The sequence below is a fragment of the Bufo bufo genome, chromosome 1 (genome assembly GCF_905171765.1).
Source record: "Bufo bufo chromosome 1, aBufBuf1.1, whole genome shotgun sequence".
Lineage (NCBI taxonomy): Eukaryota > Metazoa > Chordata > Amphibia > Anura > Bufonidae > Bufo > Bufo bufo.
The window spans coordinates 191,959,811-192,103,989 of NC_053389.1; the positions used below are offsets into that span (position 1 = coordinate 191,959,811).

The window sequence follows — 144,179 nt, forward strand, 5'->3', positions numbered from 1 at the left end:
GCGCTGTGTGACAGTTATAGGTTTAATCACAGAATGACAATTCTATCAGCACGCTAGCATGTGTCTTAGGTTTTTCTGAATGATACTATCAATAACTTCAATGTAAGATTTTCTTTTTGGGATAGATTTCAAGTAGGCCTGAAATACCACAAACTAGTTATTTTCAGAATGGCAAATTTGGGAATGCTTTTTCAACCCAGAACAAAAAATCTGCTTTGACGGTCACTACAAATAACTTGACCAGCTAAAACTGTGCAGATTTGGTTGAATAGAAATGTCAGGTCTATTTTTTAGGCGCTGGGTGACAGGCTCAACTTGCCCCTGATGTAATATATGGCCAAAAAATAACCAGACTGTTGATGGTTAAATGCACTTCGGTGACACAGGCTCAGCCTGCAGCTGATGTAGTATATGGCCAAAAAATAATCAGACTGTTGATGGTTAAATGCACTTGGGTGAAACAGGCTCAGCCTGCAGCTGATGTAGTATATGGCCAAAAAATAACCAGACTGTTGATGGTTAAATGCACTTCGGTGACACAGGCTCAGCCTGCAGCTGATGTAGGATATAGCACAAAATAACCACACTATCGATGGTTAAATACACTTGGTGATAGCTCGTGCTGGCGCACCACAAGTCACAAAATGGCCGCCGATCACCCCAGAAAAAAAGTGATCTAAAAACTATCTGGGCAGCCTCAAAAAAGTGAGCAAGTCAATAATAGCACTTCAATGATCCACAGCTGCAGATCGATCACAGAATGAAGTCTTTTGGAGGAGTTAATCTGCCTAATCTCGCCCTAACGTCGCAACTGCAACCTTTCCCTATACTGATCATAGCAGAGTGACGTGCGGCGCTACGTGACTCCAGCTTAAATAGAGGCTGGGTCACATGGTGCACTGGCCAATCACAGCCATGCCAATAGTAGGCAAGGCTGTGATGGCCTCTTGGGGCAAGTAGTATGACGCTTGCTGATTGGCTGCTTTGCAGCCTTTCAAAAAGCGCCAAGAAAGCGCCGAACACCGAACCCGAACCCGCGGACCGCGGCATAGAAGGGGTTAATCCGCCGGCATCGGCTTTTACAGCGATGCCGGCTACCACAGACTGCCGGGCCCCTGCAGTAATCGCGCGCGCACCGCTCCGGTGCCCGCGCGATCATTATGACGTACTATTACGTCAAATTGCGGGAAATCAGTGGTTCCCATGACGTAACAGTACATCAAAGGTCGGAAAGGGGTTAATCACATTAGTGATACTTGTGTTGCCATGGCCTGGATTACAGTAATGAGCAACCTTTTTGCACAGTGATTATGTATGTTCACCTTTTTATTATTCTTGTTTTTTACTATGCACACTGCACTTTATATTAGATAGTCTGTATTACCGACCTATGATTTGGGTTGGTCGCAGGACTATCTTGATTTGGGTTCTTTTATTTCTTTATTTTTTTGTTTCATACTAGGATTTAATCATGTAGTCTAATTATGCTGTTCTATTATTATACACTCACCTAAAGAATTATTAGGAACACCATACTAATACAGTGTTGGACCCCCTTTTGCCTTCAGAACTGCCTTAATTCTACATGGCATTGATTCAACAAGGTGCTGATAGCATTCTTTAGAAATGTTGGCCCATATTGATAGGATAGCATCTTGCAGTTGATGGAGATTTGAGAGATGCACATCCAGGGCACGAAGCTCCCATTACACCACATCCCAAATATGCTCTATTGGGTTGAGATCTGGTTACTCTGGGGGCCATTTTAGTACAGTGAACTCATTGTCATGTTCAAGAAACCAATTTGAAATGATTCGAGCTTTGTGACATGGTGCATTATCCTGCTGGAAGTAGCCATCAGAGGATAGATACATGTTCTCATTCTGTTTACGCCAAATTCGGACTCTACCATTTGAATGTCTCAACAGAAATCGAGACTCATCAGACCAGGCAACATTTTTCCAGTCTTCAACAGTCCAATTTTGGTGAGCTCGTGCAAATTGTAGGCTCTTTTTTCTATTTGTAGTGGAGATGAGTGGTACCCGGTGGGGTCTTCTGCTGTTGTAGCCCATCCACCTCAAGGTTGTGCGTGTTGTGGCTTCACAAATGCTTTGCTGCATACCTCGGTTGTAACGAGTGGTTATTTCAGTCAACGTTGCTCTTCCATCAGCTTGAATCAGTCGGCCCATTCTCCTCTGACCTCTAGCATCCACAAGGCATTTTTTCCCACAGGACTGCCGCATACTGGATGTTTTTCCCTTTTCACACCATTCTTTGTAAACCCTAGAAATGGTTGTGCGTAAAAATCCCAGTAACTGAGCAGATTGTGAAATACTCAGACCGGCCCGTCTGGCACCAACAACCATGCCACGCTCAAAATTGCTTAAATCACCTTTCTTTCCCATTCTGACATTCAGTTTGGAGTTCAGGAGATTGTCTTGACCAGGACCACACCCCTAAATGCATTGAAGCAACTGCCATGTGATTGGTTGACTAGATAATTGCATTAATGAGAAATAGAACAGGTGTTCCTAATAATTCTTTCGGTGAGTGTATATCTTGTATCATGTATTCTTTATTTCTATACATCAGATCCTTATTATATATTTTTTATTATGTACTCTTCATCTCTATGTACGAGGGTCTAAATAGATAATGTGGTTTAATCATGTCATATATGGTGTACATTGTATATTCTACATTGTGTATTTCTTATGTCTTTATATTTTCCTGATCATATACTTTTTATTCTTTTTTGATTGAATACTGTAGTGCCCATATTATGATTGAACATATGAGGGCCTATATTTTGGTCGAATCATGCAAAATATATATTTTAATTGGGTACGCTATGCAGTGATCATGGAAAGATGTATTTATCCCTTTGGAAATACTGATGTCTATATCCATCTAGCTTTATTTATATATGCACTCGTGTCCTCTGAATGATCGATACCTCCCATAAAGATCGCATATGCATGATTCCCTAGTACTGGGGTTAATGTGATTAGATACATTCCGGGTATTGTGGTATCTTGTTTACCTGATCAGGTGATGCAGCGCTCTGCTGTGATGCGCTGAGCGTCGGGTCACATGGGGACGCCGCTACGTCTCCTTGGGAGGCGGGCTGGAACGCATAACGTGCGTTCCACCCCTCCTCCTGACTAATGCGGCGTCATCATTGTGGGCTCGGCGTGCATCATCAGGTATGGAGCGCTCAATATTAGGCATCAGCTGTTGTGATTTTCTATTGAGACCACATGTGTTTGAGTTTTATGGGAGATATAAATAGGGGGAAATGGCTACACTTTCACTCACCTCCCAAAGAAGCTGAGGCGAAATACGCGTCGAGGTTCCTATCCTGTCCTGTGCCTGCTGTTTTTCACCCTCCATAATGTCCTGTGGTATGCTTTGATTTATATTTATATCTACCATAAAACTCAAACACATGTGGTCTCAATAGAAAATCACAACAGCTGATGCCTAATATCGAGCGCTCCATACCTGATGATGCACGCCGTGCCCACAATGACGACAGCAAATGACTACAGATAGAAATCAAAGCATACCACCGGACATGATGGAGGGAGAAAAACAGTAGGCACAGGACAGGATAGGAACCTCGACGCGTGTTTCGCCTAAGCTTCGTCGGGAGGTGAGTGAAAGTGTAGCCATATCTCCCATATGGCTACACTTTCACTCACCTCCCGACGAAGCTGAGGCGAAATGCGCGTCGAGGTTCCTATCCTGTCCCGTGCCTGCTGTTTTTCACCCTCCATCCTGTCCTGTGGTATGCTTTGATTTCTATCTGTAGTCATTTGCTGGGTTCCTCCATATCCTTTATTATAAGGTTTTGTGCATTATTATTTTCTGAGGGTCCAACCTCTCCCTCCATTGCTAGATTCTAGCGTTTGCTTTATTATTTTTCTTTAACTGCATTTTGAGTTGAGCTTTGCCTAGTGGTTATGTACCAGGGTGATGACCATATGCTTTTTACTCTACAATAGCAGCATCATTTGTGCTACTACATGTGGAATCACCCTGATATACACCATTGGCATACGTGACATGTTTTCCATCTCTTGGTGGGTAGCAGCGGCATTGGCCAGTGGATTGCGGCATCCGGTTTCCTGCTGGTTCTTCATTTTTTTGTTATTTCTAATATTTTATAAATCATGATATGTTTATTACAATTAAATAAATTATATTTTTGGAATATTTTGGGCATTCTTTTGTTGTTTGTTCTCTAACAACATTATAGGTTTATATGGTTTCTTATCCCTTGCCCTGACTAATAGTTTGTACATTGAGGCGTTCTTTTTTGGTTCTATATTAACCAGGGATCTGTTGCTCTGTTCATCTATTATGGCATAAATCCTAGCAGCTTTCTCAGGATTAGTCTTTGGTATATCTTGACTAGGCATATCTTGGCACAGCATTTGTGGTCCTTGCCTTCTCCACAGACTTCTGTACATAAAGGAGAGACTTTATCTTTGGTTGGAGCATGACCTTGTTGCTCCTCGCCATGATTTGAGATGGGAGTGGAGGCAGGAATCTGCTGTGGGTTGTCTGGAAGTGCAGTAGGAAGCATGGCTGTAACATGTCTGTCGCTACCGCATTCTGTGCACTTGATAACAACTTTACAGTCTTTAGCAAAATGGCTATAAGAAGCACAGCACTTGAAGCATATGCCAAATTTCCGGAGAATCTCCCTGCGCTCTTGTTAAGTCTTTGCCCTAAGCCCATGACATTTCTTAAGAGGGTGAGGCTTCTTGTGAATAGGACACTGACGATTAGGGTCTCTTTATCTCTGTCATCCACAACGCCCTGATCAGTAGGTGAGGTTACGGAGGGTGAGATGTCTGTCCTTTTAACAGATATTGCTCTATTTAAGTTTCTACGTTTAGCTACTGTATTATCATACCTTGATGATGGTAAGGATGAAGCAGTCAGGTTTGGTTCACTGAAGCTGAAGCTGGGGTCGTTTCTCATCCAGGCTTGATCACTAATGAACCTGCAGAAGTATGAGAATGGAGGAAAGTATACATTATAGTCTATTTTGTATCTTGAGCCCTGTTGTGCCCATTTCTCTTGTAGGCCGTATGGCAGTGTAGACACATGAGTGTATAGGAAGTCTTTGCCAACTGTAGCTCCATGAGTAGGTCACTTAGATCTTGGAGTGACGTGGGTCAGTCTTTGTTCCCTATTTTTGGGAAGTTTTGCAGTCTCTTGAATAGAGCGCTTTCTATGGCTTCAGAGCTACCATAGGTTTGCTCAAGTCTTGCCCATGCAGCAACAAGACCAGCATCTGGGTGGTCAACATGTAATGTTCTGAGTCTTTTAACACGACCTGCAGATTCTGGTCCCAGCCACTTTATGAGAAAATCAAGTTCTTCCTTAGAAGTAAGGTTGAGATCGGCAATAGTAGCCTTGAAGGTTGATCTACAGGCCCTGTAGCTCTCTGGACAGTCGTCAAACCTTGAGAGGCTGGTGTTAATGAGCTCATGGCGTACCATGTATCTGACAAAGTCAGTCATGTCTGGTCTCTCACTCCTTTGTTTTAAAGTAACTTGTGGAACCCCTTGGGTGTGAAAGTTCTCTCGTGATGTAGGGTGAGGTTTACCAGGGTAAAATGATGTTGCATTAGCGTTTAACTGTGGTGTAGTCTCTAAGGCTTGTGCTGGCTTTGGTTTGAGCTGTGGCTTATCACCGGAAGTCACCTTGTTGATGACATGAGTTAATCCGGTTTGCTGCATAGATGTACTTGCGTTGTAGACTTGAAGAGGCTCAGGCATATAGAGCTGAGAGGTCTTTGCGTTGAGAGTCAGAACAGTGTTGTTAGTAGGAGGTACAGGAGATGACTCTGAATCTTTGCAGATGTTATGCTTTAGAACATATTCACTGGTGCGTTCAGCTGGATCTTCCAGTTCTGCTGGGATAAGGCAGTCTGAATTAGTACTTTGACCCATTGCTTGTTCAAGGACTTTCAGACTTGCTAGGGAAGCTGCTTCCTCCCCTTCCATTTGCAGAATCTTTATTTGTGAATCTGCCTCTGCTTGGAGAGCTTCCATCTTGGCTTGATGAGCTGCCATCTCTGCTTGCTGAGCTGCCCTTTGAGCTTCCATATCTGCTTGACGAGCTGCCCTTTGAGCTTCCATCTCTGCTTGCTTTCTGGTAACGGAGCTTTGCACCTTTTTTGATTTGGCATCAGCGCGGGCCTCTATCAACTTGTCGCTTAATCTTGATTCTGGAAAGAGAGGATCTGGAAGAAAGTGCAGTGTGCTTGGTTGTGGTGGATCTGTGAGATCTGGTCTCCTGTAGTTGAGTAATGCGGAGTTCTGCCTTAAACTTAGTATTTTGCACTGCGAGATCCCTTTGTTGGTTCAGTGCATTAGTCCTGGTCAGTTCTGCTGAAGAATGCTCTATATTAGAGTCCTGCAAGAAGGCTGAGTATTTAGCAGACAACTGCTGATAGCGTACATACACAGCAAATAGGCGATTTATAGAGTCTCTTATTTCAGCTGGTTGATCATTAGAGTGTGAAAAAACTGACATGCGGTGTGAGGTTCTGTCCCACAGGTCTGACAGATTACTGGAGAACTCATCTCTAGTGGCTTCATAGTTTTCTCTGAGTTTCTGTGTTGGTTTAATTGTACATTTGGGTCTTACACTCTGTTCGGTAATATCTGCAGAATCTTCTCCCTGTACATCTGCGGGTTTAGAGGCATGATGTATATGGTTCAGCCATAAAAGAGTGTTCAGAGCCTTGTCTAGACATTTTTTACGGTTTTGCGAAAAATGGTACTGTTTCTTTAAGAAGACGAACAGCGAACAATGGTACTGTCTCTTTAAGAAGACGAACAGCGGCTTAGACAGGCGAGGTAACACAGTGTAATGTAGAGAAACTGTTTTGAACATTCACTTGAAGTGCAGTAAGCTTGTACAACCATGTGCTTTCACAAGATGGCGGATGGCACTGAGCTTGATAGCAGATTAGGCACACACATATACAAAGCAGTCTGTAGGAATTCTATGCATCTTTTGACTATTCTGACTCCGATTGTTGTAATAGCGATTTATCCCTAGTGAGACCTCTATGCCTGGCCTGTATAAGCAGATATAATCACTGCAGACAACCCTTATCAGATAGCTTGAACTCACCAACACCGAGTTTATCCGTGTAAGTTGCTTTATTCTGTAAGCCAGATGACAGAGTACAGCAGAACAGATGGATTCCGGTATTGTGCGGTCAAAATATGATGCTTTTGTAAGCTTACATGAGAATACATGTGTACCTGTGCAAATCCCTGGAGCAGTATAAAGAAACAGGAAGTGAGGTACACAGAAGAAGGGGTGGAGCAATGAAATGAATGACATATATCACGAACAGAAAAACAAGTGCAATACCAAAAACAGCCACTAGATGGGAGCATATAACCAAATATAGAATATCATATGAATTAAACTACTGTACATAGATTTTAACTGCGTAGCAGCACAATCTCCCAGAATTTATCCAGGATTTTGTTGACATATTCTCCAGAATTGACTCATAGATCCTCTTACGTCAAAGACCTTATTATGACTGCGCAATAGAATTGCTACCTGGTGTAAAATATGCCAAGGGTTGTCTATATTATCTCTCCGGTAGAGAACGTCAGGCCATGTGAGTTTATGTACAGATAAGTTTATGTAAGAGTCATATTCGACCTTCTGTGTCTCCTATAAGAGCAGCTTTTTTTTTTTACAGAACTGAATAAAATCACGATAAAAAAAAACATTATCCATTGCCTTTAAACCCAGATTTATTCAACCAGATTCTAGGGGGCTCAGTGATTTTCTAAACTTGACCTCAGGGGTGCTTAGAATCTCATCCATATCAAGGAAGGAGACGACATTTAATACCCTTAAGGGTCTCTTTGAATATTTGATTATGCAATTTGGGTTGAGCAATGCGCTTGCAGTATTTCAAAATCTGGTGAACGATATTTTCAGACAGCATATCAAGAAATTGATGGTAGTTTATCTGGATGATATACTACATTATTCCCCTAACTGGGACTCACACATATCACATATTAGGATGGTACTACAGATTCTCTGGGAATGTGTGTTTGGGGTCCAGGAAGTGACTTTTTTGGAGTACATCCTTACCCCTAAAGCCTTTCAGATGGACTCCACTAAAGTCCAGGTAATCATGGATTTGGCACAACCCACCTCTCTCAAGGCTCTTCAGTGTTTCCTTGGGTTTGCAAATTATTATAAATGTATTTAAAATGTTTCTGTAACTGTCAATCCACTCATGGACATGACTAAGTAGGGGGCAGATTCACTGGCGACCTGAAGCTATTAATGCGTTTGAGTCCTTAAAAATTTGTTTTCTTGTGCCCCTGCATTAATTCAGCCAGATCAAAGTAAGCCTTTTGTGTTTTAGGTGGATGCTTTAGAGGTGGGGGTAGGGGCTGTGATATCACAGGGAACACTGGCACTTACCCATCTCAGGACATACTCTTTTTTCCCCCGTAAATTTTCTGCAGTTGAAAGGAATTATGATATTGAGAATCATGTTCCCCTTGCCATTAAGTGGTCTTTGGAAGAATGGAGCCACTTTTTGGTAGGGGCTCAACATCAAGTAATTGTGCTTACGGATCACAAGAACTTACCTTTATTGGAATCAGCCAAACAATTGAACCCCAGACAGGTGAGGCAGACATTGTTTTAATTTTGTGATTACCTTTAGGCTGGGATCTAAAAACGTTAAGGCGCATACATCATCTTGAAGCTTTTGTGCAGTCCATCCTCCAGAATCAAAACCAGAAACTATCTTACCTGCAGCTATAGTGATTTCCACCAATTTGCCTGATCTGGCATCTAAAATTGAAAGAACCCAAGATCTAGCCCCTGTGAACCGCCCAGAATGTAAACAGTTTGACCCAAGCCATCCTCATCTATCTGCTGGGTGAGTGTCATGATTCTGGTTTAAGCAGTCATCCAAGAAGTGTAAGTACCAAATAATTGATCTCCAGGCATTTCTGGTGTCCCAGAATGTCTAGAGATATTACTTCTTATGTCTCAGCCTGTGAGGTTTGTGCCAGATCTAAGGTTCCAAGGACACTTCCTGCTGGAAAATTGTGTCCATTACCTATAACTAATAGACCATGGTCCCACTTATTCATGGATTTTATTACTGATTTACCAGCTCCGAAAAGGAAAACTGTGGTATGCGCAATTGTTGATAGATACAGCAAGATGTGCCACTATGTGCCGTTGAGTAAATTACCCGGTGATAAATTCTTGACTCTTTTTTTATTGACCAGGTTTCCCATTTACCTAGTCTTCCAGAAAATATTGTGTCCGATGAGTGTGTCCAATTTGTTTATAGATTATGGAGAGCCTTGAGTTTTAAGTTGGGGATCAACCTATCATTTTTGTCGGCATCCCACCCAGAATCTAATGATCAAATAGAATGTCTAATCAAGCTTTATAACAGTACTTTGGTTGCTATATTTCTGAGAATTCATTTGATTGGATTTCAAATATAGCGCTTGCAGAGTTTGCCTCAAATAATCATGTGAATTTGTCTATTGGCACCTGTCCATTCTACTGTAATTATAAGGTTTAGTTTTATCTTCATTATCTAATAACCTAGAGGTCGATGTAGCAAATAAACTGTGCACAGTCTGGGCTCAGGTTCAAAACGAACCTGAGAAAATCCCAGGGAATATAAAAAATGAAAGCAGACAGAATGCATTCTCATTGGTTGAATTTTGTGGTAGGAGATAAGGTATGTCTATGGACTAAGAATCTGCATCTGAAGGTACCATCAGGGAAATTTGCTCCTTGTTTAATTGGCCCTTATGAAATAACTGAAATTATTAACCCTGTATGATATTCTCTTAAGTTTCCAGATTCCTTCAAAATTCATGTTTTTCACAAAATCTAGATTAGGAAGTATGTGCCACCTATGAATCCAGCACAGAGATGAGGTACAAGGACAGTTGGAATACGAGATCTCCAAAATCCTAGATTCTAGAAGAGTTTTAATCAATACCTTCTTTACTGGAAAGGGTATGGTCCAGAGGAAAGGTCTTGGGTGTCTACCAAAGACACACATGCTGCTGAGTCAATTAGGAGGTTTCATCTGATGCACCCAGAGAGATCGGCTCATTTATATAAGGGTCCAGAGGCACCTTTTCCTGACGTATTTGGACCCTAACTTGACTGCTCATGTTTGACCTCGGTTTGGTAAGAAATACATCCATACGTCTTATAGGCCGGTGCGTCTTATAGGGCGAAAAATACGGTATATTGCCTTATATTGCTGCTGCTGACTATGGTGTTCTTTAAAAAGTTCCTGTTTGTTCAGTGTTCGGAAAATCTTATTTTAATGAACACATGTTCTTATATCTATTCTATTTTATTTATCTGTTCTGTGCAGTGCTATTGAGAAAATGGCAAGTTTTGTATTTTGTACTTTTGCAGTACTGCAAATATGTTATTTACTTTAGTAAAAGATGTTTTATTTTGAAAAACACTGTGCATTTCAGTTCTTGAGTTGAGCATAACTACATTTCAGCATTATCAGTAATTTGTGTGTGATTTTGCCTTGAAAATCCAAGCAAATAGACCTCTAGCACAATTCCCTTAAAATATCCCATTGCATATCGTTATCGCAATTTTTAGGGCCCTAATCGCAATCGCACAAAATTCCCATATCATGCAGCCCTAATTGACAATGAATGGGGACAAAACTAAAGCGTTTTCTTTCCAGTATTACTCTTTGTATTCTGATTTGGCTCTGATTGCACTACCCTGGTTTTGACCCAGTTCGTATGACTTTGTGTCTTCTGGTTCCATTTCTCTTATTTTTCCCTGTGTGTCTATCATTAAGTTTATTGTTTTCGCCTCGTTTCTCCCTTGTAAGCCCCAGCACTCCGTTAAGCAGGGACTGTTACCCAGTTGTGGTCTGCTGTTTAGTGTGGTTTTACAAGTCGGTAGGGACAGTGGTGCTGGTGGTTCCTGGGGTTCACTTTTTCCTACCATAACAAAGACAATGGTGAAATTACAGTTTTTTCCCCATCCCCACCAACTAGAAATAATAAAAGTTATATAATAACTTACATGTACAGCAAAATGTTGCTATTAATAATGACAAGTCACCCCACAAAAAAAAATAAGTTATGGCACTTGGAATGTGATCGTGAAAAAAGCTATACATGACAAGTTAACCCCTTGAGGATATCATGGTTTTCTTTTTTGCAACCTGGCAGTCATGATTTTTTTTTTTTTGCATAGCTGAGGCTTTTTGTGATGTGTACTTTATTTAGGTGCAACGTTTTTGTACATAAAATGTTTCTTTTATATTCATTTTTATTTTTATTTTGCTGCAGTTGTTTTATTTATTTTTTTAAAGGCATACGCCAATGATTGGAAATGATCTTATAATATGTATTACACAGATTGCTGCAGATATCATGATACCAAATATGAGTATATTTTTCACTGTTTCGGCATTTAAAGTTAATAATGTTTTTTTTCTAAAAATGTGTCTGTGTTTTTTTTGTTTTTTTCACCATTTAGGCTATAGCTACTAGAGAGGGGTCGTTGATCCAGGGAGTTATTCTAATTGCCTGATTGAAGTCGGAAAGGAATTTTTTATTCCCCTAAAGTGGGGAAAATTGGATTCTACCTCACAGTTTTTTTTTTGCCTTCCTCTGGATCAACTTGCAGGATGACAGGCCAAACTGGATGGACAAATGTCTTTTTTCGGCCTTATGTACTATGTTACCTAGGTTTTTGAGGAGGAAAATAAGAAGAAAAAAATTTGAACCAAAAGGTGTGCTTTTGGTGAGTTTTGAACTAATGGTGGTCTGTGGATGACACTGTTATGTGGGGGGGGGGGATCTATGGATGACACTGTTATGGGGGGATCTGCGGATGACAATGTTATGGAGGGGATCTGTGGATGAGAATGTTATGGAGGATCTGTGGATGACACTGTTATGGAGGGGATCTGTGGATGACACTGTTATGGAGGGATCTGTGGATGACACTGTTATGGAGGGGATCTGTGGATGGCACTGTTATGGAGGGGATCTGTGGATGGCACTGTTATGTAGGGGATCTGTGGATGATACTGTTATGGAGGGTATCTGTGGATGACACTATTATGAAGGGGATCTGTGGATGGCACTGTTATGGAGGGGATCTGTGGATGGCTCTGTTATGGAGGGGATCTGTGGATGGCACTGTTATGGGGATCTGTGGATGGCACTGTTATAGAGGGGGATCTGTGGATGGCACTGTTATGGAGGGGATCTGTGGATGACACTGTTATGGAGGGGATCTGTGGATGGCACTGTTATGGAGAGGAACTGTGGATGGCACTGTTATGGGGGGATCTGTGGATGGCACTGTTATGGGGGGATCTGTGGATGGCACTGTTATGGGGGGGATCTGTGGATGGTACTGTTATGGGGGGGATCTGTGGATGGCACTGTTATGGGGGGGATCTGTGGATGGCACTGTTATGGGGAATCTGTGGATGGCACTGTTATGGAGGGGATCTGTGGATGGCACTGTTATGGAGGGGATCTGTGGATGACACACTGTTATGGGGGTCTGTGGAAGACACACTGTTATAGGGGGTCTGTGGATGACACTGGTATGGGGGATCTGTGGATGACGCTGTTATGGAGGGGATCTGTGGATGGCACTGTTATGGGGGATCTGTGGATGACACTGTTATGTGGATCTGTGGATGGCACTGTTATGGTGGATCTGTGGATGGCAATGTTATGGGGGATCTGTGGATGGCAATGTTATTGGGGATCTCTGGATGGCACTGTTATGGGGGATCTATGGATGACACTGTTATGGTGGATCTCTGGATGGCACTGTTATGGGGGATCTGTGGAGGACACTGTTATGGGGGGGATCTATGGATGACACTGTTATGGGGGATCTGTGGATGACACTGTTATGGGGGATCTGTGGATGACACTGTTATGGAGGGGGATCTGTGGATGGCACTGTTATGGGGGGGTCTCTGGATGACACTGTTATGGGGGGATCTGTGAATGGCACTGTTATGGGGGGATCTGTGGATGACACTGTTATGGAGGGGATCGGTGGATGGCACTGTTATGTGGGATCTGTGGATGACACATACACTCACCTAAAGAATTATTAGGAACACCTGTTCTATTTCTCATTAATGCAATTATCTAGTCAACCAATCACATGGCAGTTGCTTCAATGCATTTAGGGGTGTGGTCCTGGTCAAGACAATCTCCTGAACTCCAAACTGAATGTCAGAATGGGAAAGAAAGGTGATTTAAGCAATTTTGAGCGTGGCATGGTTGTTGGTGCCAGACGGGCCGGTCTGAGTATTTCACAATCTGCTCAGTTACTGGGATTTTCACGCACAACCATTTCTAGGGTTTACAAAGAATGGTGTGAAAAGGGAAAAACATCCAGTATGCGGCAGTCCTGTGGGCGAAAATGCCTTGTGGATGCTAGAGGTCAGAGGAGAATGGGCCGACTAATTCAAGCTGATAGAAGAGCAACGTTGACTGAAATAACCACTCGTTACAACCGAGGTATGCAGCAAAGCATTTGTGAAGCCACAACACGCACAACCTTGAGGCGGATGGGCTACAACAGCAGAAGACCCCACCGGGTACCACTCATCTCCACTACAAATAGGAAAAAGAGGCTACAATTTGCACGAGCTCACCAAAATTGGACTGTTGAAGACTGGAAAAATGTTGCCTGGTCTGATGAGTCTAGATTTCTGTTGAGACATTCAAATGGTAGAGTCCGAATTTGGCGTAGACAGAATGAGAACATGTATCCATCATGCCTTGTTACCACTGTGCAGGCTGGTGGTGGTGGTGTAATGGTGTGGGGATGTTTTCTGGGCACACTTTAGGCCCCTTAGTGCCAATTGGGCATAGTTTAAATGCCACGGGTTACATGAGCATTGTTTCTGATCATGTCCATCCCTTCATGACCACCATGTACCCATCCTCTGATGGCTACTTCCAGCAGGATAATGCACCATGTCACAAAGCTCAAATCATTTCAAATTGGTTTCTTGAACATGACAATGAGTTCACTGTACTAAAATGGCCCCCACAGTCACCAGATCTCAACCCAATAGATCATCTTTGGGATGTGGTGGAACGGGAGCTTCGTGCCCTGGATGTGCATCCCTCAAATCTCTATCAACTGCAAGATGCTATCCTATCAATACGGACCAACATTTCTAAAGAATGCTCTCAGCCCCTTGTTGAATCAATGCCACGTAGAATTAAGGCAGTTCTGAAGGTAAAAGGGGGTACAACACGTATTAGTATGGTGTTCCTAATAATTCTTTAGGTGAGTGTATATAGAATCTTATGACCCCCAATACAGGGGCTGGGGGCCAGCATCTGGATTAGGAATGACAGGGGGGATCGGTGCAGTCTCTGTAATGCAACGGCCCCGCTCACTGTTGTATAATCTTATCTAACCTGTAGGCATTGTTAAAATATAAAAATCATGTGTAATCCAGCTGTATTACTTACAACTAAGTTCCGTAGCAGAGAGGAGGGAGGAGGCAGGCCGGGAGGGCGACGCGTCACTCACTACGTCACTCACCCGAGCTGCCTTCTTCATTCATAAAGTGGGCGGCGCAGGTGCATGACGTACTGAGTGATGCACCGCCCGCCTGCCCTCCTGGCCTGCCTCCTCCATCCTCTCTGCTACGGAATTTAGTTGAAAGTAATACAGCTGGATTACACATGATTATTATATCTTAACAATGCCTACAGGTTAGATAAGATTATCGCAATACGATTGCTTTGGTGATATATCGTGCAGGCCTATTGTCAATGGGGACAAAACTGAACTGAACAGAACAGAGTGCTTCAAAATGTATTTCGTTCCATTCCCATACCGGAGACCAAACCGCAACATGTTGTAGTTTACTTTCCGTCCTGGGATGCGGAGCAAGACTGATCAGTCATGACCCCCAATGCAAGTCAATGGGGACGGATGCGTTTTCTCTGCCACAATAGAAAATTGATCCGTCCTCCATTGACTTTCAATGGAGTTCATGACAGATCTATCTTGGCTATGTTACAGATAATACAACCGGATCCATTTATAACAGATGCAGATGGTTGTATTATCGGTAACGGAAGCGTTTTTGCTGAACCCTGCCGGATCCAGTAAAAACAGTAGTGTGAAAGTAGCCTTAGTTGCCCATAGTAGCCTTAGGCGGATCCTGCCGCCTGGGCCGCATCATGTACGGGCAGTCTAGAAGTCATGTCAACATTCTGAAATAAAAGAAAAATAATACTGAAATCTGTATGTGGTGTGCCTCAACACAATCACATACATACCATTTTTAAGTGTTCATAGTGCCCAACAAGGACCAGCCAGAGCCCCCACAGCAGAGCTAGCAGCAATGTAAACTGAACGCTTGCGCACTACTGTGCTCATCTGTAGTAATTGCCTGCAAGAGCGTCTGATTGGCTAAAGGGGATTTGTGGTAGAGATCGGAATAACCACAATTAGTCACTCAGCCATTTCTATAACTCTGCCTTCCCTAGCTTACTGTGGTTATTCCCATCTCAACCATGGAAGGCTGAGATGGGACAACCCCTTTAAAGGGGTTATCCAACGCCTAAAATGCGTCCCCATATGCCCGGGCCCCTCACAGGGAACCTGTCACCATGAAAACGCATTGTAAGGTACAGGCAGCATGTTATAGTAAAGGAGGAGCTGAGTCTTTACACCAGTTTGTACGCCCATGCACACAAAAGTATTTTCTTTCCGTGTCCGTTCAGTTTTTTTGTTTTTTTTGTGGACCGTATGCGGAACCATTCATTTCAATGGGTATGCAAAAAACCCAGAAGTTACTCTGTGTGCATTCCATTTCCGTATGGCCTGATGCACACAACCGTTGTGTGTCTTGCAGTCCGCAAAGTGAATGGGTCCGCGTCCAAGCCTCCAAAACTGCGGCTCGGATGCGGACCAACACAACGGCCGTGTGCATGAGGCCTATGTCCATATTTCCGTTCTGCTAAAAAATAGAACATGTCCTATTATTGTCCGCATTATGGACAAGGATAGGACTGTTCTATTAGGGGCCAGCTGTTCCGTTCCGCAAAATACAGAATGCACACGGACGTCATCCATATTTTTTGCGTATCCGTTTTTTGAGGACCACAAAATACATACGGTCGTGTGCATGAGGCCTAAAACACACATGCCACGCCCACTATTTTAGACCTGGTGTAAGTGGGGAGAGGTTGCAGATTGAGGTGCAAAGGACCATTGCGCCACAGTATGCGCCAGAAATACACCTAATTTAGGTGCATTTCTGTTTAATAAATGACCCCCATAATGTTAGGCGTAATAAGGCCCAACTTTGTATTTATATGAACATTTTTGGAAGTCAGCTCTAGGAATGGATCCAAAGAAAGAGAAGTTGTTAAAGTCTCTTTCAATTATACTTCTTGCTGTAGGAAAGTCCACTAAACAATGGATGGGCATTGCTAGTGTCTCAAAAGAGTGAAAGCCTGGGAATCAGCCTCCTGCACAGCCAGCAGCGCGACGTGTGTGAGCGCATTGTGCTACTGATGCTGGGGAACACAGGATGAGCCTGATCATCAGGGAAACTTTTTTATGGCGCTGGAGAGGGCACTAGGGGCCAAAGGGGGGGCACAAGGAGGACATAACCACAGTGAGGGGGCACAAAAGTGGGCAAGACTACTGTGAAGGGCCCACAAAGAGGACATAACTACTGCGAGCTGGCACAAAGGTGGGCATAACTACTGTGAGAGGACACAATGTGTCCGTAACTACTGTGAGAGGGCACAAAGGTGGGAACAACTACTGTGAGAGGACACAAAGGTGGGCATAACTACTGTGAGAGGACACAAAGGTGGGCATAACTACTGTGAGAGGACACAAAGGTGGGCATAACTATTGTGAGGGGGCACAACGTGGGCATTAGTACTGTGTGGTAGCACTAAGGGGAAAGCAATGTCCTAGATTACTCAGTTATACATTGGGATGGCTAGCATAACTTCCATCTTTTGAAAAGAGGGAGGCGCCGCAGCAAATTTTTCTGCACTAGGCCATGCCTCTAACTCCCCCCAAATATAACAAAACACCTAATCCCACGACATGTCCTGCGTCCTGGCAGCCGCTATTCTTTGGCCATTAAAGAAACAGCCAAGTGACCAGCCTCATAAACTTTAATTGGTTATAAAAATGGCCGTGTGACGACTGTTCCTTAAACTGCATGTGCATATAAGTAGTGATGGGCTAACTACGTTATAGTCCATCATAACGGAATCCATAACGGAATTCTAAGATAACCCGAACCTTGTCGCTCAACACTACCTATAGGCTAAATAACATCACTCCCCTCCTTTCAGCCCCGCCAACATACAGTCCCATGTACATAACATCACTATCTATCTATAGAGTATTCCAATGTACAGTCCCATGTAAATGATGGTACATTGCTCTCTAAATACACCCTCCTCCAATGTACAGTCCCATGTAAATAGCATCATTCCCTCCCTCCAGCCTCCTCCAACATACAGTCCCATGTAGATAACATCACTCTGCTCCCTTCAAAGCTACAGTGCTAGGGAAATAACCACTCCCTCCCTCCAAGCAGGAGAACTACAGCTCCCAGCATATCCCAGGTTCTCAGCCTCTTACATTGAAAAGGTATGTTTTCTCAGTCTCGAATGCTAAGCCCTGCCTCTTCATCCACTGATCACATGACTGTGACATCATTGCAGGTCCTTGAACTGTTGAGCTCTGCCTACTGACGTCATCCCAGGTCCTTCAGCAACTGCAGACAGAGGAGGACGCTGAACGAACACATCCTCCTCAGAGCCACCCCTCCTGATGACCAGGTTAGTGGAAAGTAGGGTGGCCACTGGCTTCACCCTAGAAAGTGGGACCTCACCGGTCATGCCCCAAACCACACCCACAACGCCAAAACCACGCTCACAACGGCCCAAATCACCTGCATTCGTGAAGCTACGCCCCCACAGCCGGCCGATAAAACAAGGGGGTGGAGAGGGAAGAACTTTGTGAATGGAAGGTGAGCGGGGGCAGCCCGGGTGCTTCTCTCCCCCTCAGTCAGCCACAGGGAGCCATGTCTGTGGCTCTAGTGACTGACTGGGGGGTGAGAGAAGCCTCAGTCAGTTGCTGCAGCTCATGCTCAGACAGCACAATGCTGCTGTCTCAACTTCTGAAAAGGTGGACATCCCTGTGTCCGTCCAGCCACTGCGCCTGACGGAGGACAGGGAGCCTGAAAACCAGACATCTGGTCACCCTAGTGGAAAGTGGGGGAGCGGTGGCTGAGGTGAATGGTGAAGTGGGGAGCAGAGGGATCCCTGCGTCACCATTATAAACTACTTCCTATGGAAGCAGAGACAGCTGAAAGAGGGACATACCTCCCCCGCCCCCGGGACCGCGGGACAACCACTGAAATCTGGGACTGTCCCACTGGATCTGGGGCGGTTGGGAGGTATGGGCTAGGTCTTATAGGGCCAACACAATGTCCCCTGCTGGGGATTTCACAGAGACAGTTACCATTCCTTCCTTATGTGATTATTCTTTTTGCTTTATCACGACAAGGACCTTATTCCAGATCCAGTGGACATCATTTCGACATCAGAGACACCCTGGATGCGGTAGCACCAGTTGGTTCTTTCATTTATTGCAAGGTATATTGGTACCCCCATGTACCCTATGATAAATTTTATTAGGTAAGTGGGTGAGTATAGTTATGCATTGGGTGGAGTTAGAGGAGTGGCTTAGTGTAAAAAAAATGTACATGCGCCGCTGAACTTTTCCGTCTTTATGTACATTTGAGCTGTAAGTGGGGAGAGGCTCATGCTGAATCCTTGCCCTTGGGGCTGAAAAGCCTAGCTACACCTCTGTATTAGGATACATTGACCGCATAATTATCAAATGTCCACCTCTGCCCAGTGGGGCTAGTGCTAGTTTTATGGCAACACGTGATGATCATATGGCCCCTTGCACTGCCATATGGACACTTGCATAGACATATGCCTTAAAGGGGTTCCCTGGGAATTAAGAAAATGAAAATACTTAAATATTACTTTATTATAAATATATTCCCAAATACCTTTCATTAGCTATATTGGTTCGTTTTCTCTAGGGAGCAATCATTAGGAGAAATAAAATGGCCGCCGTCCTATTAGTACGCACAAAACCTGTCCTAGTCACACAGAAGGACAAATTACTCACAACACCGAGCTAATGAGCTGTCTCATCCTCCTCTCTATTCTGCTTGTCAGGGATTAGATTACGATCCTGAATACAGCTGATAAAGATCTTCAGCTGAATCTCTGAAAGAAAGGAGCTCATTAGGAGACATGAAGTCCAGTGAGGATGGACAGGATAGACTGTGGTAATGTAGAGTACATACAAGTGCTGCTGCTCATTACTCACATCTTCACCATCCTCTCTGTACTTCATGTCTCCTCATTAACTCAATTTCTACAGAGATTCATCTGAAGATCATATTAAACTGTATTCAGGATCATAACCCCAGGCAAGTAGATCAGAGAGGAGGATGAAGCAGCTCTTTAGCTCAGTGTTGTAAAGTAACTTGTCCTGCTATGTGATTAGGACAGGTTTTGTGTGCACTAATAGGACAGTGGCAATTTTGTTTTTCCTAATGATTGCTCCCTAGACAAAACGAGCCATTCTAACTAATGAAAGGTATTTGGGAATATATTTACAATAAAGTAATATTTAAGTATTTTAAATACAGAAACACCCAGAAGAGAACAGAAACACCCAGAAGATACATTTGTGCCAGTTCGCGGCAGTGCCAACCTGTGAATCCCAAGATTTCCCCATTATCCACCCTTCTGTACACCACTGCCCATCAGAATCAAGTATATGGTATATAGTATATGTAAAGCTGCTCAGTGTCAAGTCTCCATCAGCTGTACTTTTAAGAGAAGAGATATCTGAAAAGGCAGCAGATTAGTGATCCTAATTGCCGCTTGTGCAGTAAGACGACTCCATTAGCTTTTCTGCAGAAAATGTATCAACGCAATTATTAATTGGTTGTCTGATCAAGTGAATAGAGAGAACAAAAGACTGAGCTAAACAATTCATTTCCAGAACAGGCAGCAAATGTAATGTTATCAAAAATGAAACAGGCTGACCTACAAGTCAGAGCGCATACAGAAAAAGTTCCATGTAATTGCTGTTAATAGCTTTTCTCTTGTATTATACTTATTTGTATCTAGGGTGTTGAATCTCTTACCATTACATGGGGTAGGCTGTGTCTTATACTAAGAGATTAGTACTGGATCCATATTTAACGAGATATCACATGGCAACTAATAAAAGGAAGGCAGGGTGCGATTACCTACAGGCATCTATGGTCATTCACTGCCTTAAAGGGGCACTGGGGTCATTTATTCAGATCATTACTCCACTTGTTGTCGGAAAAAAATTGTATGGCCACTGTTTAAATGCCCATGGGACAATATTTTGTTGCATGGGCTTTTTTGTGCCATCCTCCCTACTGGGTAATGGCAGGGGTCAGGCCATTGGCTTCGGCAAATTCACTGATGATCTCGTAAATCTACTCCAGGCACACAGACTGCCGGAGGGTGCTCCTAATTTATGGCAAGTCCTACGTCTCGTCATAAATTAGGCGCATCCTCCGGTAGAGCATGGGCAATCAAAGACTGATGTAAAAGTGACCCCCACCAACTTTTTAAAATATTTGATATGTTATAGAGACATATGAAAAGTTTAGATTGGTGGGGGATAGAGCACTGAGACCCTAGAATGAGGCGATAGAAGCACGCACATGGCACACTGTCTGTTCTCACGGGCTCCATGGAAGTCTGTAGGCCCATCTCAATTCCGTCCTAGGCAGCGAGGAAAGAGGAAATGCACGCTTCTCTCCTCTCGTTCAAGGGATTATGTGGTCTCGGCACTATCAAGAGTTTTTTGAAAAGTTAAAGAGGACCTGACACCTCTCCTGACATATCTGGTTGACAGAAGAGTGTACTGATAATGCGTCCCAGGTGTAGTGTGGTGTAGTGCGGCCTAATTGTCACGGTGCTCATACCTGGATACTGCTGGACCCCAGGCTTTGGCTTCGAAGCAATAAATAGGGGGAATAATTGAGGGATCAGAAAGAATAACTTGAGTCCAGACCTTGAGATGAAGTTCAATGGCAATTTTACTTGAATAAACGTATCTTTCAAACAGTTTACAGGCTTTGTCTTGGTTCCAGCAGGCTTTAGCATTAAAGTGGCAGGCAAACTCAACTCTGCTTTCTTTCTCTTTGACTCTGCAGTACTGACAATCTTAAATAGTATCTTTGCTTTCTTCTTCATGCTGCACTTTCTGTAGTCTGACTCTAGGTTATGCCAAGGAACTTTTCTCCTGGCTTCTGAGGCTTCAAGTTATCTGGGGGTAAAGAACAGAACTGGATCGCACATCCACAATGCTATGCTTTGATCTAACTCGCTACTTAGCGCTATATTAAAGTGTACAGCCCTCCATACTGCATGCTATACAAGAGGCATTAGTGTACATTTTGATCAAAAGGCTTAAGCCCACTCACCATGCCAAGGCGCCTCTTTGAGTGGGACCTACTCTGAAAAAGGCGCAGCGACCATGCGGTGACGAGGCGGCGCTGCCCTAGTAGGTGGCGGGACCCAGGGGTCAAACAGCACCTCTGCTATCTGATTATGCCACCCATGGCACTGGGTCCCACCAACCCACCAGCGCAGCGCCACAAAAACAAAGGCCACCACGCAGTACTGCACCATGTGAACAGTTGTCTAACACAACATGTCCATTACTATCAGAAGCTCCAGGTCAATGACCAATATATGCAGACCAATCTGATTAAAACCACCTGTGCCGAATGGGAGGAGTGCTGATACCAGTAATAAAGAAAAAAGATTCACATAATTATCTGGGGGTAAAGAACAGAACTGGATCGCACATCCACAATGCTATGCTTTGATCTAACTCGCTACTCAGTGCTATATTAAAGTGTACAGCCCCCCATACTGCATGCTATACAAGAGGCATTAGTGTACATTTTGATCAAAAGGCTTAAGCCCACTCACCACGCCAAGGTCGCCTCTTTGAGTGGGACCTACTCTGAAAAAGGCGCAGCAACCATGCGGTGACGAGGCGGCGCTGCCCTAGTAGGTGGCGGGACCCAGGGGTCAAACAGCACCTCTGCTGTCTGATTATGCCACCCATGGCACTGTACACTTTAATATAGCGCTGAGTAGCGAGTTAGATCAAAGCATAGCATTGTGGATGTGCGATCCAGTTCTGTTCTTTACCCCCAGACAATTCTGAGGCTTCAAGCTTTGGCCTCCATGGCCAGCAGAGCTTAAGGAGCTCTGGCTGGCATGGGAACGTCCAGCAGAGACATGCCCCTGCACACCCGTCCCCTTGCAGGGGGTAAACAACACCCCCCCTCTAACTGGTCCCCACCCTTCCTTCAGGAAGTCGGGCTAGCCCACTTCCCCACAGAGGGCGGTTAGAATGGAATGGAACGCTCCATTCTACCTAAGTACAGCTCTGCCATGTTTGCTGCCACCTGCTGGCGGACCAGGCACATTACATGAACAGTTATATAACATTAATATAGATGCACAATGTTGAGGGACCTGGAAATAAATACACAAGATGACATACAGGTTAGACCAATAAAATATAGTAGCAAGGGGCAGAAGTGGTAACACCACTCTGGGGTGTTACATAGACCCTTACTTAAAACCAAGCCGCCCTCGGCTTGTGCTTAGAGTGTGCTCTAAGGGTACCCAAGGAGAAATAAGAGTTCTGCATGAGACTATTTTCTATTACATACATACATACATAAACTGACATAGCAACAGCTACCACTGGGTTCCTGCCCGTAAGAGTAGGGTGTCCATTCACAGTTGTCCCTCTTGGTAATAACCAGAGAACCAAAAAGATTGCACAAAGCACTCAAATACTCCCGTTTTGTGTACTGTGGCCCTAGTACCAACGGAAGCGTGGGGGTGTCATGTGCTGTAATCCCTCCATGATGCTATGAGACACCCGCAAATAGAAGGGTGGCTTCATCCTGTAATCCCTTCCCAGCACCAAGGTCTAAATAAAGCTTAAAGCACGATAACCTTGATGACTAAACCAGTAGCTAAACATATTTCCTTAAAGAGGACTAGGGTTGAGCAAACCCGAACTGTGAAGTTCGGGTTCATACCAAACTTTAGGATTTTTGGACCCCGGGCCCGAACTTTTCAGTAAAAGTTTGTGTTCGGTGAGTTAATGGCGCTTTTTGAAAGGCTGCAGAGCAGCCAATCAACAAGCGTTTAACTCATGTGCCCTTAGAAGCCATCACAGCCATGCCTACTAATGGAATGGCTGTGATTGGCCAGTGCAGCATGTGACCCAACCTCTATATAAGCTGGAGTCACGTAGCGCTGCACGTCACTCTGCTCTTACTAGTGTAGGGATAGGATGCTGCTGCTGTGAGGGAGAGAATAGGAAAGAATCTATCTGTTATCAGAAGTGTTTGTTGTTAACTCTGCGATCTGCAGCGATTTTGTTTTGTGGGTGCAGTGCAAATTTTTTTTACCCTGCCTTGAGCCCAGTGACACAGAAAAATAAGTTTTATCCATCTGTTAGTTAGGTGGGCGTCAGCGGCCATTTTGTGCAAGTTCAGTGCACTAGCACTGCATATGTGCCAGGGACAATAATTTAACCTAGTTCTTTTAGTTCAGTGGGCAACATATACCCATTTTTTAAGTGCACCTGCACTGCATATGTGCCAGGGGAAGGCAAAATAATATAGGAAATCGGTCTGTGAGTTCAGGGACCCAGAGGGTGACATATTCACATTTTGTTCTGTAAATTACAATCCAAGTAAATCCATCTGTTAGATTCTGTGGGGACCAATTTATTTATTTTTTGCTAAAAAGTACATTTGCGCCCTGCACTGTATTTGTGACAGTCCAATACAAGCTTTAAAAAATGCAGTTATATTCTGGTTTTAAAAAAAAAAACCATTTTGTGCAAGACCCTTCATTTGGGGCCTTTGCTGCATTTGTGACAGTCCAATACAAGCTTTAAATACTGCAGTTATATTCTGGTTTAAAAAAAACACCCATTTTGTGCAAGACCCTACATTTGGAGCCTTTGCTGCATTTGTGACAGTCCAATACAAGCTTTAAATACTGCAGTTATATTCTGGTTTTAAAAAAAAACACCCATTTTGTGCAAGACCCTACATTTGGGGCCTTTGCTGCATTTGTGACAGTCCAATACAAGCGTTAAATATCGCTCTTATATTCTGGTTTGAAAATAAACACCCATTTTGTGCAAGACACTACATTGGGGGCCTTTGCTGCATTTGTGACAGTTCAATACAAGCGTTAAATACCGCTGTTATATTCTGGTTTGAAAAAAACACCCATTTTGTGCAAGACCCTACATTTGGGGCCTTTGCTGCATTTGTGACAGTCAAATACAAGCTTTAACCTCTTGGGGACACAGGGCATACACAGGGCGGGCGGTGATCGGAACAAAGTGCCTGCTGAAATCATTCAGCAGGCACTCTGCGACAATGCCGAGGGGGGGTCCTGTGACCCCCCTGTATCGGTGATCGCTGCAAACCGCAGGTCAATTTAGACCTGCGGTTTGCAGCGTTTACGGGTCATTCTGGCAGGGATCGGCGCTGCCATCGGGTCCCCGTGCTGCTGTAATGGGGATCCCATGGCATGGAAGGCAGCGCGATGCCTTCCTTAGGCATTGGGGTTGCCTTCCAGTGAAGAGCCTGTAAGATCCAGCCCCCTGGATCTCACATGCAGGAAGCTGTATGAGTAATACACACTGTATTACTCATACAGCCAATGGATTCAAATACAGAAGTATTGAAATGCATTGAAAAGGGGATCAGACCCCCAAAAGTTGAAGTCCCAAAGTGGGACAAAAAATAATGTGAAAAAAAAGTTGAAAAAATGAAGTTTTCCCCCCAAAAAATCAAAAGTTTCAAGTAAAAAAAAAAAAAGAAACGTCATTTTCCCCAAATAAAGTAAAAAAAAAAAAGAAAAATAGGGGAAAAAGGAAAAGTAGACATATTAGGTATCGTCGCGTCCAGATCGACTGGCTTTATAAACATATCACAGGACCTAACCCCTCAGATGAACACCGTAAAAATAAAAAAATAAAAACTGTGCTAAATAAACCATTTATTGTCATCTTACATCACTAAAAGTACAACAGCAAGCGATTAAAAAGGCGTATGCCCAACAAAATAGTACCAATCTAACCGTAACCTCATCCTGCAAAAAATGAGCCTCTACCTAAGACAATCACCCAAAAAAAAAAAGCTATGGCTCAGAATATGGAGAAACTAAAACATCATTTTTTTTTGTTTTAAAAAATCTTCTATTGTGTAAAACTTAAGTAAATTAAAAAAAGTATACATATTAGGTATCGCTGGGTCTATAAGAACCTGCTCTATAAAAATATCACATGACCTAACCCCTTAGGTGAACACCATAAAAAATAAAAACGGTGCAAAAAAAGCAATTTTACATCACAAAAAGTGCAATAGCAAGCGATCAAAAGGTCATACGCACCCCAAAATAGTGCCAATCAAACAGTCATCTCATCCTGAAAAAAATGAGCCCCTACACAAGACAGTCGCCCAAAAGATAAATAAAACTATGGCTTTCAGAATGTGGAGATGCTAAAGAATCATAAAAAATATGCTTTGTTATGTAAAACTAAAACAAAGAACAAAAAAAAGTTGTCATATTTGATATTGTCGCATCCGTGACAACCTGCTCTATAAAAATACCACATGATCTAACCTGTCAGATGAATGTAAATAACAAAAAATAAAAACGGTGCCAAAACAGCTATTTCTTGTTACCTTGCCTCACAAAAAGTGTAATATAGAGCAACCAAAAATCATATGTACCCTAAAATAGTACCAACAAAACTGCCACCCTATCCCGTAGTTTCTAAAATGGGGTCACTTTTTTGGAGTTTCTACTTTGCTGCATTTGTGACAGTCCAATACAAGCTTTAAATACTGCAGTTATATTTTGGTTTAAAAAAAACACCCATTTTGTGCAAGACACTACATTTGGGGCCTTTGCTGCATTTGTGACAGTCCAATACAACCAAATACTGCTGGTACATTGTTGGTTGACAAATTAACGTTTTTGTGACCATGAAGTAATTGTATAAAATTCGCCTGTCACACTATTGTGTGACCTCAAGAAATGTTTTCTCTTTATGACACTGGCACTGCCTTACTGTCAGTGAACTTAATTGTTGACTATTGGCGGTTACATAGTCGCCTGACATAAACCATCTGTTAGTTTGGTTGGTGAATGCAAAGAATGAGGAGAGCATCAAATAAGAGACGTGGCCCTGGTCGTGGTATTGCTGGTGTTGGTGGAGCTCCTGTTGCAGGGAGAGGATGTGGTCGATCTGTGCCAGCTACACGCACAAGTGAAATACCTTCCTCAGGTGCGAATAGGCGACAGAACCTTCAGCGTTATTTGGTCGGGCCTAATGCGGCTCTACGAATGGTGAGGCCTGAACAAGTACAGGCGATAGTAGATTGGGTGTCTGACAGTGCCTCCAGTTCCTTCACATTGTCTCCCACCCAGTCTCCTGATGAAAGATCAGAGTTGGCACCTGCAGCCCATGGCCATCAGTCTTTCACCACACCCCCTTGCAAATCAGCCAAGCAGTCTGAGCCACAAGTAATGCAGCAGTCTCTTTTTGATGACTCTGCTGGGTTTCCCAGAGCCATCCACACAGGGGCGTACATAGAAATCACTGGGCCCCATAGCAAGCATCTGAATTGGGCCCCATCCCTGCTACCCACAAACACTGGCCAATCAGCAGCTGCCTCTGTGTGCTGCTGACTTGCGCTGATTGGCCAGTGTGAAAATTAGAACACACCTGCAGGCTGGCCGGGCGGGAGAATCAAGTGAGGGCTGAGACAGCATGATGAGCAGGTTAATAGGGAAGGGGGGAGGAGGGAGGAGGGGGCCCGCCGATCAAAGGCAAGTGCCGCGGTCGCTGCGCCGCCCAGTGTTTTCTTCATAATTGTACTAGTACTGCAGTGATTACTACTACTTAGCTAAAATAAACGGAGGGGGCGGGGCCTTCCGAGCGCTCCGGGCCCCCCGGTGCCGCGGGCCCCATAGCAGTGGCGTACCCTGCCTCTATTGGCGGTACGCCACTGCATCCACATAGCCCTGCCCCAGAAGTGGAAGAGATTGAGTGCACTGATGCCCAACCACTTATGTTTCAGGATGAGTACATGGGAGGACCACCGCAGCACGTCTCGGATGATGACGAAACACAGGTGCCAACTGCTGTGGCTTTCTGCAGTGTGCAGACCGACAAGGAGGGCAGGGGTGAAGACTGGGTGGAAGATGATGTGTAGGATGTTGAGGTCCACGACCGCACATGGAATCAAGGTCATGTGAGTGGCCTGTCTAGTTCCGAGGAGCCACCAGCACAACAAAAGAGGGAGCAGGGTGCAAAAGGGCTGTTACATTCTTGGGTGACATTTTACCATTTTTGCAGTGAATAAACCCCTGCTCTGCATAGGTGACAGGGACCTAAATTTAAAAATAATCCTCTGCTACATTCTCAGGTGACATTTTACCATTTTTTCCATATACAAACCCCTGCTCTGCATAGGTGACAGGGAACTAATTTTTGTAAAATCGTCTGTTCAATTGGTGGGTGACATGAACACAGTTTTGTTGTGAATAAACCCCTGCTCTGCATAGTTGACAGGGACTTAAATTTATAAAGTTTGTCTTTAATTAACGCGTGCCCCCTCCTTTCATTCGATCCTTCCGCTTTAACACTCATAGAGGCAACCTAGGCGCGGTAAGTGGGCTTATGCCTTTTGATCAAAATGTACACTAATGCCTCATTTAGCATGTAGCACAGGAGGCGGTACACATGCACTATTTAGCACTGTTTTCTGCAAAAGTAGCAGGGATGAGATCAACGCATAGCAGCTGGATGTGCGATTCATTTCTTTGCTTTGCTTTTTTATATATACATAGAGATTCTGTCCCTGGATCAGAACTCCTTCCATTCGGCCAGGTGATTTTAATTAGCAAGGTATTTTGCAGGAGGGGTTAAATTAAACTACTATGCTCTCAGTTGGAGTTCCTGAGAGCTTCAGGTAAGGTGAGCTTTGACTCTGTTCACATGGTGCGGTGCTGCATGGGGGCCACTGTGCTGCTTTTCTGGCGGGTTGGTGGGGCCCAGTGCTAGGTATGGCATAGTCAGGAAGCAGGGGTGCTGTTTGGCTGCTGGGTACCGCCGCCTGCCGGATTGGGGCCACAGCATTGGTGGTCGCAGTGCAGCGCCGCGACAATTTTAGAGTAGGGCCCACTCGTAGAGGCAACCTTGGCATGGTGAGTGGGCTTATGCCTTTTGATCAAAATGTACACTAATGCCTCATTTAGCATGTAGCACAGGAGGCGGTACACATGTTTTCTGCAAAAGTAGCAGGGATCAGATCAAAGCATAGCAGCTGGATGTGTGATTCATGTTCCACATTTCCGCTTGATCACATTTCAGCCATTGACCTCCCTTGGATGTGGTATCCCTTTCTCACGCGTGATCACCATGGTAGGCGCATAAAAGAACATCGAAAGTTAATAGAGAAGATATCCAATAGCATCGTGGACGTTACGGGGACGTGCGATCAGGCAGAAGTTATCTGGAGTCAACAAAGCAGCAGCAGGGCCTCTCCTGTCTAATGTTTCCAAATCCAAAATACCCCAGTGACATTCCCTGTAATTTTTTATTAATCAATACAATAACAGGGCATCTTAAGAGTCCTGTATTGTTATTTATCATCACTACCTCCCCGAGTTGGTAGTGGGTAAGTGCCGCGCGCCTTTACTTTGATGCTTCTGCTTCAATAATTTGTCCCACATTTCCGCTCGATCACATTTCATTTCATCCATTGGCGGCCCTTGGATATGGTATCCCTTTCTCAGGCTCCCTATCCGGCATGGAACCCTGATTCCCCATTACCCGTAATCACCATGGTAGGCGGATAAACGAACATCGAAAGTTGAAAGAGAAGATATCCAATTGGATCAAGGCCGTCACGGGGACGTGCGACATGGTTGAGCAGTATGTGTGCACACGCCTACACGTACTGACTGATTGGTCTGCCCCCTTCAACTTCTGGGTCTCCAAATTGGGCACATGGCCTGAGCTTGCCCTTTACGCCTTGGAGGGGGTTATCAAAGAGAAGCGCAGCCGCCTGTCCACAGCCAATTTGAACAAGCTCACGTTCATTAAAATAAACCAGGCAGGGATCCCACAGGACTTGTCCGTACCTTGTGCAGAATAGACATGTATGCCGGCCTCACCCAGCCATTGTTGTACTCCAGCACACTTTCTCTTTGTTTTATTTTTTAGATTTCCCAATGTTTTGGGGTCTACCCAAATTTGAGCAAAAAATTACATAAAATAAAATAAAAAACAAAATAATAAAGCAGTGTTGGCTACCTCCTCCACCGCCACATCCACCGCCTCCTCAACCTCCTACTCCATATGGACCTCCTCCTCCTAGATCAAGATTATTATTTTTTATTTTTACGTATTTTATGTTATTTGAAGTCATTTCCCTATCCACATTTGCTTGCAGAGCACTTGCCATGCTCTTAACCACATTTTGCTGCCTTTTGCAGCCCTCTAGCCCTTTCAATGACTTTTTTAGAGCCATTTTAGTGCTCCAAAGTTCGGGTCCCTATTGACTTCAATGGGGTTCGGGGTCAAGTTCGGGTCCCGAACTTGAACTTTTTTGTGAAGTTCGGATGAACCCGAACATCCAGGTGTCCGCTCAACTCTAAAGAGGACCTTTCATGGGTCCAAACATTATAAACGAAGTATCAGGATACGTAGGGCATAGTGCAGGGATCTAACTGCACTTACTATTTTTTCAGAGCACAGCTCCATTTGCCCGCTGTAGCCCCCGTTGTATTCTCCCGTTTGGTATGCTAATTTTAGCATCGGAACAATGAGGAGGAGACTGAGTCTTTCTCCATGGGCGTCGCCTTCTGCCTGGCTGTAGCGCTGTCAAATCGCAGCAGAGAGCGTCAGAAAAAATAGTAAGTGCAGTTAGATCCCTGCACTATGCCCTACGTATCCTGATGTTTAGTTTATAATTTCTGGACCCATGAATGGTCCTCTTTAACCCATTCCTGACTAGCGCCGTAATAGTACGGCGCAGCAGGACACGACTTGCCGCCCAGCGCCGTACTACGACGGCCCGCTGATCGGGCGGGTGCAGGAGCTGTTCACGTTAGCCGGACAACTGCTGTATGCACTAGCATCAGTGAAAACACTGATTCTGCCGCATTAACCCCTTCTATGCCGCGGCCAGTGCTGACCGCAACATAGAAGGGGTTTACTGCTGTGGCGGGGACCCGATGGGTGAGAAGGCAGCCCGATGCCGTGCAGAGGCTACCCAATGCCTCACACGGCATCGGGAACTGCCTTCTACGGGTGCCCAGCTGATCCAGCCTCAGGCTGGGTCTCCTAGGCAAACTGTTAGTGTATTACTCTATGTAATACACTAACAGGCAATGCATTAGAATACAGATGTATTGTAATGCATTGCAGAAGGGGATCAGACCCCCAAAAGTCAGAAATAAAGTAAAAAAAACAGTTTTTAATAAAAAAAAAAGTTTCAAGTGAAAAAAGAAAAACGACACTTTTCCCCTGATTTTATAATAAAAAATTGAAAAAAAGAAAAAACACACATATTAGGTATTGCCGCGTCCATAACGACCGGCTATATAAATATATCACATGATCCACCCAGTCCGATAAACACCATAACATTTTTTAATAACAACAAAAAGCAATTTTTATCACCGTACATCACAAAAAGTGCAACACCAAGTGATCAAAAAGGCGTATGTCCCACAAAATGATACCAATAAAACCGTCACCTCATCCCGCAAAAATTGAGACCCTACCTAAGACAATCGGTCGAAAAATAAAAAAGCTATCACTCTCAGACAATGGAGGCACTAAAATATGATTTTTTTTTTTGCTTCAAAACTGCTATTATTGTGCTAAAGTGAAATAAATAAAAAAAAGTAGACATACAAGGTATTGCAGCATCCGTAACAACATGCTCTATAAAAATACCACATGACCTAACCCCTCAGGTGAACCCCGTAATTAAAAATAAAATAAAAACAGTGCCAAAAAAATGCAATTACATCACAAAAATTGAAACACAAAGCGATCAAAAAGGCATATGCCCCCAAAATAGTACCAATCAAATCACTTCATCCCGCAAAAAATTAGAGCTTACCTAAGACAATCGGTCAAAAAATATAAAGCTATGGCTCTCAGACTATGCTATTATTGTGTAAAACTTAAATAAATAAACAAAGTATACATATTGGGTATTGCCACGTTCGTAATGATCTGCTCTATAAAAATATCCCTAACCCCTCAGGTGAACGCTGGGAAAATAAATGCTGCCAAAATTACCAATTTTTTGGTCACCTTGCCCCATAAAGTGTAATAATGAATGATCCAAAAATCATATGTACCCAAAAATGGTACCAATAAAAATCAACTCAGCAGAAAATAGTTATAATAATATGGCATTCAGAAAATGGAGACACAAAAACATAAAAAAATAATAAAAAAATGTTTTATTATGTAAAACTGAAACAAACAAACAAAGAAAGTAGACATATTTGATATCATTGCATCCGTAACAACCTGCTCTATAAAAATAGCACATTATCTACCATGTCAGAAGAATGTTGTAAAAAATTAAAACGGTGCCAAAACAGCAATTTTTTGGTTACCTTGCCTCACAAAAAAACATAATATAGAGCAATTAAAAATCATATGTACCCCAAAATAGTACCAATAAAGCTGGCACCTTATCCCCAAGTTTCCAAAATGGGGTCACTTTTTGGGAGTTTCTACAGTAAGGGTGCATTCAGGGGGGGGCTTAAAATGGGAAATGGCATCTAAAAACCAGTCCAGCAAAATCTGCCTTCCAAAAACCATATGGTGTTCCTTTTCTTCTGCTCCCTGTCATGTGCCCTTACATCAGTTTACGACCACATGTGGGGTGTTTCTGTAAACCGCAGAATCAGGGTAATAAATATTGAGTTTTGTTTGGCTGTTAACCCTCAATGTGTTAAAGAAAAAAATGGAAAATGGAAAATCAGCCAAAAAAAGTGATATTTTGAAACTTCATCTCTATTTTCGTTTAATTCTTGTGGAACACCTAAAGGGCTAACAAAGTTTAGAAAATCAGTTTTAAGTAGCTTGGGGGGTGTAGTTTCTACAGTGGGGTCATTTATGGGGGGTTTTCATTAAGCCCCACAAAGTGACTTCAGACCTGAACTGGTCCTTAAAAAGTGGGTTTTGGAAATTTTCTGAAAAATTTTAAGGATTGCTTCTAAAATGTAAACCTTCTAACGTCCTAAAACAATAAAATGACATTTACAAAATGATGCCAACATAAAGTATACATATGGGAATTGTTAAGTAAAAAATATTTTATGAGGTATCACTTTCTGTTTAAAAAGAAGAGAAATCTAAATTTAGAAAATTGCTAATTTTTCTAAATTTTTGGTAAATTTGGGATTTTTTCATAAATAAAGGTGAAATATATTGACTCAAATGTATGACTATCATGAAGTACAATGTGTCACGAGAAAACAATCTCAGAATGGCTTGGATAAATAAAAGTGTTCCAAAGTTATTAATACATAAAGTGACACATGTCAGATTTGCAAAGAATGGCCTGGGCAGGAAGTTGAAAACTGGCCCGACGTAGAAGGGGTTAAGGCTGCGCACAAGGCCTTAGGACATCTTGACATACATAAACACACATTTATCAGCAGCGGGGTTACCCTTGACGGTGTTAGATCTGCTTGTGACTTACCACTTGGTCCCCCCTGTGTAGCAACAACATAATACAATGCCTAGGCTTTCTAAGCTAACACAAGGTGACATAAGACCATTAGTATTAACGTCCTCAGAGGCAGTCCTTATGAGCCATGAAGTAAGGTGCTAGCTATCTGGCTAACAACATTACTTTGCCAAAGTCCAGACAAAAAGCGCAAAGATCACATTGCGGTACCCAAAATAGAGTCTGGACAATGGGCTAAAGTGCTTAAGCGTTGCTAAAATTTTAAAACATTAGTGCAAAAATATAGTGCAAATACAAAAAGCAGATAATTTTTACATTAAAGACCGCAAAGAGCTCAGGTATACATTTGAGTCTATTCCCTGGGTGCTTAACCTGTTAAGTGCACCAAACTGGAACAAATTGTGCATTTGTAATCCACATGAGGTATGGTATCAAATAGCAGCAATTTCAATGAGAACCCTTTTTGCAAAGGGGGCTCCCACTTAACCTGAGAAGGGGGGAAAAAAAACTGGGTTGGCGCTGTTAGGCGCAACTGGGACATGAAGTTACTGAAGATGGGCGGAGTTCTAACAAAGCATGTCCATCCAGATGAGGGCCAAACAAGGGCAACAAAAACAGAAAATGGGCCAACAAATCCTCACCCTTCAGGAACAGTTCATGATGTGGCTCCAGTTAGTCCATGAATTTTATTTCTCTTTTTTTTTTTCCAGAAGGGAAGCTCCTAAGAGGAGGTATCTGAAGTCTTCCTCACTGTTGGAGCTGTTAAATTACATCACAGGGCGCTTCTGCCTTTCCTAAGCCAGGCTTGCTGCAGTGGTGGAGCTCCACTGCCCTTTAGTGGAGTAATCTCGTAGTGACTGGCTGGTCACACTGGCAATAGCTGCAGCCACTTGATGCTTTAAAGTGCCGGAACCTCCTGCTGGGCCAGGGGAACTCAGAATCTCCGGCTGCAGGGGCTGTGACAGTTGGACCTCCGCTGATGGTGGGACCTTTAGCTGCTGCTGACGCCATCTTTCAGGGAAGCTGGTAATTTATCACCGTGGGGTTATATGAGAAGGCTGTCGTGGCCTGGTATCCCATCATGAAGGTTGGAGGCGGCGGCAGTCCCGGGATCAGTGGCTCTGGCTGGGGTTGTGGCTTTTCTTGGAATTGGAGGACTCCCTCCGCGGTCTCCTGGAGAAAGAGCACGTGGCCTGTGGCTGCTGGATTCTCCTGCCAGTGTAGTGTCCCACTACGTAAGGGTGGGCACTACTAAGGGATATGTTGCCCCCACCTCCTGTGGGAAATTGCTATTGTGTTTTGTATTGCATTGTAATGCATATTTTCATGTTATTTCCTGTGTACCAGGCCTTTTAGGGGTGTAGTTTCTCCTCCCAAGCTGTAGAGGGAGCTAGGGAACCCCCTAGTATATATAGTTAGGCCCAGACAGGAAAGAGTTAGTTCAGTCCAGTCCAGGAGGCTATGTAGCTCAGTCTAGCCTGCCTGAAGTCCTGAGCAAGTGAAGCTCAGAAGTTAGACCAGGAGAAGAAGTTTCCTCCTGAAGTTATCCTGCATCAAGCAAAGGACAGAGCAGTCCTAATTGTATCCAGCCAAGTAGAAAGCTGAAGGGCAGAGGTTTATTGTACAAGTGGATTTATACCAGAGGAAGGTTTCCCTACCTAAGGATAAAGCCAGCTATTAGGCATTCGGGCCTTGGAGAAAGTCAGACAGGATTCTGCAGAAAGTACAGCCTGATCTGTGAGTTTATTCCCTCTGAGTTATCTTGCCAGGATTATACCTGCCATTTATGTAAAGCCTGCCTGTTACCAAAGCTACTTCATATGTAACTGTCTGAAACTTGTATATAGTTGAACTGTTCAGTAAAGAGGAATTCTAGTTCACTACAATCTTATGTACCTCCATTATTCCTCCTAACAAATCTGCTCTCCGTCTTCATCGTCTGCTAAGAAGCGACTTCTGCGCTCAATGGAAAACCAAAGGACTGTCCCCCAGCATCTCTCCAGTTACAGTTACGGAAAACTGGATCACCCAGTCCTTGATTGCCTTTTTGCAGTCCCACATCATCTGGGTGTGGGCCGTTACTTCCGGTGCCACCGTGGGGTTCAGCTGGGCAGAAGAACAGCTCTTACTGGGCGGCGGAGTGGATGCTCCAGCCACCTCCGGCACTCACCACTGCTGTTAAATTGCTTCTTTATTCATCCAATACACATGGACACAATGTAAGGGCTGGGGCGGATTCCAGATCACAGAGCGCCGAAGTAGCGACGGCCGTTTCGCGCTGCTGCGCTTCTTCTGGCTACTGATAGAGGGGCAGTGTGTCTTCTCCTCTTTTATGCGTCATCTGCAGAGACTGCATGTTATGCCCATCAATTAAAAACAAAGGCAATTGCATTCACAAGTTAACTATTTGCTCCCTTTATGCGGGGCATGGACTGTCATTATATAAAAACACTAAGATCATTTCTTTCATTGAGTTCCAGTGCTCCAGTGGCCTCGGTGCGAATTATCCACCTGGCTTCTTTTTGGAGTAGGAGGCGATGTCTATCGCCTCCTTGCACTGGGGGAAGGGGGGGGGGGGCACTGTCTCCAAACCTGCAAACTTCAAACAGTTAACATTGCCTTCATGTGCACGCAGTACATGGTCAATGAGGCGGGGGCATCCTTTATCAGTTTTTACTGAATTCAGATGTTCCCTAAATCTCTCAAACAGAGGCCTTATAGTTTTTCCAATATAAAACGCACCGACATGTAACCGCGTATACAACATAACTTAAAAAAAGGGGGGGGGGAAGAAGTGGGGTCAGGAAGTCCACCCGCAACAAGAAACAAGTCTCGTGAAGACGTTAGTCGTCGCCCCAGTTGATGAAAACCTAGTTGTCAACCTTTCTGGCTGCCAGCTGTCTCCGGACTGTATCTCAGCCCTCAACCTCAACCTGTATCTCAGCCCTCAACCGAGGACTCAGCTACAGCCTTGTTGAACAGTTTGACAGAGTTGCATTTGAAATTGACCTCTATAAATGTATAAGGATATTGTATCTCCGCAAAACCGTTTTTGACAAGGTGATGTTCCGGCCAGTTTTGGCCCCCTTGGATTTAACATTAACAACCAATTTAGTAACAGTGAGGTAGCATGTCTAGAATGCTTAACACACACCAGCTTGGCCAGTGGTCCAGATATTACCCAGGACTTTAGTAGATTTAGTGGAGGTATTTGGTCCACTTTTTGCCCCCCTATGCCCGCCAGCAGTACTATCGATATATTTTATAAAAGAGTGCTTAGGGAGATCAAGGCTTTGATTTACCCCAAAGCACCAAATAATATCAATGCTAAGGAAAAGGCAGCTATTCTACAGTATGTTTGAAAAAACCCAAAGACATGGTCATTAAGCCGCGGGCAAGGGGGGCAACATAGTCCTGATGTCGAAGGACTACTATCTCTGGGAGGCTAATAGAGAGTTAGGGGATCTGGGCGTTACATGCAGTCTCTGCAGATGACGCATAAAAGAGGCGCAGACACACTGCCCCTCTATCAGTAGCCGGAAAAAGCGCAGCAGCGCGAAACGGCCGTCGCTACTTCGGCGCTCTGTGATCTGGAGTCTGCCGCAGCCTTTACTTTGTGTCGATGTGTTTTGGATGAATAAAGAAGCAATTTAACAGCAGTGGTGAGTGCCGCCTGTCATTTCCTATATCTGCAATCAAGTTTCATCTTGTGTTTCCCTGAGCTGAGCACCACGTACACTGCATATATAAGGTTCGCAGGATATTTGTTTGGTAGTAACAGTTCTGAGCAGTGCCGCCCATGGCTTTTCTTTCTCTCCCCCTGCATCATTGTATCTTCACTACACCGGCTGAGCACACATATATTAGACTTTCTTTACCTTGCAACAATGTCTGAGAAAGCGATACCTTGTTTAAATATGGGCAAAGAAGGGGCGGATGCCTTTTTCACGGAGTGCAATTCTAAGGATACTTTGGAATCCATGGGTACTAAAGCGTTGGAAATTAAGATCTCACAACTAGCGGACAAAGAGGTTCGCTTGTTTTGGACTGTTAATTCGCTTAAATCTTATAAACATAGCAACAGAGTCCCAAGGGGGCTCCGAATATATAAAGAGTTAGTCCAGTATGAGGATGATCCCACTTTTTTAGTGGAATGGAAGAACCTACATATGGATTTCTCCATGCGTATCCTGCAAACTGTATTAAGCAGAGATGAACGAAAATATGCCATTATTACTGAGTATTTAAATAAGGCAAAGGAGGAACTACGCACACGACTGACAGAAAACCAGTTCCAGGTGTATGAAAAGAGATTGAACAGAAAGTTGGTCATTACACAAACGGAAATCAAAGAAAAGAAAAAAGCTAAGTTCCTACGGGATAAATATGACTATGACACGGGAAAAGTTTTTGAGTGGAACAAGAGAAGACAAAGGAAGAGACGTCCCCAAAGAAAAACTAGGAGTGACTTTTGGACAACTGAGTCGGATTCAAGTATATCCGATGACCCTAACACTCCAATGGAGCAACATCAGAGTGTCGTCCCTTTAAAAGAAAGATCAGAAGGGGAAAAAAGAAGCGGGGTCAGGAAGTCCACCAGCAACAAGAAAAAAGTCTCGTGGAGACGTTATTCGTCCCCCCAGTTGACCTAGTTGTCAACCTTTCTGGCTGTCAGCTGTCTACGGACTGTATCTCAGCCCTCAACCAAAGACTCAGCTACAGCACTGTTAGAAAGTTTGACAGAGTTGCATTTGAAATTGACCTCTATAAATGTATAACGAAATTGTATCTCCGCAAAACCTTTTTTGATATTCCCGCATATCCCCCTTTTTTTTTGGCCCCCTTGGGTTTAACATTAACAACCAATTTACTAACAGTGAGGTAGCATGTCTAGAATGCTTAACACACACCAGCTTGGCCAGTGGTCCAGATATTACCCAGGACTTTAGTAGATTTAGTGGAGGTATTTGGTCCACTTTTTGCCCCCCTATGCCCGCCAGCAGTACTATCGATATATTTTATAAAAGAGTGCTTAGGGAGATCAAGGCTTTGATTTACCCCAAAGCACCTAATAATATCAATGCCAAGGAAAAGGCAGCTATTCTACAGTATGTTTGAAAAAACCCAAAGACATGGTCATTAAGCCGCGGGCAAGGGGGGCAACATAGTCCTGATGTCGAAGGACTACTATCTCTGGGAGGCTAATAGAGAGTTAGGGGATCTGGGCGTTACATGCAGTCTCTGCAGATGACGCATAAAAGAGGCGCAGACACACTGCCCCTCTATCAGTAGCCGGAAAAAGCGCAGCAGCGCGAAACGGCCGTCGCTACTTCGGCGCTCTGTGATCTGGAGTCTGCCGCAGCCTTTACTTTGTGTCGATGTGTTTTGGATGAATAAAGAAGCAATTTAACAGCAGTGGTGAGTGCCGCCTGTCATTTCCTATATCTGCAATCAAGTTTCATCTTGTGTTTCCCTGAGCTGAGCACCACGTACACTGCATATATAAGGTTCGCAGGATATTTGTTTGGTAGTAACAGTTCTGAGCAGTGCCGCCCATGGCTTTTCTTTCTCTCCCCCTGCATCATTGTATCTTCACTACACCGGCTGAGCACACATATATTAGACTTTCTTTACCTTGCAACAATGTCTGAGAAAGCGATACCTTGTTTAAATATGGGCAAAGAAGGGGCGGATGCCTTTTTCACGGAGTGCAATTCTAAGGATACTTTGGAATCCATGGGTACTAAAGCGTTGGAAATTAAGATCTCACAACTAGCGGACAAAGAGGTTCGCTTGTTTTGGACTGTTAATTCGCTTAAATCTTATAAACATAGCAACAGAGTCCCAAGGGGGCTCCGAATATATAAAGAGTTAGTCCAGTATGAGGATGATCCCACTTTTTTAGTGGAATGGAAGAACCTACATATGGATTTCTCCATGCGTATCCTGCAAACTGTATTAAGCAGAGATGAACGAAAATATGCCATTATTACTGAGTATTTAAATAAGGCAAAGGAGGAACTACGCACACGACTGACAGAAAACCAGTTCCAGGTGTATGAAAAGAGATTGAACAGAAAGTTGGTCATTACACAAACGGAAATCAAAGAAAAGAAAAAAGCTAAGTTCCTACGGGATAAATATGACTATGACACGGGAAAAGTTTTTGAGTGGAACAAGAGAAGACAAAGGAAGAGACGTCCCCAAAGAAAAACTAGGAGTGACTTTTGGACAACTGAGTCGGATTCAAGTATATCCGATGACCCTAACACTCCAATGGAGCAACATCAGAGTGTCGTCCCTTTAAAAGAAAGATCAGAAGGGGAAAAAAGAAGCGGGGTCAGGAAGTCCACCAGCAACAAGAAAAAAGTCTCGTGGAGACGTTATTCGTCCCCCCAGTTGACCTAGTTGTCAACCTTTCTGGCTGTCAGCTGTCTACGGACTGTATCTCAGCCCTCAACCAAAGACTCAGCTACAGCACTGTTAGAAAGTTTGACAGAGTTGCATTTGAAATTGACCTCTATAAATGTATAACGAAATTGTATCTCCGCAAAACCTTTTTTGATATTCCCGCATATCCCCCTTTTTTTTTGGCCCCCTTGGGTTTAACATTAACAACCAATTTAGTAACAGTGAGGTAGCATGTCTAGAATGGTTAACAGACACCAGCTTGGCCAGTGGTCCAGATATTAACCAGGACTTTAGTAGATTTAGTGGAGGTATTTGGTCAACTTTTTGCCCCCCTATGCCCGCCAGCAGTACTATCGATTTATTTTATAAAAGAGTGCTTAGGGAGATTAAGGCTTTGATTTACCCTAAAGCACCAAATAATATCAATGCCAAGGAAAAGGCAGCTATTCTATGTTTGAAAAAACGCAAAGACATGGTCATTAAGCCGGCGGACAAGGGGGGCAACATAGTCCTGATGTCGAAGGACTACTATCTCTGGGAGGCTAATAGACAGTTAGGGGATCCTGCTGTTTATGAGAAATTAGGAGCGGACCCCATCCCCAATGCGCTTTTACAGCTGCGTAGATTGGTGCAGAAATACATTGGCGTCAATTTCCTTGCGGACAATATGATTGACAAATTGGTGCCCATTTGTCCCTGTAAACCTACATGGTACTTTGTGCCAAAGATACACAAGTCACCGACCCCACCCCCTGGACGCCCTATTGTGGCGGGGAATGTGTCGGTGACAGAATCTCTGTCCAAATACCTAGACTGGTTATTACGTCCTTTATTGCAGAAATCTCCCACCTACCTGAGTGACACCAACGACTTCCTCCTGGCGCTGAAGGAATTTCAGTGGCAGGAGAGCTGGAGCCTGGTCTCACTAGACAAGGAGAGTCTCTATACACGTATACCTCATGGGATGGGTATCCAAACGGTTCTAGAAGTTCTAGAAAACACCAAAAAAAGTGTCACATATCGCAAGTTTGTAGAAGAAGCCCTAGGGTTTCTACTTACAAATAATACATTTAAATTTGGTCAGCAGTGGTACAAGCAATTACTTGGTACAGCGATGGGGACGCCGGTCTCATGCACATTTGCCAATATATATCTGAATTGCTTTGAGGACAAGTTTGTTTTTTCTACAATGAACCCCCACCTTATTCACATAAAGTTGTTTTTGAGGTACGTGGATGACGTCTTCATGGTGTGGTCTGGCGATCGGGAGCAGTGTGAGCAATTCGTGTCTTTCCTTAATGACGTGAACAACATGAATAGGAGGTTCCCTCTAAATTACAGGGGGGAAACCCTGGAGTTTTTAGATGTTCGCATCAATATCAAGGAAGATAATATCATCACTGAGGGTTTTTCGCAAACCCACGGCTACAAATTCCATTCTGCACCATGAGAGCTTTTATCCACGTACAGTGAAGAAATCCGTACCGTACGACAATTTATTAGACTCAGACGAATCAACAGCACCGATGAGGGCTTTATGAAACAGGGTTATGAATTAAAAGATAGGTTAATCAGGAGAGCCTATCCTGAAAGAGATCTAGAGGAAGCTATGCACAAAGCACAGGATTTTAGGCAACAGGATTTATTGTCTAGAAAGCACAAGGGAGGCACATGCACCAAGCAGGGAGATAGGCTCGTGATCACATTTAAATTCAGTCCCGTCTCTGAACTGGTTAACCAAATCATTTGCAACAACTGGGATATTCTCAGGAATGAGCCCAGTTTACAGGATGTAGCAAGTTATAAACCACTAGTGGCTTTAAAAAAGGTGCCACACATTGAAGGATGTATTGGTCAGCAGCTGTCTAGCTGAAGACAAGGCAATGAATTGGTTAACCAGCAGAAGACCTATAGGTAACTTCAAATGTAGTGATTGCTCCTTCTGTAGCTACAACCTCCAGAAAAAGTTTTTTTTACCATTGGAGGCACTGATCATAAGGTAACCCAGTTTATCACCTGTAAATCAAGTTATGTTGTATACGCGGTTACATGTCGATGCGGTGCGTTTTATATTGGAAAAAATATAAGGCCTCTGTTTGAGAGATTTAGGGAACATCTGAATTCAGTAAAAACTGGTAAAGGATGCCCCCGTCTCATCGACCATATACTGCGTGCACATGAAGGCAATGTTAACTGTTTGAAGTTTGCAGGTTTGGAGACAGTGACAGTGAGACTGATATTGGGGGGGTCCTCCTGAGCAACTGATATGGGGGGGGGTCCTGGGCAACTGACATATGGGGGGGTGTCCTGAGAAAGTGACATATGGGGGACCTGCTGAATGAGCAACTGATATGGGGGGGGAAGTCTGAGCAACTGATATGGGGGCGTGAATGGGCATCTGATATGGGGGTGGTCCTGAGCAACAGATGTGGGGGCCTATCTGAGCAATTGACGTATGGGGGCTTGAATAAGCAACTGATATGGGAGGGGGGTCCTCCTGAGCAACAGATATGGGGGCGTATCTGAGCAAGTGACATATGGGGGTGGCCTGAGGAATTGACATATGGGGGGCCTGCCTATTTTATATACTGGCACACATGGGGGGGCACTATGGAGATGGAGTAGCACTATGGGGACCCTATCTAATATACTGGCATACATAGGGGGCACTATGGAGAAGGGGGGAGAGGAGCACTATTGGGGTCATTATATAGGGGAATTATACTGGCACACATTATAGGGGAATTTTATACTGGCACATTATCAGGCACCATGGGGATAAGGGGCGTGATATAAGAGTATTTTATACTGGCGCAAATTATAGGGCACTATGGGGACTTTCTCTTAACTGGGGGCACTAAGAGGGTTTTTTGGGCACACAGTAGGGGGCATTGGCGCACATTATGAGGGTAATATGGGGACATTGGCTCTACAGGGGGCACTAAGAGGAGGTATTTTTATACTGCCACACAATAGGGCATTTTTATTTTTACTGTATCACATTATAAAGAGAATTATTTCTATCGGGGGCATTATAGTCGGCTTTATTACTGTTGAGGGACTATGAGGAACATGAATACTAGTATGAACACTATGGGAGCATTATCACTTCTGGGACACAGTGGGAAATTATTACTGTAGGGGCACTATTACTACTACGTGTTGTCTGGTAGATAATTATTTCTATTGGTGGGACTTTTGGGGGCACCCTGGCATGAGCAACTGATATAGGGGAAATGATATGGGTTGAAACCTTAGCTTAGCACAATTATTTTTGGGGAACATTATGTTTACACTATTAGTGTTAGGGACACTGTTTCCTGGGCACAGTTATTTTTTAGGACATTGTGTGCCAATATTGAAGAGGAATTATCTGTGTGTAACTTGTATAGGGAGTAAAGCGGGCACAGTATTGGGGGTGTCAGGATGGGGTGTTCAGAAGGTGGGAGGATGATTAAAAAGTAGGAAACTAAGATGTCTGTCAAACTCTGCAGAGAGAAGAGATGGCTGAAAGAAATCATCATGGCGGTCTGGTCTGAAAGGAGAAGATGAGGACAGAGAACATCTACATCAAAGGAAACGTCACTGGATAGAAGAGGTATGTGGACCTGTATTAGGCTACTTTCACATCTGTGTTAGTGATTCTGGTAGGCTGTCCCAGCAGAGAACAGCCTGCTGGAATTCACTGGATCCGGCACTGCTGGATGCAGACAGAATGCCCGCCGGCCCCATTGACTATAATGGGGTATGGCAGAGATCCGGCCACAATCTGGCAAAAATGCAGAGAATCAGCGGGACGCAAACCGCTGCATGCTGCGGTTTGTGTCCGGCCGATTCTTTGCATTTTCTGGTGGATCAGGTGGCCGGAGCGTAGTGCCGCAGGTGTGAAAGTAGCCTTACCCTGTATGTTTTGTATTGCTATAAGTAATGTTAGGACGGAATAGGTTAGGTTGCGAATTTGGCTTGAGGGAGGGGGGGGGGGGCAGGCACATTCTTTGCACAGGGGCCCTTGTGCTGTCTGTGTCCGCCCCTGGTTCTAGGAATAGATAATCATAAGACCTGAATAGGACTGAGCTGACATTTGACATGCTGGCCTAGGAAGTGGATGCGCCACGGCCTCTTTAAACAGCTGGTCAGTGGGGATGCCGGGAGTAAGACCCCCATCAATCTGAGGGTAGGCCACCAATTTAAAAATCTCGGAATAACACTTTAAAAGTGCAACTCCAGGTAGTGGAATGGTTTCAACCTGCTTTATCCGCTGGATGGAATTTCACATACTCACATAAAGTCGTATACCCTAAGGCCTCTTTCACACGGGCGTTGCGGGAAAAGGTGCGGGTGCGTTGCGGGAACATGCGTGACTTCCGTGCGAGTGCAAAACATTGTAATGCGTTTTGCACCCGTGTGAGAAAAATCGGCATGTTTGGTACCCAAACCCGAACTTCTTCACAGAAGTTCGGGCTTGGGATCGGTGTTCTGTAGATTGTATTATTTTCCCTTATAACATGGTTATAAGGGAAAATAATAGCATTCTGAATACAGAATGCATAGTACAATAGCGCTGGAGGGGTTAAAAAAATAATAATAATAATTTAACTCACCTTAATCCACTTGCTCGCGCAGCCCGGCTTCTCTTCTTTGCTGTGTACAGGAAAAGAACCTGTGGTGACGTCACTCCGGTCATCACATGGTCCGTCACATGATCTTTTACCATGGTGATGGATCATGTGATGACTGGAGTGACGTCACCACAGGTCCTTTTCCTGCACACAGCTAAGATGAAGACAGAAGAGATGCCGGGCTGCGCGAGCAAGTTGATTAAGGTGAGTTAAATTATTTTTTATTTTTTTTAACCCCTCCAGCGCTATTTTACTATGCATTCTGTATTCAGAATGCTATTATTTTCCCTTATAACCATGTTATAAGGGAAAATAATAATGATCGGTTCTCCATCCCGATCGTCTCCTAGCAACCGTGCGTGAAAATCGCACCGCATGCATCGCACCGCATGCACCCCATTCACTTCTATGGGGCCTGCGTTGCGTGGAAAACGCACTATATAGAGCATGCTGCGATTTTCATGCAACGCATAAGTGATGCGTGAAAATCACAGCTCATGTGCACAGCCCCATAGAAATGAATGGGTCCAGATTCAGTGCGGGTGCAATGCGTTCACCTCCCGCATTGCACCCGCGCGGAATACTCGCCCGTGTGAACTCAGCCTAAGGGTCTATTCACATGCTGCTGATTTGCTGCAGACATTTCTACAGCTGTCCCATTCATCAGAATGCGCCTTGCAGAAACGACATGGTTTTGCCACCAAATCAACCTCATTTACATGAATGGAACAGATTTTCAGTTGCCGAAAGATCTGCAACAAATCTGCCGCAGGTAAGTGTACCCTTACTCATAATGGGGTTGTCCTAGATAGTTAGACATTTTGGACAAGTCCTGCAATAGCTTAAAATAAAAAATAAAAATCATCTTCTACTCTCCCTTTTCTCCAGCACCGGTCTATGCATTGTCACTATGAACATCAGAAACCGTTAAACCACATCTGGTTTTTTACTGCATATTAGACCACAACCTGTATATTATTTCATGATTCAGTACAAAATCTAGACGTTATAACTAGAGTTGAGCGAACACCTGGATGTTCGGGTTCGAGAAGTTCGGCCGAACTTCCCGGAAATGTTCGGGTTCGGGATCCGAACCCGATCCGAACTTCGTCCCGAACCCGAACCCCATTGAAGTCAATGGGGACCTGAACTTTTGGGCACTAAAAAGGCTGTAAAACAGCCCAGGAAAGAGCTAGAGGGCTGCAAAAGGCAGCAACATGTAGGTAAATCCCCTGCAAACAAATGTGGATAGGGAAATGAATTAAAATAAAAATTAAAAAAATAAAAATGTACCAATATCAATTGGACAGAGGTCCCATAGCAGAGAATCTGGCTTCACATCAGCAGAGAATCAGTCTCTTCATGCCATAGCAAAGAATCTGGCTTCATGTCAGCAGAGAATCAGTCTCTTCATGCCATAGCAGAGAATCTGGCTTCATGTCAGCGCAGAATCAGTCTTCATGTCATAGCAGAGAATCAGGCTTCACGTCACCCACCACTGGAACAGGCCACTGTCACACATTTAGGCCCAGGCACCCAGGCAGAGGAGAGGTCCCGTAACAGAGAATCTGGCCTTATGTCAGCGCAGAATCTGTCTTCATGTCATAGCAGAGAATCAGGCTTCACATCACCCACCACTGGAACAGGCCACTGTCACACATTTAGGCCCAGGCACCCAGGCAGAGGAGAGAGGTCCCGTAACAGAGAAACTGGCCCTATGTCAGCGCAGAATCTGTATATATGTCATAGCAGAGAATCAGGCTTCACGTCACCCACCACTGGAACAGGCCACTGTCACACATTTAGGCCCCGGCACCCAGGCAGAGGAGAGAGGTCCCGTAACAGAGAATCTGGCCTTATGTCAGCGCAGAATCTGTCTTCATGTCATAGCAGAGAATCAGGCTTCACGTCACCCACCACTGGAACAGGCACTGTCACACATTTAGGCCCCGGCACCCAGACAGAGGAGAGCGGTCCCGTAACAGAGAATCTGGCCTTATGTCAGCGCAGAATCTGTCTTCATGTCATAGCAGAGAATCAGGCTTCACGTCACCCACCACTGGAACAGGCCACTGTCACACATTTAGGCCCCGGCACCCAGGCAGAGGAGAGAGGTCCCGTAACAGAGAATCTGGCCTTATGTCAGCGCAGAATCTGTCTTCATGTCATAGCAGAGAATCAGGCTTCACGTCACCCACCACTGGAACAGGCCACTGTCACACATTTAGGCCCAGGCACCCAGGCAGAGGAGAGAGGTCCCGTAACAGAGAATCTGGCCTTATGTCAGCGCAGAATCTGTCTTCATGTCATAGCAAAGAATCAGGCTTCACGTCACCCACCACTGGAACAGGCCACTGTCACACATTTAGGCCCAGGCACCCAGGCAGAGGAGAGAGGTCCCGTAACAGAAAATCTGGCCTCATGTCAGCGCAGAATCTGTCTTCATGTCATAGCAGAGAATCAGGCTTCACGTCACCCACCACTGGAACAGGCCACTGTCACACATTTAGGCCCAGGCACCCAGGCAGAGGAGAGAGGTCCCGTAACAGAGAATCTGGCCTTATGTCAGCGCAGAATCTGTATTCATGTCATAGCAGAGAATCAGGCTTCACGTCACCCACCACTGGAACAGGCCACTGTCACACATTTAGGCCCCGGCACCCAGGCAGAGGAGAGAGGTCCCGTAACAGAGAATCTGGCCTGATGTCAGCGCAGAATCTGTCTTCATGTCATAGCAGAGAATCAGGCTTCACGTCACCCACCACTGGAACAAGCCACTGTCACACATTTAGGCTCCGACACCCAGACAGAGGAGAGAGGTCCTGTAACAGAGAATCTGGCCTTATGTCAGCACAGAATCTGTCTTCATGTCATAGCAGAGAATCAGGCTTCACGTCACCCACCACTGGAACAGGCCACTGTCACATATTTAGGCCCAGGCAGAGGAGAGAGGTCCCGTAACAGAGAATCTGGCCTTATGTCAGCGCAGAATCTGTATTCATGTCATAGCAGAGAATCAGGCTTCACGTCACCCACCACTGGAACAGGCCACTGTCACACATTTAGGCCCAGGCACCCAGGCAGAGGAGAGAGGTCCCGTAACAGAGAATCTGGCCTTATGTCAGCGCAGAATCTGTCTTCATGTCATAGCAGAGAATCAGGCTTCACGTCACCCACCACTGGAACAGGCCACTGTCACACATTTAGGCCCAGGCACCCAGGCAGAGGAGAGAGGTCCCGTAACAGAGAATCTGGCCTTATGTCAGCGCTGAATCTGTCTTCATGTCATAGCAGAGAATCAGGCTTCACGTCACCCACCACTGGAACAGGCCACTGTCACACATTTAGGCCCAGGCACCCAGGCAGAGGAGAGAGGTCCCATAACAGAGAATCTGGCCTGATGTCAGCACAGAATCTGTCTTCATGTCATAGCAGAGAATCAGGCTTCACGTCACCCACCACTGGAACAGGCCACTGTCACATATTTAGGCCCAGGCAGAGGTGAGAGGTCCCGTAACAGAGAATCTGGCCTTATGTCAGCGCAGAATCTGTATTCATGTCATAGCAGAGAATCAAGCTTCACGTCACCCACCACTGGAACAGGCCACTGTCACACATTTAGGCCCAGGCACCCAGGCAGAGGAGAGAGGTCCCGTAACAGAAAATCTGGCCTCATGTCAGCGCAGAATCTGTCTTCATGTCATAGCAGAGAATCAGGCTTCACGTCACCCACCACTGGAACAGGCCACTGTCACACATTTAGGCCCAGGCACCCAGGCAGAGGAGAGAGGTCCCGTAACAGAGAATCTGGCCTTATGTCAGCACAGAATCTGTATTCATGTCATAGCAGAGAATCAGGCTTCACGTCAACCACCACTGGAACAGGCCACTGTCACACATTTAGGCCCCGGCACCCAGGCAGAGGAGAGAGGTCCCGTAACAGAGAATCTGGCCTGATGTCAGCGCAGAATCTGTCTTCATGTCATAGCAGAGAATCAGGCTTCACGTCACCCACCACTGGAACAGGCCACTGTCACACATTTAGGCCCCGGCACCCAGACAGAGGAGAGAGGTCCTGTAACAGAGAATCTGGCCTTATGTCAGCACAGAATCTGTTTTCATGTCGTAGCAGAGAATCAGGCTTCACGTCACCCACCACTGGAACAGGCCACTGTCACATATTTAGGCCCAGGCATAGGAGAGAGGTCCCGTAACAGAGAATCTGGCCTTATGTCAGCGTAGAATCTGTATTCATGTCATAGCAGAGAATCAGGCTTCACGTCACCCACCACTGGAACAGGCCACTGTCACACATTTAGGCCCAGGCACCCAGGCAGAGGAGAGAGGTCCCGTAACAGAGAATCTGGCCTTATGTCAGCGCAGAATCTGTCTTCATGTCATAGCAGAGAATCAGGCTTCACGTCACCCACCACTGGAACAGGCCACTGTCACACATTTAGGCCCAGGCACCCAGGCAGAGGAGAGAGGTCCCGTAACAGAGAATCTGGCCTTATATCAGCGCAGAATCTGTCTTCATGTCATAGCAGAGAATCAGGCTTCACGTCACCCACCACTGGAACAGGCCACTGTCACACATTTAGGCCCAGGCACCCAGGCAGAGGAGAGAGGTCCCATAACAGAGAATCTGGCCTGATGTCAGCACAGAATCTGTCTTCATGTCATAGCAGAGAATCAGGCTTCACGTCACCCACCACTGGAACAGGCCACTGTCACATATTTAGGCCCAGGCAGAGGAGAGAGGTCCCGTAACAGAGAATCTGGCCTTATGTCAGCGCAGAATCTGTATTCATGTCATAGCAGAGAATCAAGCTTCACGTCACCCACCACTGGAACAGGCCACTGTCACACATTTAGGCCCAGGCACCCAGGCAGAGGAGAGAGGTCCCGTAACAGAGAATCTGGCCTTATGTCAGCGCAGAATCAGTCTTCATGTCATAGCAGAGAATCAGGCTTCACGTCACCCACCACTGGAACAGGCCACTGTCACACATTTAGGCCCCGGCACCCAGACAGAGGAGAGAGGTCCTGTAACAGAGAATCTGGCCTTATGTCAGCACAGAATCTGTCTTCATGTCATAGCAGAGAATCAGGCTTCATGTCACCCACCACTGGAACAGGCCACTGTCACATATTTAGGCCCAGGCAGAGGAGAGAGGTCCCGTAACAGAGAATCTGGCCTTATGTCAGCGCAGAATCTGTATTCATGTCATAGCAGAGAATCAGGCTTCACGTCACCCACCACTGGAACAGGCCACTGTTACACATTTAGGCCCAGGCACCCAGGCAGAGGAGAGAGGTCCCATAACAGAGAATCTGGCCTGATGTCAGCACAGAATCTGTCTTCATGTCATAGCAGAGAATCAGGCTTCACGTCACCCACCACTGGAACAGGCCACTGTCACACATTTAGACCCAGGCACCCAGGCAGAGGAGAGAGGTCCCGTAACAGAGAATCTGGCCTGATGTCAGCACAGAATCTGTCTTCATGTCATAGCAGAGAATCAGGCTTCACGTCACCCACCACTAGAACAGGCCACTGTCACACATTTAGGCCCAGGCACCCAGGCAGAGGAGAGAGGTCCCGTAACAGAGAATCTGGCCTGATGTCAGCGCAGAATCAGTCTTCATGTCATAGCAGAGAATCAGGCTTCACGTCACCCACCACTGGAACAGGCCACTGTCACACATTTAGGCCCCGGCACCCAGACAGAGGAGAGAGGTCCTGTAACAGAGAATCTGGCCTTATGTCAGCACAGAATCTGTCTTCATGTCATAGCAGAGAATCAGGCTTCACGTCACCCACCACTGGAACAGGCCACTGTCACATATTTAGGCCCAGGCAGAGGAGAGAGGTCGCGTAACAGAGAATCTGGCTTCATGTCAGCACAGAATAAGTCTTCATGTCATAGCAGAGAATCAGGCTTCACGTCACCCACCACTGGAACAGGCCACTGTCACACATTTAGGCCCCGGCACCCAGACAGAGGAGAGGTTCATTCAACTTTGGGTTGCCCCGCAATATAATGGTAAAATGAAATTAAAAATAGTATTGAATGAGGAAGTGCCCTGGAGTAGAATAATATATTGTTAAGGGGAGGTAGTTAATATCTAATCTGCACAAGGGATGGACAGGTCCTGTGGGATCCATGCCTGGTTCATTTTTATGAACGTCAGCTTGTCCACATTGGCTGTAGACAGGCGGCTGCGTTTGTCTGTAATGACGCCCCCTGCCGTGCTGAATACACGTTCAGACAAAACGCTGGCCGCCGGGCAGGCCAGCACCTCCAAGGCATAAAAGGCTAGCTCTGGCCACGTGGACAATTTGGAGACCCAGAAGTTGAATGGGGCCGAACCAACAGTCAGTACGTGGAGGGGTGTGCACAGGTACTGTTCCACCATGTTAGTGAAATGTTGCCTCCTGCTAACACGTTCCGTATCAGGTGGTGGTGCACTTAGCTGTGGCGTGTTGACAAAACTTTTCCACATCTCTGCCATGCTAACCCTGCCCTCAGAGGAGCTGGGCGTGACACAGCTGCGTTGGCGACCTCTTGCTCCTCCTCTGCCTTCGCCTTGGGCTTCCACTGGTTCCCCTGTGACATTTGGGAATGCTCTCAGTAGCGCGTCTACCAACGTGCGCTTGTACTCGCGCATCTTCCTATCACGCTCCAGTGTAGGAAGTAAGGTGGGCACATTGTCTTTGTACCGGGGATCCAGCAGGGTGGCAACCCAGTAGTCCGCACATGTTAAAATGTGGGCAACTCTGCTGTCGTTGCGCAGGCACTGCAGCATGTAGTCGCTCATGTGTGCCAGGCTGCCCAGAGGTAAGGACAAGCTGTCCTCTGTGGGAGGCGTATCGTCATCGTCCTGTGTTTCCCCCCAGCCACGCACCAGTGATGGGCCCGAGCTGCTTTGGGTGCCACCCCGCTGTGAACATGCTTCATCCTCATCCTCCTCCACCTCCTCCTCATCCTCGTCCTCCTCGTCCTCCAGTAGTAGGCCCTGTCTGGCCACATTTGTACCTGGCCTCTGGTGTTGCAAAAAACCTCCCTCTGAGTCACTTCGAAGAGACTGGCCTGAAAGTGCTAAAAATGACCCCTCTTCCTCCTCTTCCTCCTGGGCCACCTCCTCTTCCATCATCGCCCTAAGTGTTTTCTCAAGGAGACATAGAAGTGGTATTGTAACGCTGATAATGGCGTCATCGCCACTGGCCATGTTGGTGGAGTACTCGAAACAGTGCAACAGGGCTCGCATGGAGGCCCAGTCATTGGTGGTGAAGTGGGTCTGATCCACAGTGCGACTGACCCGTGCGTGCTGCAGCTGAAACTCCACTATGGCCTGCTGCTGCTCGCACAGTCTGTCCAGCATATGCAAGGTGGAGTTCCACCTGGTGGGCACGTCGCATATGAGGCGGTGAGCGGGAAGGCCGAAGTTACGCTGTAGCGCAGACAGGCGAGCAGCGGCAGTGTGTGAACGCCGGAAGCGCGAACAGACGGCCCGCACTTTATGCAGCAGCTCTGACATGTCGGGGTAGTTGCGAATGAACTTCTGCACCACCAAATTCAGCACATGCGCCAGGCAAGGGATGTGCGTGAAACCGGCTAGTCCCAGAGCTGCAACGAGATTTCGCCCATTATCGCACACCACCAGGCCGGGCTTGAGGCTCACCGGCAGCAACCACTCGTCGGTCTGTTGTTCTATACCCCGCCACAACTCCTGTGCGGTGTGGGGTCTGTCCCCCAAAAATATGAGTTTCAGAATGGCCTGCTGACGTTTACCCCATGCTGTGCTGAAGTTGGTGGTGAAGGTGTGTGGCTGACTGGATGAGCAGGTGGAAGAAGAGGAGGAGGAAGCTGAGTAGGAGGAGGAGGAGACAGGAGGCAAAGAATGTTGCCCTGCGATCCTTGGCGGCGGAAGGACGTGCGCCAAACAGCTCTCCGCCTGGGGCCCAGCCGCCACTACATTTACCCAGTGTGCAGTTAGGGAGATATAGCGTCCCTGGCCGTGCTTACTGGTCCACGTATCTGTGGTTAGGTGGACCTTGCCACAGATGGCGTTGCGCAGTGCACACTTGATTTTATCGGACAATTGTTTGTGCAGGGAAGGCACGGCTCTCTTAGAGAAGTAGTGGCGGCTGGGAACAACATACTGTGGGACAGCAAGTGACATGAGCTGTTTGAAGCTGTGTGTGTCCACCAGCCTAAATGACAGCATTTCATAGGCCAGTAGTTTAGAAATGCTGGCATTCAGGGCCAGGGATCGAGGGTGGCTAGGTGAGAATTTACGCTTTCTCTCAAATGTTTGTGAGATGGAGAGCTGAACGCTGCTGTGTGACATGGTTGAGATGCTTGGTGACGCAGGTGGTGGTGTTGGTGGCACTTACTCTGTTTGCTGGGCGGCAGGTGCCAACGTTCCTCCAGAGGCGGAGGAAGAGGCCGAGGCGGCGGCAGCTGCAGCAGAAGAGGCCGAGGCGGCGGCAGCAGCAGAAGAGGCCGAGGCGGCAGCAGCAGAAGAGGTAGCAGGGGGAGCCTGAGTGACTTCCTTGTTTTTAAGACGTTTACTCCACTGCAGTTCATGCTTTGCATGCAGGTGCCTGGTCATGCAGGTTGTGCTAAGAATCAGAACGTTAATGCCTCGCTTCAGGCTCTGATGGCACAGCGTGCAAACCACTCGGGTCTTGTCGTCAGCACATTGTTTAAAGAAGTGCCATGCCAGGGAACTCCTTGAAGCTGCCTTTGGGGTGCTCGGTCCCAGATGGCGGCAGTCAGTAGCAGGCGGAGTCTCTTGGCGGCGGGTGTTCTGATTTTGCCAACTGCTCCCTCTTTTGCTACGCTGTTGGCTCGGTCTCACCACTGCCTCTTCCTCCGAACTGTGAAAGTCAGTGGCACGACCTTCATTCCATGTGGGGTCTAGGACCTCATCGTCCCCTGCATCGTCTTCCACCCAGTCTTGATCCCTGACCTCCTGTTCAGTCTGCACACTGCAGAAAGACGCAGCAGTTGGCACCTGTGTTTCGTCATCATCAGAGACGTGCTGAGGTGGTATTCCCATGTCCTCATCATCAGGAAAAATAAGTGGTTGTGCGTTTTTGCATTCTATCTCTTCCACCCCTGGGGAAGGGCTAGGTGGATGCCCTTGGGAAACCCTGGCAGCAGAGTCTTCAAACAGCATAAGAGACTGCTGCATAACTTGAGGCTCAGACAGTTTCCCTGATATGCATGGGGGTGATGTGACAGACCGATGGGCTTGGTTTTCATGCGCCATCTGTGCGCTTTCTGCAGAAGACTGGGTGGGAGATAATGTGAACGTGCTGGATCCACTGTCGGCCACCCAATTGACTAATGCCTGTACCTGCTCAGGCCTTACCATCCTTAGAACGGCATTGGGCCCCACCAAATATCGCTGTAAATTCTGCTGGCTACTGGGACCTGAGGTAGTTGGTTCACTAGGACGTGTGGCTGTGGCAGAACGGCCACGTCCTCTCCCAGCACCAGAGGGTCCACTAACACCACCACGACCATGTCCACGTCCGCGTCCCTTATTAGATGTTTTCCTCATTGTTCCCGTTCACCACAATTTTGAGAATGGCAAATTTGGGAATGCTTTTTCAACCCAGAACAAAAAGTCTGCTTTTACGATCACTACAAATAACTTGACCAGCTAAAACACTGCAGATTTGGTTGAATAGAGATGTGAGACCTGTTTTTTTTTGCGCTGTGTGACAGGTATAGGTTTAATCACAGAATCACACTTCTATCAGCACGCTAGCGTGTGTCTTAGGTTTTTCTGAATGACACTATCAATACCTTCAATGTAAGATTTTCTTTTTGGGATAGATTTCAAGTAGGCCTCAAATACCAGAAACTAGTTATTTTGAGAATGGCAAATTTGGGAATGCTTTTTCAACCCAGAACAAAGTCTGCTTTTACGGTCACTACAAATAACTTGACCAGATAAAACACTGCAGATTTGGTTGAATAGAGATGTGAGACCTGTTTTTTTTTGCGCTGTGTGACTGGTATAGGTTTAATCACAGAATCACACTTCTATCAGCACGCTAGCGTGTGTCTTAGGTTTTTCTGAATGACACTATCAATACCTTCAATGTAAGATTTTCTTTTTGGGATAGATTTCAAGTAGGCCTCAAATACCAGAAACTAGTTATTTTGAGAATGGCAAATTTGGGAATGCTTTTTCAACCCAGAACAAAGTCTGCTTTTACGGTCACTACAAATAACTTGACCAGATAAAACACTGCAGATTTGGTTGAATAGAGATGTGAGACCTGTTTTTTTTTTTGCGCTGTGTGACAGGTATAGGTTTAATCACAGAATCACACTTCTATCAGCACGCTAGCGTGTGTCTTAGGTTTTTCTGAATGACACTATCAATACCTTCAATGTAAGATTTTTTTTTTGGGATAGATTTCAAGTAGGCCTCAAATACCAGAAACTAGTTATTTTGAGAATGGCAAATTTGGGAATGCTTTTTCAACCCAGAACAAAAAGTCTGCTTTTACGGTCACTACAAATAACTTGACCAGATAAAACACTGCAGATTTGGTTGAATAGAGATGTGAGACCTGTTTTTTTTTGCGCTGTGTGACAGGTATAGGTTTAATCACTGAATCACACTTCTATCAGCATGCTAGCGTGTGTCTTAGGTTTTTCTGAATGACACTATCAATACCTTCAATGTAAGATTTTCTTTTTGGGATAGATTTCAAGTAGGCCTCAAATACCAGAAACTAGTTATTTTGAGAATGGGTCATTAATGGTGTGGGGTGGCATTTCTTTTGAGGGCCGCACAGCCCTCCATGTGCTCGCCAGAGGTAGCCTGACTGCCATTAGGTACCGAGATGAGATCCTCAGACCCCTTGTGAGACCATATGCTGGTGCGGTTGGCCCTGGGTTCCTCCTAATGCAAGACAATGCTAGACCTTATGCGGCTGGAGTGTGTCAGCAGTTCCTGCAAGACGAAGGCATTGATTCTATGGACTGGCCCGCCCGTTCCCCAGACCTGAATCCAATTGAGCACATCTGGGACATCATGTCTCGCTCTATCCACCAACGTCACGTTGCACCACAGACTGTCCAGGAGTTGGCAGATGCTTTAGTCCAGGCCTGGGAGGAGATCCCTCAGGAGACCGTCCGCCACCTCATCAGGAGCATGCACAGGCGATGTAGGGAGGTCATACAGGCACGTGGAGGCTACACACACTACTGAGCCTGATTTTGACTTGTTTTAAGGACATTACATCAAAGTTGGATCAGCCTGTAGTGTGTTTTTCCACTTTAATTTTGAGGGTGACTCTAAATCCAGACCTCTATGGGTTGAAAAATTTGATTTCCATCTTTTTATTTTTGTGTGATTTTGTTGTCAGCACATTCAACTATGTAAAGAACAAAGTATTTCAGAAGAATATTTAATTAATTCAGATCTAGGATGTGTTATTTTTGTGTTCCCTTTATTTTTTTGAGCAGTGTATATATATATACCGATCCCTTAGCAACAAAGACGAACAAGCGCTTCAAGTAAGGGATCGGTGAACCTGCAGTCTGTTGTAAAAAGCTGGATATTCGCCGATTTATGCTGAGTCCGTTACTTCCTGGTGAAAGGTAATCCTGAATATGTGAACAAACAGCACAGAAATTACTTACCTCCAGGTGAACTCCGAGACGGCACATCCAACTACAACCACCGAGGATCCCGCAAGTTTTTCTTCAAAAAGATTCCACTGCTGTGATTTGAAAACCGCAACTATACCGCAGCCTCCAAAGACTGTCACTGCACGTGGGACGCCACGAGTGATACGGAATACTATCTAAAACAGTGAGTACAATCACTTCAACACTGTTTAATGTGCGCTTTACCTGCGGCAATTACCGCAATCCAGTGGTAACGCATGCTCATATATACAAATAACTATCTTATAAGTGACTTTTTATACTGATACCTGTCTCCTGGATTGGACATTCGTTAGGGACATTACTGGAATTTTTTAACCCTTAAGTGACCTTATATTCGAATCATTGCAAGTTTACCATCCAGTTGATTCTAATACTTTTCAGTCTATACCAGTATTGATGACCATATTTTTAATAATTTTTTACAGCTATTAACTACATGTTTTAGTGTTATTTATTGTATGTGTTAGATATTATATGTTATACAATACCAATTAAAAATATTCTTGTATTAACCATCCATGTGACCTTAATGGTGGTGTGCCCTACTATTTAAGCTTCTTTTTTCCAATATATCAAAAATAATTGGGTGAATCCTTTTTTGTAGGAGCACCCACTCCATTCTTGAACAGTTGGTGAGCCCTCTCTGAACCCCCTTTTATATTTTAAATTTGGCCAAATATTTAATGTCAATTATAGGTAAGGATGTAGGAGCCACAGAAGCAACTGAACTTTGAGGTTTCTCCCTTACCAACATTCTAAATTTGCCTAGGGGATCTTGGTCACTTACACATGCTCCTAACACATATATCCCCAAATCCTGTTGGATAGGATTTCTAATGGACAGGAACAGAGGATTACACTCATCATGTTTACAACTGTTTGGTGGGGTTCCCTTCAGGATAGTCATTCTTTGCGACAAACCTTCACCTTTACTGACTCTAGAGGTAGTTTCCACTGGATTATATTCCTAACACTTTAGACAAGTACTCCATTCTGTTAATCTCCAATATCCACAGTTGGTATGGTCATATTTAAATACAATTACCATAGACTGGGTCAGTCCCCGTCACACAGATGTACTTATCAGACCAAAACCAAGTGTCCTATCTGTCATCTGTCTTACAGTCCACTATACTGAAAAAGTCAACTTAGCTGTTCCTGACTCATCTTGAGAATATAACACCGTTGGAATTTGATCTGACTGTGATTTTCCCTTTGTACAATATGGAACAAACAATAAGGCATGAAACAACATTATGGCTCTTAGAATCCTGACACTTGATTGCAATACGATCAGTTTCTCCTTGCAATTCGACAGCAGTGGCGGCGGTCATCAGTACTTGATGTAGATCTTCAAACCGTAGCTCTAGGACTTTCCGCCCGTCTCTCGTTTCACCACTATCCAATCTCCTGATTGTAAAGAATGAATCGCTTCTATACAGTCTGGATTCTAGGAAACAACTAAAACTTGGAAATACACATTAGACAATAACTTGTGTAACAGACAACATAATTTGGAAAACTACTATGCTGCATCTGGAACTATTGGGGAAATAGACACCTAATCCAGGAGCATTCCCAAAGAGTACTTCATGAGGACTTAGGCCTATCTTCCGGTTAGATGTATATCGGAGGAAGAAAAACCCCAGGGATAGGTACTCTCACCTCAGTCAGTATCTTTTAGCTGTAGCCTTTGCTACAGGCCAAATCTCCGAATATCCTGGAAAGAGATCAATACAGACACAGACATATTCACACTGTTCCACCTTTGTTCCGAATGTAGTCAATCCGCAGTCTCTGAAATGGGTAAGATGACCTTGGCATATGCCTTCCTGGAACTCCCATAGTTCTCTCATCATTATTACAGCAACTAACCTAGTGGCAGCATTGTTGAACCCAGGAGTCATCCACCGCAGAACCCAATCACACCTTCTCTCTCTCGATTTGCCCATGTTCTAAATCCATCCTCTTTAGGTGGGGTGCCCTCTGAAGGAAGAGTTTATTACCAACTCTCCAGAGTCCTATTATCACTTCTACCTTTATCCTTTGATGTTTCCTTTCAGCCTCTGTAACCTGTATCTGAAAAAGGCAAACTTTTTGGAAGTCCACTGGCCTTAAGCCATCCTTTATCACACAGATTTCCACTTAGGGTAGACTTCAGGTAATAATGTAACCTCTACCTTCTCAGGCAGTATCAGGGCATCAAACATCCTTCATACACTCAGCATTCATTATTGATGGGCTTAGCCATGGATCCAACAAAATCTCTGCTTCACTAGATTAGACCATAATAATGAGTGATACCGAAGGCATACCTGGATGTTAGCAGTCTTACCCTCAGCCATCTTACCAACCTCAGCGAGTGTCTTCAGCTCTGTCTCCTGCACTACCATTGCTGGACGGAGTGGTTCTTTCTTGACAACATCAGATTAAGTAGGAACAGCATCTCCTGTCTGAAATGATCCATCTTCCAGGAACCTGAAATGATCTACCAGAAACTCAAAAATGTGGTTATTAATTGGATACATTAAATTTGAATTTGAATTTTTATATTTGTATTTACTACTCCCAGACTCCCCCCTTCCAGATGCAGCAGAGTGATCGGATCTAATTTTGCACACCCTTAAGACGGTGATTAATTGGTGAGAGGAGTAGGAATTGCATTACTAGATGCTCCTATACATGTGATACTACCCTCAGTCATGAGAGATCATGGAACATGTTTGCTATGAGGCAATGTAATTAGATCCCAAGGATTATATAAATAATAGGGATCCAGTATTTGATTCTGGGTTGTTAATTTCCTATGGGTGTTTCATTTGAAGGGGCTGAACATTTGTCTTCCTCCCACAGGCGAGGAAGTGGGCAAGTACATACAAAGTCTTCCTCCCCCCCCTTCTTGTGGGGAGGACTGATTGGCAGCCACGCCCACCTTAGGTCTTTGTTTGATTTAACTTTAACAATATGACAAAATAGGGACAAAATTAACTTCTCTCAAGCCTAGCCAACAGTAGACCTTTCTAGATGATTCTCAAGATCATACACAAAGGCAGCATTTAGGATTTTCTCATGCATAGATAAGGTAATCTCAAAAATCCAAATCCACCCAACTTTTCTGGAGTCTAGTGAAAACTTTCTCCACACTCTCTGTCCTGAGGACAATGTGACTGACCGATGATCTAAACACTTCATCACAGACTCACTGATCTTCACTATGCATTAAATCCCCAGCTCTACATTGGACTCAATTTTCCAAATCTCATAAATAATATGAGAAAACTCTCCATATTTTAACTAATTTTCTATAAAGCAGCATAAGTAAGTCCTCTGAATTGGGAATTCTATTCATCATGGCAAAATTGATGTCACCACTGGGTGTAATATATGTCATATATCATATAATGATGCAGATATCCCTACACTTTCACTCATACCTGAATAAAGACTTAGAATGGGTGCAATCTAGATTGAGTAGACTGGACACTTCCAACTAGCATCATGGGAATATTTCTAGTAGGCATCATAGGGGCAATTACTGCAGGTACATTTTTAACTGATGGGACATACAATTGGGAAGGGTTATTTTCAGCCTAAGGAAAGAGTTTTTGGGGGGTGGGGAAAAGCTAGAGGGAGCAGGAAGGCACAGTGGGTGGTGCTGATTAGCACATTCCAGCACCTGGTGTAGAGGAGGAGCTGACAGAAAAAGCAATAGGTAGTCTTTGATGGACCACGAGACCCAGGATTACTTAGTTACAACACATGTGGTGGGGGGGGGAGGGAATGCCGCATGGCCAACTCTCTTTGTTCCCTTACCACACCCAAATCCTCCATTTTACTATAGCCATATTGTCCATTCTTCTCAATTACTTTCAACTTTCCCTATATACTTTTCCACAAACTTTAATTTAATCTATTTCCTACTGCATTTGCAACATCTAGGGGGAACTTTTACACAAAACTGCATATTTACGGATAATACCGGAAATCGCTGCTACTTAGTATGACAGAATGCTTTCAACTTTTATTTCTAACTGAAACTTTTCCTTTCTTTTTCTCTCATCAACTGAGTCGCCGTTAATATCTCTTTACTCTGTCCTGTAACATTAGAATTTCCCATTATTGTAGTTGCACAAAGCTCTAACAATTGCTACTTATCAAACCCACAAACTTAAGCGTAGTTGCACAAAGATCAAACGGAATCCGATTACTTAAAGTAATCGCCACCGAACCCACAAACTTAAGCGCAGTTGCACACAGCTCAAATGATATAATAGTATTGACCCCACAATCTCTCAAAGTGAAGACCCCTCGTCAATTCACCGGGATACAAAATCTTAATAACTTCCAATTGCCTATGGCACTTGGTATTAACCCTTATCTCCAGATATTCTCGTCAGAATATTGGCTGGGAAACAATTCTACGTCACAGGATATCCGGCTCAGCTGTCTAACAATTTCCGTTTAGTTTCAGCATGTTCTACCACACAAAGAAGGAATATTTCAACAGGTTCTTTCTAACAGACAGATCAGCTATAACTTGAACCCTTATATCGCGATAACACCAATTCAACTCTTGAGAACCCACAAAAGCGGAAGTTACAGAGGAGATTTGTAAGAAATAAAGCTTTCTTACCTTGCCGGCATGTGATCTCGTCTGATGGTTCCGTTTAAGTCGCTCTCGTGGCGTTTGAATCGGAAGTTACGCAAGCTGTCTGCCCCAAGCTCGGCGCCATTTTGTCGTCGCAATTCATGCGACTCTCCTTCTTCTTTGTGTGGTGCCAAATCAATTAGAAGAATAAGTATGTGTACAGCATACTGCTTTATAATGAGACCAGACACTATGTGGTTTCATGAAAGCATCTTCTCATCCTCTTTGACTCATGGTACAAGAAGAGCAGGCGAGAGCCTTTTATTCACAGTACATTCACTTAAATAGCAGACATGACATCACAAAAGGGGTGTTCCTTAAGAAGAGGCTATTGGCTCCTTAACCTGATAGGAGTGGTTTCAGAATCCCCTCTTCCCCCTCCCTCATTGACCTTCTCATACATATGGTTTGCAGCCATCTAGTGGACAGAAATGTGTACTACAGAATATTCTCATTATATATTCATAAAATCATAAATCCTTCTCTCACAGGCTCCCCCTAGGTCAATTCTGGTGAGATTGGTCTGTTCAAAGGATCGGGACTGGGTACTTAGGTGTAAAAGAGAAGTACCAGATATATATTTTGACGGTAATCTGATATCGATATATCCAGATTTTTAACGAGAGACCCAAATTAAAAGGAGATCTTTCCTGGACGTTAAAAAGAGATTAACTGCCGCCAATATCAAATATTCGATGCTTTTTCCAGCCAAATTGAGGGTGTTATATAATGATTCTGTCAGGTTTTTTTCTTCTCAGGTGGATGTTGTCCAATGGCTGGACTCGACGGGGCTATAATGCAGGGTGTAAAAGTGGGGAGGAGGGAGGTTTTTAGGGGGAAATGGGCGGGGGGGGGGTCTGGAGGTTGGAAAGAGGTTGATGGGTAATGTGGTATACCTTATTAACCATGTTGTAGGGTTTAGTGGGGGTGGGTATAAGGGAGGGATTGGCTGTCGTCATTGGTTCTTTGTATACACGTGTCTCTCTCCTAGAGGGGAGAGCGGGACCTGACTCTATACATAATTTATGGTACGTAACATTTTATTCTGGAACGTGAGAGGATTGGGAGACAGAGTTAAGAGGACGGTGGTGTTTGATCTTGTGGCCCGTCATCTGCCGGCTATTGTTGTACTATTAGAAACTCATGCATCAGTAGATAGGCTGTATACATTGAAAAGAAAATGGGCTACTTTAGAATACCACGCTTACTTCTCCTCATATGCAAGAGGAGTCAGTGTATATATACACCGTGGGATGGAGTTTCAACCGGTGGATAACATGATTGACAAAGAAGGGAGATTTGTTTTTCTGCATGGGTTTTGGAATGGGCAGGAGATTATACTTGCGTTTATTTATATCCCTCCACCGTACAAATCTACATTTTTTTCTATACTATCCAAATATATAGCTACAAAAAATCAATGCTTATTATTAGTTGCCGGCGACTTTAACTCTGTCCCTGACCCTGAGTTAGACTGCTTCTCTACCTCTTCTGAGCGAAGTCGGACCTGTGCGCCTTTGGGTTCTATTTGCCAGGAGCTGGGACTGGTTGATATTTGGCGCCACCTCTATGGTAATAAGAACATCTTTTTGTGCTTTAGTCAGTCCTATGGGTCAATGTCTCATATTGATCTGGCTTTCGCAAGTCGAGATTTGAGTCACAAATTTATGAAAATGAAGTATGAACCCCATGGAATTTCAGATCACTCCCCTGTTTTGCTTTCTTTCAGGGAGGTGGATACCCCAGGCCCAGGTAGAATTTTTAAATTGAATTCGCACTGGTTTTATGTGATAGCGGAGCAACATTTGATTGACCTTGATATACAGGAATTTTGGGACTTCAATGTAGGTTCTACGCATATACATTATGTGTGGGATGCATTGAAGGCCCATATAAGGGGCTTATATTTTGCTAAAATTAACAGGTACAGAGCTAAATTGCGCCGAAAAGAGCAACAATTAATAGAGACAATTAGGAATTTACAGGGTGTATTGGCCGATAACTATAATGAACAATATATGAACCAGTTAAGGGAGGCCAACTCTCAGTTCAAGATACTTGTGTATAGTAAAGCACAACACAAACTTATTTTCCAAGGCAAAAATTGCTTCTGTGAATCGGGTAAAACAGGTAAATTCTTAGCTCGGTTAGTTGCCAACCAGAGAGATGCTACTAGTATAAGGGAGATTAGGAACCCAAAGGGTAATAAGGTGAGGTCCCCAGAGATGATTAGGGAGGAGTTTGTGAAATACTATTCCTCTCTCTATTTGTCCGACCCTACTCCTAGCTGTGATGATATGGGTCAATACCTACAACAACTGGGGCTACCCCAGTTAGATCCCCAGGACAGGGAAATGTTGGATCGCCCCATTCTTTTGGAGTAGCTACGATCGATACTCCCATCGCTGAAATATAATTCATCTCCAGGACCGGACGGCTTACTGTTTGAACTGTACAGGTACCACGCTAATTCACTTCTTCCTATCCTTTTGCGGGTGCTGAATGAGTCCTGTCTACTTGGGTCTTTACCTCCATCATTTAGAGAGGCGATGATCACTTTGGTCTTGAAAAAGGATACAGATATATGTGATATGGGGTCATATAGACCCATATCGCTTTTAAACACAGATTACAAAATCTTTGCAAAAATCCTGGCTAATCGTCTGAAGAAGGTCATTGCCTCTCTGGTTCATCCCGACCAGACAGGATTCATTCCGGGTCGGCAAATACAGATGAGTCTTTATAGGGTGTACCTGAATCTCTCTGTTGGGGGTGGTATGGACCACTCCATCCTGCCTTTAGATGCTGCAAAAGCATTTGACAGGATGGAGTGGTCTTTTTTCTGGTCCACTCTGTCTTCCTTTGGCTTGGGGAAGGTATTTATAGAAATGACTCAAATGTTATATGAACAGCCGTCAGCTCGCATTAACATTAACGGTATCAGATCCTCCCCTGTTACGATGTGGCGAGGGATGAGACAGGGGTGTCCCCTCTCTCCCCTCCCTTTTGCCCTATTTATTGAACCACTAGCCTGTAAGATTTGATCAGATAACCATATAGATGGCTTTGGGGTGGCAGGAGTGAGCGATAAAAAAAGTCTCTATGCCGATGACGTTATTTTTTTCTTGGATCAGGGATAGAAAATCCTTCCCTATGTGATGAAAGCAATAGAGGAATTCGCCAAATTGTCGGGTTATTTGATTAACTGGACTAAGTCATTGCTCCTCCCGCTGAACCGCAAGGCCGTAGATGAGGGCAGTGGAGTTCGGGTCCTCTCTCCCAATGGAACTTTGGACTATTTGGGGGTGAAGATTGGGGTTCCCATTAACAGATTTTATGAGCTTAATTTGGCCCCGGTTTTGAATAGAGTTAAGTCTAAAATATGTGCATGGCAGAAATTGATATTGGCTCAGACTGATCGAATAGCACTGGTCAAAATGATCATTCTGCCTATTGTGATGTACCCGATGTGTGCTTCCCTGGTTTGGATCGATGATATTTTTTTCCATAGACTGGAGACTCTTATTAACGATCTAATATGGGGAAGGAAGAGGGTCCGTATAAAACAACGATATCTATGGTTGTTGGAATCAGATGGTGGGCTATCATTCCCTTTCTTTCAAGGATATTATTTATGTGCAGAGATTCAGCGATGTTGTAATTTTAAAGAGAGTTTACTTTCACAGTATATAATCCAGGTTATGGATAAACAAATAGATAATATTTTCACTTGTTTGGAATCTGGCTATTTGGGTTTGAGGAAGTCCCTATTGATACCCTGGACCCCACAGAGAGTTTGGAATAAGCTTAAGATGATACTTAAAGTTTTGCACTCTTTTGCTTTCACCCCTCTGTGGGAGAACAGGAACCTGGAGGAATTCCTCAAAATCACAGATTTTACTTATTGGCTCCGTAAGGGGGTTGTTAATGTAGGTCAACTTTTTTCTTTGAGACACTTTAAATCCTATCAAGAATTTAATCTTACTGACAGCACACCACTAGTTCTGTTTATGTATTTATGTTTAAAACACGCATATGAAGCCTCTAGCAATAAAGGCTATATTTTTCCACGGGAGAATTTATTCTTTGATTACTGTTTTGCTCAGACAGATGAGAGGGTCAAGATAGCCAGTTTAAACTGCAAACTTCGAAGGGCATTAGCAACCATAATTGTTTTTAAAAGCCCAGATAGGTGGGAGCAAGAGTTGCGTTGTCTTCCGCTGCACTGGACTAGTATTTACAGAAATGTAAGAAAGGCCATAATCTCTAACGCGCATAGATTAATTCAATTTAAGATCTTGCACGGATTGTACTATACGCCAAAAGTCCAATCGAAATTTCCGCAAAATGTAGGACGAGAATGCTGCTGTCCGAAATGTGGATATGTGAACGCGGATTTCGCCCATTTACTTTGGGACTGTAGCAAATTAAAATGGTTTTGGGAACTGGTCATTCTATTCCTTCAAAGGGAGACTTCTTCTTCTTATAACCCTGGGGGGGCTAACGGTGATGCTGGGATATTATGCCCCAGACACGGTTAGTCCGGTTCAGGTCAGACAGATTTGGATGAGGGGTCTGATGGTGGAAAAAGTTATCTTAATTAAATATTGGGAATCTGTCTCCCTACCCACAATAAATGAATGGATACAGTATTTTCGAAAAACTCTAATTTATGAGGATATGGAAAGAAAACGGAGAGCAGCACGTGTGACTCTTTAGATATAATTTATAGTGTACTTATAATTGTGTTTGATAGAGCTGTAGTGACGACAGCCAATTGGGGAGGAGGGGGGTATAGTCTTATTTTGTGGATATTAACCTGGAATCTAATGTGACATGCATAAAATATATAGGATATTGTTCCTTCTTATAGAGTAGCTGATTGTTGTCTACAATGGCTGTCCTGTATGTAGCTGTTCTTTTTGTTTTGAAAAAAAAAATAAAAAAATAAAAAATAAATCGGTATACATGGTGAAGTTTTTTGAGGAAAAAGTCTAAATTATTTCCTATTTGTTTCAGGATTCCCCTCAAGAAGTTCCAATCCATCAGACGTACACTGAGTGACCAAATGATGACCGAGGAGTCAGAGAGCCGACTTGTTGGAAATAAAGTGGTGAACTGAAGGCCAAATTATGATTTGACACAAATTCATGAAAAACTCACCAACTGCTTGGATGTGAGTATGAAGGACTGAAAAGACTGATGAACATACATTAGTTTTCGGTATCCAGGGCTGATTACTCTACTGAAGCCTTCAGGCATACTGTACTAGGGTTGTCTCGGGTATTGAACTTTCGATACCCAATCGATACTTTTGTCCCGGTATCGATACGATACCGCGATTTGCCTTTTATCGATACTGGGCTGAGCTACTGCACAGGCCCAATATCAGAGAACATGGATCGCGCTGCTCTTAGCGCGGCCATGTTTCCTCAGCAGCACGGGGAGAAGGAAGCAGTTTCTCCCTCCCCCTGTGCTGCTGCCACAAATGGGAATGAAGAGGAGGGGAGGGGGCACACTGCGCCACCAATGATTTTAATACTGGGACACCTGCCGCACCTAAGGGGTTAACTGCCGCTGATCGCAGCTTCCTGTCAGAGGTCGGGTGCCGGCAATATGTTTCTGCCGCCGGCTGTATTTGCATTAAACTTTAACTATTATTGGTGGCGCAGTGTGCCCTCCCCCTTCCCCAGTATTAAAATCATTTGTGGCAGTGGCCACAGAGTCCTCTCACCTCCTCTCATTGGCGGCAGTGGCAGCTTCTGATCGGAGCCCCAGCAGTGTAATCCTGGGGCTCCGATCGGTTACCATAGCATCCAGGACGCTACTGAAGCCCTGGCTGCCATAGTCAGTTCCCTGCTGCTGTGTGTACTATGCACAGGGCAGCAGGGAGAGTGTGAGATCCTATTCACCCTAATAGAGATCTATTAGTGTTAATAGGATAATAGTTATTAAATAAAAAGTTTTAAAAAAGTTTTAAAAAAAACACACCAAAATAATAACTATAAATCACCCCCTTTCCCAATTTTACATATAAAATATATAAACAATAAATAAACATATTACATATCGCCACATCCAAAAAGTCCAAACTATTAAAATATTTTAAAAATCTCCTATGCGGTGAACGCCAAAAAAGGGAAAAAACGCGCGATTCGCCATTTTTTTTGTCACCTTGTCCCCCAAAAAATAGGAGAGGACTGTTTAATTATGGGACGGACGTTCCATAAAATGCGGAATGCACACAGCTTTTTTTGCCATTTTTTTTTTTTTGCGTGGTATCGAATGGTATCGAGTATCGCAATACTTTTTTATGGTATCGAAACCAAATCAAAATTTTGGTATCGAAACAACCCTATACTGTACACACCATAAGCTCATCTTGTCTATTGGCTTCATGGTTTTGTTTATTTTCTAATTGCATTGTTCACATCCAAAACTGTTATTGGTACAGCTTAAAAATAAAATATCTACTGTGTAAACTAAGACTCTGGATACTAATGATGAATGTCAACTTGTGCACCATAAAATAAATAGGTGAACCAATTTTTTTATTGCATTACATGTACTTTTACAAATAAAAGAAATTTGCAATTGGTTTTTCTTAAAAATGTTCTGTTGTTTGACTTCTGCAGCTTGCATGTATAGACACTGCAATACAAACTGCTTGATGTCATTCTGTGCGGAATCCTTCAGATGAGCTCTCTAAATTAGATTAAATTCATGTATAAATTATGAAAGTATACAAGAGTGTAATACAGGATTATACAGAATCAGAACAAATTCAGTAACCCAGCATACTTACTGTACAAATCAGGAAGTATTGTGCAACTGATGTCCATCAGAAAAAATAATAATCAGCAGATACATAATATGTATGATGTTTGCCATGGGCAACCTCACTGTTCTGATAAATGTCTTTTCTCACTGTCCTGACCACTTGACTTGTATCTCACAGGCCCAGTACTACGCGAGATCTACATTTGAACGCCTCCTCAGAAATTTACTGTCATCTTTGACACTGGTTCCTCCAACCTCTGGGTCCCCTCTGTCCATTGCTCCTTCTTTGACATAGCTTGCTGTGAGTAATAAAGAAAATATGATTGCCACCCGCAGCACCTTCATGTCACATTAAACATCTTAACTCTCTAAAGGAAAGCACTCCGAGGGCTTTATTTATTAATGAATTATCTATTTACAGAGCTTCATCAGTGCCATCAATCCTGTTTAGAAGTAAATATGGCCTCCTGGGGCCAATTATGCCCAATCTTGGCCCAGAAATACTTTGGAGGTTTTCACCTTCATATTAGTTATTGTTCTGAGAATATGGTAGATTATTATTTACTTTCAGGCCTGCATGGGGAATAGATCATCAGTCAGAGCAACAGGGAACACTTCACAGAGCGAGCACAGGCTTCAAGCAGGGATGCGGCCTTTGCATCTCTGCTCTTCTGATCTATGGTTGTTTAGATATATGGCTTCAGATGCTATCCGGAGGTTCATTTAAATTCTATTTCAATGGTGCAGTCGCTGCAAAAAGAAAAAATGTATTGAAGGAAACACAGGATATCAAAGCACTTAAATGGTTTAGCACTCTGTTTTAAATCCTCCTTAGCAAGCTGTACAATAAAAATTCAGTCAAGAGGCAGAAAAGAGATTGCTTTCTTTAGGAGAAAATGACAGGCATTACTAACCTTCCCATTCTCTCCTCTGCTGGAAAAAAAAAACTAATGTCCTCAAATATTCATGTCAGCTTAATGGCTAAAGTGTAGGTTTCGACTTCCATTCATTTTTAGAGAGTCAGGTCATAGCAAGCGTGCATTTAATATATAGAGGCAGACCATGCAGCTATTATGGGGCCCCTGGAAAGTGAAGGGGTCTTCAGTCCATGTACTGTATTGGGATAAATATGGCCTCTTAGGAGTGGAAAATATATTTAGTTTTTTTACCCAAATTCTTGTTAAGGTTCTAACAGGAGGACTCGCAATGATTTCTTGTAAAAATGAAAATATATTTGAGTCTTCACGAAGGTTGTATTGGTTACTGGAAAAATACTAAATAGATGGATTAGTTAGTGTCAATATCTGTCTGTTCTAAAGGTGTCATGCTGGAGTTTAATAACTCCTTATGGGTGTTATGGAAGCAGATGTTCATCCTCTGTGCTACTGAGCTGGTTTGGCTTGGGGCTACTTTTAAGAGTATTATCCAGGCAGCTCTCTGGTCTTCAACCTTTAACCCCTATACAGGGATCTGGACTTTCCTGCAGGGAAACCGCTACCTACTGCAGTAGTTCAGAGGCTGCTGACCCATGGGGGTCAAAAGACTCCAGTGCGGAGCACCAAGGATCAGACAAAACTGGAGTCAGGGAAAAAAGCTAAGGTCAGGGCAGGCAGGATAAAAGCAATCCATTAAACAGTTCAAAGGTCAGGATGGGCAGCAGAGGGTCAGAACAGGGGACAGGCAGTGGTCAGGTCAGGCAGCGAAGGTATCCAGAAATAGGCAAAGTACAGTAAATGAGCAGACAAACATGGAGCTTCTGTTTCTTTGGATATGAAGTAACTGATTGCAGGTAGTTTAACAGTAAATTTCCTAGCAACAAATTACCTTCAAGTCATAAAAGTAGAACTCAGGGCTATGTTTAATAGTGAAAGTAAGAGCATTTCCACATGCGCAATGCAAAGGGAACTCAAAGGATTGGGACTGAACAGCTGTGTAGCCGTAAGAAAACGGGACACCAGGACCTCTTGTTGTAGGCAGTGTGGTCAGGATTTCAACACAGGTATTTTTATAATGTAAACAGAAACGCACATGGGAAACGGAAACGCACATATATTTCAGGTTTATCTGGTGTTGAGCTGTACTATGGCCCTAATCACCCTCTAAGGACGTATACGCAGGGCCGTCTTTACCAAGGGGCAAAAGGGGCAGCTGCCCCGGGCCCAGTTGCTCCTGGGAGCCCAAGACAGCTGCCTCTTGAGCCCTGCTAGCCACTGCCCCGGGTGTCAAGCTGTCAGCTATACAGGGGGTGCTGCCATACCTGCCTGCCTGCCGGTGTTCTGAGATATGTGAGAGCTGTGATTCTCTAGGACCTTAGATGACATCATCACCATGTGACCAGTAATCTAGCAATATTACTGGTCACATGGCTATGAGGTCATCAAGGTCCTACCAGGAGTGTTGTGACAGAAGTTTGCCTTAACTGTGGAGCTTTTTTTGTGAAGATTACATCAGAAAAAGGTGACAGGGGCCGTTATGCTAATATACTGTAAACTACTGTATAGTGGGGTGCTGTATAGTGTGGGGGGCTGTATAGTGTGGGGGCCTGTATACTGTGGGGGGCTGTATACTGTGGGGGACTGTATACTGTTGGGGGCCTGTATAGTGTGGGGGCCTGTATAGTGTGGGGGCCTGTATAGTGTGGGGGCCTGTATACTGTGGGGGGCTGTATACTGTGGGGGCTGTATACTGTGGGGGGCTGTATAGTGTGGGGGCCTGTATACTGTGGGGGGCTGTATACTGTGGGGGCCTGTATACTGTGGGGGGCTGTATACTGTGGGGGGCTGTATAGTGTGGGGGCCTGTATAGTGTGGGGGGCTGTATACTGTGGGGGCCTGTATAGTGTGGGGGCCTGTATAGTGTGGGGGGCTGTATAGTGTGGGGGCCTGTATAGTGTGGGGGCCTATATAGTGTGGGGGGGCTGTATACTGTGGGGGGCTGTATACTGTGGGGGCCTGTATAGTGTGGGGGCCTGTATAGTGTGGGAGCAGTATACTGTGGGGGCCTGTATACTGTGGGGGGCTGTATAGTGTGGGGGCCTATATACTGTGGGGGCCTGTATAGTGTGGGGGCCTGTATAGTGTGGGAGCCTGTATACTGTGGGGGCCTGTATAGTGTGGGGGCCTGTATAGTGTGGGGGCCTGTATAGTGTGGGGGCCTGTATAGTGTGGGGGGCTGTATAGTGTGGGGGGCTGTATAGTGTGGGGGGCTGTATAGTGTGGGGGCCTGTATAGTGTGGGGGCTGTATACTGTATATTGTGGAATGCTATACTGCTGTACTGTATACTGTGGGGGCTGTATACTGTATATTGTGGAGTACTATACTGCTGTACTGTATACTGTGGGGGGGCTGTATATTGTGGAGTTCTATACTGCTGTACTGTATAGTGTGGGGGGCTGTATAGTGTGGGGTGCTGTATCGTGTATAGTTTGGGGTGCTGTATACGGTGAGGTGCTATACTGCTGTACTGTATACTGTGAGGTGTTGTATACTGTGGGGTGATGTATGCTGTGGGCTGCTATACTGCTCTACTATATACTGTGGGGTACTGTATAGTGTGGGGTGCTATACTGCATACTGTGTGGTGCTGTATACTATAGGGTGCTATACTGTGGGTTGCTGTATACTATAGGGTGCTATACTGCATACTGTGGGGTGCTGGGGTGCACTGTAACACTAGGGTGAGCCGAGCCACGGTCTCCTTCATGCAGAGCGGTGCCCACTTCCAGCCTGAGCCCAGCTGCCCAGAGCACTGATCCTGAGCCGCTGGAGTCTTCAGAACTGGAAGTATTTACAGTCATTCACTGTACTCTACCAGATGTGTGGATTTTTTGTGTGTTGTGATGGAGGGCGTGATTGCCTGCTAAGGTGTGGGAAGGCGGAATCCAGGGGGCCCAAGTAAGTTTTTGCCCAGGGTCCAATCAATATTAAAGACGGCCCTGCGTATACGTATATATTTTTGTATCTCCAAGCCCAATACATGGAGACACAATATTCCTTCACATTCATAATATGGATCCACAGGACTTTGTGTGCTGCTGTGCAAGGTCCATTCCAATACCCACATGTGGCACAATGAATCCAATGTGTTTCTACTATGATGTCAGGTTGAGTATTGGTGTCATAAAGCTACTGCAGTTTGGGATAATACAACGTCGATGTAACACCATTTTCTTTTCTGCTACATTGCAGGGTTTCACAATAAATATAATTCTGGAGCCTCCAGCACTTACAAAAGGAATGATACAATGTTTTCAATACAGTATAGAACAGGAAGTCTCACTGGATTCTTGAGCCAAGACATAGTCATGGTAAGTCCACTTATTTCAAATGTCATAAAAGTTGGTGAAGACTCCTGGGCAAAAAAAATATAGTGGAGACCCTTTCCCCGTTAATGTGCTATATAATGTGTGGCTAGCTTAAGCTTGGCAGCAGATAAACATTGTTGGCAGGCCTCCATGATGACCATTTTAATGTGTATGGGAGCAAACTAACTCTACACCAGTGTCTGCGGTTGGGGCAAACATAGTATGGCATGTTAGATTTTAAGTTAATCTATCATTTACTCAGTCTGGAGATAAGCTTAGAGGTATCTGGAAGCTACATATCCCTCACTCCCTTTGGCAATAATTATGCATGCTTGACCATTGGAATTCATCCACTTAGCAGTGAAGGTAGGAGAACATAGCCCCAGCCTAGAGTAAAAGCTGCATAATAAACTCTTTTGAAGAGGGCTAGAAGGAGCTTGATTGGTGAAGGCCTCTGGGTAATTGCCCCTTTTTTGTCCCTATAATCTAGGTCTGGGCATTGAAGCCACATACTGGAGTTTATTTGCACATAGTGTGGCATGGCAATAATTGGCTTCCTATACACAGTGGATATGAAAAGTCTACACACCTGTTAAGATGTCAGGTTTCTGTGATGTAAAAAAATTTGACAAAGATAAATGATTTCTGAACTTTTTCCACCTTTAATGTAACCTATAAACTGTACAACTCAATTGAAAAACAAACTGAAATCTTTTAGATAGAGGGAAGAAAAATACAAAAATAAAATAATATGGTTGCATAAGTGTGCACACCCTTAAACTAATACTTTTTTGAAGCACCTTTTGATTTTATTACAGCACTCTTTTTGGGTATGAGTCTATCAGAATGGCACATTTTGACTTGGCAAGATTTGCCCACTCCTCTTTGCAAAAACACTCCAAATCTGTCAGGTTGCGAGGGCATCCCCTGTGCACAGCCTTCTTCAGATCACCCCACAGATTTTCTATCAGATTCAGGTCTGGGCTCTGACTGGGCTATTCCAAAACTTTAATCTTCTTCTGGTAAAGCCATTCCTTTGTTGATTTGGATGTATGCTTTGGGTCATTGTCAAGCTGAAAGATGAAATTCCTCTTCATGTTCAGCTTTCTAGAAGAAGCCTGAAGGTTTTGTGCCAATATTGACTGGTATTTGGAACTGTTCATAATTCCCTCTAGCTTAACCCCTTAAGGACTCAGCCCTATTTCACCTTAAAGACCAGGCCATTTTTTGCAAATCTGACCAGTGTCACTTTAAGTGGTGATAACTTTAAAACGCTTTGACTTATCCAGGCCAAAATAGTCCAAAAATAGTTATTACTTTACATTCCCCATATGTCTACTTCATGTTTGGATCATTTTGGGAATGATATTTTATTTTTTGGGGATGTTACAAGGCTTAGAAGTTTAGAAGCAAATCTTGAAATTTTTCAGAAATTTTCAAAAACCCAATTTTTAGGTACCAGTTCAGGTCTGAAGTCACTTTGCGAGGCTTACATAATAGAAACCACCCAAAAATGATCCCATTCTATAAACTACTCCCCTCAAGGTATTCAAAGCTGATTTTGTAATTAGGTGTTCCACAAGAATTAATCGAAAATAGAGATACAATTTCAAAATTTAACTTTTTTGACACCATGTCCCATTTGAAGCCCCGCTGATGCACCCCAAGAGTAGAAACTCCATAAAAGTTACCATCTAAGAAACTACACCCCTCAAGGTATTCAAAACTGATTTTACAAATGCTGTTAACCCTTTAGGTGTTCCACAAGAATTAATGGAAAATAGAGATACAATTTCAAAATTTCACTTTTTTTGGCAGATTTTCCATTTTAATAATTTTTTTCCAGTTACAAAGCAAGGGTTAACAGCCAAACCAAACTCAATATTTATGGCCCAGATTCTGTAGTTTACAGAAACACCCCATATGTGGTCATAAACCGCTGTACGGGCACACGGCAGGGCACAGAAGGAAAGGAATGCCATACAGTTTTTGGAAGGCAGATTTTGCTGGACTGGTTTTTCATTTGAAGCCCCCCTGATGCACTTCTAGAGTAGAAACTCCAAAAAAGTGGCCCCATTTTAGAAACTACGGGATAAGGAGGCAGTATTGTTGGTACTAGTTTAGGGTACATATGATTTTTGGTTGCTCTATATTACACTTTTTGTGAGGCAAGATAACAATTTATTTTTTGTTTTTTACAACATTCATCTGACAGGTTATATCATGTGATATTTTTATAGACCAGGTTGTCACGGATGCGGCGATACCTAATATGTATACTTTTTTTATTATTTATGTAAGTTTTACACAATGATTTCTTTTTTGAAGCAAAAAAAAATAATGTTTTAGTGTTTCCATAATCTGAAAGCCATAATTTTTTCAGTTTTTGGGCGATTACCTTGGGTAGGGTAGGATTTTTGCGGGATGAGATGACGGTTTTATTGGCACGATTTTGGGGTGCGTGTGACTTTCTTATTGCTTGCTATTACACTTTTTGTGATGTAAGGTGACAAAAAATGGTTTATTTAGCACAGTTTTTTTTTTTTTTTACGGTGTTCATCTGAGGGGTTAGGTCATGTGATTTTTTATAGAGTCGGTCGATACGGACGTGGCGATACCTAATATGTATACTTTTTTTCCCCTCTATTTTTTACCAATTTTTTTTTACTTTATTTGGGGAAAATGACGGGTGGGGAAACTTTATTTTTTAAACTTTTTTTTTCACTTTACTTTTTGTCATACTTTGGGACTTGAACTTTTGGGGGTCTAATCCTTTACAATGCATTCCAATACTTCTGTATTAGAATTCATTGGCTGTATGAGTAATACTGTGTGTATTACTCATACAGCTTCCGGCCTGTGAGATCCAGGGGGCTGGATCTCACAGGCTCGTCACCGGAAGGCAGCGCGATGCCTTCCTTAGGCATCGCGCTGCCTTCCATGCCATCGGGTCCCCCCTACAGCCGCATGGGGACCCGATGGCACGCGCCGATCACCGCCGCAACCACAGGTAAAAGCCGCAAACCACAGGTCTGAATTGACCTGCGGTTTGCGGCGATCGCCGACACGGTGGGGTCACAGGACCCCCCCCGCGCATTTAGCCAAGGTGCCTGCTCAATGATTTGAGCAGGCACCGGGTTCCGATCACTGCCCGCCGGGCGGCGGTGATCGGAACAACACATGACGTACCGATACGTCATGGGTCCTTAAGGACTCGGGAACCATGCCGTACCGGTACGTCTCAAGTCCTTAAGGGGTTAACTAAGGCCCCAGTTCCAGCTGAAGAAAAACAGCACCAAAGCATGATGCTGCCACCACCATGCTTCACCATAGGTATGGTGTTCTTTAGGTGATTTGCAGTGTTGTTTTTGCGCCAAACATATCTTTTGGAATTATGGCCAAAAAGTTCAACCTTGGTTTCATCAGACCATACCACCTTTTCCCACATGCTTTTGGGAGACTACAGATGTGTTTTTGAAAAATGTAGTCTGGCTTGGATGTTTTTCTTCGTGAGAAAAGGCTTTCGTCTTGCCACTCTACCCCATAGCCCAGACATATGAAGAATACGGGAGATTGTTGTCACATGTACCACACAGCCAGTACTTGCCAGATATTCCTGCAGCTCCTTTAATGTTGCTGTAGGCCTCTTGGTAGCCTCCCAGACCAGTTTTCTTCTCGTCTTTTCATCAATTTTGGAGCGACGGCCAGTTCTTGGTAATGTCACTGTTGTGCCATATTTTCTATACTTGATGATGACTGTCTTCACTGTGTTCCATGGTATATCTAATGCCTTGGAAATTCTTTTGTACCCTTCTCCTGACTGATACCTTTTAACAATGAGATCCCTCTGATGCTTTGGAAGCTCTTTGTGGACCATGGCTCTTGCTGTGGGATGCGACTAAGAAAATTTCAGGAAAGACCAACTAGAGCAGCTGAACTTTATTTGGGGTTAATCAGAGGCACTTTAAATGATGGCAGGTGTATGCTAACTCCTATTTAACATGATTTTGAATGTGATTGCTTAATTCTGAACACAGCTACATCCCCAGTTATAAGAGGGTGTGCACACTTATGTAACCACATTATTTTAGTTGTTTTTTTTTTGTTTTTTTCCCTCCACCTAAAAGATTTCAGTTTGTCTTTCAATTGAGTGGCACAGTTTATAGGTCACATTAAAGGTGGAAAAAGTTCTGAAATGATTTATCTTTGTCTCGTTTTTTACAGCACAGAAACCTGACATTTGAACAGGGGTGTGCAGACTTTCCATATCCACTGTACTTTTGATAGCTATTGACCAAAAGCCTGTTCAGTTGAACCAAAGCATGAAAAAGTTTTGGGCTTGTTGAAATCCAACATGTAAACTTTTTTTTCCACCAACAATGTATTTGGTTGACATTAAATTATAGGTGTTTTCCAGGACTTAGATATTGATGACCTTTCCTAAGTCACCAATAGCAAATCCATAGGAATCCAACACCCAGAGGGCTCTAACCACTTTGTAGTTCCCAGCAGTGGCATACTGCAGCTCAGCTCCCATTCACTTGAAAGACAGCTGAGCTGCAGTACTTGGCATGGCCACTACACGGCCACTACATTGCCTTCTGCTTTGGCTCTGTCGATGGTACAGTTTCCTTCAGAGGTGGCTGCTTAAAACAGCTAATCAGTGGGGCTGCTTGGTGGTTATCGATCTAATATTGATGACCTATCCTGAGCATAGTTCTTCAATATCTAAGTCCCAGGGTTTGGTTACCCCTGGGGCCTCTTGAGCAGACTCCCCAGTGTGGGTGGACCTGTAAAGGGAATCATACTAAGGCCTCATGCAGACAACCGTATCCGTTTTGCAGTCCGTAAAATACAGATGCAGTCCATGTGCATCACTCACTTTTCATGGGCCCAGTTGTAGAAATGCAGATTCTTGTCCGCAAAATGTTCTTCCTGCATTAACATTCTTTTGACGCGGGTCACGTGGTCACTGCAGCCAATGACTGGCTACAGCGGTGACATGTCTCCGATGCATCACATGACCCAGTGACATGATGCATGGGAGACACGTCAACTCTGTGGTATCCACTTGATCTGCATCAAACTAGATGCTGACGCAGGCGGATCTGAGAACTGCAGAGGTCTGTGGGCGAGGTCGGTAGTGAAGGAGAGAGAACATAGCTGCGGGGGTCAGGTAAGTATGATTCTCTCTGCAAGTCTGGCGATGCTGTGGAGTCTGCCCAAGAGGCCCCCAGGAGTATGGCCAGCTTTAGAGTAATAAAAATGCCTTCAAGCTTTTAACACCCAAAGCACTGTATGGCATGTAAATAACAGCTCATGTGCTAGTTATGTTATAGGAATTTAAAAGAATTATGTAGAAAGATTCTATGGAGGACTCAATTCTATAAATTTCAGTTCCTTTTTTGCATCATAGTTCCATTTAAAGTGACACTGCTCTAAAGGGCATACACGTATGTAAAATTACTGTATATAAAACACTACTCAAGGATGTTGGGTAAAGGTAAAATGTCAAAAAACATAATTTTCTTTAAGTTAACTGCTTTCCTTCATAGTATCTGTTCTCAAACTAAAGTGTAGAGGTTTCAGACTTCTGCTGGAGGATCACAGGTATATTGCACTGCAGACAGTGGGCCCCAGAGGCACAGCTCTGTTTTTGCATAGATCTGACCATCAGTGAAGGGCTCTGGAGTAGGGCTGAAACGATTACTCGAATTAATAGATTAACTGGACACAAAAAAAAATCCTTGATGATAATTTTTTACTCACACTCCGTGGTCACCTGCCTGCCCACACAGCGCTGCACTGGCTCCTGACGTACACACATTGTCAGGACATAGTGCATGTAAGAGTGCACTGTAACCTGATGCTGTGTAACGTCAGGTCCCAGTGCAGCGCATGAAGAAGAGGATGGAAGATCTGTGGCATGTCGGCAGCACCCCTACAGGAAAGGTAAGTGTTTTAGTTCACTGGCGCTGTGGTTGGGCACTGATGGCTAGGAGAGGGAGTGGTTGAGCTGATGGCAGTGGGGGGAGCTGGTGGCATTAGGGAGGAGCTGGTGGCACTGGAGGGGGAGCTAATGGCACTGGGAGAGGAAGCAACTGATGACATGGGGAAGCTGATGGCACTGGGGGGAGCTGGTGGCATTGGGGGAGGATTTGGTGGCATTGGAGGGGGAACTGGTAGCACTGCTGGGGGAACTGGGGGGAGCAACTGATGGCACTGGGGGGAGCTGATGGCACTAGGGGAGGAACTGATGGCACTGGAGGGGGAAACTGATGGCACTGGGGGGAGCTGATGGCACTGGGGGGGAGCTGATGAGTTTTTATAGAAAACATTAATTTAATTAGTTTTTTTCTATTAATCGGTAGAATACTTGATTACTAAAATAATCGATGGCTTTAGCCCTACTCTGGAGCACTCCTTCCTGTGGGGAACATCAGCTTCCCCTAATTAAATAAAGATGGATATTTTTCACACTCATTCCTGTGGGGAACATCAGCTTCCCCTAATTAAATAAAGATGGATATTTTTCCAGAGGCTGAGGTGGTGAAAATGACAATAAGCGGCTGCCTGGCATTCATTATTAATTGTAATCATTATGCTACATGATATGGTTTGGTATCACTGCTTAATGGGTCCAATATGGGGATAACCCAAAACAGGATGGCGGTGGAGCCCAGAAGTGGTGAATGATGGTGATCAATTTCTCCTTTTTCCACTGTTGCCCAGTCAAGATATTTCAAATTATAGTTTAAATTATTCCTGTACTACACATACTAGGTTATACTATATGTATATGTCACTATATTGTTCCTCTCTACAGATTGGTGAGTTACAAGTTCTAAACCAGTCCTTTTCTGAAGCAGTAAAGCAGCCTGGATTTGTTTTTGTTTTTGCCCAGTTTGATGGCATTCTTGGAATGGGGTACCCTAACATCTCAATGGGTGGGGTCCTGCCACTATTTGATAACATGATGCGTCAGAAATTGATTGCTCGCAGTGTCTTTTCATTTTACTTGAATAGGTGAGTGTATTTTTTTTTTTTTCAGATTTATGTTGGATGCTTCCGTCTCTATCCTGCATGCAATGCTATACTTCCTATCCAAAATTAGGATACTATGATGGAACCCTGATGGCCACCATTTTACGTTAAGGACACGGATTTAACATATCTGGCAAAGTGTGATGGCTTCCATTGTAATCTGAACTGATCTAAAATTCAAGATTGACCTTGTGAGACCAAAGTTGTAAAATCACGGCATTAACATGGGTAGTGTGTGACTTCAATCTTTACCTATTCCCATTTTTTTTTTTATATTCTAAGGCTAAGGCTAGTTCTCCAGTGTATCTTTTGGTCGCATGACAGTCATTTAAAAATTACAGCATACCACAAACATCAAGTAACTTCATTGTTTCATAAAGAGGATGACATTTATTTCTTTATAAATCTTTGAGGAAAATGTGTTAGATGAAGCATTGCCTTTATGGAAGAAGCCAGTGCTCACAGAGCCACCATACAGCAGTCTGTGGCTTTGTAATATAGACCCATAGGAGCTTCTTATGATCAGGCAGGGTCTGTCTTTGAGCCTTAAAACGGTTAACCCACGATTAATGTAAAAAAAAAAAATAATAATTTGACATCACAACATACATGATAATCTCTTTCCAAAACAGTTAGAACTAGTCATGTACATCACATGGATCCATGGATCTCCCCATTCATTGCTTCAATTGCTCTGTAACTGTCACAGCTTCTACCAGAAGATATGGCTGCGGGCAGCTGAAGGATGGAACTGAGCACGTGCGACCACCACTGTAGTGTGGACAGAGAAATAAGGAAATGAATAAATAGTCTGTGGCATTGTACAGATAGATTGTATTGAATGACTCAGGATAATTTTTTATTACAAAAGAATTTAGATCCAGGTGCTGAGTTAAATCAAAATATACAATCTTTTCTCATTAAAGGGGTTCTCCTAGATTTAGATATTGATGACCTGTCCTCAGGATAAGCCATCAATATCAGATGGGCTGGGGTCTGCCACCCCGCGTTCTCACCGATAAGCTGTTACCCTGTAGCTCCGTACCTGCAGCTCTCCTCCCATTCACTTCACTATAAGACATGGTAATTTCTATGCTCATTTAATAAACTATTTCTATATTCCTACAGTACTTTAATAGGAAGTTGTGGGTGCCAGTTCTTAGTCGCAGTCAATGTACCTGCTGTTCTCTGAGTCTGGGCCAGTAAGGATATCATAACGCATTGGCTGGTACTAATCCGCTTGGCACCAGTTCAGGGTGTTAGGGAGAGAGACATGCTGCAATAGAAAACTCCATACATTGCATGTTAAATAAGGATGGATCTACAGTATTTAGTGAGATTCCATTATTAGTCCTGTACCATCTGAATGGATTTATGACAGACGTAGCTAGCAATTATCACTATACACACAACCACTTAATAGCTAACAAACCTAAGCTAATTTTATGTCTTAAGATTTAAAGTGCAGTAAATGTTGGAGATCCTCAATCTGCATTCACAGTCTTCGCTCTGTGTACAAGTGATGGCTTCGCTGGCAGGCAGCTGTCAGTAGCATTTATTTTCTCTTGGCACGCTCTGGTTCCGGCTTTTATGGATATGGGTATATTGCAATGCTACCATAAATTGTAAGATGCGATTTCAAGGATATCATATGATAATAAAGCAGAAGTCCCAGAGGGGAGTAGCAGAGAGGGCACTGGCAGGGCACGGACTCAAGGTGCAGGATGCCAGGGTGGATGCCCACATGCCACACTTCAATGGCCGGGTATTTAAACAAAGGGTTATGGCAGCAATTTGAATTTTTGTTCTGGATAAAGGAAAGCCTATCTATGATACTAATATATCAAATCCACTACTTCACCAAGGCTTAAGAGTATGCCTTGACCTGACCCTGTATCTCAATACCCTGACTATAGCAGAGTGGCTTTTTGGAACTCTTCTTCCTAACATTCAGCATCCAGGTTAAACACCCTACCAGACACCCCCGCTTTATGTATGGACATAAAGGATGAAAGAGCAATCTGCCTATGTATGGGTATTTGTCAAGTTCTCTGAATGTGTCTGTGAGGAATATGGATTAATATTTACTGTCAGCCATGTCCTCACACCCACCATTTGCTGAAAGATGGCAGAGGAAATTAAGCTCCACAGGGGGGCCCTGCTTCAAAGCCGCAGCCAGATAGCAGAAAACTCCTAGCAGGCCACATTTGTTTACATTTCACACCTTTAGTCAGACAGCATGGATCCTGCAGGAAAAATCTCAGCAGGAGGTATCAGCTCTTGCCAGGATCAATGATACCTCTCAGACATGTTGGCACCTACATTTCATAAGGAATTATGAATCTCCCGGCCATTGTAGGCGCAAACCGGATACATATTTGTGTCCCAGTGGCTACGATGGACATGCCCATGGTCTTTGTTTGAGGGTGGGATGCTAGGGAAGGGAGATATCCATATCTCCCCACAGAAACCCAATAGCGGCACCATGTTTGGACTCTAGTTGTAGCCAAACCCCAGGCGGATACGTTGTTCCCAGAACCATCTCCCTGTGACCTTCTGGACTGGAGCTATAAAACCTAAAGGGTTTTGTGGGTCATTGGCAGCCAATCCAGCAGAGGGGGGTGAACCCCTCCCAAAGGCCGGGAGGGGAGGGGCCGGCTGCAGGTTAAAAGGCTTGTGCCAGCAAGTGGGCGTGTCTTTGTCTGAAAGGGGGTCACATCGTGCAATGTGTTTGGAGGGACCTGCAAACAGCTGACATCACTGCCTCCGACGTGAATACAGCTAAGAACTCATCACTACTCAAAGGACTCATATATCTGGTAAACTGACTTATTGTTCTGCTTAACCCTGTTGTACCTATATCACCTGTATCTGTAACCTCAGACCACTGTATATATTCTCTGTGTATATTGTGTTATATCTAGTGTGCCCTTAAGTGTGCTATCTTGTTTCGCGATCACGAATATACACGTCCGTGTTTCGGCCTAGTTATAAGCTACCGTGGGTTGGTTTCTCACCTTATATAATCCCGTTAGCGGACCGGGCTTATATTAAACAAGAAACTGGTGGCAGATACCCGGGCTGACGCAGCGCTGTTTTCACTGCGGCAGTGAAAAGGCTCTCTCAGCTTGTTGCCTCTCTGTACCCGCGTGGACAAGAGGTGTCTGTGTAAACTGTACAAAGCTGACCTTACCTGCTCCTCTGGAGGGCGTAACGTCACGCTTTGGTAACAAGTGACCATACTGCATCTCGTGAGCTCGACCGTAGGTGACGTCAAGCGGGCACGAGGCGTGGTATTCGTCACAGTGTCTATATGTTCTTCAGAAAGCGAAAAACTGTACGGATGTCAGTAGAACTTGTTACAGCTCCTGGGTTCATGAAGGACTTCATTTTGTCTATAAATTCGCAGCAAAATGTAACATCTCGTATCTTAGGCAGTTTTTTTTTTTTTTTTATCATTTTTGCCACAATCGGGAATGGAAGCTTGGCCTAAAAATGAGACTTTAGATGTAAACTAAAGATGTAACTAAAAGCAATCATTAGCTGCACCAGATTTATCATACAACCTGAGTCACTGTGATAATTCTGTTCACGCTGTCTAGATAATAGTAAATATGGATAATAGTTTTCCCTTAAATGCAAGATTGAAAGGGTTGTGTCACAAAACATATTCTACATTTTTCAAACCAGCACCTGGATCTAAATCTTTTTGTAATTGCTGGTTACCAAGCACAGCACCGTACATTGTATAGCGACTGTGCTTGGTATTGCACCTCAGCTATCCTAAGGATAGGTCATCAGCATTAAAGGGATTCTGTCATGACATTTTAGGCCTATAACCTAAACATATGGCCAGGTCCGTACTAATAACCTAAATCCGAAACTGTCCTTATTAAATCTGCCTGTGGCTCTATTAGCACATAAAACAGGTTTTTATAACCTGTCATTCACCTACCTAAGGTGCCCAAGGGGACGTCGCTTCATACAGTGTGCCCGGCTGCACCCATCTCCGTCTGGTGAATGACAGGTTATAAAAACCTGTTGTATGTGCTAATAGAGCCACAGGCAGATTTAATAAGGACAGTTTCGGATTTAGGTTATTAGTACGGACCTGGCCATATGTTTAGGTTATAGCCCTAAAATGTCACGACAGAATCCCTTTAAAATGTCAGAAAACCCCTTTAACTTCCCCTGTGGTGGTGCGGAGGGAAATTAAACACTTAGGGGGTCATTTACTATCCAGTAATACACCAATATTAGGCGTATTTCTGGTGCAGATTGTGGGGCAAAGGTTATTTGTGCCGCAATCTGGGACTTTTCCCCACTCACAACAGATCTAGAAAAGTATGCGTGGAGAGGGCGGGTAGGGGATGAGCCGGCAGGCCCGTCTCATTCATCATTTTCTACGCCTGTTTCAGACGTAGAAAATTGTTTGAATGTAAGACAGCAAAGGAGCTGGCTTATATTTAGAATGGCACTGGATACGCTGAAGTTATGTAGCGTCTCCACTTAACTTCTGCAGACCCTCGACCAGCTATAGGGGTTATTAAGACCAGCGTCTAAAAAGCCGGTCTTAATAAATTGACCCCCTTACTACCTAGTTTCCCCCCAGATTACAGCTAAATGGTGAGAGTACCCGCAGAGGACACTTTGTGATCAGCTTATTGTCAAGACACCATTCCAACGAGTAGGAATTGCCCCAGAGAGCTTTGATTGCAACTGATTGCAAAACTTCACAATTCTTGAAGTGACTGATATGTTATGTTTCATTTATTTGCTGAAGAGATCCTACCGCTCCAGTTGGGGGTGAACTTCTGTTTGGAGGTATAGACTCTAAGTACTACACAGGGGACTTCCATTACTTGAAAATAAAGTCCTACTGGCCTACTGGCAAATAAAGACTGATGAGTAAGTTCTTACCAATTTTAATAATTTTTTTTTTTAAAGCTATTTCCATCTACCCTTCAGTCTGATCCACCTTGGCAATTGTAAATGATCCACTTGGTTTATATCATGATCTGTTTAGTTGAATACTTTCTTGGTGACATATATTCCACCTTAAATTCAGACACCTTCAGATCTTCAGAAGAAATTAACAAGATGTTACTCTAAGCAGCTGACAAAGATTAGACTATGAGATAATGGAAATGGACCACAACCAAAATGTAGCATGGGGAAAAATAATCATTAAAGGGGTTGTCTCATCATGGACAATGGGGGCATATCGCTAGGATATGCCCCCATTGTCTTAGAGGTGTGGGTCCCATCGCTGGGACCAGGACCAATATCGAGAACGGAGCCCCGCAAGGTGGTGACTGGAGGACTCCGGTCTGGCTACCACCAAGCCGGCTCCCCAAAGAAGTGAATGGGAGCGTACCCCGCATACGTGACCCCCCACTCCCATTCATTTCTATGGGGCCGAAAGAAATAGCCGAGCCAGCGCTCGGCTATTTTCACCGGTCCCATAGAAAATTAATGGAGGGCAGCTGCGCATGCGCAGTGCGCCCTCCTTTGCTTGCGGGGCTCCGTTCTCGATATAGGTGTGGGTCCCAATGGGGGCATATCCTAGTGATATACCCCCATTGTCCATGATGAGACAACCCCTTTAACCACCTCCGGACCGCTGTACGCACAGACGCGTCCTGGAGGTGGTTGTTTCATTCCGAGTGGACGCGCCGGCGCGTCTTCTCGCGAGACGCGAGATTTCGGTCACAGCCGGCCCGCGCATGCGCATCGCGGGCCGGCAAAAGTTCGAGGAGAGTTGCATCAGCAACCTGCCAGCCAATGATCGTCGCTGGCAGGTTGCTGATTTTTAAAAAATCGAATCACAAACCAGATAACAGATCATATTAGTAAATATGATCTGTTATATGGCTTCTCTGCTCCTCTGCTGGTCCTTTTCGTCGGTTGGATCCAGCAGAGGAGCAGACTTCACAGTGAGTACACCAAACAGCACACCTTAGCCCCAGATCACCCCCCTGCACCCCAATTAACCCTTTGATCACCCCTTTGATCGCCCCTGTCAATCACTAGTGAAAGGAAAAAAAGTGATCAGTGTAAACTGTCACTTTTTTTTTTTCACTGGTATTGGCTGTTAGGTTTTAGGGATAGTTTAGGCCCCTTGGTTAGGTAGTTAGCGTCAGTTAGCGCCCACCCCACCGCACCGCAGTCACTTTTATTCGCTGATTAGCGTATCGCTAATCAGCATTTGTACTTTTATAGTATCTGTAAGTGATCAAAACTGATCACGGTCAGATCTATAATAGTATTAGTGTCACTTTAGTTTGCCCTCCACCCAAAACGCAGTGTTTGCCCGATCAGGCCTGATCGGTCGCCCACACGTGCGTTCACCCACGCCCGCCCCACCGCAGTGACAAAAAATTATTATTTTTTGATCACTGCACATTCACTTTACACGCACTGCGGCGATAAAAAAATCTGTTTTGATATTTTTTATCAACCGCAGCGGCCTCCGGTACTTCGCTAGCCTCCCCTTTGTAAGACAGGTTTGCTTTTTTTCTTGGGTAGTCTCAGGGAATACCCCTAAATTTAGTAGTCCAAAATGTCAAACAGGGGGTATTCTTCTGAAGAGGCCTACAGGATTCTGACCCAGTCGGATGAGGAGTGGGAACCCTCATCTGACGAATCTAGCGGGTCAGAATATGAACCTGTAGAAAGCAGTGGCTCTCTGACCCAAAGTTCGGACGAGGAGGTTGAGGTCCCTGGCAGCACCAGGCGTACCCGGCCCCGTGTCGCTAGACCACAGGTTACGCAGGATCCGCTTCAAGAGCAGCAGAGTGGGGCTGTCGCTGCCGGATCACGTGGTGAGGCATACACCAGCAGCGCAGCCCTTCCTGGACCTAGTACCAGCACTGCCGTACAACATGGTGAAGTAGCGAGCACCAGAAGGGCAGTTGAAGCTGGTACGGTGGCACGTGCAGTAGTTACCCCGTCGCAGCCACCGCGCAGACAGGCCCGTAGACCCCCTAGAGTCCCTGAGGTGCTGGCAAACCCTGATTGGCAGTCACCAACTTCAGCCGCACCTGTAGTTCCCCCTTTCACCGCCCAGTCTGGAGTTCGGGTTGAGACGGCTCAAATCGCTTCGGCCCTGGGATTTTTTGAGCTGTTCTTGACTGCGGAGCTCTTGGACTTAGTCGTGGCAGAGACCAACCAATATGCCACACAATTTATAACCGCAAACCCGGAAAGCTATTATGCCCAGCCTTTCCGGTGGAAACCAGTCCAAGTTTCCGAACTTAAAATTTTTCTGGGCCTTCTCCTCAACATGGGCCTGACAAAAAAGCATGAATTGCGGTCATATTGGTCCACGAACCCAATTCATCACATGCCCATGTTCTCTGCTGCTATGTCCAGGACACGATTTGAAACCATCCTGCGTTTTCTGCATTTTAGCGACAACACCACCTCCCGTCCCAGAGGCCACCCAGCTTTTGACCGGCTCCACAAAATTCGGCCCCTCATAGACCATTTCAACCAGAAATTTGCAGATTTGTATACCCCTGAGCAAAACATCTGCGTAGACGAGTCCCTAATACATTTTACCAGGCGCCTTGGCTTCAAACAATACATCCCAAGCAAGCGTGCCCGGTATGGGGTCAAATTGTATAAGCTCTGTGAAAGGGCCACAGGCTATACCCACAAATTTCGGATCTATGAGGGAAAACATCAGACCCTGGAGCCGGTCGGTTGCCCTGACTACCTGGGGAGCAGTGGGAAGACAGTCTGGGACTTGGTGTCACCCTTATTCGGCAAGGGGTACCATCTTTATGTGGACAATTTATACACAAGTGTGGCCCTCTTTAGGCATTTGTTTCTAGAACGGATTTGCGCCTGTGGCACCGCGCGAACTAGTCGCGTGGGCTTCCCCCAACGGCTTGTAACCACCCGTCTTGCAAGGGGGGAGAGGGCTGCCTTGTGTAACGAAAAACTGCTTGCGGTGAAATGGAGAGACAAGCGTGACGTTTACATGCTCTCCTCCATTCACGCAGACACGACAATCCAAATTGAAAGGGCAACCCGTGTCATTGAAAAGCCCCTCTCAGTCCACGACTATAATGCGCTCATGGGAGGGGTGGACTTCAATGACCAGATGTTGGCTCCCTATTTAGTTTCCCGCAGAACCAGACGCTGGTATAAGAAGGTGTCTGTATATTTAATTCAATTGGCGCTGTACAATAGTTTTGTTCTCTACAGTAAGGCTGGGAGAACAGGATCCTTCCTCAAATTCCAGGAAGAGATCATCGCGAACCTCCTTTACCCAGGAGGTTCCGTGGCCCCATCCACCAGTGTAGTTAGCCGTCTACACGAGCGACATTTCCCCAGTGTCGTTGCTGGTACCTCAACCCAACCGCCACCCCGAAAAAAATGTCGTGTCTGTAGCAGGAGTGGAATAAGGCGTGACACCCGCTATTTCTGTCCTGACTGCCCTGACCACCCTGCCCTATGCTTAGGTGAGTGTTTCCGGAAGTACCACACACAGGTACACCTAGCATAGGGATTGCATCTCACAGGACAGGCACACAGGGCTATTAGGGCCCTTTTACTCACAGCTGCTGCAAACCTCTCCTTTCACCTGGGATAAAGTGCATAACGTACTTCGCCACATCTTTGGGCGATTTGCGCTTTGCACATTGTCCCATGGGGAAGGAGAGGTTTGTTCTATAAAGGTAAAAAAAACTAAACAAAAAAAAAATTACTGGTAAGTAAAAAAGTTACAAAAGTTAAAAAAAGTTAATATGTTCTGTTCTAAAGTTAATAAAGTTATTGCTTTGCGGCCTGGTTTTTTCTTTTTTTTTTTACCTTTCAGGTGGACCAACCGATCGACTAGCTGCAGCACTGATGTGCATTCGGACAGAAGCATTGCGCTGCTGTCAGATTACACGCAAGTCGGTGTATGCGGCGCTGCAAGACGAGATTTCTCCTCTGCAGTAAAAGATACGTTTGCCGAGGCATATGAGCTGAGGAGGTGGCGGTGTTCATATACTTTGGCAAACACTTTGTATATATATAAAAAAAAAAATCCCGGCAATGATTTATTCATCCACATCGATTGATGTGAATGGAGAAATCGGGTTTGCCAGGGCATACGAGCTAAGTGGGCATGGATGTTGGGCGGAGCTCCTATGTCCTGGCAGACGCCTTTCCCCTCCTTTTTCTTTTTTTGGCAGAGATTTTTTCATCCACATTGATTGATGCGAATGAAGAAATCTGTGCCGTTCATTTTTTTCTTTCAGCCCAGCGGCTGAACGGAAAAAAAAAAATCTCATTACCTGTATGCTCAATATAAGGAGAATAGCAGAAACTCCTAATGCTGGGCATACATGTAATGATTGCGGAGACCCTCAAATGCCAGGGCAGTACAAACACCCCACAAATAACACCATTTTGGAAAGAAGACACCCCAAGGTATTCGCTGAGGGGCATATTGAGTCCATGAAAGATTGAAATTTTTGTCCCAAGTTAGCGGAAAGGGAGACTTTGTGAGAAAAAAAAAATAAAAAAATCAATTTCCGCTAACTTGTGCCAAATTTTTTTTTTTTCTATGAACTCGCCATGCCCCTCATTGATTACCTTGGGGTGTCTTCTTTCCAAAATGGGGTCACATGTGGGGTATTTATACTGCCCTGGCATTTTAGGGGCCCCAAAGCGTGAGAAGAAGTCTGGTATCCAAATGTCTAAAAATGCCCTCCTAAAAGGAATTTGGGCCCCTTTGCCCACCTAGGCTGCAAAAAAGTGTCACACATCTGGTATCTCCGTATTCAGTAGAAGTTGGTGAATGTGTTTTGGGGTGTCATTTTACATATACCCATGCTGGGTGAGATAAATATCTTGGTCAAATGCCAACTTTGTATAAAAAAATGGGAAAAGTTGTCTTTTGCCAAGATATTTCTCTCACCCAGCATGGGTATATGTAAAATGACACCACAAAACACATTCCCCAACTTCTCCCGAGTACGGCGATACCAGATGTGTGACACTTTTTTGCAGCCTAGGTGGGCAAAGGGGCCCACATTCCAAAGAGCACCTTTCGGATTTCACAGGTCATTTACCTACTTACCACACATTAGGGCCCCTAGAATGCCAGGGCAGTATAACTACCCCACAAGTGACCCCATTTTGGAAAGAAGAGACCCCAAGGTATTCGCTGATGGGCATGGCGAGTTCATGGAAGTTTTTATTTTTTGTCACAAGTTAGTGAAATATGAGACTTTGTATGAAAAAAAAAAAAAAAAATCATCATTTTCCACTAACTTGTGACATAAAATAAAAAATTCTAGGAACTCGCCATACCCCTCACGGAATACCTTGGGGTGTCTTCTTTCCAAAATGGGGTCACTTGCGGGGTAGTTATACTGCCCTGGCATTCTAGGGGCCCAAATGTGTGGTAAGGAGTTTGAAATCAAATTCTGTAAAAAATGACGAGTGAAATCCGAAAGGTGCTCTTTGGAATATGGGCCCCTTTGCCCACCTAGGCTGCAAAAAAGTGTCACACATCTGGTATCTCCGTACTCAGTAGAAGTTGGGGAATGTGTTTTGGGGTGTCATTTTACATATACCCATGCTGGGTGAGAGAAATATCTTGGCAAAAGACAACTTTTCCCATTTTTTTATACAAAGTTGGCATTTGACCAAGATATTTATCTCACCCAGCATGGGTATATGTAAAAAGACACCCCAAAACACATTCCCCAACTTCTACTGAATAAGGAGATACCAGATGTGTGACACTTTTTTGCAGCCTAGGTGGGCAAAGGGGCCCATATTCCAAAGAGCACCTTTCGGATTTCACTCGTCATTTTTTACAGAATTTGATTTCAAACTCCTTACCACACATTTGGGCCCCTAGAATGCCAGGGCAGTATAACTACCCCACAAGTGACCCCATTTTGGAAAGAAGACACCCCAAGGTATTTCGTGAGGGGCATGGCGAGTTCCTAGAATTTTTTATTTTTTGTCACAAGTTAGTGGAAAATGATGATTTCTTTTTTTATTTTTTTTTTCATACAAAGTCTCATATTCCACTAACTTGTGACAAAAAATAAAAACTTCCATGAACTCGCCATGCCCATCAGTGAATACCTTGGGGTCTCTTCTTTCCAAAATGGGGTCACTTGTGGGGTAGTTATACTGCCCTGGCATTCTAGGGGCCCAAATGTGTGGTAAGGAGTTTGAAATCAAATTCTGTAAAAAATGACGAGTGAAATCCGAAAGGTGCTCTTTGGAATATGGGCCCCTTTGCCCACCTAGGCTGCAAAAAAGTGTCACACATCTGGTATCTCCGTACTCAGTAGAAGTTGGGGAATGTGTTTTGGGGTGTCTTTTTACATATACCCATGCTGGGTGAGAGAAATATCTTGGCAAAAGACAACTTTTCCCATTTTTTTATACAAAGTTGGCATTTGACCAAGATATTTCTCTCACCCAGCATGGGTATATGTAAAAAGACACCCCAAAACACATTCCCCAACTTCTACTGAATACGGAGATACCAGATGTGTGACACTTTTTTGCAGCCTAGGTGGGCAAAGGGGCCCATATTCCAAAGAGCACCTTTCGGATTTCACTCGTCATTTTTTACAGAATTTGATTTCAAACTCCTTACCACACATTTGGGCCCCTAGAATGCCAGGGCAGTATAACTACCCCACAAGTGACCCCATTTTGGAAAGAAGAGACCCCAAGGTATTCGCTGATGGGCATAGTGAGTTCATGGAACTTTTTATTTTTTGTCACAAGTTAGTGGAATATGAGACTTTGTAATAAAAAAATAAAAAAATATAAAAATCATCATTTTCCGCTAACTTGTGACAAAAAATAAAAAGTTCTATGAACTCACTATGCCCATCAGTGAATACCTTAGGGTGTGTACTTTCCGAAATGGGGTCATTTGTGGGGTGTTTGTACTGTCTGGGCATTGTAGAACCTCAGGAAACATGACAGGTGCTCAGAAAGTCAGAGCTGCTTCAAAAAGCGGAAATTCACATTTTTGTACCATAGTTTGTAAACGCTATAACTTTTACCCAAACCATTTTTTTTTTACCCAAACATTTTTTTTTTATCAAAGACATGTAGGACAATAAATTTAGAGCAAAATTTATATATGGATCTTGTTTTTTTTGCAAAATTTTACAACTGAAAGTGAAAAATGTCATTTTTTTGCAAAAAAATCGTTAAATTTCGATTAATAACAAAAAAAGTAAAAATGTCAGCAGCAATGAAATACCACCAAATGAAAGCTCTATTAGTGAGAAGAAAAGGAGGCAAAATTCATTTGGGTGGTAAGTTGCATGACCGAGCAATAAATGGTGAAAGTAGTGTAGGTCAGAAGTGTAAAAAGTGGCCTGGTCTTTCAGGGTGTTTAAGCACTGGGGGCTGAGGTGGTTAAGGAGAGAGATAATTCCATATGCCAGTCTGACTAAAAAATGCGCTGGTGTAAAATGTGCCATTAAAGGGGTTGGCTTCTCTGGGACACTGATGGCATATCTCTATGATATGCCATCAATGTCAGATAGTTACGGGTCCCACATCTGGGACTTGCTCCTATCTAAAGAACAGGGCCCCAAAGTGAAGGAGAGCACACAGCACATGCGCAATGTGCTCTCCATTCATCGCTATAGCTGATACAGATGAGCGAGAGCACTCGGCTATTCTTGGAAGTCCCATAGCAGTGACTGGAGAGCACACCGTGGAAGCGCTTTCTCCATTCACCACTATGAGACTGCCTGAAATAGCTGTGCCAGTGCTCAACTATTTTGGGAACTCCCATAGCGGTGAGGTTGGCTCAGCATGTGCAGCTGCTCCATGTTCATTTCAGGTGTCCCATTCCTGAGATATGAGTGGGTCTCATGTCTGGGATCTGCACCTATCTGACATTGATGGCATATCTTAGCAATATGCCATCAATGTCCCAGATGGGCCAACCCCTTTAAGCGGCGGCACAGAGCTTTTAATAAATTTATCACATCATCTGGTAGTCCGTGCTGTAACTGGTGTAGATTTATGCCAGTCTCTGGTACAATGTAATCATCTTACCGGATTCTCTGGTGGGCATATGTGGGCAGTGCTGCCAGTGTCAAGTTTCCAAGACAACCAGGCTGGGCCTCCGGCCAATAGGAAGCAGTGCTGAGTGCTGACACATCATTGATCACATGAAGTTGGACGTGTCATGTGACCAGAAGTGTGGTCTATTTAAACAGGCAACTGCTGAATGAGCTCATACATATGTAACATTTTCTTTGATGGGAGGCGTCAAAGTGAAATTGAGAACCTGCACATTGTAGAAGGTGGTGGTCACATTTTTTTGGGCTATTTTTATTCCCTATTTAGAGTTAGAGTTGGAAACCAACTTACACTCTGCAAAGGAGTCTGTCAAGCCATAGTGGACACCGGATGTCTTTGATAACAGGTCCAGCCGCAGAAATCAGAGCTCTTCACACTGCTATAGGAGCTCTTCCACTGTTCAATGGCGACGTAAGAGATTATTATTCAGCACACAATAGACTTGTACATTCTTGCCATCTTTACAGTGATTGTTCTTGTACTTAGTGCTACTGATTCAATGTGATTGCATCTGGCATTTGTATGTGTGTGTGGGAGTTGTTTTACTTATGGTGTACTTGTCAGAAATCTGGTCCACTTTACATGGGTGTACATAGGCCCCCTCTATCCTCATTGATTGCACTTGGTTACATGCTCAACATCTCAGGCTGGACATTCTCAGAACCATTCCTGCTGTCAGTGGTCTTACCACATTGGTGGTTTAGTGAACATAGAGCTGGCATTGGAATTTATCCTTGCCTCCTGCAACACTGTTTGTTCTTACGTGCCTATGTAAGTAACAATATGTGCCAAGTATGGAGGAGATAAGGGGTGGCCAGATGTGAGTGCATAGAATTTCATTAGGATAGGATAGGGCAAGAGGCCGGCACAGTTATGGGCTTGTGACGGCACTGTTATGGAGCACATAGCCACGTCTTGGCACACTGCGCAAGATTCCACTTTTCACTCCTTGGCTAAGCTTATATGCTAGCTTCCCTGTGGGTTGATACAGAAGTCCGACTCCAGAATACCCCAAGCTGTACAAAGCCAAATACAGTACTCTACCCTATGGGACCCCACCCTTATCTACAGGGACTCCTGCCTATGCTAGGACTATCCCGTCCACTGCTCAGCAACTGCAGCCAAGCCAATACACTGCTGTACACACAGTAGATTACGAAACGAAATATAAACAGGTTCCATCAACAGGACATCACAGCAGCTATTATACTAATTAATTTGATTTAATAACAGCACATACAAGTTACAGTTACGGAAAGACAATACAAAAGGAGGTAAAACCCCTTTACATAAAAAACAAACTCACATCCCCAAAGATGTGGTTCAGGCAGGGACGTAGCTAGAGGGGGTGCAAAGGTAGCAGTCGAAAGTGCATGCTGGCAGGGCTCTGTTATAGATTTTGCACTGGGGCCTAGAATGTTCAAGTTAGTCCTCTAGCTGGAGGGAAAGGGTTAGATCAAGAATTTGGCATGGGGAAGGGGTGCCATTTAAATTTTTGGCACAGACAGCATGAATGAAGGCTATGTGCTTCCCTGCCCCTTGCCACAAAGCAATGAGGGAAGAGGGGCCCAAGCTGAGCTCTTACACCAGGGCCCATGAGCCTTTAGCTCAGGTATTCTTGCCAGTGGAGTGTGGCATGCAGTTCTTTATCAGTTATCCAGGGAACTGTGTACTGATGTTTTTGCGTGGCTACACACAGACTCTTCCCCACATAACCAGGTGTTTGTTTTTTTTAAACTTTCCCTGGGCAAACTCACACTGTATTTCCTTTGCCCAATCATATCTTGCCCATGAACGTAAGGGCTCTGTTCCCGTGCTGCGGACTGAAATTTGCGTCCGCAATGCACGGGCACCGACCGTGGGGCAGCCGCATGCGTATTCACTTAAATGGGGTCGACGATACTTTAAACAAAGGCAAACTGGTGCCCAAAAATCCCATAAACCTGAACTTGCCTTGCCCAATCTCAGAAGAAATGTGAGGCCTTAAACCGCAGGGGGAGCATCACTGGCCAACACACTACATTTCAGCCATTAATCCTTTGATACATTAGGCATGGATATAGGAGTAAAATACAAATGTCGTCTTCCATCACTGGCTGGACATTTACGGAGCTTGTGGCTGTACTATTATGGCACATGTATAGCCTTTTGAAGAAAAAATGCACTGATTTAAAAAAAATATTTGTGTAGAAATGTTGGTTTTCATACTGCAATTAATATTCTGCCCAAGTGACATGTCCATTACAGTTAAACTGAACGTCGACCATATCACATAAGATATATATATATACAGTATATATATATATATATATATACAGTATATATCTAAAATTTAATTGATAAATTATAATGTTATTATCTATACCTTATATATAGTACATTATTGACTGCGACAGTATATCATCGCTGATTTAGAGACACTTGGGAGGATATCTATCGATAAGTTACACGTAGGAAAATATGTCGGAAGAATATTTAAAATTAACGTGCTTAATTAAGAAACTTGATACCTTTATTAATAAATGGGTATGAGCAAGAGTGGTCGATATGCTCAGATGCTCTGATGTATAAAAAACAAACCTCCTATTATAGATAGGTGGTGGAATACTGAATCACTATAGGGACGGGGGTGATATTGGGTAAGTCTATGGGAAAAATACTCTCCCTAGATGACCCTATGGAATTAAAGCACAGGGATGTCCTGAAGCACAGGGATGTCCCCTGATGGTGGAGACACCCTGCCCCCGTACCTAGGCCTAGATGTGGCCCTAGTGATGCCCTACTTAGAAAAGCTGGATCGGGAAATATTGATCCAGTGAACAAAACAAAAAGAATAAGTCTAATATAAATAATATGAAGACACAACTACAACGCGTTTTGGCTGCATACAGCAGCTCATCAGGAGGTGATGACAGTGTAATATACGTAGGGAATGAAGAAAGCAAAAAGATGGTGCTTAAAAAATGAGATGGTACTTAGCTCCTTGGCATACTTGATGGCGCTGAGTATACAGATATGTACCTCTTGTCCGTATGTATGATGAAGTCTGAAGGTAAAAGGTACTATATGTCAGATATTTATACAGATCTGAAGATAAAAAGTACTATATGTCAAACATTCATATATTGCAATAGTATACTGATCTATGGTCAAAAAAATACTATAAATGTAATGACCGGCGTCACGCACAGGGAGGGAAAAGGGAAAGCCCTGCCCAAGGGAGAGGGAAAGGTGGTGACCCCTTACTCACCTTGCAGCTGGCACCTGACTGCCCTGACGTCCCTAGACGGGTTCCTCACCCGTGCGGCGATCACGTGCCTAAACCCTGGCTTTCCCTAAAATGGGCCCTAGATAGTGAACGGGCCGGTGGGATCGCTAGTCCGCACCACTGACACTAAGAGGGAAACACCAGGGAGAGGACAGACAATACAGAAAAACACATACACCCAGGTGGGCGACCACAGCAGACCACAAAGGTCCAACAGGGATCCGGAGGGTAGCGTTCTGGACCAACAACCAGAGAACGCAGCAACACAGCTCCAGAGGGTCAGAATAGATGTCCAGGCAGGAAGCTCTATATCTGGCAAACAGAGAAGTGTGAGAGGGGAATATAAGGAGGTTGGGAGTGCTGGACAAGGAACAGCTGAGGAGAAGGATCCCTGAGTGAGCCAAAAAGGGTTGCAAAGCAAACCTAGAAAGCTACCATAAGGAAACAGCCCTATCTTACATAGAGCGCGCAGCCAACCGCTGCGACTTCCTGACCCCGGGTATAACGGAGTCAGGCGTGGTTCTTGACACCCTCGTGACAGTACCCCCCTCTCTACGAGGGGCCTCCGGACACTCAGGACCAGGTCTCTCAGGATGAGAGGCATGAAAAACCCGAACTAACCCGAACAGACGCAGGAACCCACATTCTTTCCTCGGGACCTTAACCTCTCCAATGCACCAGATATTGAAGAGAGCGGCGGACCCGACGAGAATTAACAATTTTGGATATCTGAAATTCTAGATTACTATCCACAACAACAGGAGGGGGTGGCAGCGGTGACGGTTCTAGAGGTGGAACATATTTTTTGAGTAACGACTTATGAAAGACATTATGGATTTTAAAAGTCTGAGGTAACTCCAGGCGAAAAGCCACGGGGTTGATGATGGCTACAATTTTGTAAGGACCAATAAACCTAGGACCCAGTTTCCAAGAGGGAACCTTCAATTTAATATTCCTAGTAGACAACCACACATAGTCATTCACTCCTAGGTCCGGACCTGGCGGCCGTCTCTTATCAGCCATGCATTTGTATTTACCTCCCATATTTTTCAAGTTAGCTTGCACCTTCTGCCATACCGATGAAAGAGATGACGAAAACCGTTCCTCTTCGGGAACCCCAGAAGACCCCCCCTCTTTGAAAGTACAGAATTGGGGATGAAAACCATATGCACCAAGAAATGGTGACTTGCCAGTGGATTCCTGACGACGATTATTTATGGCAAACTCAGCTAACGGTAAATATGATGACCACAACTCTTGGTTTTCAGACACAAAACATCTTAGATATGTCTCCAGGTTTTGGTTGGTACGCTCAGTCTGTCCATTCGACTGAGGATGGAAAGCTGAGGAAAAGGACAAGTGTACACCCAAACGGGAACAAAAAGCTTTCCAAAATTTAGAAATAAACTGGGTACCCCGATCCGAAACAACATCGGAGGGGACCCCGTGAAGCTTCACGATTTCACTGACGAATACCTGAGCAAGAGTCTTAGCATTAGGTAGTGCGGGTAACGCAATGAAGTGTACCATTTTGCTAAACCTGTCCACTACTACCAAAATAACAGTTTTACCCGCAGACAAAGTGATAAAATCCATTGACAGATGTGTCCATGGTCTATTGGGAATGACGAGTGGTAATAGAGACCCTGCAGGACGTGTATGTGAAACTTTTGCGCGCGCACAGGTAGAACAAGAAGACACAAAATCCAATATGTCCTGACGCAACCTTGCCCACCAAAAACGACGAGACAATAGCTCCAAGCTTGCTTTACTACCCGGGTGCCCAGCAAGTGCCGAATTATGATGTTCCTTTAATAATTCGAAACGCAGGTTCAACGGTACAAACAATTTCTCTGAGGGGCAAGAGACCGGGGCATCCCCCTGGGCCTCTAACACCTTCCCCTCCAGAACAGAGTGTACCGCAGAAACAACCACTCCTCTTTGAAGAATGGGCACCGGATCACTCACATTACCCCCTCCAGGGAAACAACGAGATAGTGCATCAGCCTTGGTATTCTTTGCCCCAGGACGATAGGTAATCACAAAGTCAAACCTGGTGAAAAACAGCGACCACCTAGCTTGTCTAGGGGTGAGACGCTTAGCTGATTCGAGGTACAGAAGATTTTTGTGGTCCGTAATCACAGTAACGGGGTGGACTGCCCCCTCTAAAAAGTGACGCCATTCTTCAAACGCTAGTTTAATAGCTAATAGTTCCCTATTGCCAATATCGTAGTTCTTTTCTGCTGCAGATAGTTTTTTAGAAAAGAAAGCACAAGGACGCCATTTGCCAGGAGACGGACCCTGAGACAGCACCACCCCCACTCCCACCTCTGACGCATCGACTTCAACAATAAAAGGCTGAGAGACATCAGGTTGGACTAGTACAGGTGCCGAGGTAAACCTCTCTTTTAGAGAGGAAAAAGCAACTTTAGCGGCGTCAGACCATTTAGAAAAATCAGTCCCCTTCCTAGTCATTATTCACAGTTTGAACATAATCCTGTTCAGGGGAAGGATTGTAGAATGCGGTTGTATAACAACAAATTCACAGAACTACCACCATTCTAAAAAATAACCTTTATTATTTATTATATAAAAGTAGTAACACCCTTTCTATATAGATACAAAATATCAAATAACAAATGAAAAAAGAATAGGTCTGGTAGTAGGATCTTATTAGGATTATTTGATAGGGGTAGACATGGAATTGATAGGGGCCTAATGGGATGGTGGTCCCTATATCTAGCCCTAATGTAGGATGCCCTACCTAAATACGGAATAGCCGCCCCGATAGGGGCGATCCCGTTTCTCGTTCCTCCTAATATCCCTGGAGAGCCCTACAGGGGAGGAGGAGCTACCCTAAATAACGACCTATACTAAAGTACAGAAATAATAAGTAAATAATTAAAATATGAGTACCCAACAGTAGTGACGGTGAATATCCAGGTGAAAAATAACCAAAGATTAGAAAAAGATGCTCAAAAAACGTCCCTACGCGTTTCGCCTGGTTGTTGTCAGGCTCATCAGGGGACAAAATTGATCATGGAAAACCCAACACCAGAGTACCTAGTAAATTATTATAATATATACATTTTAATTCATTTATTTTTGATTTTCAATTACTTTTTGATAATTCATAAAATCATAATGACGAGCCACTGATTCTAATAAACAAAAATATATGTCAGCCTCATAATAGTAGGCAAATCCCAAAGCAATATATATCATGCCTATTATGGGTTTGAGAGATGGAGTCAAGACAATATATGGTCCAATCGGGACTAACTCTCACAATCCAAGATAAGGCTAAATACCGTTTATAAGTACACACTTGTATCCCATATAAAGTGTTAATTTATAGTAAAAACAGAAAATTTGAGACGATTATAGAGCCTAAATGGTGTAGAGATATAACTATATGCTGTAGCATAAAGATCACCAACATTAGGCCAGTTACACAGTGTAAGGGATAACACATCTATTGTCAATGCATAATGTAGCATTGTAAATGGTCAGATAGCGCTATCATGATGAGCGATACTTGCGTTCCCCAGAGAGAGCTGATGGGCCAGTGGGAATAACCATAGATGAGGATGCCAAAGCCTGCTGATAAATCCAAGTGGCACTGAGGTGCGCTGGCGTCCGGTCAATGGGATAGCAGCGAGGAGACGGCGGTATTCCCTTTTAAATAGTGCCGCCAGATACCTGATAGGATTGAAAGCCCATGTGATCTGTGTAACGCGTGACGTATTGCGTCAGGCGTCATGACGTAGATGGGTGGATGCCGTGGCTGCTCATGTGACCAGAATGAGGTCACAATATCGGAGATGTGAGGTACGGGACCGCAACATAGTAGTCAAAGGGTCCCCATATGACCGGGAGTGCCGATCACATGACATGTGAGGTCACAACACCGGACACATGACTGGGTGGAGCTACAGGTCCTGGACCCAGTAACTAGATGGTATATAGTAACCACCGCTCCCACATAGTTATAAATGCTTACGGCGCAACAATGGTTCAGGATTTAGAAAAAATAAGAGATGGGAGATATAGAACAAAAATAACCAATAATTATTGCTAAGGGGAAATGTTGTTTTTACCCAGAAGGGACCATAATATAATAAAGTGAGATATAGTGTGACAATATAAAAGGTATAGGAATACGGTAGATACAGATATTTGATTAAACCCGTGGCTATATTCCTATATAGTATGAGAGTGTAGGAATATGTCAGGTACGGATTTTAAATTAAATCCATGGCTATATTCATATATAGTGAATTATCAATGGATAATCAAATTTAGCACGGGTGATTAACTACTGTTTATATATAGGGATCAAAGTCAGGGCGGTTAACGACCCAGTCAACGTATGTTGTACTATGCAAGTAATGAATTGATCCCAACAGATAAGAAGGCCTCAGATGAAGCACGCATAGTCTATATTTTCGTTTAGTCCTGCTGGTGTGACGGTATTTAATCTAAAGATCCACCTAGATTCTTTCTGTTTTAATAGTTTATCTAGATCACCACCTCGCTTGGACATTTTTAAAACCTCAATCATGAAGAAGTGGATACATTTATTAGACCCCGCATGATTCATCCACACATGTCTTGATATCGGTTTGTCTCGTTTGTTGCGAATATCCCCGATATGTTCGAGAATGCGTTTTTTAAAAATTCTTTTGGTTTTACCCACATATTTAAGTCCACAGTCACATTCAGCCAGATAAGCAATCCCAGAGGTGTTACAATTGGCAAAGTTACGAGGATAAAATGTCCGGCTTGCCTGGCTATTCGTAAACGTTTTGCCTGGGGATACAAAAGCACAGGCCTTACATTTCCCGCACTTAAAAGTGCCCACCTGTCTATTAGACAGCCATGTGCTCTTTTCTGGGGGCTCAAAATGACTGTGGACTAATGTATCACCTATATTGCGTCCTCGTCTATAGGTGATTGCCGGGTTTTCAGGCAAAACTTGCATAAGGTCGGGGTCTGTCTTGAGAAGAAATCAATACCGATTTAGAATATCTCGGACCTGTCTAGACTCAGAGTCGAAGGTGCCGACTATTCTAATTGGATCTTGAGAATTTAATTTCTTAGGTTGCGGTTGAAGTAGAGTAGTACGATCCTTAGACATGGCCCAGTCCCATGCCTTGTGGAGGCATGGATCTGGGTAGCCCCTCTGTTTAAACCGTTCAAACAGTTTAGATGCTTCATGTATGAAATTGTGGTCGTCAGAGCAGTTCCTCCGAACTCTTAAAAACTGGCCTTTGGGGATGCCTCTCTTAAGGGAGACAGGATGAAAACTGTCCCAACGTAAGAGACTGTTGGTAGAAGTTTTCTTCCTGAACAGGGTCGTTTTGATATAATTATGTTCATCCCTTATGAGGCAAACATCCAAGAAATTGATGGTATTCTGATGTATTTCTGAGGTGAAAAAAAGGCCAATATGATTCGAGTTGAGGACATGCATAAACTGTTGAAATTGACTAGTTGTACCTGACCAAAGTAATAGAATATCATCTATGTATCTGGACCATAAGGTGATAAATTTGGTCCAAGATAACATATCTTCAGAAAAGACGACTGTGTCCTCCCACCAGCCCAGGAGCAAATTGGCGTACGTGGGCGCACAGGGGCTACCCATCGCCGTGCCCCTGAGCTGGTGGTAGAAGCGGTCCTCAAAAATAAAATAATTGTGCGTCAACACAAAATTAAGTAGTTGGAGGGTGAACTGATTATGTTGATATAGATCCATTGACCTTGAGTCCAGATAATATTTGACCGCTGATAAACCCTTGTTGTGGGGGATAGAAGTATAAAGAGCTTCTACGTCTATTGACGCAAACCAACTGTCAGGGTCTATACTAACACCCTCCACTCTTTGTAGTAAGTCTGTCGTGTCCCGCAAATAAGAAGGGAGTGTTGAAACAAAAGATCGTAAAACTTTATCAATATAGACACCAGAGTGATGTGTCAAACTCTCTATTCCCGATACTATGGGACGTCCTTTTAGAGGAGACATCCCTTTATGTATTTTTGGGAGTCCATACAGTGTCGCTGTTTTTGGTGTAGAGGTTAAGAGGTATTCATATTCCTTCCGATCTATACATTTGTTTTCTAGGCCCTCTTTAAGGATCTGAGAGAGTTCGGCCTGGAATCTCTCAGTCGGATCCTCCTTCAAAAGCACGTAGCTGTTCTTATCAGAGACTAGGGAGTGACACATATCTCTGTATTGTTGTACCGAGAGAATGACGATGTTCCCCCCTTTGTCAGAGGGTTTCACTACGATATCTTTATTAGCATTAAGATTTTGTAATGCTAGTATTTCTGCCCTAGTATAGTTTTTTTCGGGAGTAGTATATTTTATTTTTTCCAAGTCCCGTGTTACTGATTTGAGAAAGATATCGATGTTAGCGTCATTCAAGGTTTTTGGTGGCATTTTTACGCTTTTGTTTTTCAAGGTGGTAAAGGGACCCTGCCCCCTTGGTCGTTCATTTTCTTCTAAGAGGTGTATAAGGGTATCCATACCCTCAAGGTCCCCCATATCTAGGCCTAGTTCCTGGCATCTTTTTTGATCAGATGTTACAAAGATTTTATGCCAGCGTAATTTTCGGGTGAATAATTGTATGTCCTTAATCCACTCAAAACAATCAAATCTAGTGGTTGGAACATATGTAAGACCCTTTCTTAATACCGATAACTCGTCTTCAGACAAAATTTTTCCTGATAAATTAATGACCGAAGCGTTATCAACACAACAATTCTCTATTTTTTGATGTTGGTTTGAGATTGTGTTGGTTGGCGATCTCTCAATGCATAAATGTTCGGTGGTGGTGGGCCTAAAAAAAACCCCGGAGTTGTAGTCATGTCAGTAAGGGGTTTTACAATAAGTGAATAATTTTTAATGAATTTCCTATAGAAATTCGCGAAGCCCAAGAACCGTTGCAGTGCTTTGAGGTTCTCAGGAAGATCCCAATCTAAAATTGCCTGGACCTTCCTAGGATCCATACGGAAACCTGAAGCAGATAAAAAATAACCTAGGAATTGTATCTCCTGAACGGCGAAGACACATTTTTCAATTTTAGCATATAATTTATTCGTCCGTAGGACCTGCAGTACTTGTCTGACATGCACCTCATGTGTTCTCAGATCAGACGAATAAATTAAACTATCATCTAGGTATATTACCACAAACCTGCCGATTAGATGACTAAAAATGTCATTAACGAAATGTTGAAAGACGGCAGGAGCATTGTTCAGACCGAAAGGCATAACTAGATTTTCATAATGCCCCTCAGGGGTGTTAAAAGCTGTCTTCCACTCATCCCCCTCCTTAATACGAATAAGATTGTAGGCTCCCCTAAGATCAAGTTTGGAGAACCACCTAGCACCCGCAATTTGGTTAAACAGGTCAGGAATGAGAGGAAGAGGGTATGGGTCTCGGATGGTTATCCGATTTAATTCGCGAAAATCTAGGCAAGGACGCAGGCCCCCATCTTTCTTTTTAACGAAGAAAAACCCTGCAGCCACGGGTGAAGAAGAGGGTCTGATGTGTCCCTTAGCCAAGCTCTCGGAGATATAATCTTTCATGGCTTGTCTCTCTGGACCCGAAAGATTATATAACCTGGTCTTGGGTAATTTTGCGCCGGGAATAAGTTTAACCGGGCAATCATAAGGACGATGAGGTGTTAACTTCTGACAACCCTTTTCAGAAAAAACGTCCTCAAAATCCGAAATAAATGTAGGTAGGGTAGTTATGGAGGCGACTAAGCAATTGCTATTTAAGCAATTTTCTCTACACTGCTCACTCCACTCCAATATCTCCCTGGCCTGCCAATCCACCACTGGATTGTGCGCTACCAACCAGGGAAGACCCAGCACTACCGGAGTGGGAAGCCCCTCCAGAACATAACATGAAAGCATCTCGTTATGGTGGTCCCCTACCCGAAGGTGTAAATTATGAACAATGTGGGTGAGGTTTCTCTGAGACAGAGGAGCAGAATCAATAGCGAATATGGGAATAGGTCTCTGTAGCGTACAGAGAGAGAAACCCATAGTGCGGGCAAAATGGGCATCTATCAAATTTACCCCTGCTCCACTGTCTAGAAAGAAAGAAATAGTCTCCGTCTTATCACCAAAAACAATAACCGCTGGCAACACAAATTGCGATGTACGTATGGAGGAAGCGTATACCCCCCGGCTGACATCCTCCACACAGCCTGGGGTTAGTAGTTTTCCGCCGGTCTTTTGTTTCTGAGGAAAGAAGGACAGACATTAATGAAATGACCCCTCTCCCCACAAAAAAAACAAACCCCACGCCTACGGCGAGCCTCAGGAGGACGGACCTGACGAGTAGTTCCTCCTAGCTGCATAGGCTCGTCTAAGTCCGTACAGACTAACTGCTGCTTGGGAGGGGTTACTAATTGCTCCGGTTTTTTCAACCTGTCCCTAATGCGTCTATCTATTCGGATAGAAAGGGACATAACCGCATCAAGGGAAAAGGGGGTCTCATATAATGCAAGCGCAGCCTTAACCCTTTCGGATAACCCAAAGCAGAACTGACTCCTGAGAGCCGGGTCGTTCCATTGGGTATCCGTAGCCCACCTACGGAAGTCAGAGCAATACTCCTCTACCGGCCGCTCTCCTTGTAGGAGTCTCCGTAATCTTGATTCAGCCAGTGCGACTCGGTCAGGGTCGTCATATATGAGACCCAAGGCCCCGAAAAACTCATCCACTGACCGAAGAGCCTGGAAATCAGTAGGTAAAGAGAACGCCCAGGACTGCGGGTCCCCCTGCAGCAGGGAAATAACAACCCCCACCCGCTGTTCTTCATTACCAGAGGAGTAAGGGCGCAGTTTAAAATATAATTTACAGGCCTCACGGAATGTCAGAAAATCTGTCAGGGAGAGGGACCTTGGGTTCCGCAACAACCTGGTTACCAGTAGCAACCGCTGGGCTTGCGGTCAGTTGTAATTGCTGCTGTTGCTGGAGGACCGACGCCTTCAATCCTGCCACCTCCAAAGACAGGCCATGAAATTGTTTGGACAGAGCAGCAATTTGATCCATACTGGATTCTAAGTAGGTAAAAAAAAATATATATATATATTTTTTTACCTACACAAAATAAGGGCCAGATATAATGTAATGACCGGCGTCACGCACAGGGAGGGAAAAGGGAAAGCCCTGCCCAAGGGAGAGGGAAAGGTGGTGACCCCTTACTCACCTTGCAGCTGGCACCTGACTGCCCTGACGTCCCTAGACGGGTTCCTCACCCGTGCGGCGATCATGTGCCTAAACACTGGCTTTCCCTAAAATAAGTCCTAGATAGTGAACGGGCCGGTGGGATCGCTAGTCCGCACCACTGACACTAAGAGGGAAACACCAGGGAGAGGACAGACAATACAAACACATACACCCAGGTGGGCGACCACAGCAGACCACAAAGGTCCAACAGGGATCCGGAGGGTAGCGTTCTGGACCAACAACCAGAGAACGCAGCAACACAGCTCCAGAGGGTCAAAATAGATGTCCAGGCAGGAAGCTCTATATCTGGCAACCAGAGGAGTGTGAGAGGGGAATATAAGGAGGTTGGGAGTGCTGGACAAGGAACAGCTGAGGAGAAGGAGCTACGGATCCCTGAGTGAGCCAAAAAGGGTTGCAAAGCTACCATAAGGAAACAGCCCTATCTTACATAGAGCGCGCAGCCAACCGCTGCGACTTCCTGACCCCGGGTATAACGGAGTCAGGCGTGGTTCTTGACACCCTCGTGACAATATGCCAATCAGTGCTTAACATAGAATAGACAGGTCCGTGGTGTAAATAATGCTGTGTACTCACCAGACAGAGGGGGGCCCTGTAGAAGGTACAGCTGATATGCTAGGAGACTGGAGGGCTCATGGTAGTGTGCCAGCGCTTGCTATTTAAGCGCTGGTGCTAACATGTGTTTCCGGACGCCAAGAAGAGGGCACTTCCGGTGAGTGGACCGCATCGCAATGACGCGATGCGTCACTTCCGGTCCTTGGAACGCATATTGGAATTCATATGCGGCCGGCTAAGCTGGAAGTTACTGGTCTGTATGTACTTCTCAGCAACTGCTGATTTGGCCAGAATAATTGGACCGAAGTGGTTCTATAGTCCCCTGCACACATAGGATTGGTTTTGGGAGGACTATGTCATGTATTTTGAGCCCTGAAATACCACATCTTGATCGGAGGAATAAACATGATATTACAATATGGAGATCATCACGTGTATATAGCGGAGTTTATAGGAGCTATATGAACGTGAGAAAAAGGGATTGGAGTGACAATGATATATGTCATCATTCCTAAGATATGGTGCTTCACGCACCGGCATGGACAAAAGGGGACAAAAGACTAGAGATATTTATGTGAGATAGGGACAGGGGAATAGTCTCTGGTAAAGGAAATTAGGGGTTTATGAAAAGATACATTAAGTCAAATGAAACATGTATATGTGAGTCGCTCGTTGAGAGCGCTTGGTGACTGTGACCCGAAACGATAAATCCATTCGGATTCTTTTTGAAGTATCTTCCGGTCCCAGTCACCCTCCCTTGGAGGTTTAGGAATAACCTCAATACTGAAAATTTAAGGGAACTTGGGTCTCCCCCATGTTGATCATTGATATGATTGGCAACAGGGGTGTCTTTTTTCTTTGCTACGTCATTAATGTGTTCGCAGACTCTACGTCTAAACTCCCTGAAGGTCTTGCCGATGTAATCTTTCGGACAGGTACACTGACATATCCTTGTTATCTTAAATTTTTGGTATTAATAAATCGGCCCTATCCCTGTTCTCAGCTTCCTGAAAAGCTTTCTTTAGAGTGGACTTAGGATACCCTCTCTGTAATAATCTATTTTTTAGTTTCCTTGACTCCTGGTAAAAGTTTTCTTTGTCAGAGCAGTTACGGCGCATGCGTAAATACTGGCCTTTTGGAATACCTCTTTTTACTGCTTGTGGGTGGTGACTATTCCAATGTAGAATGCTATTTGTGGCAGTCGGTTTTCGATAGACGTTTGTTGTCAGATTTCCATTTTTTAAGCACCATCTTTTTGCTTTCTTCATTCCCTAAGTATATTACACTGTCATCACCTCCTGATGAGCTGCTGTATGCAGCCGAAACGCGTTGGAGTTGTGTCTTTATATTATTTATATTAGACTTATTCTTTTTGTTTTGTTCACTATATCATCGCTGCCCACAATTTCCTTTATCCTGGGAGGAGTGCAGTACAATCTTACTGGAGAAGACTATGTGCAGAAGGTAGGAACCCCACAAGATGATTGCACGTCTTTCAACTCTTTGCTGGGTTTTTATATCTTAAAGGGGTTGGCCACTTTCAGGTTACTGTTGACCAATGTGTTTGAAAGATGATTATATGACACTTACTAATATAGACTTTGTTCTGCGCGATTTTCTTTATTTTATAAGCTATGCCCCCTTGTTTGTCAAGTCTTTTGTGCTGTCCACATGGAGGTCCTGTTCATAAAATGGCTGCTGATGGAGGGTCTTCTCTATTCAGACACATTGCACCTGCCATCTGTACTTGTACTGTTGGGAGTTTGTATGCAGGAGACATCACATGGAGGTGATTTACCTGGTCACACGACCCTCCATCTGCGACCATCTAATGGACAGGAACCTATATGGGCATCACTGAAGATTTGCCTAACAAGGGTGCATGGCTTCTGAAATGGCACAGATTGCCATACATTTATGCCATACTTACATACACATTGGTCACAAGTAGCTAGAAAGTGGCCAGCCCATTTACGTGAACAAGGGAGACAAGATTTGGCCAAAGGTTTATATAAATTGGGTGGATGGTAAAACAAAAATTATGTGCTTCCGTACTGGGAAGAAAAACTTTACAACATAATGAAGAAGCCATCATTCTATCTGGCCCCTATTTTTTGTGTATACACCACTGATTCCAAAGGTGCTGAACCTAATCTATAGACAATCCTGAACATGGACTATGTTTTATTTTTCAGGAAACACTATGGATCTGATCCAGTTTTTGGCACTAAATGTGCCATTTATATAGGTACTTTAGGAAGACACGAATTAGGCACACGTATATATAGATATGTGGGCCCCCTACCAAGTGTCTGTATATATGATACATAAATGTTATCCAGTGGGAAGCGCTCATCATACCTCAGCACCTACAACATTACCAGCAGCTTGTACACAGGTTCTAGCTGGTTGTACACAATATTTTAAATCGATGGTGCACTTATTGTGCACCTACAGTATTACCTCTCCGTCATCTTGAACCTACATCCTGGGAATGAGTTTTCTAAGCAAAACATTGCAAGTGCATGATTCTTGCTGTGGTGTGAGAGAAATCGGCAACACCATTGCAAAAGTCAAAACAAAGCCAACCTCTTGGTGCTGGTACACCACCACACCTCCTGTCCCATAATTGGGTATTACTTGGTTGCTAAAACTCATCTCCCTACAAAAAGTGAGCAGAGCCACATAACCCTTTCTTCTTCATACGGTCAATGGGAAACACACATGAGAATAATTAAGATTGGGGATAATGAGGAATGGGGAGCCTCCCATCCACAACTCGACTAGTAGCTATGATAAATTGCTGATGCATTCATAATTTATATTTTTTCTGTACAGATATCAAAGATGGGAAAGACACTGTGCCTTAAGTGGATTCATGGGAATAGATTTACCTGTGGAACCTTTTTGGATCTTGGGCGATGTCTTCATCGGTCGTTATTACACAGTCTTCGACCGGGACAGTAATCAAGTTGGTTTTGCAAGAGCAGTATAAACCCAAGCAATAACTTACTGCTTTAGAAAAATGAAAGCTATGCCTTATGACAGCTGTGGACAGAGATCAAGAACTGGATCTCCATACTGGACAAGAGCATGAAACATTTATAGGAAAATATCTGTTCTTCTTTAGAAGTTGCTTTACAAAGCTTCTCCTTTTGAGTGACTGGAGCTCAGTGTTAAAATGTGTTCCCAATCAAAAATTTTAAATTCACAATTCACATTGCCTCAGAATCTACATACGTAGTATGTAAAGAGAGTATGAAGTCTTTTTTATGCAGTTTTTCCTCCAGACTTGTCAATGTCTGAACTTTGAATGTATATGGACTGAAAATATCTCCTGGTCTCCTTTTTCGATTGACAACGTTGCCTTATTATATCATAAGGTTCCCTGGGCCCTCCTCCTTCCTCTTTATCATATTTCAGTCATTGTGAATACCCACTCATTGTCCTTCCCATATTCCATCCCATTGGGTGCAACATAATGGCCCTGATTTATCATACCTTCACTCCAGAATTCTGGCATCAAAATGTGGCAAAAAATAGGGCTTTTGTGACTTTTTCAACTCATGCCAGTTTTGTAATGTGGGTGGAAAAGTGAGTGTGGTTAGCAATGTTAATGAGTTTCACTCCAGATTTTTTTTTTAAGTCACAAAAAAATCTCACTCCAGGAGGAGGGTGGAGTAGGAAAACTGGAGGAGCTTCTCTAGACAAAAGTGTTAGGTTTAAGGATAAGACAAAATTATCAAGTAACATGAGACATTTGATAAATGTGGCATAAAGTACTCCAATGCAGACTCAAGCAAAACTGACTTCAAATTTTCCCCTCATGATAAATTCCCCCTTATGTGTGCAGAGAAAGAAAAGCAGAGTCTGAACTATTCAGTATTTTCCAATTCTTCACATCTCGGAGACAGGAAAATGTCTCCAGTGATATCATTGTGTAGTGTAACTGCCTGATAAGCGGCTTAACCCCTTAAGGACTTAGGATGTACCGGTATGCCATGTTTGCTGAGTCCTTAAGGACTCAGGGCGTACCGGTACGTCCTAAGTTTAAAACTAGATTGCAGCGCTGCGGGCGGTGATCGGAACAGGATGTCCGCTGAAATCATTCAGCGGGCATCCTGTCACAATGCCGGGGGGCGATCGTCGTAAATCGCAGGTCAATTCAGACCTGCGGTTTGCGGCTTTTACCTTGTGCGGCGGCGGTGATCGGAGGTGCCATCGGGTCCCCATGCGGCTGTAGGGGGGACGCGATGGCATGGAAGGCAGGGCGATGCCTTCCTTAGGCATCTGCGCTGCCTTCCGGTGACGAGCCTGTGAGATCCAGCCCCCTGGATCTCACAGGCCGGAAGCTGTATGAGTAATACTCACAGTATTACTCATACAGCTAATGCATTCCAATACAGAAGTATTGGAATGCATTGTAAAAGGGATTAGACCCCCAAAAGTTGAATTCCAAAAGTGGGACAAAAAAGAAAGTAAAAAAAAAGTTTAAAAAATAAAGTTTCCCCCCCCCAAAAATTAAAAGTTTCAAGTATTAATAAACAAAAACGTAATTTTCCCCAAATAAAGTAAAAAAAAAAATAGGGAAAAAATAGGGAAAAAAAAAATGTAGACATATTAGGTATCTCCGCGTCCGTATCGACCGGATCTATAAACATATCACATGACCTAACCCCTCAGATGAACACCGTAAAAAATAAAAACTGTACTAAATAAACCATTTTTTTGTCACCTTACATGACAAAAAGTACAACAGCAAGCGATCAAAAAGGCGTTTGCCCACCAAAATAGTACCAATCTAACCATCACCTGAGCCCCTACCTGAGACAATCGCCCAAAAAATAAAAAAAACTATGGCTCAGAATATGGAGACACTAAAACATAATTTTTTTTTAATATAAAAATATCACATGACCTAACCCCTCAGATAAACACCGTAAAAAAAATAAAAAATAAACTGTGCTAAATAAACCATTTTTTGTCATCTTACATCACAAAAAGTGTAATAGCAAGAGATCAAAAAGTCATATGCACCCCAAAATAGTGCCAATCAAACCGTCGTCTCATCCCGCCAAAAATTAGACCCTAGCTAAGATAATCGCCCAAAAACTGAAAAAACTATGGCTCTCAGAATATGGAGACACTAAAAAAAGATTATTTTTTTTGTTTCAAAAATATTATTGTGTAAAACTTACCTAAATAAAAAAAAAGTATACATATTAGGTATCGCCGCGTCCATATCGACTGGCTCTATAAAAATATCACATGACCTAACCCCTCAGATGCACACAGTAAAAAATAAAAACTGTGCTAAATAAACAATTTTTTGTCACCTTACATCACAAAAAGTGTAATAGCAAGCGATCAAAAAGTCATATGCACCCCAAAATAGTGCCAATAAAACCGTCATCTCATCCCACAAAAATCATACCCTATCCAAGGTAATCGCCCAAAAACTGAAAAAAGACTATGGAAACACTAAAACATGATTTTTTTTGCTTCAAAAATGAAATCATTGTGTAAAACTTACATAAATAAAAAAAAGTATACATATTAGGTATGCCAGCGTCCGTAATAACTTGCTCTATAAAAATATCACATGACCTAACCCTTCAGGTGAATACCGTAAAAAAATAAAAATAAAAACGGTGTAAAAAAGCCATTTTTTGTCACCTTACATCACAAAAAGTGTGATAGCAAGCAATCAAAAAGTCACACGCACCCCAAAATAGTGCCAATAAAACCGTCATCTCATCCCGCAAAAATCATACCCTACCCAAGGTAATCGCCCAAAAACAGAAAAAATGATGGCTCTCAGACTATGGAAACACTAAAACATGATTTTTTTTGTTTCAAAAAAGAAATCATTGTGTAAAACTTACATAAATAAAAATATTAGGTATTGGAGCATCCGTGACAACCTGGTCTATAAAAATATCACATGATTTAACCTGTCAGATGAATGTTGTAAATAACAAAAAATAAAAATGGTGCCAAAACAGCAATTTCTTGTTACCTTGCCTCACAAGAAGTGTAATATAGAGCAACCAAAAATCATATGTACCCTAAACTAGTACCAACAATACTGCCACCCTATCCCGTAGTTTCTAAAATGGGGTCACTTTTTTGGAGTTTCTACTCTAGGGGTGCATCAGGGGGGCTTCAAATGGGACATGGTGTCAAAAAAACCAGTCCAGCAAAACCTGCCTTCCAAAAACCATATGCATTCCTTTTCTTCTGCGCCCTGCCGTGTGCCCGTACAGCAGTTTACGACCACATATGGGGTGTTTCTGTAAACTACAGAATCTGGGCCATAAATATTGAGTTTTGTTTGGCTGTTAACACTTGCTTTGGTACTGGGAAAAATGGATTAAAATGGAAAATTTGCCAAAATATTGATATTCTGAAATTTCATCTCCATTTGCCAATAACTCTTGTGGAACACCTAAAGGGTTAACGATGTTTGTAAAATCTGTTTTGAATACCTTGAGGGGTGTAGTTTCTAGAATGGGGTCATTTTTGGGTGGTTTCTATTATGTAAGCCTTGCAAAGTGACTTCAGACCTGAACTGGTCCCTAAAAATTGGGTTTTTGAAAATTTCTGAAAAATTTCAAGATTTGCTTCTAAACTTCTAAGCCTTGTAACATCCCCAAAAAATAAAATATCATTCCCAAAATGATCCAAACATGAAGTAGACATATGGGGAATGTAAAGTAATAACTATTTTTGGAGGTATTACTATGTATTATAGAAGTAGAGAAATTTAAACTTGGAAATTTGCAATTTAAAAAAAAAATTTGGGTAAATTTGGTATTTTTTTATAAATAAAAAAGATTTTTTTTTTACTTCATTTTACCAGTGTCATGAAGTACAATATGTGACGAAAGAACAATCTCAGAATGGCCTGGATAAGGCAAAGCATTTTAAAGTTATCAGCACTTAAAGTGACACTGGTTAGATTTTCAAAAAATGGCCAAGTCCTTAAGGTGAAATAGGGCTGAGTCCTTAAGGGGTTAAAATAAAATAATATATCTTTATTAGAAGTTCTAGTATAAGAGGGCAAAACAATGTTTCTCTTATTACAGAGACAGGCAATAGTGGGATGTAATTGTGTGGAAAGTGGGATACAGCATATATTATCCAATTTCCAATACCACCGTCACAACACAACACTAATGACCCCTGCACCTTGCTACATCATGCCGTGTGCAAAAAAAAAAACACCATGGGGGGAATTTATCAGTTTTCTGGCTTAAAAAAGTTTTTCCCTACCGCTCTTGTGCATAGGCTGGGATGTCTGAGACTGATGCTCAGTCCCATTCACCTGAATCTCGCCATGAGACTTATTCCTTTAAAATTCTACCTAGTAAAAAAAATGACTTTGCAGCTATGCAATGGTGGATGTGATGGCGGTGAAGTGTCAATAAGGAACAGACTCACTGATTTTAAACCTCCAAATCCCATAACATAAAATATTAAATGAATACATTAATTTGTATTCTTAAATTTCATTATACAGAAAAGCTTGTAAAAGATGATTGCAAAATACATTAAACAGAAGACGTATTGATAAGTAGGGTTGTCGACTTGTCACATGAATGGCCAAAAAGAAGAGCCTGAGAACATTTTATGATACATAATATTTTGCAAGTGAACAGTTGGCCAGGAAAACTGTACAATTTTGGTGCTGTTATCAAGCAGATGAGAGATTGGCATCCAGTAGCATTTTTCAAGAAGGATTTTAATAGTGTGAAGAAGGCGTTGCAAGGGTGGATCACCCTCTTTGTCAGGTTATGGCACATACTTTTGCAACATGGAGCAGCATATACAGTACATCAGTTGGTTGTGTGCTTGAGTTATGTAATTACAGAAGCGGAGATGGGTCAAACTTAGTAAAGTTAGTGGTTTCTCAGCTTCTGTAGTTATATACGGTAAATCAAGCACGCAACCAACTGATGTATATGCTGCTCAATGTTGCAAAAGTACGTGTTATACAGTCAGGTCCATAAATATTGGGACATGGACACAATTCTAACATTTTTGGCTCCATACACCACCACAATGGATTTGAAATGAAACGAACAAGATGTGCTTTAACTGCTGACTGTGAGCTTTAATTTGAGGGTATTTACATCCAAATCAGGTGAACGGAGTAGGAATTACAACAGTTTGCATATGTGCCTCCCACTTGTTAAGGAACCAAAAGTAATGGGACAGAATAATAATCATAAATCAAACTTTCACTTTTTAATACTTGGTTGTAAATCCTTTGCAGTCATTTACAGCCTGAAGTCTGGAACGCATAGACATCACCAGACGCTGGGTTTCATACCTGGTGATGCTCTGCCAGGCCTCTACTGCAACTGTCTTCAGTTACTGCTTGTTCTTGGAGAATTTTCTCTTCAGTTTTGTCTTAAGCAAGTGAAATGCATGCTCAATCGGATTCAGGTCAGGTGATTGACTTGGCCATTGCATAACATTCCACTTCTTTCCCTTAAAAAACTCTTTGGTTGCTTTTGCAGTATGCTTTGGGTCATTGTCCATCTGCACTGTGAAGCACCGTCCAATGAGTTCTGAAGCATTTGGCTAAAAATGAGCAGATAATATTGCCCGAAACACTTCAGAATTCATCCTGCTGCTTTTGTGAGCAGTCACATCATCAATAAATACAAGAGAACCAGTTCCATTGGCAGCCATACATGCCCAGGCCATGTCACTACCACTACCATGCTACACTGATGAGGTGGTATGCTTAGGATCATGAGCAGTTCCTTTCCTTCTCCATACTCTTCTCTTCCCATCACTATGGTACAAGTTGATCTTGGTCTCATCTGTCCATAGGATGTTGTTCCAGAACTGTGAAGGCTTTTTTAGATGTTGTTTGGCAAACTCTAATCTGGCCTTCCTGTTTTTGAGGCTCACCAATGGTTTACATCTTGTGGTGAACCCTGTATTAACTCTGGTGAAGTCTTCTCTTGATTGTTGACTTTGACACACATACACCTACCTCCTGGAGAGTGTTCTTGATCTGGCCAACTGTTGTGAAGGATGTTTTCTTCACCAGGGAATGAATTCTTCGGTCATCCACCACAGTTGTTTTCCGTGGTCTGCCGGGTCTTTTATTGTTGCTGAGCTCACCGGTGCGTTCTTTCTTTTTAAGAATGTTCCAAACAGTTGTTTTGGCTACGCCTAATTTTATTGCTATCTCTCTGATGGGTTTGTTTTGTTTTTTCAGCCTAATGATGTCTTGCTTCACTAATAGTGACAGCTCTTTGGATCTCATCTTGTGAGTTGACAGCAACAGATTCCAAATGCAAATAGCACACTTGAACTGAACTCTGGACCTTTTATCTGCTCATTGTAATTGGGATAATGAGGGAATAACACACACCTGGCCATGGAACAGCTGAGAAGCCAATTGTCCCATTACTTTTGGTCCCTTAACAAGTGGGAGGCACATATGCAAACTGTTGTAATTCCTACACCGTTCAACTGATTTGGATGTAAATACCCTCAAATTAAAGCTGACAGTCTGCAGTTAAAGCACATCTTGTTCGTTTCATTTCAAAGCCATTGTGGTGGTGTATCAAACTTGTATCATTTATTTATTTTTCCACCTATTTGTCACTATGGTTTATGATCTTAGGTGTTACACTCACTCGAAGGTGCTGTGTCAAACATAACACCTATGTAGAGACAAAAATGTTAGCATTGTGTCGATGTCCCAATATTTTTGGACCTGACTGTATATAACCTTATGAAGACTGCAATCCGCCCTTGAAACTCTTTGTTTACACTAATAAAATCCTTCCTGAAAAAACCTATAGGATGCTAATCTCTGGTTTGCCGATGCTTGCATTACCTTAGGTCAGGCATGCTCAACCTACGGCCCTCCAACTGTTGCAAAACTACAACTCCCAGCATGCCCAAACAGCCTACAGCTATCAGCCTACAGCAGGGCATAGTGGGAGTTGTAGTTTTGCAACAGCTGGAGGGCCGCAGGTTGAGCATGCCTGTCTTAGGTGATAAGGGGTTAGTGCTGGCTCCGGTCCTGAGCAGCATGCTAAGTTTTTCTCCATAGGTGTTATGTTATGTTTGACACAGCACCTTTGAGTGAGTGTAACACCCAAGATCATAAACCATAGTGACAAATTGGTGGAAAAATAAATAAATGATACAAGTTTGGTGCACTCCATTTGCTCACAATTTTTGTTTTATAGAATTCTGGTGCATGTTGCTTAGTACTTCTCCTCCATTGTGTGATTTTGTAGCACATGGTCTAGTGTACAAGGGAAACCCCATATTAACAACACAACTACAGTACACAACAAAATAAATTTATAAGATGAAATCTGGTAGGTGAACCTTAAATATGTGGAGAACCTGTAAAATATGGGTCTCATTTATAAATACAAAAAAAATAGCTTTGTTGTCCACAGCGACCAATCAGATCTTGGGCTTTTGGTATTTTAACCCGTTGAAGCTGGTTGTCTGTCTTGCCCACAGCCTGCAATAAGTGTGTACAGTATACTTATTCATCCCCTGCAGCTGTGACATCATCTTCTTGGCTGGATGACGTGCCTGTATAAACCAGACACTGCTACAACCAACCACTGTCCTCAGCGGTATACAGCACATGACCGCTAAGGCCATGGGTTGGCTGCAGCGGTCATGTGGATTACATGGGATGTCTTAGCTGCAGCCAAACAAAGTCCTGCGGGGAAAATCGGAGCAGCAGCAAGGGCTGTTGCTATTCAAAAGTGATGCTGCCGTTTGGCCAGATGGAAAGTTCACATGTGGAGGATTTGACATGGATTTCCGAGTGGCTATCTGGATCAAACCTGCCCTCAATCCACCTCTGCCGCCCCCTCCACTTGCAGTGGAAATATCCATGTTGATTTTTGTTTGCACCGTCCTCCATAAGAATAGTGACAATGTTCCTTGTTCTCACAGATGAATTTGAAATGAATGACAGTGGGGGCTATTCCTTGTGCGGCTGTATGGCCATATCCATCGCAGAAATCCGAGTCCTGGCCTCAGAATTCTGCAGTGGAATCGCTAGGAAAATGCTTATCTTGTGAATTTAGTCTTATGAGGGAATAGTCGATTGTTCATTGGAGGTTTAAAGAATCATTGCATGTAAATGGGCCCTCACCATGAAGTGATGTATTATTCACAGGACCAGCACATCTCCACGTGGGGCTCCCATTTCAGAGTGAATTGTAGGGTGTTGTAGTGTGCTGCGTTGTACCACAAATTGCGTGTTTTTACAATGCAAGTTTTTCACAGGTGATACATGTTTAAAAATGTGTTTCATCCTTTAAAAACTGCTCAACAAAAAAGCGCATCCTAGCCTCGTAAGGTTTTTGCTTTATGGCTTTTGGAGTGAATACATCCAAAAATGTGCCTAAAATGGAAAACTGATTTGCCTATTACTTTCTTGGTCTGTATGAACAATGATTTGCTTTAGTAAGTGTTCAGTTTAGTTCAAAGGCTCCTTATTTGATCACAGACAAAATTGTTACAGCTTATTAATAATACACCTTGTCTCCTGTGTAATTGGGAAAGCTACAAATATTCCTGACATCAAAGAGAAGAAGCAAATATTTGCTTCTAACGAGAAGAAAACCTTCATTCCTTTACAGAAGGAAAGTGTGAAGGTGAAGGGATATGAGCATGCAGCGTGGGGGATCTTAAAGCAAATATCTAGGAGATATGTCACCTATATTTTTTATGAACTGATACATTGTTACACCAGTCTTAATCTAGTTTCCGCTGGTGTGAGATGTGCCAAATTTTAAAATATGTTCATGTCTTGGTTTTCCGCATCTTGGGAGGTCTGTGCACCAGAATCTGCAATCTATACCAACAAGGAGCTGTATTTTATGAAAGTTTTCTTTTATAAGTAATCTTAAAAAGATTCTTCAGCTTTTTACCAAATTTTTCTACCAGCCTCCTGGAAGGAAGCATTCTTGCTCCTCACCATCTAGTTCCAGCTCCTTCGGGCCACCACTGTGTTCGCCACACTCTGCTCCCCACTTCTAAACTTTCGGCATAGATGGGGCCATGCAGGGTTTTTCTTTTTTCTGGACAATTTATCCAAATATCACGGACAGCCAACAATTTTTATGGACAAACTGGAAAACCTTTGAATCCCACCAAGGACAACATGTGCATGGAGTTTGTATGTTCTCCCTGTGTTTGTATGGGTTTCCTCCGGGTACTCCGGTTTCCTCCCACACTCCAAAGACCTATTGATAGGGACCTTAGATTGTGCGCCCCATTGGGGACAGTGTGATGCTAATGTCTGTAAATTGCTGCATAATATAGCAGCACTATAAAAGTGAGTATAATAATAAAGATTATAAGTAATACAGGTCTTTAGCACAATATACTGATAAGAACTTATTACCAGCATTTACTGTGAGCCGTGCAATGATAATAATTACTATCAAAATAATCTAGTCAAGTACAACCAATCTCAAAAAAAATCACAGACACATCTGTTTTTTTCAGGGACACTGGAAAAAAGTTGCATATTTTTTTTATGGACTGTCCAGAAATTTCTCGATGACTGGCAACCTATATGCCACCGCAGCCAATGACTGACCACAGCAGTGATGTGTTCCCCACGTGCCAGTGACCCAGTCACATGCTGTTTTGGGGCCAGTTAATACTGCAGCTGCACATATGAGCCCAATTCATGATGGAACTTGAGCATGGCTCATGCAGCAGTGGACTAAAGGAGATGGAAGTGAGTAGCGGGGAACAGATAAATATGCTCCCTTCCACAGGTCTGAGTGGGGGGTGGTTTGGTTGGAGCCATAATTTGGTGAAAAGCTGGAGAGCCCCTTTAACATCTACCAGTTTTTTACAGTTTTCAAACCAGCACCTGGATCTGAATACTTTTGTAATTTTATGTAATTAAAAATTTAGCCTAGCCACTGAGTTATTCAACAAAATGTATTTGTACAGCTCCACCTGCTGTTTGTTATTTTTCTTATTTCTTTGTCCTGCTCACTGACAAGGGCGCACATGCTCAGTTTCAATCTTCAACTGGCTCCTGAGCTGTGATAGGGAGAAAACAGACACGCCCCTGAGCTGCAACAGAAAAGACACTCCCCTTGAGCTGTCAGCTTGATATTAATCTAGCAGAGCAATGAATATGGAGATCTCTGGATCCAGGTTCTAGCTTTGTTAGAAAGGTATTGTCATAGACTATATAATGTCTGATTTTCATTTTTTACATTAGTCATGGGTTAACTCGTTATTGATGGGGTGGTGGAGGCCTCTAAACGGTGGAGGCCTAGGAGACTACAAACTGTACCCAATACTTCAGAAATACTACAATCTTGCTTGGTAAAGCTAAGGTTGAAAAATGTTTTACTACTCAGCCATGCTCCTTCAAAACGAAAGTCCAGAGAGGTGAAGTATTTTTAGTTGTAATTCATTTATTTCTTAAGAAACTCAGTTCCATCAACATTTGCTTAATGCATTGTAATTAAGTTTATTTGCAACATGTTCTATTCATATTCAGTTGTGCTCAATATTTTATGATATTTAATTACACCACTGTGGTAGGATTTATACATTTGCAATATGCAGTAGGTAACATCCCGGATGTTGTGACCTCATATAATTTACCTGATTTCACAGCCCAGTAAAGCACACACTGGGATGAAATGGACCCACGTGCGCCTGTCTGCTGGGCTCATTTGTTTAAATGTGCTCTCATGTTCTGCATATCTGAGGCTGGTGTAGTTGCTAAGCAGATTCAATTAGATTACGGTGAGTAAGAAAGTGACAAAAACTCTGTGTGACAGAATGAGGTAGCAGGGCTTGCCAGAGGATGAAGCAGAGCTGTTCTGCTTGGCCTGTCCTTCAGCCTCAGTGCTTAGTCTTCTAGTCAAGATGCCATTAAGACTCAAAATACGAGCTTTTCAAATTGATCCATTGGTTTTGCAGATTTGCTAAGCAGCAAATATAGTAACCTGCTACATGAAAAGGGAAAATTAATTCAACAACAGTTTCCTTTATCTCATCTACTTATTATCTATTGCGCTGACCAACATCTCAATCACCAGTGTCAAAATTATATTAGGCCCACTCAGCTCAGTTCACTGTGCATGGGAGGTTAGGTAAGATAGTGTATATGGTTTATATCAGTGGTGGAGAACCTATGGCACGGGTGGGCACCCGCACCCTGGAAAAAGTCTAAGGTGTACCAATATGCTTTAGACTTTTCCTGCCACTCATCAGAGTGGGGCACACTATGAACGGCACAGGCAGCACACTGAATGTAGGCAGGCTGTTATAGATAAATCATAAAGTACATGGAATATATACTATATTGGACAGTAGTATTCAGGGTAAATTGCCGTGTTGGCACTTTGCAATAAATAAGTGGGTTGTAGGGTTGCAGTTTGGGCACTCGGTCTCTTAAAGGTTCACCAACACCGGTCTATACGGTAATTTGATCTGCTAGAAGACTAGATTCTGTGAACTTTGAGACAGTAAGACATTTTATTTGATTGACCAGAAGGGGACGTCGCTCTGGAAAAAGACTTTACTGTGTTATATGACATTTGTCATGTGATACAACATGTTGCTTTGTCAACAATCAGGCTTTAAAGGACATGTACACCTTCGGATGCAATTTTTTTACTGATTGCATTTTATTCATTTTCGGCTAAAAAATCTTTTTTTTTTCAATTGGTCTTTATTAAAATTATTGAGCCGTTATTGAACAGTTTATCCAGCTGTGCGGGTCATCTAATAACCTTATCTGTAATTTACTAAGAGGCCATAAATACTTATTTAAGCCACATTCTTATCAGTAAGATAAGAACTGAGCTATAATGAGTGTTTATAATGTCAGAGCAGAGATAAGTAGCCCATTAGATAGCTGGCTGACGGAGCAGAGAGGAAATTATGATCCCTCTATTAGAGCATCTCGGCTCTGTACAGAAAAAAGGGTTCCATATTTGTAATTAAGACCAATTTAAAAAAAATTTTTTAGCTCAAAATGAGTACAATGCAATCATAAAATAATTGCCCCCAAAGGTGTACATAGCCTTTAACCACCTCCGGACCGCTGTACGCACAGACGCGTCCTGGAGGTGGTTGTTTCATTCCGAGTGGACGCGCCGGCGCGTCCTCTCGCGAGACGCGAGATTTCGGTCACAGCCGGCCCGCGCATGCGCATCGCGGGCCGGCAAAAGTTCGAGGAGAATTGCATCAGCAACCTGCCAGCCAATGATCGTCGCTGGCAGGTTGCTGATTTTTAAAAAATCGAATCACAAGCCAGATAACAGATCATATTAGTAAATATGATCTGTTATATGGCTTCTCTGCTCCTGTGCTGGTCCTTTTCGTCGGTTGGATCCAGCACAGGAGCAGACTGAACTGTGAGTACACCAAACACTACACCTTAGCCCCAGATCACCCCCCTGCACCCCAATTAACCCTTTGATCACCCCTTTGATCGCCCCTGTCAATCACTAGTGAAAGGAAAAAAAGTGATCAGTGTAAACTGTCACTTTTTTTTTTTCACTGGTATTGACTGATAGGTTTTAGGGATAGTTTAGGCCCCTTGGTTAGGTAGTTAGCGTCAGTTAGCGCCCACCCCACCGCACCGCAGTCACTTTTATTCGCTGATTAGCGTATCGCTAATCAGCATTTGTACTTTTATAGTATCTGTAAGTGATCAAAACTGATCACGGTCAGATCTATAATAGTATTAGTGTCACTTTAGTTCGCCCTCCACCCAAAACGCAGTGTTTGCCCGATCAGGCCTGATCGGTCGCCCACACGTGCATTCACCCACACCCGCCCCACCGCAGTGACAAAAAATTATTATTTTTTGATCACTGCACATTCACTTTACACGCACTGCGGCGATAAAAAAATCAGTTTTGATATTTTTTATCAACCGCAGCGGCCTCCGGTACTTCGCTAGCCTCCCCTTTGTAAGACAGGTTTGCTTTTTTTCTTGGGTAGTCTCAGGGAATACCCCTAAATTTAGTAGTCCAAAATGTCAAACAGGGGGTATTCTTCTGAAGAGGCCTACAGGATTCTGACCCAGTCGGATGAGGAGTGGGAACCCTCATCTGACGAATCTAGCGGGTCAGAATATGAACCTGTGGAAAGCAGTGGCTCTCTGACCCAAAGTTCGGACGAGGAGGTGGAGGTCCCTGGCAGCACCAGGCGTACCCGGCCCCGTGTCGCTAGACCACAGGTTACGCAGGATCCGCTTCAAGAGCAGCAGAGTGGGGCTGTCGCTGCCGGATCACGTGGTGAGGCATACACCAGCAGCGCAGCCCTTCCTGGACCTAGTACCAGCACTGCCGTACAACATGGTGAAGTAGCGAGCACCAGAAGGGCAGTTGAAGCTGGTACGGTGGCACGTGCAGTAGTTACCCCGTCGCAGCCACCGCGCAGACAGGCCCGTAGACCCCCTAGAGTCCCTGAGGTGCTGGCAAACCCTGATTGGCAGTCACCAACTTCAGCCGCACCTGTAGTTCCCCCTTTCACCGCCCAGTCTGGAGTTCGGGTTGAGACGGCTCAAATCGGTTCGGCCCTGGGATTTTTTGAGCTGTTCTTGACTGCGGAGCTCTTGGACTTAGTCGTGGCAGAGACCAACCAGTATGCCACACAATTTATAACCGCAAACCCGGAAAGCTATTATGCCCAGCCTTTCCGGTGAAAACCAGTCCAAGTTTCCGAACTTAAAATTTTTCTGGGCCTTCTCCTCAACATGGGCCTGACAAAAAAACATGAATTGCGGTCATATTGGTCCACGAACCCAATTCATCACATGCCCATGTTCTCTGCTGCTATGTCCAGGACACGATTTGAGACCATCCTGCGTTTTCTGCATTTTAGCGACAACACCACCTCCCGTCCCAGAGGCCACCCAGCTTTTGACCGGCTCCACAAAATTCGGCCCCTCATAGACCATTTCAACCAGAAATTTGCAGATTTGTATACCCCTGAGCAAAACATCTGCGTAGACGAGTCCCTAATACATTTTACCGGGCGCCTTGGCTTCAAACAATACATCCCAAGCAAGCGTGCCCGGTAGGGGGTCAAATTGTATAAGCTCTGTGAAAGGGCCACAGGCTATACCCACAAATTTCGGATCTATGAGGGAAAAGATCAGACCCTGGAGCCGGTCGGTTCACCTGACTACCTGGGGAGCAGTGGGAAGACAGTCTGGGACTTGGTGTCACCCTTATTCGGCAAGGGGTACCATCTTTATGTGGACAATTTCTACACAAGTGTGGCCCTCTTTAGGCATTTGTTTCTAGAACGGATTTGCGCCTGTGGCACCGCGCGAACTAGTCGCGTGGGCTTCCCCCAACGGCTTGTAACCACCCGTCTTGCAAGGGGGGAGAGGGCTGCCTTGTGTAACGAAGAACTGCTCGCGGTGAAATGGAGAGACAAGCGTGACGTTTACATGCTCTCCTCCATTCACGCAGACACGACAATCCAAATTGAAAGGGCAACCCGTGTCATTGAAAAGCCCCTCTCAGTCCACGACTATAATGCGCTCATGGGAGGGGTGGACTTCAATGACCAGAATGTGGCTCCCTATTTAGTTTCCCGCAGAACCAGACGCTGGTATAAGAAGGTGTCTGTATATTTAATTCAATTGGCGCTGTACAATAGTTTTGTTCGCTACAGTAAGGCTGGGAGAACAGGATCCTTCCTCAAATTCCAGGAAGAGATCATCGCGAACCTCCTTTACCCAGGAGGTTCCGTGGCCCCATCCACCAGTGTAGTTAGCCGTCTACACGAGCGACATTTCCCCAGTGTCGTTGCTGGTACCTCAACCCAACCGCCACCCCAAAAAAAATGTTGTGTCTGTAGCAGGAGTGGAATAAGGCGTGACACCCGCTATTTCTGTCCTGACTGCCCTGACCACCCTGCCCTATGCTTAGGTGAGTGTTTCCGGAAGTACCACACACAGGTACACCTAGCATAGGGATTGCATCTCACAGGACAGGCACACAGGGCTATTAGGGCCCTTTTACTCACAGCTGCTGCAAACCTCTCCTTTCACCTGGGATAAAGTGCATAACGTACTTCGCCACATCTTTGGGCGATTTGCGCTTTGCACATTGTCCCATGGGGAAGGAGAGGTTTGTTCTATAAAGGTAAAAAAAACTAAACAAAAAAAAAATTACCGGTAAGTAAAAAAGTTTAAAAAGTTTTAAAAAAGTTAATATGTTCTGTTCTAAAGTTAATAAAGTTATTGCTTTGCGGCCTGGTTTTTTCTTTTTTGTTTTGTTTTTTTTACCTTCCAGGTGGACCAACCGATCGACTAGCTGCAGCACTGATGTGCATTCGGACAGAAGCATTGCGCTGCTGTCAGATTACACGCAAGTCGGTGTATGCGGCGCTGCAAGACGAGATTTCTCCTCTTCAGTAAAATATATGTTTGCCGAGGCATATGAGCTGAGGAGGTGGCGGTGTTCATATACTTTGGCAAACACTTTGTATATATTTAAAAAAAAAATCCCGGCAATGATTTATTCATCCACATCGATTGATGTGAATGGAGAAATCGGGTTTGCCAGGGCATACGAGCTGAAGTGGGTATGGATGTTGGGCGGAGCTCCTATGTCCTGGCAGACGCCTTTCCCCTCCTTTTTCTTTTTTTGGCAGAGATTTTTTCATCCACATTGATCGATGCGAATGAAGAAATCTGTGCCGTTCATTTTTTTCTTTCAGCCCAGAGGCTGAACGGAAAAAAAAAATCTCATTACCTGTATGCTCAATATAAGGAGAATAGCAGAAACTCCTAATGCTGGGCATACATGTAATGATTGCGGAGACCCTCAAATGCCAGGGCAGTACAAACACCCCACAAATGACCCCATTTTGGAAAGAAGACACCCCAAGGTATTCGCTAAGGGGCATATTGAGTTCATGAAAGATTGAAATTTTTGTCCCAAGTTAGCGGAAAGGGAGACTTTGTGAGAACAAAATCAAAAAAATCAATTTCCGCTAACTTGTGCCAAAATTTTTTTTTTCTATGAACTCGCCATGCCCCTCATTGAATACCTTGGGGTGTCTTCTTTCCAAAATGGGGTCACATGTGGGGTATTTATACTGCCCTGGCATTTTAGGGGCCCCAAAGTGTGAGAAGAAGTCTGGTATCCAAATGTCTAAGAATGCCCTCCTAAAAGGAATTTGGGCACCTTTGCCCACCTAGGCTGCAAAAAAGTGTCACACATCTGGTATCTCTGTATTCAGGAGAAGTTGAGGAATGTGTTTTGGGGTGTCTTTTTACATATACCCAGATATTTATCTCACCCAGCATGGGTATATGTAAAAAGACACCCCAAAACACATTCCTCAACTTCTCCTGAATACAGAGATACCAGATGTGTGACACTTTTTTGCAGCCTAGGTGGGCAAAGGGGCCCATATTCCAAAGAGCACCTTTCGGATTTCACAGGTCATTTTTTACAGAATTTGATTTCAAACTCCTTACCACACATTTGGGCCCCTAGAATGCCAGGGCAGTATAACTACCCCACAAGTGACCCCATTTTGGAAAGAAGAGACCCCAAGGTATTTCGTGATGGGCATAGTGAGTTCATAGAACTTTTTATTTTTTGTCACAAGTTAGTGGAATATGAGACTTTGTAAGAAAAAAAAAAAATCATCATTTTCCGCTAACTTGTGACAAAAAATAAAAAGTTCTATGAACTCACTATGCCCATCAGCGAATACCTTAGGGTGTGTACTTTCCGAAATGGGGTCATTTGTGGGGTGTTTGTACTTTCTGGGCATTGTAGAACCTCAGGAAACATGACAGGTGCTCAGAAAGTCAGAGCTGCTTCAAAAAGCGGAAATTCACATTTTTGTACCATAGTTTGTAAACGCTATAACTTTTACCCAAAAATTTTTTTTTTTTACCCAAACATTTTTTTTTTATCAAAGACATGTAGAACAATAAATTTAGAGCAAAATTTATATATGGATGTCGTTTTTTTTGCAAAATTTTACAACTGAAAGTGAAAAATGTCATTTTTTTGCAAAAAAATCGTTAAATTTCGATTAATAACAAAAAAAGTAAAAATGTCAGCAGCAATGAAATACCACCAAATGAAAGCTCTATTAGTGAGAAGAAAAGGAGGTAAAATTCATTTGGGTGGTAAGTTGCATGACCGAGCAATAAACGGTGAAAGTAGTGTAGGTCAGAAGTGTAAAAAGTGGCCTGGTCTTTCAGGGTGTTTAAGCACTGGGGGCTGAGGTGGTTAAAGGGATTATCCCATTAGCACAACCCCTGACCACATGGTCTAATATAACATATAAACATAAAAGAGGGTTTCCCAACTAATAGGCATCAGTTCTTACTGTATACAAGGACTTAGCTATAGGTCCTGCATTGCTGGGGCTTGCAGGGTTTGGTACTTGGCCGTGTCACTGTGCCCTGTCATGCTGATTGCTGGTTTCTCAGCTGTCAGACAATAAAGGGAGGTGCCAATTTCAGCGTATGCCTAGAAAGAGCATGTGGGTTGTGATGCTGGAACATTGCACCATGATGCTCTTAGTAGGGACAAGCTAATAAAAAGTGTTTTGGTGCCAGGGGGCTGAATAGACCACGTGAGGTACCTGAAAAACCTGTGATTTTTCAATGGGAATTGTTAGAACTGTATTAGAGGAGTATCAGTGAGCTGGAGGCCAGAAGGGGCTTGTTCATCGTGGGAACACTGATGGGCTGGAGGTCAGAGTACCCAGTTTATGACAAGAGAGGCCGTGGGCTGTAGGCCAGAGTGAGAGATTTTGGGCTTGTGGAGATACTGCATAATGGGTCATATAGAGTGACTTAGGAGATCTATAGGCAAGATTTGTCAACATGATATCACCTAACAAGGTCAAGAGAACATTATCTGACTGATGGAAACAATGATTTAGGCGACTGCATGATGCTGCTGGCAAACAATTATTCTGTAAGGGGACGAGCAATGGCATTGGTGATCGTGTAACACCCCAGTGGTGTTACCACTCCTGCAACCTGCTACTGTCTTTTTTGGGCTAACACCAATGCCATCTGTATATTTATTTCCAGGTCCCTCAACACTGTGCATTTATAATAATGGTATGTAACTCTTCATGTAATGTGCCTGGTTCACCAGCAGGTGGCAGCAAACACGGAAGAGCTGTACTTAGAGAGAATGGAGCTTTCCATTCCATTCTAACCCCCCTCTGGAGAGAAGTGGGCTTGCCCTACTTCCTGCAGGAAGGGTGGGGACCAGTTAGAGTTAGTCTAGTTTACCCCCAGCTAGGGGAAGGGTGTGCAGGGCACGTCTCTGCTGGACGTGCCCAAACTGCCAGAGCACTTTAAGCTCTGCTGGCCATGGAGGCCAAAGCTTAAAGCCTCAGGAGCCGGGAGGAAAGTTGGCATAACCTAGAGTCAGACTACAAAGTGAAGTGCAGCATACAGAATAAGCTGAGTTATACAGCCAGCCTGTCAGTACAGCAGAGTCAGAGAGAATCAGAGATATAGCAGAGTTGAGTTTGCCTGCCAGTTTAATGCTAAAGCCTGCTGGAACCAAGACAAAGCCTGAAAACAGTTTGGAGAAACGTTTATTCAAGTAAAGCTGGCATTGAACTTCATCTCAAGGTCTGGGCTCAAGTTATTTCTTCAAATCCCTCAATTAATCCCCCTATTTATTGCTTCGGAGCCAAAGCCTGGGGTCCAGCCTTATCCAGGTAGGAGCACCGTGACACACATAAAGAGACATTTAGGCCGCACCATACCACTTGGCATTTCTACTAAACCTGGGACGCGATATAGAGGGTGTAACAGAATGCCTAGCACCCCGACCGGGTACCTCCGTCGATAGTGGCTCCTAGTGCTTCCAGAGGACTCCAAGCACTCCACTCGACACCGTCAGTGCTGCAGACCCCACAACCGCCGAAGCTTGGTGGAGGTCTCGCCGTCTCCTACCCACCCTGGACCTACGACAAGGCCCCAGGCTCCAGTGGGTGAACTTCTCCTAAATCCAGAGACAGGAACCAGGAGCAAGCTCTTACAAGAGCTTAACTCAGGGGAGTATTGTGATATAGCAATCCCCAAGAGTGTAGTTATTCCATCCCCCAAACATGAGCCAAGACTTCATGAAGGTATAAAACAGGAACTCTCTTTATTTTAACACACAAGCATTTTATACACATCTTCCAACAAAGTTACCACCCCAGGGTTTTGTAAAAACAGCCAATAACCACGTACAATACACTCAGACACTCCCACACAAAATCCTCCCCTCTGTCCGTGATAGAATTACCTCACACTGGGTTGATGCAATCATCCCAGGCAGGCGAATACACAATATCCTCTGTCCTGGAGACAACCGAGAAGTAATTCAATTATCTCTCAGGACAAAGGACATCGCCAATACACACAGAGAGACAATGGAACAGACCTCCCTACTCAACGTATACAATGTTCCACCCTTTTCAATATACATAGACATTTAACATCCCAAAATGGCACGAATTAGACCAGGGTTCAAGTTAGTCCAAGTCCTTTGTGAACAAATGAGGCCTGGCTGATGAGAGGGCCCATAATCCTGGGGCAAGAGGCTAGTACCCAGGCCCCTCCAAAACCCAGTGGCGAGGTTGGTTTCGCCACAGAGGGCCCTAGGGGGAGACACCTGTTGCAATCGCTTCTCCCCATACTGTGGAGGGGATTGCTGCATGTAATAGCAGCGGTCTCCTTTACTGACGAGCAGTTGATTGTCAGTAAGAAATGCTTCCTCCTGACAATCGTCTGCTCAATTAAGTAATGTAAAAGGGCCTTCATGAACAACTAGTGTACACTCACAGTCAAACAGGGATAGTGCAGCCCTAACACTGCCTGTACCCACTATCCCTACCTACTTGCATGTTTGACCCAGACCGCCATGACAAATTCTTTCAGCCGCATCTCGTCTCTATAGAGTTTGTTACACAGACACATTAGATTTCTCATAATTGGGGTAATTTATCAAACTGTTGTAAAGTAGAACTGGCTTAGTTGCCCATAGCAACCAATCAGATTCCACTTTTTATTTTTTAAAGGAGCTGTCAAAAATGAAAGGTGGAATCTGTTGCTGTGGGCTACTAAAAGCCAGTTCTACTTTACACCAGTTTGACGCAAAGGTCCCTATAGTGTCTACAGAAGTTATAATGTCCCCTAGAGTGCCCCCAGTAATAACACCCTATATTTTGATCCAGGTAATAATACCTGTATAGTGTCCCCAAAAATAATGTCCCCTAATAGCTATGCCCCCACACTGCCCCCATACAGTATTTTCCCCCACACTGCCCCCACATAATAATTTCCCCACACTGCCCCATATAGTAATTTTACCCAAACTGTCCCAAATAATAATTTCCCCCCACACTGAACCCATATAGTAATTTCCCCTTCACTGCCCCATATAGTAATTTCCCCCACATAATAATTTCCCCTACACTGCCCCCAGATAGTAATTTCCCCTACACTACCCCATATAGTAATTTCCCCCACACTGCCCTATATAATAATTTCCCCCACACTGCCCCATATAGTAATTTCCCCCACACTGCCCCCATATAGTAATTTCCCCACACTGCCCCATATAGTAATTTCCCCACACTGCCCCATATAGCAATTTCCCCCACACTGCCCCATATAGTAATTTCCCCCACACTGCCCTTCCATTAAATAATTTGCCCCCACACTGCCCCCATAAAGTAATTTGCCCCCAAACTGCACCCCTATGAAGTAATTTGCCCCATGTAATAATATGCCCCCAATGAAGTGATTTGCCCCATGTAATAATTTGCCCCCACACTGCCCCATGTCCTCCTCTGCCCCCCAAATCTGGCACACACAGAAAATAAACAAAAATAAAAGGTAATACTTACCTGTGTCCGGGATGGTGAGGCAGGCCGCAGGTGCACAATCTTCATTGTCCTGCGTCTCAGCGCAGGCACGATGATGTCATCAAGTATGCCTGTGTTGGGAGTATACTACCACATAGGCCTCAGGCCTACTAGTCTTGAAGCCTATGGCGTTGATTGGCGGCATGGCAGGGAACTATGTGCTCTCGTGCCCTGCCACAGTATGTGGGCGTTCAGGTCGGCCTCTGTTGTGTTCGCCGTGACACGGTTGCCGTGCATGCTGTTGCCAGCGGCAATGTGTGTTTGTTGCAGCATGTAGGTGCCTGCCCCTTTTATCCTGCTTCTTCCCTGTTTGGTGCTGGAGGGGTTAACTATCTGGCTGGTGGAGATCCAGGCGTGTCCAGGGTGTGGCCTCTTGGTTCTTTATATCCTGGTGTTGTGAGTGTGAGGTCTGTTGCCCTCCAGCCTTTGTGTTAGCTGGAGTGTTGCTCCTTTCCCGGATATACCATCTGTCCAGTGGGAGGGCATCCTAGCTAGACATACTGTCAGGATCCCGAAAAGAAATATGGAGGGATCCTCATGGGATTATAATCATCCCAGAGTTCTTACATTTAGGAGTTTTGGCAGGAATTTTTCCGCCAAGAAAGTGAGGTTCAGGGCTAAAAATAGGAAGGTTACCGGGCAGAGTAGCAGAGGTCATTGATTGGGTCAGGGAGGGACCTATGGAATCACGTTGCCGGGCAGAATGGAGTAGGGATGCCCAGCAACAGGTATAGGATTGGGTGGGAGTTCTGGGCTGGGACCAGGCTAGGGTTATAAGAAGCGGTGTCTGCCAGCCGTGTGCTGCCAGACGAGTACCTGAGGAAAGATTGCTGCCCCCGCCCGCCCTTCCCTCTTTTTATTTTTGTCATGGCTGCTTTATTAGAAGGAGGGTAAAAGTCACTCACTGATAAGGTGAGCGGACGAATTGAGTCAGTAGTTTAGGCCGAGCTTATGGCTGGTCTAATTATTAGTTTGTTAATAAGATATTGATGATGAGTTAATTCATTGATGATTTATTTGTATGATGATTTATTGTTAATTAACTTTAAGCTAATCTTTAATAAAGATGGCCGTGGCCTTATTTATTCCACCCGTTTAAGGTGTCCATGTGTATTTTGTATTGATTAAGCTATTGGGTATTTGGTTATAGGGTTTGGGTATGATTTATAATCCCATGTCACGGTGGGGAGTGGGGGAAAAGTCCCCACCGTATAGCTGCTTCCCCGTTTTCCTATGCTATACGGTTAGGAGTTTTCCCCCACTCCCCACCTTTATGAAGGCAGCAGTGGCCAGGGGAACCATAACAAGAATTCCAAAGACCATTGAGTCATAAATGTGATTATAAAACAGCCTTACACTACCAATAAAAACGTTCCCTTTCCAGAAAAAAAAGAAACCTGTTTTTCCACACAAAACAGTGTGTAGTCATAGTATTAGACACTGTTCTTGCTCAAGGAAAGATATCCAAAACAGATGGATCGGAAAACCATTGGGATGTCATAGTGTTTGGCCTCTCCAATGCCCCTTACACTTTCATTTGTGTAATGAAAGTTTTAATCTCTAATCTGAGAATTGATAAATCACTCCTTAAAAGGGTAATATGTTTTTGCCATGATCGATGTAAACAATGAAAATGATCATTTAGTACATGTCAATCTCTTTCTAACAAAGCTAGAACCAGCCATGTACCTCAAATGGATCCAGAGATCTCCCTAGTTATTGCTCCAATTGTTCTGCTATATTTATTTCAGGCTGGCAGCTCAGGGAGCATGTCCTTTGTTGTAGTTCTCTCCCTGTAACTTCCACAGCTATTTTTTCCTAATTGTGAACCACCCAGACAGGGTGGGTCAAGTTACCAAAGCAGAAACATCCGAGGAAGGCAGCAGGCGCGCGACAATTACCCACTCCCGACTCGGGGAGGTAGTGGCGATAAATATCAATACAGGACTCTTAATGCCCTGTTATTGGAATGAGTAATAAAAAATTACAGGGAATGTCACTGCAGTATTTAGGATGAGGAAACGTTATACAGGAGAGGCCCTACTGCCGCTTTCTTGACTCGATAACTTCTGCCTGATCCACGATCCATTTGGATATCTTCCCTATCAACTTTCGATGTTTTTTATGCGCCTACCATGGTGACCACCGGTAACGGGGAATCATTGTTCAATTTCGGAGAGGGAGCCTGATAAACGGCTACGGCTACTACTTTAAAGCAAGGCAGCATGAGTGGCGGGCCTGCATGTGAGCTAACCCAGTAAAAGATTCGAGTTGCGGGCCTGAAGGTGACCTGACCCTGTAAAAGATTTTAGGTTCGGGCCTGCTGGTGAGCTGACCCTGTAAAACATTATATGCTAGTGCCTGCGGGTAAGCTGACCCTGTAAAAAATTATATGTGAGGGCCATGGGCGTCCGCAGAAATTTTTCCAGGGGGGGGCATAATTTTATTGACATTGAAACGGGCACGTGTATGAAGCCTAACTGCAGATATAAGAGGGTGGAACGGAACACCGTTTGTGTACAGGGACTAAACTTTAAAATAGGAAGCCACCACAAAAGGAAAGACCAATTCTTCTTATTTCACTTGAATGTCTATTAATTCTATATTATTTTTGCACCCTTTGTTATAGTCTCAGCATTCAGCAATATGTTAATTTGCATTTTGTAGCCAACAAATGAAATGTTGTGTTCTGTACTTGAACGCTTCCAGGCTTTTGTCATATGTAACTTACAAGCAGATGGTCTGCAGAATACCAGGCCTACCACCAGTATTACCCCTTCATATACCGCCTGCCTGGTCACCCTGACCAGGCGGGCAGGCGGTATATGATTGAAGGGGCAATACTGCCTGGTATATGGACAGCAAAGATGGCATCCTCTGGGCAGTACGGTCTATGGTCATCCTTCAACAGCACCCTGACTGCCACCTGCTTGGCCTGGCTCTCATGGCACTTCACTGCCTGCTGCTTGGCTATCAGTGACTCACCCCATACCTAACACTCAGGGTCAGGGAGTGACTCAGTAGTCACACTGACACTGACTGACTGTCACTCACCGATAGCCAAGCAGGTGGCAGTCAGCGTGCTTGTGAAGGATGAATTAACCATAGACAGTACTGCCCAGAGGATGCCATATCTGCTGTCCATATAATACCAGTATTGCCCCTTCATATACCGCCTGGTCACCCCACACCTAACACTCAGGGAGTACTCTCATCAATAAAAACAATGATAGGTTTAATCGTGGCTGGCCCACACATCTGGTTCATCAATCAGTTTGGAGATTTAATTTGTGGCCGTTCATACAGAAGAAACTGTATATTGTGTGGCACAGTGTATGCTATATGTGTATAACAGAAATATATTTTACATGAAAACTTACAGTTACTTGACTTGACCCTTGGGGATCTCGGACGCCACTTCCACACTTGGCCGGGGGCTCGGCGGAGCTGATGTTGTGTTTTATCCTAATGAGAAAGATTTCATAATAAGGATTTGGAGAAGGGGCAGAGGGATAGCAGAGCAGGGAGAGGCTGGTGCTGCTACTAGGGGGTCATACCATGGGGGAGTAATAAAGCCCATCATAATGCCCCCCCAGTATAACTAATTCTTCTTATAATGTGACAGTGCAAAAAATACCCCCTTGTAATGCCCCCAGTTGAGCTAATGTTCCCATAGTGCCCCCATAATGTACCAGTATAAAATACCCCTATATTGTGCCCCCAGTAAATGCTGCATAGTGCTCCTCTCCCCCCCTCCTCCTAGTTCCCCCATAATGTACCAGTATAAAATGCCCCTATATAGTGCCCCAGTAGATGCCCTCAGTGTCCCCCATAATTTGCAAGCATAAAATACCCCTTCTTAGTGCCCCCCGTAGATGACCCCATAGTATTCCTCTCCCCCTTCCCCATAGTACCCACCATAATGTGTCCCAGTATAAAATACTACTGTACAGAGCCCTCCATATAACATACCACTTCTTTGTAGCCTCGCCCTCAGTAGATGCCCCTATAGTGCCCACCAATAATGTGTTGGCAAGAAGTGCCCCCATAGTGCCCCCCAATAATGTGCCAGTAAGAAGTGACCCCATAGTGCAATCTAATAATGTGCCAGTAAAAAGTGCCCCCAATGATGCCCCCCCGGGCCCCGGCCTTAATGTCACATTTCTCCCCCTCCATGTCACGTCACCCCCTTCTTTTTACATCACCCCCTTCGCGTCACATTATTTCTCCCCCCCCCCCCATCATGGCAGCACACTTCTTCCCACCCCCCCCAGCCCCATGGCACATTTCTCCCCTCCATGGGCCAGTGCCATATGGAAGCAGCACATCTCTCCTTCTGTCACCCCCCCCCCCCCCCCCCCGGGACATTTCTCCCACTCCAGACCATCTCATGGGCCAGTGGCAGACATGGGATCCACCATGATCCATCCACTTGTTGTTATCTTTCTTTTTCTTTGTACCAAATATAAATACCTGTAATAACATTACTTCTGTGACTGTAGGAATAGGAAACTTGGAAGTTGGAACCGAACTTGGCTCAGGGAGTGACTGTGACAGGCAGGCCCTTGACCCTTGATGCGCCACGCTCGCTCGTCGCTCCTTCTCTCTGGGGGCGGAGCTCAGGCTCAGTGGCAACGTCACGTGAAGACGTGCCTGTGCGGCAGCTGCGAGCCTGCGGCACGCTCCAGCAGCCACTGCAGAGTCTAGACAGGCAGCGGAGCTCAGAGAGGCCGCGGGCCCCGCCCCCTCTTCACTTTTTCAGGCCGGGCGTGCACTTTCACTCAGCGCTGTTAGTCAGCCGGCGGCCGCCCGCCGACCGCAACAAAATAGTAGTACTAGTAGGTAGTAGGGTTAGTTTGCGGCGGGCCAGGGGGGGGCACTTGCCCCCCCTTGCCCCTCCCTGCGGACGCCCATGGTGAGGGCATGCAGCTGAGCTGACACTCTGAAAAGTTCTATGCGAGGGCCTGCATGTGAGCTAACCCAGTAAAAGATTCGAGTTGCAGGCCTGCAGGTGAGCTGACCCAGTAAAAGATTTTAGGTGCGGGCCTGCTGGTGAGCTGCGGTGGAACCAACAAACCCAACTTGATTTTGATGGCTGTATTAATCTGCAGGTGACTGTGGTACAGCTTGCTTGACAGATTGTTTCCATCTTTCTAAGCAATCTGTGACTCACTATGTGGCCTCCTCATGCTGCCATCTCCACACCATGTCACCTTGCCACTCATTTTTATCACCATGCTGCTGATGATGCTGCTTAAAAGTCTTTAAACTGATCACCAGGCCCACAATTTAATTAAGGTTTTGGAATCGATAAACCCAACTTGCTTTTGTGGGCTGCATCAGTGGTGTAGCTAGAATTGACTGGGCCCCACAGCAAATTTTTGAATGGGGCTCCATCCCACAGTAATTTTTTAGAGACCCCTTCCTTTCATGCTGCCTCTATTCCTGTGGCTAGTAAAGATCGCTCTCTCAGACCAGGGTCGGCAGCTGTTCCATCAGTTTTATACACTGTCTATAATGTCACTGTATATAATTTCATTGTGTAATACTGTTGAGGGGGCCCTGACCAAATCCTTTAGTCCTCCTCCTCCTGGATGGGCCCCTTCTGGGTCAGGGCCCCAAAGCTGAAGCTTCCCCTGCTTCCCCTATAGCTACGGCCCTGGTCTGCATTAATCTGCAGGTGACCACGATACAGCTCCACAGATTGTTTCCATCTGCATCTTTCTAAACAATCTGTGGCCTTAGTCTTTTATCCAGACTCAGTCATTGTGCCACTATGCGGCCTCCTCATGTTGCCATCTCCACACCATGTCACCTTGCCACTCATTTTTATCACCATGCTGCTGATGATGCAGCTTAAAAGGGCTAAAAATTATCACCAGGCCCACAATTTAATTAAGGTTTTATGCACAAAACCAAAGTAAAAAATCGATTTTATAGGAAAAATTGATTGAAAACATTCTTTCCTGTATATTTACTTGTATATAAAGTGCAAGTGCTGCCAAAAATTACAAGGAAGAGGCACTCCGATACAACCTGTATATCAAATAAAGGAGGGCCTCATTCACATTGAGTTGTGGGCCTGCAGGTGAGCTTACCCTGTAAAAGATTTTAGGTTTGGGCCTGCAGGTGAGCTGACCCTCTAAAAGATTTGAATTGCGGGGCCTGCAGGTGAGCGGACCCTCTAAAAAATTAGATGTGAGGGCCTGCTGGTAAGCGGGCTCTCTAAAAAATTAGATGTGAGGGCCTGCTGGTGAGTGGACCCTCAAAAAATTTGATGTGAGGGACTGCTGGTGAGCGGACCCTCTAAAAATTATATTCAAAGGCCATATATGCAAGGGCATTATATGTGGCGAATAAGCAATGCATGTTGATATGACGGGAGAGAAGGAGGATGAGAAAAAGAAGATTCAACCATATACCCTTGTTTGTGGTGGAAGGGTTGCATGGGAATACAGTCTATTAACTACATTAAAAACAACACATGTAAAGTGCCTTTATGTTCATCAGCATTCCTCTGATGGAGTCGAGAAGTAATGGTCAATCCAGGCCATGTTCATTTTTATATGAGTCAACCGGTTAGCATTTTCAGTTGACAGGAGGATACGCTTATCTGTTATCATGCCACCAGCAGCACTAATACACGCTCAGACAAAACGCTGGCGGAAGGGCAGGCTAGCACCTCCAAAGCATAGAGCGCCAGTTCGTGCCACATGTCCAGCTTGGATGCTGACATGGTCTGCTATGTACTCCTTCATAATCTTCCAAAATTTTTCTCTCTTTGTGGCAGTAGGCCGCACATCAGTGTGAGGGTGCTGGCAGGGGTGTCATGAAACTGTCCCAGGCTTTGGAGAGTGTTGCCCTGCCTCTGTTGGAGCTGCTGTGTGTTCCACTTGTCTCCCCTCCTTGGTTGGCCAAGGAAGTACGGACTCTGCCGCCAGCGTTGTCAGATGGAAAATGTTGGAGCAATTTTCCAACAAGGATCTTCTGGTATTGCACCATTTTGCTCGTCCTCTCCACCAGAGGAATGAGAGATGAGAAGTTCTCTTTGTAGCGGGGGTCGAGAAGGGTGAACACCCAGTAATCCGTGTTATCTAAAATGCGTATAACGCGAGGGTCGCTGGAAAGGCAGCCTAACATGAAGTCAGTCATGTGTGCCAGAGTACCAACAGGTAAGACGTCGATGTCGACATCAGGATGACTCTCCATCTCCTCATCCTCCTCCTCCTCTTCTGCCCATCCACGCTGAACAGGTGGAATTAAAGTTCCATGGGTACTACCCTCTGTAGCAGAGGCAACTCTTTCCAGCTCCTCCTCCTCCTCTTCATGGTCCAATTTGCGCTGAGAAGACGAACTGATGGTGGGCTGGTTATCACCCTGTGTAATGTCCTCCCCCATTTCCTCATCTGCCACATTCAGAGCGTCGTCCTTAATTGTGAGCAGCGATCGTTTGAGTGGACACAGCAGTGGGATGGTTACGCTGATAATAGCGTTATCGCCACTAAACATCTGTGTGGATTCATCAAAGTTTTTTAAAACCTCACAGAGGTCTGACATCAATGCCCACTCCTCACTTGTGAATAGTGGCAGTTGACTCGAAAGGCGACGACCATGTTGCAGCTGGTATTCCACAACTGCCCTCTGCTGCTCACAAAGCCTGGCCAACATGTGGAACGTAGAGTTCCAGCGCGTGCTCACAGTCGGTGAGCTGGAAGCCGCAAGCACTGCTGCAGCGTTGACAGACCAGCTGAAGCTGTGGATGACTTGCGGAAATGGGCACTCACACGGCGCACCTTCACTAGAAGCTCTGGCAAATTGGGGTAGGTTTTGATAAATTGCTGAACCACTAAGTTTAAGACGTGGGCTAGGCATGAGATGTGTGTCAGGTTGCCGAGCTCCAAAGCCGCCACCAAGTTACGGCCATTGTCAGACACATCCATGCCTGGTTGTAGGTTGAGTGGTGAGAGACAGAGCTCGGTCTGGTCCCTTAAACCCTGCCACAGCTCTGAGGCGGTGTGCTGTTTGTCCCCTAAACAGATCAACTTCAGCACGGCCTGTTGACACTTACCCACAGCAGTGCTACACTGCTTCCAGCTAGCGACTGATGGCTGACTGCTGCGGGAGGTGGAAATGCAGGAGGCGGCGGAGGAGGAGAAGTGGGGGTTGGAGCCAGTAACATAGCTGCTGGCAGAGACCCTGATGGATGTAGGGCCTGCAATCCTGGGTGTGGGTAGCACCTGTGCCATCCCAGGATACGACCCAGCAACATTCACCCAGTGTGTGGTCAGGGAAATCTAGCGTCCTTGGCCACCAGCACTTGTCCATGTGTCCGTGGTTAAGTGGACCTTCCCAGTAACTGAGTTGGTCAGGGCACAGGTGATGTTCTGGGACACATGCTGGTCTAAGACGGACACGGCACACCATGAAAAATAGTGGCGGCTGGGGACTGCGTACCGAGGGACGGCCGTCGACATCAGGCTGCGAAGGCCTCAGTGTCCACAAGCCTAAATAGCAACATTTCAAGGGCTAGTAATTTCAAAAGTTGCGCATTTAGTGCTATGGCCTGTGGGTGGGTATTTGAGCTTGCATTCAAATGACTGTGTTATGGACATTTGGATGCTGCGCTGGGACAGGGAAGTGGATGTTTTTGCTGATGGCTCATGTGAAGGTCCAGGTGCAGGGCGAGGGGTATCCGGGCCTGCGCCTTCGACAGGGGATTGGCCAGCATCGCGTAACACAGGGGAAGAGGAGGCAGTGATGTGACCCGCATACCCAGATTGTGGACCCAGGCATTCGGCCCACTTGTTAGGGTGCTTGGATGCCATGTGGCGGATCATGCTGGTGGTGGTGAGGTTGCTAGTGTTCTCGCCCCAGCTCATTTTGGTACTGCACAGGTTGCAAACTACCACTCTTTTGTCGTCTGCGTTTTCCTCAAAAAAGCACTATACTGCGGAACACCTACCCCTTGGCAAGGTAGATTTACGCATGGGGGTGCTCGGTGTAACGGTTGCGGGACTGTTTGTTGTGGGCCGACTTCTCCCTTTTGCAACCCCACTGCCTATTCCAGCCTGTTGCGGTGCAGCGGATCTCTCCCCCTCTGTACTGCTGTCCTCATCCGGCTTTTCATCTTCCCATGTTGGGTCAGTGACCTCATCGTCAACCACCTCCTCTTCCACTTCCTCACTCTGCTCATCCTCCTGACTTGACCTAACCACAACCTCAGTGATTGACAACTGTGTCTCATCATCATCCACCTCGTGAATGAATGATTGCCATTCACCACTTTCATCTTCTTGATAATGTGAAAACTCAAGAGGTTGGGAATAAGGGCACAATATCTCAGGTCCCTCTTCAAGCTTGCTGGGCGCGAGGGCCAAATTTAATAGTGGCGCTGGAAAGAGCTCCTCGGAATATCCTAGTGTGGGATCACTCGTTTGGCAAGCCTCTCCATGATGGGAAGAAGGATGATCAGAGTAAGGATTCGGTTGACCAGATTCTTGGCTACAGAGACTGGACTTGGTGGAAGAGAGGGTGTTGCTTAACCGACTGGAAGCATTATCTTCAGCAATCCAACCGACCAACTGTTCGCACTGGTCCGACTTGGACAGTGTTGTCCGCCCAGCTAAGTTGGACATGAAGCTGGGTACGGTGGATTATTTTTTTCTGGTGCACTGGCAGCAGGCACAGTTTCATTGCGCCCAGGGCCATGGCCTCTGCGTGCACCATCAGCATCATGCCCACTTCCCCGTCCCTTAGTGCTCACCTTCTTCATATTAATGGTTTTCACTAGATGTGGCACAGATTGTTTACAGTCTGCTAAAGACACAGTTTTCGTATGCAAGACAGTATATGTCCCAGAAACCCACAGAATATGGACACTATATTAGGCCCCGATTTTTGGAATTTGCCCTCAAAGAAAGAGTTTTTGTATGCAGGACAGTATATGTCACAGACACACAGAATATGGACACTATATTAGGCCCAGATTTTTGGAATTTGCCCTAAAGAAAGAGTTTTCAGACGCAGGACAGTATATGTCACAGAAACACACAGAATATGGACACTATATTAGGCCCAGATTTTTGGAATTTGCCCTAAAAAAAGAGTTTTCGGATGCCGGACAGTATATGTCACAGAAACACACAGAATATGGACACTATATTAGGCCCAGATATTTGGAATTTGCCCTAAAGAAACAGTTTTCGGATGGCGTACTATATATGTCACAGAACACCACAGAATATGGACACTATTTTAGGCCCAGATTATTGGAATCTGCGGTACAGACACTGTTTTCTGATGTAGTTTATATTTATATTTTTCCCTATATCTGGGCCTGACAACCACACAAGGTATTGAAGCGCAGATCACACAATTCAAGGATTACAAAGTTGACAGCAAAAATGTGGATAGATTATGGGAGAAAAATAGTTTTCGGTATTTAAATTTTTTTCTCCTATATCTAGGCCTGACAACCACACAAGGTATTGAAGCGCAGATCACACAATTCACGGATTACACCGTTGACAGCAAAAATGTGGATTATGGGAAAAAAATTATTGTTTTCACTAATATTCTTCCTTTCTCTGCCCCTGACACACAGAAGGCATTTCTGCACAGATGTCACAAGTGACTGCAGACACCTTCTATATAGCAAAATAATCGCTATTTTGCAAAGTATAAAAAATATATATTTGAGTACAACTTTGCACAATTAAATTGCTGCCACCACACACAGTAGTCCTTAAAAGGACTTTTGGGTCTTTGAGACGTTATTCGCTGAAATATATTGCGATCACAATGTCCCTACACTATCTGTCCCTTCCTAAGCACAGCTCTCCCTGACTCGCAATGAGCCGAACCCACGTCATCGGGTGAAATATGGCACCCGATGACGCGTTCCAGCCAGCCAATCACTGTAATGCCAGCAGCCAACATGGCTACTGGCATTACAGTGATGGCAGTACTTACCTGCACGTTTATTGGCTGCTTAGCAGCCGCAAAACGTGCGGGGAGGAGACTCGAGAATGCCGCTTGAGCACATGTGGTACTCGGCCAAGTACCGCCATGTGCCGAGCATAGCGATGCTCGAGCCGAACAGGTATTCGGCCGAGCATACTCGCTTATCACTACCATACATGCTGATTGTCTTCCCTGGGGCAGATGGTATGCTCCAGCAAGTCAATGTAATACAGTTGCAAGAAAAAGTATGTGAACCCTTTGGAATGATATGGATTTCTGCACAAATTGGTCATAAAATGTGATCTGATCTTCATCTATGTCACAACAATAGACAATCACAGTCTGCTTAAACTAATAACACACAAAGAATTAAATGTTACCATGTTTTAATTGAACACACCATGTAAACATTCACAGTGCAGGTGGAAAAAGTATGTGAACCCTTGGATTTAATAACTGGTTGAACCTCCTTTGGCAGCAATAACTTCAACCAAACGTTTCCTGTAGTTGCAGATCAGACGTGCACAACGGTCAGGAGTAATTCTTGACCATTCCTCTTTACAGAACTGCTTCAGTTCAGCAATATTCTTGGGATGTCTGGTGTGAATCGCTTTCTTGAGGTCATACCACAGCATCTCAATCGGGTTGAGATCAGGACTCTGACTGGGCCACTCCAGAAGGCGTATTTTCTTTTGTTTAAGCCATTCTGTTGTTGATTTACTTCTATGCTTTGGGTCGTTGTCCTGTTGCAACACCTATCTTCTGTTGAGCTTCAGCTGGTGGACAGATGGCCTTAAGTTCTACTGCAAAATGTCTTGATAAACTTGGGAATTCATTTTTCCTTCGATGATAGCAATCCGTCCAGGCCCTGATGCAGCAAAGCAGCCCCAAACCATGATGCCCCCCCACCATACTTCACAATTGGGATGAGGTTTTGTTGGTGCGCTGTGCCTCTTTATCTCCACACATAGTGTTGTGTGTTTCTTCCAAACAACTAAACTTTGGTTTCATCTGTCCACAGAATATTTTGCCAGTACTGCTGTGGAAAATCCAGGTGCTCTTGTGCAAACTGTAAACGTGCAGCAATGTTTTTTTTTGACAGCAGTGGCTTCCTCTGTGGTATCCTCCCATGAAATACATTCTTGTTTAGTGTTTTACGTACAACGCCTGTGCATGCTCCTGATTAGGTGCCGGACGGTCTCCTGAGGGATCTCCTCCCAGACCTGGACTAAAGCATCTGCCAACTCCTGGACAGTCTGTGGTGCAACGTGACGTTGGTGGATAGAGCGAGACATGATGTCCCAGATGTGCTCAATTGGATTCAGGTCTGGGGAACGGGCGGGCCAGTCCATAGCATCAATGCCTTCGTCTTGCAGGAACTGCTGACATACTCCAGCCACATGAGGTCTAGCATTGTCTTGCATTAGGAGGAACCCAGGGCCAACCGCACCAGCATATGGTCTCACAAGGGGTCTGAGGATCTCATCTCGGTACCTAATGGCAGTCAGGCTACCTCTGGCGAGCACATGGAGGGCTGTGCGGCCCTCAAAAGAAATGCCACCCCACACCATTACTGACCCAATGCCAAACCGGTCATGCTGGAGGATGTTGCAGGCAGCAGAACGTTCTCCACGGCGTCTCCAGACTCTGTCACGTCTGTCACATGTGCTCAGTGTGAACCTGCTTTCATCTGTGAAGAGCACAGGGCACCAGTGGCGAATTTGCCAATCTTGGTGTTCTCTGGCAAATGCCAAACGTCCTGCACGGTGTTGGGCTGTAAGCACAACCCCCACCTGTGGACGTCGGGCCCTCATATCACCCTCATGGAGTCTGTTTCTGACCGTTTGAGCAGACACATGCACATTTGTGGACTGCTGGAGGTCATTTTGCAGGGCTCTGGCAGTGCTCCTCCTGTTCCTCCTTGCACAAAGGTGGAGGTAGCGGTCCTGCTGCTGGGTTTTTGCCCTCCTACACGTCTCCTGATGTACTGGCCTGTCTCCTGGTAGCGCCTCCATGCTCTGGACACTACGCTGACAGACACAGCAAACCTTCTTGCCACAGCTCGCATTGATGTGCCATCCTGGATAAGCTGCACTACCTGAGCCACTTGTGTGGGTTGTAGACTCCGTCTCATGCTACCACTAGAGTGAAAGCACCGCCAGCATTCGAAAGTGACCAAAACATCAGCCAGGAAGCATAGGAACTGAGAAGTGGTCTGTGGTCACCACCTGCAGAACCACTCCTTTATTGGGGGTGTCTTGCTAATTGCCTATAATTTCCACCTGTTGTCTATCCCATTTGCACAACAGCATGTGAAATTGATTGTCACTCAGTGTTGCTTCCTAAGTGGACAGTTTGATTTCACAGAAGTGTGATTGACTTGGAGTTACATTGTGTTGTTTAAGTGTTCCCTTTATTTTTTTGAGCAGTGTATATATATATATATATATATATATATATATACATTGCTCAAAAAAATAAAGGGAACACTTAAACAACACAATGTAACTCCAAGTCAATCACACTTCTGTGAAATCAAACTGTCCACTTAGGAAGCAACACTGAGTAACAATCAATTTCACATGCTGTTGTGCAAATGGGATAGACAACAGGTGGAAATTATAGGCAATTAGCAAGACACCCCCAATAAAGGAGTGGTTCTGCAGGTGGTAACCACAGGCTACTTCTCATTTCCTATGCTTCCTGGCTGATGTTGTGGTCACTTTTGAATGCTGGCGGTGCTTTCACTCTAGTGGTAGCATTAAACGGAGTCTACAACCCACACAAATGGCTCAGGTAGTGCAGCTTATTCAGGATGGCACATCAATGCGAGCTGTGGCAAGAAGGTTTGCTGTGTCTGTCAGCGTAGTGTCCAGAGCATGGAAGCGCTACCAGGAGACAGGCCAGTACATCAGGAGACGTGGAGGAGGCCGTAGGAGGGCAACAACCCAGCAGCAGGACCGCTACCTCCTCCTTTGTGCAAGGAGGAACAGGAGGAGCACTGCCAGAGCCCTGCAAAATGACCTCCAGCAGGCCACAAATGTGCATGTGTCTGCTCAAACGGTCAGAAACAGACTCCATGAGGGTGATATGAGGGCCCGACGTCCACAGGTGGGGGTTGTGCTTACAGCCCAACACCGTGCAGGACGTTTGGCATTTGCCAGAGAACATCAAGATTGGCAAATTCGCCACTGGCGCCCTGTGCTCTTCACAGATGAAAGCAGGTTCACACTGAGCACATGTGACAGATGTGACAGAGTCTGGAGATGCCGTGGAGAACATTCTGCTGCCTGCAACATCCTCCAGCATGACCGGTTTGGCATTGGGTCAGTAATGGTGTGGGGTGGCATTTCTTTTGAGGGCCGCACAGCCCTCCATGTGCTCGCCAGAGGTAGCCTGACTGCCATTAGGTACCGAGATGAGATCCTCAGACCCCTTGTGAGACCATATGCTGGTGCGGTTGGCCCTGGGTTCCTCCTAATGCAAGACAATGCTAGACCTCATGTGGCTGGAGTGTGTCAGCAGTTCCTGCAAGACGAAGGCATTGATGCTATGGACTGGCCCGCCCGTTCCCCAGACCTGAATCCAATTGAGCACATCTGGGACATCATGTCTCGCTCTATCCACCAACGTCACGTTGCACCACAGACTGTCCAGGAGTTGGCAGATGCTTTAGTCCGGGTCTGGGAGGAGATCCCTCAGGAGTCCGTCCGCCACCTCATCAGAAGCATGCACAGGCGTTGTAGGGTGGTCATACAGGCACGTGGAGGCCACACACACTACTGAGCCGCATTTTGACTTGTTTTAAGGACATTACATCAAAGTTGGATCAGCCTGCAGTGTGTTTTTCCACTTTAATTTTGAGTGTGACTCTAAATCCAGACCTCCATGGGTTAAAAAATTAGATTTCCATTTTTTTATTTTTGTGTGATTTTGTTGTCAGCACATTCAACTATGTAAAGAACAAAGTATTTCAGAAGAATATTTAATTAATTCAGATCTAGGATGTGTTATTTTTGTGTTCCCTTTATTTTTTTGAGCAGTGTATATATATATATATATATATATATATATATATATATATATATACACAAACAGGTGAAACTCGAAAAATTAGAATATCGTTCAAATTCAAAGGAATTGCATTAATGTAGCTTAAAATTAGAATTTTGTGAAAAGGTTCAATATTCTAGGCTCAAAGTGTCACACTCTAGTCAGCTAATTAATCCATACCCCTGAGCAAAGGGTACCTTAAAATTGTGACTTTGGGGATTCATAAACTATAAGCCATAATTATCCAAATTATAACAAATAAAGGCTTGAAATATCTCACTGTGCATGTAATGAGTCTATCTCATATGTTAGTTTCACCTTTTAAGTTGCATTACTGAAATAAATGAACTTTGAACGATATTCTAATTTTTATATATATACACATACACAGGTAGCAGTAGCACCTGTGACCCCTCTGCAACATAAGGCAGTATTATAACTGACACATGGTCATTGGGGCCTGATTTTTCTGTGGGTCCCAGGTGCATAAACACATGTCTTGGTACATACAGGGAGTGCAGAATTATTA

General features: G+C 44.3%; 1 long non-coding RNA gene and 1 pseudogene across 1 annotated transcript; both read left to right on the plus strand.

Moving 5' to 3' along the window:
• The first annotated feature begins 9,776 nt into the window (after positions 1-9,776).
• Positions 9,777-15,071, plus strand: LOC121002366. Its single transcript, XR_005779291.1, has 4 exons — positions 9,777-9,788; positions 11,955-11,961; positions 13,983-13,986; positions 14,902-15,071. It is a non-coding gene; the product is annotated as an uncharacterized LOC121002366 (long non-coding RNA).
• A 29,646-nt stretch (positions 15,072-44,717) lies between these two features.
• Positions 44,718-107,699, plus strand: LOC120999104 (annotated as a pseudogene).
• Positions 107,700-144,179: the final 36,480 nt, after the last annotated feature.